The 144,179-nt window shown below is 38.4% G+C and overlaps 5 protein-coding genes across 7 annotated transcripts; 3 read left to right on the top strand and 2 right to left on the bottom strand.

Moving 5' to 3' along the window:
* The first annotated feature begins 9,718 nt into the window (after positions 1 to 9,718).
* On the top strand, positions 9,719 to 18,958 carry LOC122001012 (agamous-like MADS-box protein MADS1). Of its 2 annotated transcripts, none has more exons than XM_042555550.1 (9): positions 9,719 to 9,996; positions 10,073 to 10,285; positions 11,901 to 11,982; positions 17,630 to 17,691; positions 17,766 to 17,865; positions 17,945 to 17,986; positions 18,083 to 18,124; positions 18,191 to 18,363; positions 18,690 to 18,958. In XM_042555550.1, exons 2-9 carry the CDS (start codon positions 10,104 to 10,106, stop codon positions 18,691 to 18,693), a joined length of 687 nt encoding a protein of 228 aa, XP_042411484.1. In that variant the 5' UTR covers positions 9,719 to 9,996; positions 10,073 to 10,103; the 3' UTR covers positions 18,694 to 18,958. The 2 variants fall into 2 exon arrangements, with proteins under 2 accessions (XP_042411484.1, XP_042411493.1); XM_042555559.1 differs by having other exon boundaries at positions 9,723 to 9,996; positions 18,194 to 18,363; positions 18,690 to 18,956.
* A 2,008-nt stretch (positions 18,959 to 20,966) lies between these two features.
* LOC122020591 (VQ motif-containing protein 4-like) lies at positions 20,967 to 21,983 on the top strand. The gene has a single exon (XM_042578580.1). It carries the CDS (start codon positions 20,982 to 20,984, stop codon positions 21,882 to 21,884), a length of 903 nt encoding a protein of 300 aa, XP_042434514.1. The 5' UTR covers positions 20,967 to 20,981; the 3' UTR covers positions 21,885 to 21,983.
* Positions 21,795 to 63,790, bottom strand: LOC122020598 (thioredoxin-related transmembrane protein 2-like). 2 transcript variants are annotated; one of them, XM_042578602.1, is made up of 10 exons: positions 63,532 to 63,790; positions 63,344 to 63,388; positions 62,632 to 62,688; positions 62,335 to 62,404; positions 57,001 to 57,042; positions 55,485 to 55,558; positions 55,226 to 55,296; positions 54,824 to 54,909; positions 54,583 to 54,680; positions 21,795 to 21,922 (listed from the first exon to the last, which is right to left on the bottom strand). In XM_042578602.1, the coding sequence occupies exons 1-10, from the start codon at positions 63,718 to 63,720 to the stop codon at positions 21,881 to 21,883; spliced, it is 774 nt and encodes a 257-aa protein (XP_042434536.1). In that variant the 5' UTR covers positions 63,721 to 63,790; the 3' UTR covers positions 21,795 to 21,880. The 2 variants fall into 2 exon arrangements, with proteins under 2 accessions (XP_042434536.1, XP_042434528.1); XM_042578594.1 differs by lacking the exon at positions 21,795 to 21,922 and adding an exon at positions 47,015 to 47,309.
* Positions 63,791 to 90,729: 26,939 nt separating this feature from the next.
* On the bottom strand, positions 90,730 to 94,722 carry LOC122020610 (profilin-like). Its single transcript, XM_042578615.1, has 3 exons — positions 94,500 to 94,722; positions 91,445 to 91,582; positions 90,730 to 91,097 (listed from the first exon to the last, which is right to left on the bottom strand). Exons 1-3 carry the CDS (start codon positions 94,623 to 94,625, stop codon positions 90,963 to 90,965), a joined length of 399 nt encoding a protein of 132 aa, XP_042434549.1. The 5' UTR covers positions 94,626 to 94,722; the 3' UTR covers positions 90,730 to 90,962.
* Positions 94,723 to 108,120: 13,398 nt separating this feature from the next.
* Positions 108,121 to 108,976, top strand: LOC122001022. Its single transcript, XM_042555573.1, has 2 exons — positions 108,121 to 108,420; positions 108,514 to 108,976. The coding sequence occupies exons 1-2, from the start codon at positions 108,290 to 108,292 to the stop codon at positions 108,749 to 108,751; spliced, it is 369 nt and encodes a 122-aa protein (XP_042411507.1). The 5' UTR covers positions 108,121 to 108,289; the 3' UTR covers positions 108,752 to 108,976.
* Positions 108,977 to 144,179: the final 35,203 nt, after the last annotated feature.

Consider the following 144,179-nt stretch of genomic DNA (forward strand, 5'->3'; position numbering starts at 1 on the left):
TTGGATCTTTAAGGATCAAATTAACTACCTTAATAGACCTTATCAAGGTTATGATCCAGGGGGAGCCAATAGAAAGACCATTTTTATCATTAGATAAACTTGTTTGATGCTTGCTTTATTGCTTTTATTATATATGCTTAGACTAGGGTAGATAAGAACTTAGGCTTGATTCACACTTGACTAGTTAGATTTAGGATTCTTAGAAAGAAAATTAAATAATCAATTCTATAAAAGGTTTTATCTAAAAGTGGTTGATGAACTATACCCAAGAAGGTCTAGTGTCTCGCCACATCCTGGAAGTCAATTATTGAAATGAATATTTAATTCACTAACTGTTAAACCTTAGTCTAACTCAACTGTAAATCAATTCTTAGATTTTGAATTTAAATTGAAGATAAAATTAACCGTCTCACAAATAAGGTTCCCTGATTGAAAATCTACAAAGGATGAGATAGATTTAGGTTTAAATTGAGAATTAATCTAACCTAATTCAAACCAATCAAATTCAAAATTAATTTCAAAGTCTTAATTAATTTTAAAATTTTAATTAATTTTAAAACTTAATTTAAATTTTAATTAATTTCAAAACTTTAATTAATTTTAAAATTTAAATTTTAAACTTATTTATTCCTCAAATTTAGTTATTCATATTAATTAGTTTAAAATGGTAATTAATTTCAAATCACAATTATTTTTTAAAATCTTAATTATTTTCAAATGGTAATTAATTTTCAAATCATAATTAATTTTTAAAATCTTAATTATTTTTAAATGTTAATTAATTTTTAAAACATAATTAATCTCTAAATTTTAAATTTAAAACTTAAATATTTTAAAATTCAAAATTAAATATTTTTGAAATCCAAACTTAAATATTTTAAATTTAAAACTTAAATATTTTAATATTAAATATTTTTAAAATCTAAACTTAAATATTTTTTAAATTCAAACTTAAATATTTTTCAATCTTAAATTTAAATCAAAATTCAAGAGTTAAACTTAAATATTTTCAATTCTCAAACTTAAAATCAACATCAAAATTAAGAGTAACTTCATCTCACACAAACTCATAAGTTTAACATGTTTGATAATTTTAAAAGGGTGAGATACAAAATCAGGAAAATAGTAATTATTTATTTTATGCTTGAACTCCAGAACCCTCAAACTTAGATAATTTACTTAAAAAAAAAAATTTAAGGCGTTAATCAAGGGGGAGTGAAAAGAGTTAAGTTAAACATTTTTTTGTTAAAATTTTCTCAAAGTTAAAGTTTTTTTTAATTAATTACTATTTTTCAAAATATCAAAATTAAATATCTCTTTAAGTTAAAGTATTTTTTCAAAATTTCAAAATTATTTTTTTAAAAAAAGGTTAATTTATTTTTTAAAAAGGAAGTTAAGTTTTTTTAAGTTTTAACTATCTTTGAAAAGAAAGTTTAAACCATTTTTGAAAAAAGTAAGTTTAAATATTTTTTATCAAAATCTTTTTGAAGCTAAGTACTTAACTAAGTGTTTTAAATCCTTTTCAAAGCTAGGTAAATTTTTTTATGTAAAATTATTTAAAGTGATGAATTCAAGGGGAACTTAAATTTAAAATTTTGAAAGAGATTAAAAGTCATTTTTTAACTATTTTTTCAAATTAACTTTCTCTCTAACTTAGTATTTTTTTTTATGTATACCAAAGGGGGAGAGAAAGGTTATAGTTAAGTTAAGTTAAACATATAACTTTTTATTATGGGGGAGCATATGGGAGAATTATTTTTAAATATGTCAAACTATGTTACTTATGCTTATTTTCTAATTCCTTATATTACATTAATTTTTGTTATGCTTTACTTAACTTTGAACTAGGTTGTTATAATAAAAAAGGAGGAGATTGTTAGTGTAGAGAGCACCAGATGATTGAACCTATGTTTTGATTATGACAAAGGGTTCAAAGTTAAGGTTACTTGTTGTCTAACAATTATGATTGAGCTTGCAGGAAAGTTTTATGTGTTCTTAGGTTAAAAGTCCTAGTAGATTCTAGACAGGTGGAAAACCCTAAGAGAGGAAATCCTAGATCCTAGGGGTGGTAACCCTAGGTTATGGAAAGTCCTAGCTATAATTAGGCAACGAAGTCTTGGCAGGTCGAGGACTTTGGGCGAAATTCTAGAGTCGAGAACTCTAAGTGAAAATCTTGGAGGTCGCAGACACCAAGTGGAAGACTGGGCGGGTCATGGATCAAACGTTCAGCATGAAGACCTGAAGTCTCGGATGCTGATCAAAAGTCCAGATGATCTGGAGGACCGGTCTGACAAAAGATAATTTCTTCTGAGAGGAGTAGGTGAGGATGTGTTCCCCGAAGAGGGAACAGTAAGCGTCGGTCTGACCTAGAGTTTTAGTGAAACTTAAAGTCAGGATCAAACAGTTAGAATATTATCAAAATCATATTTATTTATATTATTTTGCCTGGACTAACTTTATTTTGCAGAAAATGAAGTGGCTAGAAAAAGTGGGTCCAAGCGCCCATAGTTGGTCCGGGCGACCGGGAAGAGTTCTCCCGCGTGAGGCGCCTTTCCGTTCTGGGCGCCCGGAGCTAGTCAGGGCGCCCAAAACGCCAAACTTCATAGTCATCAACAGGCTAGAGCAACCAGATTGGACAGGCTTACATCACGATCTAGGCGCCCGGAAGCGATCCAAGCGTCCGGAACAGCCTATAAAAGCAGCATTCGACCAACACTTGAAAAACAATATTCTAATCATTTCTGCTCTTGCACACTGCTCAGAAAACGCTTCTAGGACACCCAAACACTGCTCCGACGATCAAAGGCTTAATTCTTCAAATTGTAGATCGTCGGTATATTTTATTTCAGTTCTTCAAAAAGTTGTAAATCTCTACTTGTATTATTTTAACTAATAGTGATTGCCCAATGAAAGCACTTTCACGTGCAGGCCTTGGAGTAGGAATCGCCATAGGCTCTGAACCAAGTAAATCTTGGTGTTTGTGATTGTTTGTTGTGTCTTTATTTCCGCTGTCTTTACTCTTCCGATTACTTTAAACGAATGTGAAAGCCACAAGCGCTATTTGTTGGAGCAATCCCAATGGTCCGTGCGACCATGTGTTTTGGTGTTTGGACAAAGAGTTTAAGTTAGGTTCACCCTTGTATTTGATATGTGTATTTGAGTTGTGCAGGTTTGCAGGATACACATATGACTCAGGTTGATGGCTTCGGGTCCGATGAAGGATGGAGCATCCAAGGGAACTAAACAAGACAGCAAGGACAAGGGCCGAGGGAAGCGACTTCGAGGCATACGTGAAGGATGGCATTGGGGACGAGCCGCAGGCTTGAATGCATCCAAGGGACAAGAGCCAAAGGAAGTAGTCTTAAAGGCAAGAGGTCAAGGCTGCAAAGAAGCATCAAGTAACTCATAAGGGTGAGGGTCCGAGTGCTGAGAGATTGTACTCGGGTATCAGTCGACTGGTGTAGTCGACTTGGCAGTCGATTGAGAGCAAACAGAATGATTTTGTTCGCTCGGCCAGTGTGGAGCAGTTGACTGGTACTTTTGCTAGTCGATTAGTATCGAACTGTTGGGATTAACGGTCGAATCTCCACAAAGGGCAGTGACTGGCACTTTCACCAGTCGACTGGCAGGCGGGGTTTTCTAACCCACGACCTATATAACCAAGCCTTGGGAGCTTGGTTAAGACTGACAAAATAGAGGTGGTACCCTTATTAGTAGTCTACCAGTGCCCTAGCTTCTCAAGAGTTCTTGTGAGAGTTGTGGTGAGATTTCTCCACCCACAAGGAGTTACGTGAGCTAGCCAGAGTTTTCCGGGGAGTCATCCACTGACGGATCAAGATCGTCTATCTTACAGACAGTCGTGGAGTAGGAACAAGCTATCTCCGAATCACGTTATATCGGCGTGTATTGGTTTGCTTGTTTTTCTTTGTCTTTAGCTTTCTTTGTATTCATATTAGTTTGTATTTCCGCTACACAAACTAACTAGTGTAGGAAGCTATCGATTTGGAGGTGTCATCCATTCAACCCTCCTTCTAGCCGGCTGCAAGATCTCCTACACTATTCACCCCCTCCCCCTCCAGCATAACGATCCTACAAGTTTAAGCCTAATTTAGGCTATTCCTATTTTTTATGTTACTTCTCTCTTTTTTCTTGTTAATCCCTCTGCAACTTCATGCTCCAAAATAATATACATATTTTGCTCGACGTCAGTTGATATCATAGCTCATTAAGATCCAATGGAGGGTCATCGTGAACACGGTCATGGCCGGAACATGCAAGTTCCAAATGAGGGAGCCTCGCACCGTGATCATAGCACCTAAGATGAGATACTTGAAGATCTATAGAGACAAGTCTCGAAGTTAACCCAACGTTTAGTAGTGCGAGAACATTATGGTGATTATGACAGACAGGTTTCGATTGAGGAAGCCCGCACCGAGATCGCAATGTTCATTATTGTAAGATTTTTTTCTTCTTCTTTCAAAGACTCCTATCTCAATTATGCTAAAATTTGGGAACATTATAGAGACTTCGTATTTCAAGTTAATCTACCCAAGCTTTTTAGTACAAAACAAGCATCAGAGTTTATTGATTGGATCAACCAAATGGAGCAGATTTTTTACCACGAAGAAGTACCCAATCATATAAAAATAACATTGCTCTCCACCAAACTCAAGGGTTGAGCATCAACGTGGTGGGAGCAATTGAGACAATCACGTAAAAGATGAGGCAAAATTAAGATCATCGATTGGAACAAAATGAAAAAGATGGTGAGATAATTCCTTCCATTTGGTTTCCCACAACCTTTGTCTCAATGACTTCATGCGTAGAGGCAAGATGCTAGATAAATCATTGATTATACCGAGGAGTTTGCTTTGCATGATCTATGCAAAACTAAGGAAAATATTGAACTAGTATATGATGATTATGGAGCGAACGAAGTACTTGAAGATGATCCTTTATTCATTCTAGATTCATGTTATGTCCAATAAGGTAATTCTATACTTCTTATCAAATTATATCAAACAACTGATTATAGACCATTTGAGCAAGACCTAGAAGGAAAGACTTAAGAGATTTGTGATCTGATATACAATGATGATGGAGTTAACAAGGTGCAACAACTTTTTTTTTTTACTGTGCTGAATTTATTCCATAAGATTTTCCTCCTAAATTACCACCTATGGAAGATACTTAGCAACAAATTGACCTTATTTTGAGGTCAAATTTGCCTCCTCAACCCGCATATTGTATTAATTCCAAGATGGCTAGACCCCTCTCATATTTAGAGGACAACGACACCTTTAGACTTTCATTTATGCCTAGCTTTAGCCTCTCCTTCTTTTTGTAGTTCTATAGCCTCTCCATTTTGCAGTTCTATCTTGGAGGAGATGGATTCGTGAAACATATTAAAAACTATTCTGATGATCCTATTTTTAAGAGTAAATCTAGTATAGATTCTTCTTCTTATGATAGCAGCAAGTGGGACCCTTCAAATAGAACTTCTAGTGACACTAAATTATTCAGACAACTTATTCTTGCTGCAAGCTATGAATACACATCAATATCAAGAGTTACATATTCATATTCAATAATTGGTACTGAGTCTCATGAGTGTGTGAGCTAGGAATTAATTATGTTAAAGAAGCTAGTCACGTGGAATAATTTCAAACATAGGACATATGAGAGAACTTTGTTCTTAACTAAAAACCATGACTGCTTACCTAGCATTAACATGTCTTCATGCTGATACCATCATCATCTATAGTGATAAGAACTCATTGAATGACTTGTGTCCTTCCAAAAGATAATCATGGAGTTATTGAATGATTAGGTACTTTCTTCATCTTTATTCATCCTTTACAATAGAAGAAAAGATACTAGTGTTAGCATAACAACACGCAGCAGACAAGCAGAATCAAACATGGTCTAATCATGTCCCTAGGCATGACCATGTTCCCTATTGTTCCATGGCAAAGGAGCCTTCTCCATACTCTATTGACTGTCGAGAAGCTAATGATGTATTAGAGAAGCTTGGTATTAGCATTGGTCCACCAGTTACACTACCTAGTACGAAGAAGATTGCAAATTCGAAGCGGATAGTGTATTGTCTTATGTTTTCCCACAAACATCCAAGAACTTTTATTCAAATATATGTTCGGCATGCACATTCACATTAGGAGATTATTGGGTTATATCCTAAAGGATTCAGGTTCCGGAGCAAGGAAGTTAGTCACTTTGGTAGAATAATTTTAAACAGTGTGCTTCAAGGAAGGGAAGCTCGACAAAATTCTATGCTTACACTGCAGTTGGAAAGTTGCCATGTGTTTGTTGGTTTTGGCCAACTAAAATCGTGCAATTATTGTTACCAACATTGCTGTCATTCTTTGAAAGCAAGATATTGCATAGGGATGATAAACACACACGTGTACAAAGTGATACAACTTTGTATTCAACAAGTAATGCTTCACACCATCTTCTTTAGTTTGCTGTTCAAATTAAGGATTTTGTTCAGAATTCTCAACACTTACCACGGTTCGATGATAGCCATAAGATCCCATATAAGTTCAGAGTCAAGAGGGGTAGGAACTCTATTAGTTACTCTAAAAACTACTGCTGAAACTATGAGGATGCAACCAAGGTTAGTAACGTTGTTGATAGATTGGGTTTGAGCAAACAAATGAATAATTAGATTGGAACGGAAGCTCTAATTTGTTTGAGAACAACTCTCTTATGCTTCAACCCTTCTGAATAAGAGTCCTTTCTATACTTGAGTATTGATCCAGGTATTGAAACAAAGTTGGAGTCACTAACAAGTATGTTGTGTTATTCAGAGATCATTACAGGATCCATGAGTTGATATTAGATTCAAAAATTTCTCTACAAATATTTTTCATGCTCGCGATACAGTAATGAGGTTCCCTACCACTTCTATGGTTTCTGGTGAAAAGAGTGTGCTTTGTGCAGTTCAATTTTTCATCATTGTTTGGAGTCAACTTGAAATTGAATTTGTTTTCAACGATAATATAACTGTGCAAAATATTTTTGATCAGATTATAGTGAAATGGAGTTTCTTATGGTTGGTTGCGTAATCGAAAGTCAATCCTTGGTTTAGAAAAGGGCTCACTTCATTATGTTATCAACGTTCTTAAAGCATAACCTTCTCAGCGTATTCATGGGACTATTGTCCTCCATTGGCAAAATAAATGGATTGTATCATTTTTTTTTATTAGAATGAAGCACCTAAGTCCTTACGTTGTACATTGGATACACCCACCTTAAACTTTAGGACGAGTTCTCTTTAACTTTGGACGACTGATGCAGGAGGGGATCTAAACAAAACAAAGCATGACAATGAGGCCTAACCGAAGCCAACATGTCTTGGCCGTGTGGGCAAACAAGACATGGGCTGAGGGAGATTTGGATCTACATCTTTTTGGGTTTACATAATTGATTATATATTTTTATTAAGTTCTATTAATTTTTTCCTTAACTGTAGCTAACCTTGTCCTTAACCCTAGCTGACCCTTTAAACACTTTTTCTGTTTAAGCCCCTTAATCTTAGGGGACTAAGTCTCGTTGGTTAATTTTCTATTTAGATTTATTTATTGGTTAATTTCTCCTTAATCTTAGAGGACTAAGTCTCGTTGGTAATTAATTTTCCATTTAGATTTTTTTTAAGAGTTTTAATAGCTATATAAATCTATACTTAGATAATATTTAGGATTAGTTATTTTGATATTGAATCAATTGGTTTCGCTTAAGCCACGTTACAACTGCATCTCTTTTTCTTTGTGCTCTTAATTTCATAATAGGTTTAAGCCTGATTTAGATTATTTTTTTTATGTTACTTCTCTCTTATTTTTTTTTTTTTGTTAATCCCTCTAATTTCATGACACATAATAATATACATATTTTGCTTTGGCATCAATATCTCTCTTTCGATTGTCAAACATTTCTCCTTTCCAAGTTGGAATTGCAACAATCAACGCACTAAGGTTCAATGGCGTTCAGCTATGAGACAGTTGGTGTCAAATTTACAAAATAAGCATAATTTTTGTTTTTGCTTTTTGCTTTTCTTCCTCTTTCTATTTGCCTTCCGCCCAAGCGAACGTATCATGTTTTTTTTCAAGATGTGTCAGATTTATTCCATTCTCAAGTTATCATCCATCCAATTTGCCCCAGCATCAACCAATGAAGAATTTAATTTGTGAGATTCTTCAACATGATACATACCCAACCATCCAACAATATTTGTCTCTAGGGCCATGGTACAGCTATAAGAGCATCTCCAATGCAGCTTTTTTAACAGATTTGTAAAGTTGAAAAAACTCAACAAAAAGTTCTAATGAGTGGAGATATAAGCTTTGAGGTTTTTATTTTAAGAACAGGTTTGATATTTCAAACCTGCTTTTTTCTTTTGAAGATGGACCCATTAATCATTGAAAAATTAATATTGCATGTTTGATTTTTTTTAAATCATTAAATATTTTATTTAATAGTTAAATTATATACTTTTCTTTTGAAAATAAATATATTTGATAAGTTAAAAAAAATACAAATGACTATAATTAAATTAAAATTCATAAGTTAATTAAATATTAAATAAAAATTATAAATTAAATTAAATTAAAAATCATAAGTTTATTAATTTATTAATTTAAAATTACAAATAAATTAATTTAAAGATGAGAATTAAATAAAATATTAAGTAAAAATTATATAGAGATATTAAATGAAAAAATAAAAATAAAGATGTATGATTTGTAACGTAGGACCCACAAAAAAAGTTATATGGAAGTTTTTTTATTGTCGAGAAAATAATAGGTTTTTCTATTTTTGATGTGGCATTGATATGACATATTGGAAACTAAAAAAAAACTTACGAAGAGATTTAATTATTGGAGATGTCCTAAGGTGCTCAAGTAGTTTCTGAAGTATTCATAGTTTGAATGTAGTTACGATGTACTGCAAGATATTTTTTTCTAATAAGATAAAAAATATAGAACATTTGTTGCTGGATGAGAAACCGCTCGCACTTTCGGATTTGCATGGTGGTTGATCTGTGAAGTCAGGTTGTCCACCTCCATAACTAATCGCACCAAAGGCCCAATAACTAGATTATAAAAAAAAAAATATTTACCCCCAAAGCAAAAGCCTTACAACCTCCCAACTGCCACATGGCTAAGAGTGTTCGATTTTGAGGCTTTTGTAATTGTGCTTTCATCACCTAGAATAAAATTTCCTCATAAATGCCAAGTCCGATTATACTAGCATCTATCAGCACGAACAAAATTCACCTTCTTGAGGAATTGTGCTCTTGAAAATCTAATCACAAGTATCGGCACAACCAAACGCCCTGCATCAAAGTTGACAATGATTTCCACCACCAAGATGTCGGCAAAAACTGAAGGTAGATTTAGTGAAGGACGTTGGAGGTGCACGAAGATACATGTCGTGGTCATTATTGATTCCCCATTTGAAAAAGATGAAAGATCTACGATCTCGGTTGATGGAGAAATGGGCAAAAAGGAAGAAGAAACCAAGCGGAAAGAAGTAAAAGGACAGTGTATGGAGCCCCCTAAATTTGCCTTAGCTTCTCCCTCCCCTCGATAACATTGCTCGATCGAGTGCAACTCAGCCTCAAGTCCTGTGCAAACCCCAATATTAAATACACATTTTCTTCAAGTCTCTTTCCCTTTTCTCTCTCAAGCTCATGGTGGCAATGAAAGCCACATCTCCACGAGCAGTGCCTAATCATGTTGTGGGGGACTCGTAGATGAGAGCAACAGCTAGCTCGAGTGCGAGGGTATCATAAGGAGGAAGAAGGACCAGTAAAAATGCTTCTTTTTTACCATCACATACGTCCATTTGAGTAGGGTGGAAGGAAGAGGATATAAATTTGTAGTAACAATTGCTGCTAGCTTTTGCTGTCCTGATCAAACATTCTCCTTTCTCTCGACCCCTTCGATTATCCTCCACTTTCCAAACCCTAGATTGGTAAGATGGGAATCGCATCGCTTACACCAGAGCTTGTCAGGAAATCCAACCCATGATCTTTTTGTTTGGATGGTAGGAATTTAACCGAAGCAGCAGCGGGTTGCGGGATGGGGCGAGGGAAGATTGAAATCAAGCGCATCGAGAACACGACCAACAGGCAGGTGACCTTCTGCAAGCGCCGGAACGGTCTTCTCAAGAAGGCCTACGAGCTGTCCGTCTTGTGCGACGCTGAGGTCGCACTCGTCGTCTTCTCCAGCCGCGGACGCCTCTATGAGTACGCCACCAATAGGTGAGCCCTAGTTTTTCTCCTCCCTCAACTCTTAATAGCTTAAAGATCATTTCTTTTTCTCTTTTTAATCTCGTTGGCTTGCCTTCTGAAGGTGTTTGACGTTTTTTCCCACTGAGACGAAGACTAAATTAGAAATCGTCTCTACTTGTATTGAAAGGAAGATTGGTGCATGCCGATCCTCTTATAAGATCTCAATGTCATTTTTGTCTTTGGCCTTAATTAGAAGCTGAGATCTGAACTGCTTAGGAGTAGATAGATCTAATAAACGCAAGGGTCTCGCTTAGATGTTTAGATAGATTTAGCACTTGGTCCTCTTCTTTCTCTATTTGTGCTTCTTTCCCTTCTCTAAGGCTGGTGTTTGGTGTCTTAGTATGTTATTGGATCTAGCTTCTGTTATAATGCTTGCTTTGTTGGGCGGAAGCACTGAGCTGAGGAGGTGCAGCAGTTAGAGAATACATTAGGAATAGTAAAGGTGATGTCCAATTTTAGTTGGAGCATATATATGCTTCATTCTTCTAAGTTCTACCTCCCCATGTTGATCTTGCAAGCTCAATTTGTCACTTCCTCTCTCTTTCTTTTTCTCCTTCCTTTACGATCCTTCATCCCTCCTCGCTCATTTCTTCCCCTCTTCATTTCAAGTCACTCCATCAGTATAAGAAAGCCTACTCTAAGAGCTGTCACGCTCTCTCTAGCCCCATTCCTTAACCAAAAAGTACCACCAGCCTTTCCCCATGTCACACTCCTGTTCCTCCCTGCATATTAGGGTTCTTGATTCGCTTTATTGCCCATTCTACCCAACTCCTAATTAATAAGTTCTAAGACACTTAACCAAAACAACTCTGGAGTAAGCCAAAGGATTCCAGAGTACGCATAAGAATAGCACGGATATAACGTACACTGTGCCGGAGATGTTGCATAGGAAATATAAAAAGTGTTTACTTTCATTACTTGTGCTGTGGGTTTCTCATTAACTCGGAGTACACACGGATCAGGGTAAAAGAACGCATCGTCTATTACACGGAAGATAATGTCATGTGGTGGCTATTGGCGGGGCATCAGCCAATCATATCATGGGATCGCGTGATAACGTGGCAGATAAGGGCCAATAGGATTCTCGAGGAAAATAAGGTTGGCGCAAAGGCGAATTGTTTGTGTTTTTAAGGGCGACCTTGGAAATAGTGGCTCCTTCTGCACGCATCGTCTAGCTCCAGGAGCAATTGGTCGTCTTTTGCAGAGGTCTGCGGGTGGTTTCTGGAACTTGGTATTTATTTTTGGGGTATGATTTATCGATTGATAACTTGATATACAAGTCAATATACTGCCTGTTTGAAAAATTGAAAATGCCTCCAAATATTAAACAGTTTATACCTTTGAAAAGTTAATGATGTATTTGTTTCTGAAATGTGATGGATGTTGACCAGAAAATATTTTTCTCGCCCTGTTTGCACATAAGATACTTGAATATACTTTTCTTCGGCAGCTTCTAATCGTATTATAGTATCTTAATGATTTGCTACTCTTATATAATAATCGGAATCACTCTAAACAGTGGGTAATTAAGAGGATATGTTTGCAAAGTTCTCACTTGGACGTTTATTTTCCTCTTTGGTTGTAGTGCGCGAACTACAATTGAGAGGTACAAGAAAGCCTGCAGGGATACCGCCAACACTGGTCATGCTTCAGAAGTCAATGCTCAGGTAACATTTTCTCTATTCCCCATCCATTCAATAACCCATGAAGTTTTAGACATATATAATTAAAATGAAAATGAATTAATGTTGCAAAGAACCAACTTGATTAACTTCGACCTGATTTTTCTCTTTGCTCAAGATACATTCATCCACTTGATTATCAAAACAATGGATATGTAGATCTCCTGATCGTTTTATAACATAGAATTATAAGGTTTATATACTTCTCTGTCATTCAACTAATAAAATTCAATTTACATAGTTGATCTGAAATAATTTAGACTCCTGATTTTTTTTTTGTTCTAAATAAATGAATTATGAACATAACAAATCTTGACAATAATCAAATAGTAGAATTACAAGGATAAGATGGGATATAAGTTATATTTATAAAATTTCAAGAGCGTGATTATTAATATAAGAATAAAGAGAAAAAAAATTGTAGAATAGTACTTTTTGGAAAATAAAATTTTATTACTAAATTAGTTAATTTATCTTTTTTAAATGTTATGATTCATTAACTTGATATATCCCCTTGCTAATCCAAATCTCAGGTTAATAACAATTCATATATGTAAGAGCTAGTTATAAAAATTAATAATTAATTCAAAAATCTTCTTGTATCCCTCGCTATCTTGGGCTATAATCATGCTATCATTTACAATAACTACATTTACCTTTTGAATAAGTTAAATAAGTAAGTTTTATTACTATACTAATGTAAATTTTTGAAAAGCTGCCCTGACTTTTAATGTTTCTCAAAAAGTGCCGCCTGCCCTCACTTTGTAAACAACTTATAGATACATCATCTCTTACTTTTGTCTTTCCTACCCAAAATACTACATTAAGTAATAATTATTTTTAGAAAAATAACTACCTAATTATTTTTAAGGCATAAAAAAATAGATTTTTATTTTAGAATTTTTAATCTATAAAGCAATTTTAACCAACATGATTTAATAGCTTAAACAACTAATTTAAAAAAGAAAAGGAAAATATATATATATTTAGGTAGTTTTCCTGTGTATGAATCCAATGATGATGCCCTTATTTGTAACCCTATTTGGAAAATGATAAAAAGTTGCCTTTTTTTTTTTAAAAAAAATGAACTTTGGTATAACTAAGTGTGCCTCCTACTTCTCTAAATCATAGAATAAACTTGTTGATAAAATTTATTAATTTTCATGTGGAGTACATTAATTATTTTTATTTTTGTTTGTTTATTTAGTCATGAAATTAATGGGTTAGTATGAGCTTCATAAAAACATAATTAAGAAGTTAGTGAGCTAGTGCATTTTTCACTATTGAGGAGTTAATAGATTAGTGATTATTTTTATGATTGAAAAGTTAGTGGGTTAGTCATTATTCTTAAAGTTATTTTTTATTATATATTTTTTCTATTTATAAGTTGTTATTCTTGACCTAAAATGTATCTCTCTTGCTACCTTTATATTCTTGGTTAATTTCCTATTGTTATTGTGCAATTATGAAAAAATAAATTGAATTATTTTGTTTATATAAAAAAAAAATAGGACTAGAATGTATTCATGAGTGCCTTAGAAATTTAAATTTAATCTTTTTTATTTTTCAATTAAGTAGTTTTCATCAAAACAACTCTTGATCAACCCATAACTCATTTTAACTCAATAAATAAATATATTAAGACATATTTCACTTTCAAAAATCTAATGATGCCTCTTATTTGTCAAAGGCTATTAAGTTTCAACCTTTAAAAAATTAGAAAGAAAAAGTAAATTTTTTATAACAAAATATCATTTTCATGGTGATCTGCAAACCCAAATAAAAAAATAAAACTAAATTTATACACATATATTGGGTCTTATTTTAGGTCTTAAAGCAGTTTATGTCTAAAGTGCTTTTCAGACTAAAGTACGTTTAGAGTCAAGCTAAAGCTAAATTTGAATGCATATTTTGTGGTTTAGAAGTGCTTCAAGAATACATATTTAGTTTTTAAAAAAATAAATTAGAGTTGAATTAATTAATTAATTAATTTTGTAAATCAAAACTATTGCATGGAGGTTAAAGTTAGAGTTGTTAATTTACATTTGGTCCATCAAATTAGACCGCCATATCAAACAATTTAAACGGATTGTGTTATAATTTTATCAACACATTTTAAAATGGGTCTAGGTGAGCCTACTCGCTTGGGCTCACGACTAATGTGAGTCGGCCCATAGTGGATTCAGGTTGGTCCGTGGACAGAGAAAAAAAAATCTTCTAAAATCTAAAACTAAAGTGGAAAACTTATTGGGCTCATGGGCTTGACCAACCTAATTCATAATCTAAACTTAAAATTTTTAAATTTTTCTCTATATTTTTTTATTTTGTTGCAGGCTCATGGGTTAGGCATCTAACCCACAATCTATCTTGAATTAGGTTGGGTTGGATATTTCCTAATTCATTAGGATGGCGGGTCGACTGACCCCGTCTAGCTATAGGTTTGACTTGTTTGACCGCACTAGTTAAAGTACTCATATTATTATTTTGGGAAGAAAAAAAATGAGCAAGTGAGAAAAGGTGCACCTTTAGGACATTTATACCATTCGTTGAAAGTTAAAAATATAATCCCTTTTTGAAATTTTGACTAAAATTAATAGAGTTGTAGATAAATCAAATGTTTGTCAAATAAATTTAGTGTCCAATTTGATAAAAATTTATTTATATTCATTCAATATATATACAATCAATAAAATAAATTAGCTTTGACAACTTATCAAACTAAATAAATATACTTGATGTGAGTCGGCCCGTGGTGGATTCAGGTTGGTCCGTGAGCAGAGAAAAAAAATCTTCTAAAATCTAAAACTAAAGTGAAAAACTTATTGGGCTCATGGGCTTGACCAACCTAATTCATAATCTAAACTTAAAATTTTTAAATTTTTCTATATATTTTTTTATTTTGTGGCAGGCTCATGGGTTAGGCGTCTAACCCGTAACCTGTCTTGAGTTGGATTGGATTGGATATTTCCTAATTTACTAGGATAATGGGCCGACTCCCGCTACATGTTGATTTGTTTGACCGTACTAGTTAAATTACTCATACTATTATTTTGGGAAGAAAAAAAATGAGCAAGTGAGCAAAGGTGCACCTTTAGGACATTTATACCATTAGTTGAAAGATAAAAATATAATCCCTTTTTGAAATTTTGACTAAAATTGATAGAATGGTAGATAAATCAAACGTTTGTCAAATAAATTTAGTGTCCAATTTGATAAAAATTTATTTACATTCATTCAATATAGTCAATAAAATAAATTAGCTTTGACAACTTATCAAACTAAATAAATATGCTTGAATGCATGTGTTTAACTCATGAATGTTCATAAACAAAAATTATATTGCTCCACATGTTGGCGCAAATGCAGCGGTGTTGCCACATAAGCCTAGAGTCGATTCCAAGCGGATGAAAAAGCTTTGCCAGTTACCTCACCCTTGCATGTGATATTGTTGTTGGGCGAAGTCCCCTGTGATTTATCTACCTCTATCTAAAGGTCCCGATGCGGCTGACTAGAGGAGGTTTGAATAGTCCTAAAAATAAGTTAACCAAATCTCTTGTTTTTGCTTAGCAAGGATAGTCAAATTAATTAAGCATAAATAATTAATATTAAAAGTAATAACAAAAAATAAAGTAAGAGTATAAAAGGATTTACTTGATTACAAGTTAGGTAGTTATTAATTCAAGACAGTTAAAAGTTCTACTAAGAAAAATCTCCTTCGTGCAGACGAAGTAGTCTCTTACAAACTTTGAACGCTCAGAAAAAGCTAGGAAAATGAATACAATGATTATTCCATAATTCCTAACTCCAGAGGATTTTTTATAGCCTGCTGGACAAAGTTACTATTGGTTGGAGACACCTCAAGAAGATCCAGTACATCTCTAAGAGAATAGAAGTTTATCCCCTTCTCAACAGTAGTCTAACGACTACTATTCATTAGAGACGCCTCCAAGCTCCATGAGGGCGCCTCCAAGTTTCATGAGGGCACCTCCACCAAGAGGCGCGAGGGCACCTCCAAGCTCCTTCAAGGCGTCTCCAAGTTCCTTTAGGGCGCCTCCAAGCTCCTAAAGAAGCTCTTTTAGGGTGCTTCTTTGGGTGATGCTTTGACTATCCGAAATTGAACTCACCTGAACTCAACTCTAATTTTCTCCTCGAGCAGGCTTCCTCCCCGGCTTCTCGTCCCTCGGATACATCGCACGCTTCCTTCTTGTCCCCCGATGTACTCATCCACAATACCTCATCTCTCGAATGCACCGATCCTGTCGACTTGCTTTCCATCTTATCTTTCTCGCTGGCTATATCTTCCGTTCGACTTCTTATGTTCCTAAGTCCCTGTACACTCAGACACAAGGTATCAAAACTGCAGAATCTAACTTAACCCGGTTGATCATATCAAAACTAACCCTGGATATTTACACTATCTATTCGAAGGACTGGTAATACTAGTTATTTGGGATGAGTGTTATCACATTTTACCACATATAAACAAAAATTATGAACTATTTGTAAACAATATTCATGAGTAAAGTTTATGAATTATGTTTATTAATAAATCTATAATCAATATGGTACCCAACAAACATGTTCTTAGTCAACTAAACAAGCTTAAGAATATAAAAATTTCAAACAATCAAAATTAAAAGTTTAATAATATTTAAATGAATCAAGTTCTCAAATCAAACTCAAGATAGTAAAAAAAGAATCAAGTCAAATTGTAATAACCGTTTCAATGATTTAATTTATTTTAGGTTTAATTGGACTAGTTTAAATAATATAAAATTTGACTTAACTTGATTTACTAGAAATTAATTTATAAAAATCAATCATTAACATGTACTTTATTATTTTAAAAAGTTACACGCGTGATCGGTTAGGTTTGATAAATATATATATTTTTTAACATTCAAATAGGAGTTTCTTAAGTTAGACCTTCCTTATCTACATTAACATTTATTTCTATTTTATGTTTGGAATTGTATTTTCTTGTAGAATTAAATCTTTCCATGCATCTATAGTGTGGATAAAACTAGAGTTATGTCCCTTCACTCATTTTCTGAAGGGAGTCTTTGGAGCATGATACATGTTGTGCATTAATGTTAAAGTACTTTGATCTATAGGTCGTACATATTATTGAAACATAATTTGCTTGAGCAAGGTCAAATTCGGCTCGAAAATGGACTCCGATAACACTTATCATGCCTATAAACCTACTTAATCTTAGGAGTGAATTAATCCATGAATTCATTCATAGAGCCTATTAGATTGAAATAGTAGCCGTTGAATTGTGTCTTTCAAAGTTATTTTTGATTAGTTGTCATTTCTTTTGTTATTTCTCTATTATTTTGTTACTTTTAGTGTGGGAGCACTGGTCGTATGCACTTCAATCTGTTATTACTTCAGGAACAAAGAATAGAAAAATGCCCAGCTTCATTTGACCATTGTATTTTCTAAGAAAACAGAGACATTTTTACGTACTGTGCATCCACAAGATTGTCTAAGGAGAGAAAAGATAAAAGCTTAATCATCATAACTCAATTTTTTGTGATATTTTTTAAAATATTCTTTATGAAATATAGATTGATGCAACATGTTGACATTAATACATGGCTTAATCTGTTATCTTGTTTATTATCAGTATTACCAGCAGGAATCGTCAAAGCTCCGTCAGCAAATCAACCAATTACAGAGTACAAACAGGTTAATCAAATAGACAGCCTTTTGATACTTAATTTCCTTTCAAATAGAATCCTTTGAGTATGATGGTTCATCAGACATTTGCTGGGTGAGTCTCTCGCATCCATGAGCCTACGAGACATCAAGCAACTTGAGACTAGGTTGGAGAAAGGCGTGACTAAAATAAGATCCAAGAAGGTAATCTTAATGCTTCTTGGAAGCTTATATGCCATGAGGATCTGATGTAGTGCTTACTTTATGTGATTTGAATTTGCAGAATGAGTTGATGCTTGCTGAAATTGACTATATGCAGAGAAGGGTAACCAGTATAAACTGAATTTGTGATATTTCTTGATTAAGTTCTCGCAAAATTTATTCAGTTAATGCATTATGTACACCTAATTATTGTTGTCAGGAGATGGAGCTGCAAAATGGCAATATGTACCTGAGAAACAAGGTGCTCTAACTTTTTCATCTGTAGGTGTAGATTTTTATTCTGAAATAATTATATGGATGCCTGCAGCAGATAGCTGAGTGTGAGAGAGCACAACAGATGACTGTATTTCCATCATCCACAACAACAATTGGGTACGAGGTGGTGCCACCTTATGATTCCAGAAACATGTTGCAAGTGAATAATACTATGCAGACTGATGAACAGTATAGCCACCACCAGCAGATTAATCTGCAACTGGGGTACGAGCATTTGATCTTCTCTATCAAAATTTTATTATATCTTCATTCTTTTAGTTTCCTAAACTTATTGACAGATCAAAATTTAATAGTATTAAGTATATATAAAAATGGCACCTTTCCTAACAATTTGAGATATCTTCTGAAACTTTGAGAGAAGCTAATTAGTATTCAAACTCAGAGACCTTGCAAGCACACTGAACTTCATTAATTGGAAGAACTAACTGAAAGTTGTAGATGGTATAAACGTATCACTGTGTTTTTTGCAATGCCATTACTGTTATTCTTAATATTTGGATGAACAATTGTTTTGTTTTTGGCTTTTGTAGGTGAGATAAAACAACGGAGATGCTTCTGGAAATACATGTCTAATTAGTGCAACTAGTTATTATAGAACGAAAAAAAAAAAGTGTATGGCCATGATTGTTGAACGTATATATAGTCCTCTCCATGTCCAATACCCATGGTGCTTGGTAGAAGACCATTAAATATATATTTGCGTTTAAATAATCACTTTGTATGGTTTAGATAACTCTATATGTTGTAACTATATAATATTGTCCTTTATGTACACTAACAAGTCTTTGTTTGAACTGTATCGGCTTTTCTTCCATGGTACGCTCTAATCAAATTATTGTGTTGGTGCTTGGTCGGAGACCATTAAGTGCATATTTGCGTCCACAATCATGTTAATCTTTGTTTAATTTGAGCTAGAAAGTATTTAAAGGGTAGTTTTTGACAAAAAAAATAATCTCATGTATGATTTTTTCCACTCTATTTAGTTAGCAAAACCATCCTAGATAGTGTGCCTTCTTAGGGCAGATTTTGCCAAAAACACACACTATTTTTCTCCTATTAAATTGGGTTGATTAAAACGAAGAATGTCTAGACAAATAGGGTCTGGAAATTAAAGACTAATCTTTATCTAAGATTAATTATAAGTATGTTTGATGTCTTCCACTAACAAGACAGCCTACCTTAGATTCGGCCACTCTATCCATTTCTTTTAGAAAAAGAAAGGAAAAATAAATAAATAATCTCCCTATTTCTTTAACTAAAAGCTATAAAGTAAAAAGAAGGCATGCATCAAACAAAGCCCCTTCTGCTCCAGCCCCACAGAGGAAGTCAAAATAGAAATTAAAAATTAATTAATCACACGTTATAGATATCTAAAGATCCCATAAAAATACTGAACAGTCGATAATAAGTTGTAGAGAATAAGAACATCCACATTAATTTTTATGTCTAAAATATATAATTTAGAGTAAAAAATTTATTTTATTAAATTTATATATTTATTTTTCACTACATCATATATCAATTTCTATATTTTTTATCTCTCCTTTATAATATTTAGGGAATAAAATTTATTTCCTAAATTTAGAGAAGTACTATTCATAAATACTAAATTTAGAGAAGCACTATTCATAAATACAAAATTTAACGAATGAATACTGATGTGTTGATAAAAGAGGGTCTACTAAGTGCGGGTCAAAGAGCGGAGATAGCAGTCGACGTGGAAGTCAAAGTCAAGGTGGTCAACGCCAAGATGTCAAAAGGCTCACCTATGATGGCTGAGCGGAGGTCGACTACAATGGTCGGTCGATAAGGTCAGTGTCCGATCGGCAAGAGGCTTGTCCGAACTGACCCTAGTCTAACTCGGAACAATAGGGTAAGATCATCAAACGCTCACTGCAAATCGATAGAATGATAAGGTCACCGAAGCGCTTATCCGAGCGGAAGCAGATAAGTTACTATACCTATTCACTATAAGAAAAAACAATCGAGGCCAACCGAGCGAAGAAGTCCTAGCCAAGCGGCTACCTCGTTCGGCTAAACAACGGGATCATTGTCGCATCTCTCAATATATTTTTGAGAGATAGTACGACTAAAGTTTTTACTGTCTTGTTAGGGATATGCATGCCCTGTTAAGATATGGTGTCAAAGGCACTTTCCTGACATGTCCTTTTATAGGATAAATTGGAGAACGTACCCACGACCAGTTGAAGAACATGCCCACGTCTCGAGAGAAGTGCGCACATTGCACACCATGACACTATGTAAAGGGGGTTCATACACTGGCGGAGGTACGCATTATTCACTATTCGCGCATGTGTCTACTGTTGCTTTATCTTTTTTCTCTTTTTGATGACTGACTTGAGCGTCAGAGGGTCAACGCCGAGTACCCCTTCCCTGGCTCGGCACTGACATTTCTTCTGTTGCAGAGCAGAGTGGAGTCTACATCTAATCAACATGATAGTCACATCCTCAGTTTGTCATCTCCATACTTTTTGAACGGGATAAGATAGGATAGTTAATGTAAAGAATTTTTAATTATTTTATTTAAAATTTAAGATAAAATAACTGATATGGAAAAAAAAATTAAAAGAGAATGCAGATGAGTGGAGCACCCATTCTCCTTTAATGGCCTCTTAAGGAACAATAAGAGCAGATGATTTGTTGCGACACAAAATTGGATAATTTAGGTGACCATATTGGCTGCCCCAAAAGTAAAGCTTAGTCTAGTTTCAGAATAGGAAAAGGAGCAGAAAATTCATCATCATGCCATAGAATATAAAAAATTAAAGAAAGCAAATTATTTTTCTATCCCCAAAAAAGTTATGACTTTATTTTCAAAACGAAAAGAGAAAAATTTGTATCTTTATTACCTCCCTCGAGCCATTCTTTCTTTACCTATTCCACTGTTCGCTGCTGCTGCTGCTGCTGGCCTGCTGCTGCTGACTTTTGCCAGCTTCCACCTCTCTCTCAGTGCAAAGCTTCATTGTTTTTTTTTCCGTATTAGAAGGGCTTTTGTTCTTCCACTGGATGCAATGGAAAAGGAAGAGCTCGGTAGCAGTAGAAGCGCCTACAGCTGTGCCGATGGAGCGGTGGCCGCTGCTCCGACGCAGGCCTCTCCGACCTTGCTGACGCCCAAAGCCTGCGAGGCGACGCCGTACCCGACGACCTTCGTCCAGGCAGACAGCTCCTCCTTCAAGAAGGTGGTGCAGATGCTCACTGGCTCCGCCGAGACTGCGGCGGCGGCGGCGGCGGCGGCCGGGAAGGGGCAGCCCCAAGGTACGGCGGCCAAGGCCACCGGCCCCAAAAAGCCGTCTTTCAAGCTCTACGAGCGGAGGAACATCCTCAGGAACCTGAAGATGCTGAGCCCTCTGATGCCCGCATTTCTGTGCTCCAATCCCAATTCCCCTGGCGGCGCAGCTGGATTCTCTCCCCTGAAGAGGCCGGATCTCCTGTCGCCCAGCATGCTGGATTTCCCCTCCTTGGTTCTTAGTCCGGTGACGCCCCTGATCCCGGATCCCTTCAACCGGCCGCAGCCACACCCGAGCTCCGAGGCAGCTAAGCGGGCAGAGGACCTGGCCATCGCTGGAAAAGGGTTCTACCTGCACCCGTCGCCCGGGGCCGCCACCGATCTGGAGCCGCCGCGGTTGCTGCCGTTGTTCCCGGTGACGTCGCCAAAGGTCGTCACCTCTGAGTTATCCCTTGCCACCCCTCACTCTGCTACTTAGAGAAGCAGAATTCCTAGGTTTTTAATGCTCTTCTTCAGCTGCAATTGTATGATTTGTTCTTAATTTCCAATCTATGATTGAAATTACCAGCATGAGAAAGAGTGATCATCTACGTGCCTTCAACTATTTCTTCAGAAGAAAAAAAAAATTGATAACTAAACTTGTTGAGATTATGCACTTCAGGAATTGACTTGAATACAACAGTTTATGGGAAATTCGAAGGGAACACTTAAAACAGATTACAACTTTTTCATTCTGCATTTCTACTTGTACCTCACATATTGAGCCAAGCCAGATCTTTTGGATTATCCTGAAAAACAAAAAAACTACTAAGAAAATTCAGATCTTTTATCGCTTTTTGGTGGGCAAAAGACTATTAGACTCGTCCTCTCGTCCTCGTTAGCCCGGCCTAGGACCATCACGAGAGAGTTAAAATGAATGAGAGAATGAGTTATACACTCCGTCATCGTCGGGATTCAATCCTTAGCTCGTTGAGTAAATCTATCATCCACTTATCATCTTTTGGTGGGCTGTATGAGAAACTAATTTGCAAGTTAAGCAGCAAGAAACTTGTGTCTTGTTTCACAAACTTTCACCAATTTTAGGAAACGCAGCACTCAACTCCTGCCCAAGCATTTATGATCTTTTTTTTTTAAAAAATAAAGCAAGTTTTAAAACATTCTATCCAATTACAAAACTTTCTAAATGTCGTACAAATTAATTGTCAATCTCAGCTAAACAATTATTCAATAACTTTAAACAAAAATTATTTTATAATTCTAGAGAATGAAAATTTAAACGCCTAAATTATTAATAAAACAATCTTATAGTTTTGATCGATTAATCAGTTCTAAATTAAAGTTACGAAAAATATATATATATCCGTTATGCTGGAGGAGTCACTATTTAAACGCACCGAATCAGATACCTCCCTCCTTTCTCTTATATATAAATGTATAAAATTAACATATATATTATAAATTAAATAAAGCGATGAAAATTGGACGGTTCATTTACCATTACACAAACTAAAAATTAAAAATATAAAATTTATTTTTTTTAAGAAAATATAGAACGAAATCATATAAAGATGTTAAATTCTGTATAGATAGAAACAAATTAATTATTTTTGTTTTAAGAACAAGTGGAATATAAAAAAAAACGTAATAATTTTGGTCATGGTTAAATGATCTCAAAATTATTAGAGGATTATAATATTTTTTTTTATCATATCTAAAATACTGATTCAAACTGTTGGATAAAAACTCTGTACACTATAGTAAAATACAATAAAGATGCACTTTTGACAATAACTAAATAGAAACATCCTTTTAATATTTAACGAAAAAAAAACACTTTTAATACTAAAATAAAAGAAGAGAAAAATGCTATTTTGATTTTGATTTTTATTTTTTTTTCCAATTTTTTACGTTGATGTAAAATGTTGTTATCTCAAAAGTCTGTGTTGCACTGACGGATCTCATCAACTTGGGCAGTGGCATGGGGCCATCTCATCATGATGGAGACACGCGGAACTTGTGGGCAAATAAAAGCCATTTAAAGCTGTAACCAGTCTGCCATGAAGCTCACTGATTCCTAGATGAGTAGGAAATGCCAAATCCACTGGTTGACTTGATTTCAAGGAAGAACAATGAGTATAAGAAAATTGATGAGTCAAGATAGTATTTTTTTTTTTTTTTTTTTTTTTTGGTTGTTGTTGTTATTACAAATAAAGTTGGGAGTACATATTTTCATCAAACTCGGCAAAAATAAGGCCATTTTACGTCAACTTGTGAAAAAAGTAATCAAAATCACAGTTTTAAATTAGATAAACCAGTAAAGAATATGCCCATTCCTAATGGAAACAAATTAATTGAGCATCAGATCCTTGTTGCCCACCAAACTAAAGAAAGTTTCATCTAAAACAGCCCAATTCCTAATTGTGGACTATGCTTACGCAAGCACTCTGGAGTTTAAAAAAAAACATTTCGAAGTGTTCACAGATGCATTTTCTAAATCCTCAAGAAAGAAATAGAAAAGGTAAGTGACAGTAGTGATGCACATCTCCAAATGACATGCTTTAATTCTTTAATGATAGGCATCCATCAGGAGACAGGAGCCAGGCATTGCAAAACAAGTTTCAGAGAAACACAAGGATATTGCATTAAAGTTTAACTTTCATATTTTTTGGATCTTTTCTGATCTATGCATCTAGAAAATGCTATTAGACTTGATTTTTCAAGTAATCTTAGTTATAACATTTAGTCTTCTGTGACTACACTCTCTGGCAGTCAGTGAAACATGTCAATATGGCCTACAGTTTGGGTAAATTTATTGCTAAATGATATTTGACAGGTCAAAGTTTGGTTCAGTGATAAGAGCAGATGCAGGCCCTTTGAGCCAAGAATTGATTCAGCGATACCTAATTTATTTTCATTTAGTACGTCAAAGGTGTTCCCCATTGCATTTTTATACTACTGTGTGAGTTGTAATAATCATTTTTGTTTGTATGTTTGTTTGTACCAATATCAGATGAGAAGTACAATGAAAATATGCAAAATCATAAACAAACATCAGGCAGATTATAGAATCTAGCAAATATACTTATGTAGCTTATTTGGATATTTTAATTGATGATTTAAGAAAGCAGGATCTAAGAAGCTACAATTAGGGTTAAGTAAACAAGTCGAGCCGAGCCGAGCCGAGCTATGGGGTATTCAAGCTTATTTGATAAGGTAACCAAGCCGAGCCGAGTTAAAATGAACCAAGCTTTTGAAATGAGTGTTCAAGCTTGGCTTGGTTTATTTTTTATGAGCTTGAGTTTGTTTGAAACTTGGCTTGAGCTCGGTTCGTTTAGATGTTATTAAGCTCTCAATTTAAGCTTGGTTTGAGCTTGGTTCGAGCTTGGCTTAAACTTGGTTCGAGCTTGGTTTGTTTAGATGTTATTAAGTTCTCAATTCAAGTTTGTTTGATTGTTTGAAACTTTTAGTTATTTAATTAGTTATTGAGCTTGATAATTTAAATTTATTTATTTATTTTATTTTATTATTTATTTAACATATTGAAAAGAGTTTTATTAATGAATATTATTCACGAACGTTGTTCATGAACGTTAACGAGCTGAACACAAATGTATTCAAACTTGTTTATTTAGCTTAAAGAACTGTTCAAGTTTGTTTGTTTAATTAATCTTATGCATATTGAACGAACATAAATAAGCTCTTACCAAGCCGAACATCAAATTTGTTCACGAATGCTTGATTCATTTATAGCCCTAACTACAATATTGGATCTAATAATGAGACAGATACATCTACTGCCTAAAAACCATGTCAAGAATATAATGTAATCACTTCGATATTGCTGATTCTTACATGGTTAAATTTGCAAAGTTAAAATAATTATGCAAAGATGATGACAGATGAGATTATCCGAAATAACCAGTGAAAAAAATTAAACCATAGAGTTATCGTAGAATAAAGTTCTAAAATTCGCTAGACACTAATCGGACGCCAGACCAGTGCCTAGGCAAGGACTAGGTGCTACTTGATAGATTTTACGGTATCAACATAAATTACATAATAAATCACATATTATAACTCCAACACAATAACATCAAATTTAAAATTAGTACAACTTACACAAATAATAAAATATTATATATTTATTTGTTATTCATCGGACACAAACTTAATATATCATTGTGATCCTCCTCAGAGACGGATCTTCATTGTGGCTATGCTGGCTAGCCTATCCTTGTTGCCCGACCCAAAAAATATTTTTTAGGAACATAACATACAATTTAATTTTGTTGGCTTCCTGCATATCAAAGTCAGCGAATCGGCGATTCGACGAATTGGCGAATCGGCAAAGTCAGAAGGGCTCAGATCTCGGAAGCTTCGCGTCCTCCATTACTGACAGAAGAAAGGTTATTTTCTCTATTTTCTTTTTTATCTTAATCAGTTTTTAAATCGATTGTTGCCCTATTTTTTCTTCTTGATTATTTCTTGGTCTTATCCCCGTTCTGTTTGAACAATTTTTGGCATTTTGGGTGTTGAATTGATGATGGTCATAGACTCATAGATTGTCACGGATAGATCTTTAGGATGCTAGTAATTAATATGCAACCTAAATCTCTGTTGGAGCCTAGAATTTTCAGGAATAATATCTAATCCTAAAATTTTTTTAATCTTCTCTACCATCCATCTGCAATCCACAGCAGCCAACATATTGCCTCCTGTTGTCCCGCGCCACCCGCTGCATTTGCAATTGCCAGCACAATCAAGTTGTGATGTTTCTACCATATGAGTTGCTTGACTGGTGATCTTGTCCGAACTGTGAGTTGATGAAAGCTGAGGACGTGACACTCTCTGCTGGCTCCGCGTAGACGCCGAGATGAGGTGAACCTCCGGCGAACCTGCAACAAAAGGAAAGGGTTGCTGCCCTTGATCAAGTGAGGAGAAGAAAGGCAACAATAATAATTGGAAAGGCTGAAAATAGAGAGGACAGCTGCTGGAATAGTAAGGGGAGAGGAAACCTTTGTCCTTATCACCGGTTGTACCGCAACCGTCCGAGCATATCTCTGACATGATATTGGAAACTTTCACCGTACGATTCTCTGTCTGGTCCGGCCGCTGACCATGCTGTCTGTCGGCGACACATATCTCGAAAAGGATATCTTTGGCCGTCCCTTTGTACTCTTCTGCACCTTCTGTCTTTTATCGGGCCGAGCGGGAGAGACGCTCGACCATACTGGTCGTCCGGGGGGGGGACGCAGGCGGGGCCGAGCGAGTGGGTCGCTCGGTCATATGCTCGGATGAATAGCGCAAACGTTGGCCTACGGCCCAGCTGAGAGGCCGCTCGGTCCAACCAGTTGTCGTATGCGGATTCCTGAGCGTCGGAAACTCGACCTTTAGTCAAGTTATCTCCGTGTCGGCCTAGCCTTCTGTTGCGGCCGATCGGCAAGGTGGCCTCCCGCTCGGCTCACCTTTTACGTTGATCGTCTCGACCTTGACCTCCACGTGCCATTAACCTCTGTCCGTACGGGACCCCTACTGGCACGACAACATCTCCTCCGTACACCAAGTGGAACGGCGTGGCCCCCGTTCCTTCCTTAGGAGTCGTGTGGAGTGCCCATAAGACGTCGGGGAGTTCGTCCACCCAGCTGCCCCTGAGGTGGTCGAGCCGAACCCTCAGAATTCGAAGAATTTCCTTGTTGGCGACTTTGGCTTGTCCGTTACTCTGCGGGTATGCCACAGAGGTGAAGTGTTGCTCGATGTCGTACCCTTCACACCATTCTTGGAGCTCTTGTCCGACGAACTATCACCCATTGTCAGACACAAGCCGCCTTGGAATGCCGAACCGACATATGAGATGCTGCCAGATGAATTTTTTGACCATCTGCTCGGTGATCTTGGCCAGTGGCTCTGCCTCAACCCATTTGGAGAAGTAGTCTACCGCTACCAGTAATAACTTCCTCTGTCCGATCGCCATAGGTAAGAGTCCCACGATGTCCAAGCCCCACTGGTCGAACGGACAGGATACCGTCGATGCCTTCATCTCTTCCGTCGGTCGGTAGGAGAAGCTGTGGTATTTCTGGCAGGAAAGGCAAGTGGCTACGGTCCGAGCGACATCTTCCTGGAGAGTTGGCCAAAAGTACCCGGCCAACAAGATTTTACTAGCTAATGATCAGCCGCCTGGGTGTCCCCCGCAAGATCCTTGATGCACTTCCTTCAATATATATTCCGCATCTTCCGAACTGACGCACTTTAAAAACGGCCGGGAAAAAGCTTTCTTGTAAAGCTGGTCCCCGATGAAGGTGAACCGACCGGCTCTCTTTCTCAGAAGCTGGGCTTCATCCCGATCGGACGGAGTGGCTCCTGACCGCAAAAACTCTACTATAGCCGTCCTCCAGTCGCTGGGAACGTGATGCCCTCCATTCTGTCAATATGCGCTACTAAGGATACCTGCTCGATTGCTTGTTGAGCACCAATCGGTGTTATTGAACTAGCCAGCTTTGCCAACTCATCTGCTGCTTGGTTGTCTGCTTGGGGAATTTTTTACACGACCACCTCGCCAAAGCTAGTCTTGAGCCTTTCGAAGGTCTCCACGTAGAGCTTGAGCCTTGCATTGTTGACCTCGAAAACTCCTGAGAGTTGCTGAGCGGCGAGCTGAGAGTCAGAGAAGATAATCACTCGGCTTACTCCCACATGCTGGGCGGCCTGCAGTCCCGCTATGAGGGTTTCATATTCCGCCTCATTATTAGTAGCTCGATAATCCAACCGAACGGGCAGATGCATCCGCTCTTCCTATGATGAGATTAACAGAATGTCGACTCCGCTCCCAAGTCGAGTTGATGACCCATCCACATAGACCTTCCAGGAAGCCTCAGGCTTGGGGATCTTCTTCCGTGACGAAGTCCGCTAGGGATTGCGCTTTAATTGCTGTGCGGGGTTGGTATTGAATATCAAATTCACTGAGCTCGGTAGTCCATTTAATCAGCCGTCTGGACGCCTCTGGGTTGAGGAGGACTCTCCCTAGAGGGTTGTTCGTCATGACAATGATTGTGTGCGCCAGAAAATAGGGTCGGAGTCTCCGAGCGGTGAGGACTAAAGCGAATGCAAGCTTTTCGAGACCAGTGTAGCGGGACTCAGCATCCTTTAGGATATGACTTAAGAAATACACAGGCTGCTCTTCGCCATTTTGCCTTACTAGCGCCGAGCCGACGGCCTGCTCAGTCGAGGATAGGTAGATACGGAGTGGTTCGCCGGTGGCTGGCTTAGCCAGTACAGGTAATGAATTCAGATACACCTTTAATTCTTCAAAAGCCTGATCACACTCTGTGTCCCATTGGAATTTGGCTGCTCGACGCAAAATCTTGAAGAATGGCAAACTCCGGTCGGCTGTCTTAGAGATGAATCGTGACAAGGTTGTTATCCGTCCAGTGAGGCGTTGCACTTCCTTCATGCTTCGGGGCGGTGACATGTCCTGCAGCGCCCTCACTTTGCTAGGGTTCACCTCGATGTCCCGTTCGGTAACGATGTAGCCCAGGAATCACCCACCTTTCGCCCCGAACAGACACGGGTTCAACTCCTGACCGTACATTCTCGTCGGAAGGTTTCTTCTATATCTCACACAAGTCGACCGCTCGGAGTGATTTAATAAGTATGTCATCTACGATACCTCTCAAGTTTCCGCGATCTCCGCATACTCCTAGAATCTGTGAGTCATGTCCGAGTGGCTCGCCGTTCAACAGAAACCGATTACCAGAAAGGGTGTCGACCGTGATGAAACTCACTTTCTCTCCTGGTCTTCTTGAGCGGCACTGGTGATAACACGATATTCATCGATGCATATCACCACATCCGGCAATGAGTCCACCATTTGGTCGATCCGGGGGTAGAAGTCCTTCGCACGCGCCCTATTAAGGTCCCATCAATCAACGACCCTCCACTTGTTACGGGAGACTAGCACCACATTTGTCAACCGAAATTGCACTACTTATATATGGCCCTTTTCGACCTTCCTTCGGATGATGACGTCTCTACTGCGAAGTCCCGCTACCTTCAACCCGAATGCCTGGACATGGAGCCTAGCGCCCACGCTCGCGAAATGCCCAACTCGTGGGTTGACCATGCGAAGACATCATGGTTGCGCTAGGCACTCTCGACTCCTCCCTAGCCTTCCTCCGGCGACGCCTATGAATGTTGTGGCTTCGGTGGATCTCTCCTCCTTTCCTCGTAAACTAAAGTTGAGGCTTTTGAGTTACCTGATTTTAGGCTCCAGGCACGATGGACTCGGCTCGGACCATTTCCATATAGCATCGTCGGGCGACCAGTCTCGGACTTCGCCCACTTGGTCCTCCACGGGAACTTGATCTAAAGTAGAGATAACCGCCGAATTCGTTGAGTGTGGTGGCGCCCAATACGACATTATGGGGAGGGCATCGACCACTGTTAGTGGTTCTCGTTCTTGGCAGCTGCCTCACCCGTGAATGCTGATAGCGGCCCCGCGCTAACCTGCGGTGAATCCATACAAGGTGTTATCAAGAGCCAAGATCAATTTGTAGTTGGTCGACGCCTTTTTGAATATAATGTTGACCGAAATCTCTGTATCAATAAAAATGCGATGAATAGTGTAATTTGCTATTACCTCGGATGATGAGTGTGTCGTCGACACTTCAACTCCTTCAGGTCCCTAGGCCCGGCGATCTGGACCTCGTGGTTTCGTTTCGCACTGCGCATGAATCCTTACCGCCGCGTGTGCCCTTTCTAGCCCCTGGAATCTCCTCCGTAGGGCCCCAATGATGATGTTGATTTGCAGTGGTATTGCTCGATTTTCCTCCTCTCGGGAGGCCTCGCTCTCTGCGAGGCTTTGACCTCGGCGGATGATGATGCTACCACTGACCGACTCCCTAGCCCCATGTCGTCCGGTCCCTGCCTGGGAGCCGATTAGGTGAAGGATCGCGATAGCTTCTCCCGGGTGAGCGATCGACGGAAGGCAAGGCCGACGAGTGTGGTGGTCGGGCGGGTGAAGTGAAGCAGAACATGGAGTCCATACCTTTCCCTTATGCTTAGGTCGATCACCGCCATCATGCGACAACTTGCGGTCTTGATTCGTGGTGTGGACGATCCTCCGGCTCGAGGTCCTCTTTGGCGGTTGATGGTCTGGTTGGTTGCCTCTCGTGCGCCATGGCGGCCACCATCTTTTCTTTCTTCTCGCCCGAGCTTCCTCCACATTGATGTATTCATTGTCTTGGCATGGTCAGTGCGTTGTGAAGGCGATACGAGCGAGCGAGCAGAAGAAATTCACAAGCCCTGTGTGACGCATTCATCATGGTCTCGAGGTAGCCTCGGGATATCCATGGCCACCTAGTTACCGGATGTAAGCTCCGGGCGTCTCCCTGACCTTGTTTTACGGCGTCGAGGTCGATAGCCGTCCCGAAATGATGAAGGAAAGCTGCGGAATTCTTCAAGCTAGGACCGATCCGTCCGACCTCGAAACCACCATCGCTGCTGAAAAGGGTGGTGAGAAATACCCTATACTTTACACCATCTGTATATTGATGTAAAGTGGTCGTGTTGTCGAACTTACCCAGATGGTCATCCGAGTCAGTGGTCCCGTTATATTCTTCGATTGTCGGGCGCTTGGCAGTGGATCCTAAAGAATGGCCTCGGAAAACTGTCGATTGATCCGCTCGGGGGATGACTCAGCCCGAGGTGCCTTCCCCTTCATAGCATCCCGTACGGGCGCTTCATCTGATGACCCTTGATTGGCGATCGGATGAGTCCGGAATAATGCCGATGAAGCGGCAATAGGCGGAGGTGCATTCCTGAGGGGCCTAACCTTTATTCTCGCCTATGTGAGTATTGCTAGGGTCCTCCCACCGCCACACACCGCCTGTTAGTGCCAGCAACCGCCGCCAACGCCTGTCCGCCGCTCCACGATTTTGCCGCTCTTGCCTCAATAAGGCTGAGCTCCTCTTGAGAGTGTCACGGTGTGTGGTCGCCCGGCTCCTTCCATCTTCTGCGCATCCCTCCACAGCGGTGCCATTGATCTGTCCGAGGTGAGTTGATGAAAGGGCCCGTGGCTCGTGGCGCCGTGACCTGGATGAGGTGGACCTGCCGAACGCAGGAAAGGTTCGGCGGTACCGCGACCCTCCGATGCTCAAGTCAGCGAGAAGAAAGCTGAAGTAAAATAAGGAGTGAGCTATAGTATGATTGATTGATACCGTCACGTCGGTCCGGGGAAGGCTCTAAGGCGTCGGGGCGGCGTACGATCGTCGCGTTCCCCAAACATATATCTCAAAATGGATGTGTCGGAACGACGCGCGATACCGCAAATACGCGTATCATCATGCACATGCTGGATCCACCCGGCATTCTCTGACATCGTCCGTGGAAACATGCTTACTCGTCATTCAGCACATATCTTGAAAAGGATATCTCCGCCGCCCTTTGTACTCTCTTCCGCACCTTCCGCCTTTTATCGGACGACCATCTTGGTGAAGACGTCAGGGGACCAGCTGAGTCTCGGTAATGCTCGGATGAATAGCGAGGCTGGCCTCTACCACCGAGAGGCCGTTTGGCTAACCGTTGTCGTATGTGGATTCACGAGCTGACCCTTAGTCAAGTTATCATTAGCGTCGATCCAAGTGAGTGTGACCTCCCGCTCGACTCACCTTTTATGTTGATCGTCTCGACCTTGACCTCCATGTGTTATTAACCTCTATCCGTACGGGACCCCTCCTTTACTTCCGGATCAACTGGATTTCTTCTATTAGATTATATGTAAAGTTATAAGAAATAAATTGATTTCCTACCAAAAATTACTAAAGTGGTTTGTCCAACTCTTGTTAGCTGTTGAGTACTTGCATTCCAACTTTGTTTTGCACCGAGATCTTAAGGCTGGTGACATTAGGCAGAACCTGGTTCTCTTTTTATTTTCTTACGTGATTTATTTCATTATGTCTCTTGTGTGGCCAAAAAGGGTGATTCGTTCGCCTCCAGTGAATCCCGCCAACCCCTCCTTAGGTCAACACGGAGGAGGTAAATCACGGGTAGCTACTAGCTATTAGTTCAAGTGGCAAGGTATGGGAGGAGGCATGCTCGGACATGCCGAATTTTGACTCCAATACCTTATGTGACAACATCTTACGCCTTAATTACCGCACCACCCCGAAAGGACCATTTGATTATGTCTCTTGCATCTATGTGAGGACCAATTTGATTATGTCTTTTTCATCTATGTGATAGTGTTCAAATTTATTTCTCACTTAGCATTAAAATGTTCTCTTTGGTTAGCAACTTGACAATGCTTAGAGATTTAGATAATCATTATTTTATTTACACTTAAACTTTTCCTTGCCTCCTTTCCTGTGCAAGAGATTTTTTTGGATTAGCTAAAAATCTAAAAGCTGATGATTTGGCTTCTTTTATGTATTATAATTCCTCGAATATTTTCTTCTCCAATATACAACTCTTAGAATGTGATATGAAATATTGTTTAACTAATTCACATGATTTAGTTAGTTAAAGATAACTGATATTACATGTATGATATTTTTTAAAAAAAATATTTAATTTCTGTCACCTTCAAATGTAAGGGCCAAATAGCAAACCAAAATCAATTTCAGGATGAGCCGGTCCTTTCTTTTCTTCTTTCATTCCATGCAAAGTTCTAGGTGCTGAAGTTTTGCGGCAAGTGGAGTTGTGAAATGATGTGATTAAAATTGCCATATCAACGCTAATATATGTTTTTTCTCACAAGCATACAAGGGTAGTCTAATATACGAAGCTCCCGCCATGTGGGATCCTAGAGAAGGATCCATTGTACTCAGTTTTATCCTATTTTTTTTATAAGAAGTTGTTTTTCGGATTCGCCTTTTTGGTCACAAAGCAACAACTTTACCGTTGCGCCAAGACTCCCTTTCTTTTTTTCTCACAAGCATATCAACGATAATTGACCCACTGCCCCAGCTGCCGACATTGTCGCTGCTGTGACAAACTTGCTCAATCACGGCTACTACCGTGTGCGCAACCAACTCACAGGCAATAGCCACGCGATGCTTTGGTAGCTGTTGTAGGCCAGCAACAACAACTGTTGGCTGCTACTACCGTCTTGGTTTTTCGTAGTTATCACTTGATTTTGATTTTGTCTAGTTTATTCCAAGTTCATATCATGTCTATTGTTACTTTTACTTGTTTATTAATTCAATTGTTATTTCATTATTTATTTAGGGATATAACTTGAACTATTTTAAAATGGAACATCAATCTGCTGCAAAGCAAGGAAAGACGATAGCCTCGTACTTTAAGAAGAGATTGTCAAATTAGTGAAGCACTTTAATTCCCACTGCCCCTATAATGCAACATCAATCTAGTGAAAGTCTTCCAATCCTTGGTGTCCAAATTCTTTCAATTTCCTCTTCTAGCAACGATCATCAGTTATTCTCTAGTTGTATTGAATTAGATCCAGGAAAAAGAAGACAAATATGTGAATATTATATTAATGTACGAGATGAGATAAAATGATCATATTTAAAGATGGGGCCTTATCAACCAGATATGTTGGAGTATTCAGCTACAAAATTTAGAAGTCAGAATCGTCAATTTCAAACAAAAAAAATGATTTCAGAAATTTCATTGGTTGGAGCATTTGCCTTCAACAAATAAGGCATATTGCTTGGATTGTTTTCTTTTCCTGATTGATGTTAATTTATCTAATATCTCAGTATTGGTCCATGAAGGATTTAATAATTGGAAAAAAGTAAATCAAGGAAAAACATGTGCATTTCTTACCTATATTGGTTCTGCAGCTTCTTCACCTCATATTATATGTGAGAGAAAGGCTGAAAATTTGACGAGACTCTGGCAACATATTGATAATGTCATGCATGTCCAATTTAAAGAGGAAAAAGAGAAAAATTATTTGTGTTTGGCACTTCAATGTATGTCTTTAGAGGTAATGATGAATCTCTATCTTCATCTAATCGTAGGAATTTTCTTGAATCAGTAAAGGCTTTTGCAAAAATGAGTACAGAAATTGATGAAGTTGCACTTGAGAATGTTCAAAAAAAATGTTTAATATAAATTTAAAAAGAGATTTTACATATTATGGTTAATAGAGTACAAAAGATGATTCGTGAAGAAGTTAAAGATAAATATTTATATATTTTTGTCGATGAAGCACGGGCATATCTAAATGAGAGCAAATGGCCATTATCTTGAGATTTGTAAATAATTATTGGGTTTTGATAGAAAGATGTTTTGTCATCAAAAGTGTTAGTGATACTACCTCATTGAACCTGAAAAAAGAAATATTAAATATTTTTATTCATCATGACAAGTTAAGAAAATCAGAGGCCAAGGATATGATGGTGCTAGTAATATGTGTGGCACATGGAATGGACTTCAGGTATGATTTCTCAAAGATTGTCCCTATGCATACGATGTCCATTGTTTTATCCATCGATAACAACTCACATGAGTTTTGCAGCCAAAGATGTCAGTGTTATTTGGGAGTTCTTTTCTCATTTGGACAATATAGTAAATGATCCTGTTCGAACGCTAAATCAACGGACGTTGGGCACGTGGCGCTCTCCGGTTGCCGACGTGGGTCTTCGACCCGGTTGCCGCGAACCTCGGTAGACAAGTCGGGGAAGGGTTCCCATGTACCTCCCGGCGCTTCAAGCCGAGCTAGCAATGAAAAAGGTGGCTCGAAATATTAGAACGCGTACCTGAGGATGAGGCCTTATATAGGCGGTGACTGAGTGTACACATACGAGGTGTGCGTGCGTCCGTGGCCCATACCCGGTAAGAGACGTCGGGTGAGCTTACGACCCATATTACTCTATCGAACATGTCTCTGACGACGGAACCTATCATAAGATTTGGGTATATTTCCACGTATGAACATGTATCGAAAAGATGTCACTTGTCCTTGCCCCTTACTCCCACTGGAGGATATCCTACCGCCAGACTCCCGTGTCTCGGTGGTTTTACTGAGATTCTCAATCAGTGCTTTGTGGAGACTGATTAGCCACTTATGGCTTTGGTGATGCGGGTCCGCTCGCCCCACGATCTTATCCATTTGGCCTTGGACCCGACACCGGCGGGCGGCTTAACCATCAAGCTGGACCCCGTGACCCGGCGGTCAGACCCACCCTCTCCTACTAGGCCACGCAACTTTGGCTTCCACATGGCGTTGGCTCCACCGGATGAGGCTGACGGTCGAGACCGACCACTCTCCGTGAGCCACCTGCTGACTTCACGTGGCGTTGACCGGACGGGGTCTCCTCGCTCTTATAACCTATCACTGCCTCCCTTCAAATCTAGTCAAAGGAGATCATTATCCGACTGACCGGACTATTAGCTAAGCCGCAAGGCCGCCTTTCAGTACACCTAATCCGGGCTTTGATTACATGGTGATGGCCTCGAGGTTAGTCAACAGCAACCTCCCTTGGATCTCTGGATCCCCTCATCATGTATAACGCTTAGAGCACATATCGATGCGCGCATTAAATGCATCGAATGACCTAGCCACGTGGCACGGTCGAATAACTGGTAAATCTGCACCGCATGGTGGTGCTTTGATGGATCGAGGTTTCAAAATGAGCAGCACTGCATGCAAAATCGTGATTCGTGACCTAGATCACACACCCTGAGAGTATAGAAAAATCCTCGCCTTCCTGTTCACTCTTGCCATTGCAGCACCTACTTTTTATTTCACCCTCGTACTGTGTGTTTTGTGTTCTAGATCTATTCCTGCTTCTCTTCCTTGACTTCCTAAGGGCTCTACCTTGCTTCGCCTCGCTCATGTGATTTCTTCTCAACCTTGAAACCTTGCGGCCTGGCCTGCTGCGTTGGTCCGCTTGATTCGCCTCCTCGCCATCCGACCACTAACAACTCTAATTGCTGCCGCTGAGAGAATGATGTGGATCGTGTTTCACCCGCCTTTCATGGATAACTCAATGGCGTGCGGCCCGCCCGGCCCTTGGTACATGGAGAAGTGGCTGTTGCAGACAAAGGAGATCTCAGAGCCTCAAAGGCCCTACATCATACGCCGCAAAAGGAGTACAAGCCGAGTCCGAACAAAAGTCAAGTCTGACTGGGAAGAGACGGCTTAATTAACCCCGGGCCACGCCGACCGGAACAGATACAGACAGAACGAATGAGGGCCACCACCAAAAAATTCTCTCAGAGTTTTAGGGACGCGTACCGATGGTCTGACGAGATCAGCGAAGACGATCGAGGGCAACCGACTGTGCACAAAGACTAAAGGATCAAGCATACTGACAATGTCGGCGACCGAGCCGAGTCCACGCTTTGCTCAAGATAAGAAGAGGCTACATCAGTGCACCTAATTCCTGAAGTGAGGCCGATTGCCCTTCGAGACCGGTCGTTAACACGCCGCCTATTCCAGTCCTTATTCCGGCTCCACACTATCTCCTACTACGATCAAGTATAGTCCGAGACTAACAGAGATCATGCGTCAAGACTCATGTTATGATTACATGAGTAGACGTCAGCAGATACGTAGTGTCGGACCGCCTCTTTTTTTCTACGACTGAGTGGTCATGCCTACTAAGTTCAATGTCGCTAATTGCAATTCCGACTTCAGTGTATTTCGTCTTTCACGATTGCGTTCCGCCACTTACAAATTATCACCTCGTAGCTTTAATTCGTAATATGAGTCTATAACTAGTTTGATATTGAGGTAGTGAATGAAGTAATGTAATATTCCGATCACTTGGCTTGATAGCGAGATCGCGAGAGACGTAAGGGTGCTAGGCCGAGCAAGACTGAGACGGCATATCCTTCGGGCAAATTGCATCCTTTTATGGTCATTCCTCGCTTTATAGACGCCGCTCGGCGGTCAGCTCGGCCTTAACGTCTGGTTCCACGGTTCTGACGCTTGGACGGCCGCCGGCCGTCTCGACATTTTAACGTCTCGAGTGAGTTTCCGCGGCTTCAGGCTTGACGAGCGTAGACGAGACTGGGCTGCCCATTGCGCGTCGCCGTCGACTTTTCCCCCTCCCTTCTTCGTATTATAGCGGGGCCTGTCGATATTTAATCTCGACGGCGCGGCATTATGCATTTATGACCGGCTCTGACTCGATTTATATTCCTGGCGCATTTATACGCCGGCTCCTCTATGCACGCCTGAACTCTGGCGGTCGACTGATTTGCGACGCCCCGCCTTCGCGGCAGGAGCGCTGCGTCGCTTGACATTCGCCTTAACGACGCGACGCTCCGCTTATGTTTAGGGGCGTCCTGATATTGCGAGTTCGGCTGCGCTCGCTGTCTGCCTCTCGCTACATATTAGCTCGGCTTCGCTTCAGTTTACGCTCGACTTCCGAGCTCGGGCGTTTAAGACCGGGCCGAGGGTTGTCGTCGTTATTTAACGCTGAAGACGCACCTGTCTCCGCCTGGGCGTCTCGATGCTCACTGACGGCCTAACTCTTAATCTTTAACTAACGTCTCCGCTGCACACCGTACCGCCTAAGAAACCCATTAGTCATACCTGTAATATTCTGAATTTTGCTTCCCAGACATACAGCACCTGCAATATCTGGGCTAGAAGAGTTAGGCTCCATCTGCACGGGTGCCCAGGTGCTTCACCGAAATTATATAATAGAGATGATTCAGGCCCGGTCGACTTTTCCAGCTTCGTGCAGCACTCGAGCTGAAAGCGTGTAGGAGCATCGCGGCTTTCGCTCGAAAAAGATCGCCACACGGAATGATACGAATTGCGCTGGTTGTAGTTACCCTTTCATTCTTTGGATGCCATTACACTTTATCGACCGCTGGCTCTTTCTTCAACTAACCGACTCCATTGTTCCTCCTAAGCTTGTCCTCATAATTTTGATCAAGCAAATAACCCAACTCGGCTCAACCAGCGGGGATAACAGCATACGACAATGGAAGGGCGGACACTTCTTCCTGTGGGTCGATCGATGGCGTAGCAGCACCTCATCCTGACTTTCTCCATAGTCAGATCATGAAGAATTTCCTGATGCGGGTCTACTGAGGATATACACGCGATATGGGGATATACCATTGATGCAAAATGTTGCTCGATGTCATAATTTTGCACCAATCTTCGATAAACTTCTGCTGGAATGCGGCGCCCACCATCATTTCCGCTCTGAGATAAGTCGGCCGGGGAACGAACCGGCGAACCATGATGATGATTACCGCACATAAATTTCTCGACCACGCGATCTTGGCTAGCTTGGCCTTAGCGGCACCCACCCACTTAGAAAAATAATCAACCGCCACCGCACGAAAAATCGTCATCACCGCCGTCGCCACGCCATGAACGGACCCAAAATCCATTCCCGTTTGGGACACAGAACAGAGTTGCCCTTTTCTTCTTATTATGACAATTTTCTGTGACATTATGGCAGCTTTGTAATCTCGTCCAGTGAAAGTCGTGGCACCCGCCATACAGCATCGCTCGCTAGTGATCGCCTCTGATGTCCCCGCCGCGACACCGAGACCTTCTGGGCACTGTATGCCATCTACGAACTTCACTAACTCGCCAGAGAAACTCTCTTGTATAGTTGATCTCGAGTGAATGGCGTGAGCACAAACGTGGGCTCCTCTTCTTAGTAGCTCCGCCATCCCGATCCTGACGGCACCGCGAGGAAACTCCATGATGGGTGTCCGACTTAGGAGACCCTCCATACCATCTCGGGTATACGGCAACATAATTCATGAACGGCGATTAGCTTTATGGTGCTGACCTCGCTGGAGTTGGCATCGGGTCCGATTTTTCGCTCCGCATTACCGGACAACGCTAAAAAGGCTTTTAAGTCCAAAGGCTCCGCAGGTCGAGAATGCCGATTTCATCCAAGAGGGCGGCCCCAGCCGAGCGGCGATCTACAATCCGCTACATGCGGGCTGTCCGTCTCAGCTCCGCCTGGGCGGCCGGCTAGAGGACTCCTCATCATACGCCATTGTTTGTAGCTTATATATCCAATGATAAGTGTGCTTTTTTTTTCTTGAGGGAACAACAACATGTATTCAATCAAGCGGCTTAAGGCAAGGTGGATGACCCGTCCACAAATATTTTCCATAGCTTAGCTTCGGCTCACGAATTCGCTCAATTCGCAGACGGGCATCATCTTGCAAGGAAAGGGGCGAGCGTGGTATTGGATGTCAAATTCACTTAACCCCTATTTGGGTCCGGACGCCGCTCGGATTCAATAATACTCCAAGTCTGCCATTGTCTCGACAATGATGGTATGCGCCTGAGTAGGGAAGTAGGGATTTGGCGCCGCGACTGGACCACGGACTACGTGTGTGGCGAGATTGACATCTTTTAAAATATGACTAAGAAAATGCAGGCAGTCTCCGTCACTAGTGCCGAAATTGCTAGCGGTGTTGACAAGCGGATACATAGTGACGCCCACCGCCCGCTGCAGCCTTGAACACCGAGTTCAGATATACCAAATCAAATCTTTCAAATCTTCGCGCCCGCCGATCGCATTCTTCATGTTGGACTTAGTGACCTCTAATTTGAAAAAGCTCCGGCCTTTACGTCGGTGGAATCGAGCTGAAGAAAGGCCGTTTATCCGTTTGGTGGTCACTATACTTTTGTATGGGGCATGTCTTGTAGAGTTTTCACCTTTAGCGGTTCTGCGATTAACCCGATGCCTCCGTTCCATCTACAGTATCTAGAGAAACACCCTCCTTTTGCATACGACGGGCATTTACGAGTTAGCTGACATATTAAGTAACGCCTTCGGAAGGTTTTCCATGTCTTCAAATCGGCCGCCGGACGGACTGATAAGAATGTAGCCCATAAACTTCAGATTCCGCGATTCTGACTCCTCCTCAACACTTTGTTCATAGTTGATAAGTGGCCCGCGCTCAATCCGAATAAGATATAGCGAGAAGAGGTATAAAGACCGGTTCATCGACTAACTAACTCTGATCTTCCAGAGCCAGCATGGATATCCGAGAGCATCTTCAACCTCAAGTCGAATCCACCGATTTCGATGATCGATTAAGGGTAAAATCCTCGACACGCCTGTTAAGGTCCGTCCCTAATCGATGTGCACCTCCACTTTCCGCTCGGAAACTAGCACCAACCACATTCGCTGGTGAAACTGAACCTGAACCTGACCTCACGATATATGGCCCCGAGTTTCTCTCACTCCGATGATTATGATTACGGCATTTCTCTCATACCAATAAGTCCCTTCTGCTTTTGGCCGTCGGCCGGTCCGTGAGCTCATGGCGTCGCATGCTATACTTGGTGAAATTCCGGGCAGCTCGTGCTCATGCGTCTACCAGACGAAGACATCATGGTTTCTCGGAGGCATGATCACCCTCCTTCCTTTTTCCATTTCCCGCACGCGATATTGAATGGTCTACGATCAGGTCGTGTATATATCCCGCAAATTGATTCTTATATGAAGAATGAATTTGGACATTCATTCTGTATAAACCATTGATTATTTTAAGGTTATTGCAATTTGCTTACTTTGATTTACGCCTTGGCAGAAACGCCGGTTGGTCTCCCGCACTTTCTACTTTATCGTGACCGAGAGAACGATCTTCCTTGAAAGAGACACCGACGCCGAGCGGCCTAACAGTCAAGTACGACGACGTGATGATGAGAGTCCACCACCACGAAAGTTCCCTCCAAAGCGTCGGTAGCTGTGACCCAGTGGCAAAGATGTGTCACTTCAGGGTCTGGTCCGAACGTACCGTGCTTCGGCGTTGTCTTTGTACCTGGTCCGGCCACTCAGAGTGATCGAACGAACGTATATGATACGTGACGAGTAAAAGGGCGCATAGATAGGTGTAGTAGAGTTGGCTAGTTCTGCTTTGATGCCGTATGAACCGCCACTCGGCCGCAACACCAGCGCGGGCGGTTCCAATATGGTTCCGCACGATCTGAGATACATGCTCGCATCCACGGCGACCGCAGTCCGAGTCACCGAGTCCAACATCCTATATGATTTTTCCTTCGTATTTGACTCCATTGCGCGGACGGTGGGGGAAGACTTTGCGCCGGAGTGGAGATTCACGCCTGGCGTTCCCAGCCGTCTCGATCGGGCTCGTCCGTGTCGGCTGGTCTCTGCGTACGGTTTCACCGATGGCTTCACGGCTGGCATTCACTGCCCGCCACTGCCCTGCCTAGGTGACTTATGGTGATCGCAGGACAATTAGAGGAAGACTTCCCTCGGTGCCTTAAAATCCGGTGAAGAGAGGGGTCATCTCTTTCATCGCTCGCGCTCACGCTACTTGCTAACTTGTGAGACAGGTCTTGACGAGCCTCAATTGCTCCCCGTCTCGGGTCACTCCGCAGGTCACGTGGCTTCAAGCCTCGCCTAAGTATTACTGAGCGCTCGCCTTTTCCTTGCTTTACCGCCAAGTTCTTGCAAGACCGCATACAAGAGCGCCTGCTATGGGATATGATGCCCGCGACAAGATGCGTAGGTAATTACGTAGTCTGGCGCTTCGGCTTCATGACGGAAAATCCCGTCCATGAGGCCTGGTGCGTGGCATTCATCATCCCTCGCTGAACCACAACCCGGCAGCCAAATGGATGTAAGCCTTCAAGGCGGGCTGTCACGGCGGCACGGCACATGTCACTTGCTAGCATTGATCGCGTGGAGGAAGGGTCGTTGTGGAGGAAGGTCGTCGGAGGGTCTCTTTGGCATAGATCAGGTCCCACACCTCGAACCAGTTGAGCCGATCAGAGTGGTGAGGAAACTGACCTTATCCGTCCGTGTACTGATCACGCAGGGCATCAAACACCCAAATGATCATCCGTGCCTCGGTTGGTCATCGCATGAATCGCACTGCGAGTAGTAGCAGTAGAGGTCTCTAGAATAGCCTCAGATATCCCGCACCGATCGGGGAGGGTTTTCTTTCCGCTATCCGTCCTTCTTGACATTGATTCAAAGATCTATCTCGATGCGAGTTGTGACTTGTCTGGATCTCGATGGCCTCGGCAATGGAACTTAGAGCGCGTCCGTCCGAGTGGTGGGTGCAGCTACTCCGTCGCCATCTGCGTCGATGTTTGCGCTCCGTTTTCGCTGTTGCTTCACATAACTCGGGAGCGAGCTCCGCTCGCTGAAGCGTCTCTCGTGTTCGCGTCGACCGCCGACGGCTACTCAAATTGCGCCGATTGTACTAAATCGGAATCTTTGGGCTGTGGCTCCAGCGATGCGGCCGATCTTTGCGTTCTTGCCGGAATCGAGTCTCTTCGACTTGTTGCTTGCTTCACGCTTGCACGAACCGGGAATCTCCTGTGTAAGAAGTCTCGGGAGATGTCGCCTGAGGATTCCGCACCTCCAAAGCAGCTTGCAGTGGCCCAACTAAGACTAAGCCGGAGACAGGAAAAGGTACCGAGACGCTAGCCTTCCTGATTCATCCGCTGACCATGGAGTCTTTATATAGGCACTGAACTGCGTGTAGTGTGGTGTACTGCGCGCCCATCATACTGCGAAGCTTGGCGTTGCTCATGATTTCGAACATGGAAACTGTCCTCGGGATGGGACAGCGTATAGAACGAATCCAACCCAAACATGTCCTCACGGGATAAAGAACTACTATGGGAACATCATACATACATATGCAGACGTCACTGTCTCATGTTTTCGCCTTACCCCTCGGAGACGTACACCCACACCACGTGATATCCTAGGACACCGGCTACACGTTCACTGGGGAGATTCTCAATCATGTTTCAAGGAGACTATTAGATATGTGCTACCTCATTTGTCGAGCGTGCGATTCATGGTCCTGCGTCTCCCGGCTCCCGATCTTATCCCCCACCCGAGGCATGTGGCTGTACGCCTTTAACCATCAGCTGGACCCCGTACGGTGTGACCGGTGAATACCCTCATTTGGCCACCGCCGCTGACTTCGCGTGCGTTGACTCCACCGGACCGGGGGCAGGCGGTCGAACCCACCCTCCGTGATGAAGCCACACGCCGCTGACTTCCACGTGGCGTTGACTCCAGGACGGTCCACTGTTCTTGCCAACCGGATCAAGAATATTATCACTTCTACTAAACGTGAGTTACATAACGACAGAGAATATCCAAGAAATGTTGGCAATCGAGAACGTGATTCGAAACAATAATCGAGTAATTATGCTAGCGGGAGCTACTCGTTGGAGTTATCACTATGACCCAATAAAAAACTTGATAAGTACGTATGCTGCAACCTGCAAAGTTTTTGAAGTTCTTAGTGACCATTCTCCAAATAGAAGAGCTAAGGCTTAAGTTCAGGGGATTTATAGAAACATGACAAGCTTTAAATCTGTGTTCATTTTGCATTTAATGCATAAAATTATGAGAACAATAGATACTCTTTGTCAAATTCTTCAAAGAAAATCGCAAGACATTTTGTCTGCTATTACATTTGTCTCTACTACTAAAACTATTCTCAAAGAACTTAGAGAATACGGGTGGAAAGAATTTCTTCATAAAGTGAAAGTTTTTTTTGTACGAGAAATGAAATTGATGTGCTATATAAGATTGGTCGTTCATATCAGCAAACTACAATTGAGCATCATTACCACTTTGATGTTTTTAATGCAACAATAGATTTCATCTTAATGGAATTAAATATTCAATTTAATGAGTCATCAATGGAACTTCTTTCTCTTAGTACAACTTTACATCCTAAAAATTCATTTGAATCAATTAATATTAATGATATTTGCAAGCTTGCAATGAAGTTTTATCATGAAGATTTCACAAATCAAGACATCATTGTTTTGAAGTATGAATTGGTACATTATAAAATTGACGTGATACAAAATCTGAAGGCTTATACACTTGTTGAGTTATGTCAGCAATTAACTGATAGTAGGCAATCAAAGGTTTATGTTATATTGACTAAATTGATTCATCTGATTTTGACGTTACATATTTCTACTGCCACTACTGAGCGATCCTTTTAAGAAATGAAGAATGTGAAGACAGCACTTCGCAATAAAATGGAGGATGAATTTCTTGAAAATTGTTTGACACTTTATATTGAACGAGATTTAGCTAAGGATATTGATCTTGTCCGAAAGTCGTGAAGAAGGTTAGTTAGGGATGTGGCTCCTCTGTTGACCTCGGGAAGATTCCACTCCGATCTCGTGAAGACTCCGCTTCGATCTGCAACACAAGAAATGTCAATGTCGGGCCAGGGAAGGGGTCCCATCGTTGGTCCTCCGACACTCAAGTCAGTCACCTGAACAGTAGAAGAAGGCAAAGCGATGTAGTAGCAGCAAAAGCACAAGCGTGAATAATAAATAACACATATATCCGTTGGTGCATGAACCCACTTAATATAGTGCTACAGTATGCGACGTGCACACTTCTCAAAGCACGAGTACATTTTTCCAACCGTCCTATGAAAGAACATGTCAAAAAAGTATCTGTGACACCATGCCTTAACAAGACATGCAAATCCCTGACATGATCATAAAAGCTTCCGTCGTACGATTTACCTGTTGACCATGCCCTGTTGTCAGTGGCTTTACCTCCCAAAGGGATATTATGGGATATGGGAGGGGCCCAGCGAGGTAGCCGCTCAGCCGGGACTCTCTGCCCGATTGATCTCAGCTGCTCTTATTCGTTGTAATTTGGTTCGACCGATTGTCTCTAACCCGACCGGACATGAGCTCCGGTCGGCCCGGTACTCGCTTGGTCAGTTGTGCGTCATCTGATGTTCTTTTTATATAACTTGTCCGAGAGAGCAATTTACTCCAATGAGCTTCTTGGTCGATCGGACCCTTCAAGCCCGATCAGCAACTGAAATCGACCTCCGATCGGCAGCTGAAGTCGACCTCCGCTTAGCCCACTTTTGGTTAGCCCGTTGGTTACCTAGCGTTGACCACCTTGACTTTGACCTCCATGCTAGTCTTGACTTTGACCTCCAAGCTGCCTTGACTTTGATCTCCACGTTGACTGCTATCTCCATCCTTGACCCGCACTTGGTGAGCCCCCCTTATCACCGCATTTGATATAGATGTAGATTCTATTATAGATAAATTTTATGTTTCAAAATCTAGTAGGGCACAACTTTATTGAATAAAATAATGTAATAATTTTTTTTATACATCTATTTTTATAATAATATATAATTTATTACATTAATTTCAACCCCCAACTCGAATTCCTCAATCCGTCCTGGATCCTCTTCTCCTCAATTATTGATCTTATTATTATTAGAAAAAATAATTAAATATAACTTCTTTTAAAAAAATGATACATCATAATTATATAAATTATTTATTTATTTAAATAATATATATTTAAAATAGTAAGAAAAATAGAGTATTAATTAAATAGTAACAAAATATAAAATAATTAAAAAATATATAGCAAAATATAAATTTGATATATTAGATTTTTTTTATATTTAAATAAAATTTAAAACAGTAACAAAACAATTTTCATAATATAAATTAATAAAATTTATTTTTTATATATATTTTATTAGGATAATTCAATTAGGATTTATAAAAGTTTATTAAAACTATCACACTTCTCTTGAAAATTATTTAAATTAATTAAATCTTTTTCGATAACATGAACGCAACATCGCTCGTGTCGGTTTTATGAGACGGCACCAGAAGCGTCCCGCAATGCTTCAAGCGTCCCACAACGCTTCCAGCGACCAATGGCAGAGCCAACCCAAGTAATCTACCCGAGTTGTGGACTACGAGTGCAATTGTCGACACAGACACCCTACCTTCCACTATTTCTCTTTTTTTTTTTTTGTTCCTTTCCCAACTATAAATCTAAGTTTTTTTTCTTTCTCACCGCCATTAGCCACCAGACTATCGCCCCAGTACCTCTTAACCTGGCTCCGCCATTGCCAGTGGCGCCGGAGACGTCCCATGACGCTTCCAACGCCGGCATCCTGTCAGATGACGTATGCTTTCGCCTAGGTTGACTACCTAACACTTTTTCAGTGCGGTTGGCAGTCGGGCAAACGCCTGGTCCGAAATTTAGAAGACTGCATAGAATTTTTTTAAAAAATTGTCTTATTGTAATTTGCAAAAATCTGAAATGTAAAATTAAATAAAGGGCATACTTTAGCAACTAGAAATTATCATTGCAGAAAGTAGATAATTAAATCTAAAAAACACCATAAATTAGAAACGTATCTAATAAAGCAAGTCTGAATGAGACTTCATCACGCTAAATTATGTTTGAAGAATGCACTTACTCTTGAAAATGCTTTTACGAAATGCATTTTTCTCAAATGTCAAAGCATCCAATCAAACAAATTAGGGAAAAGTTCTAATCATTCAGGTGTGATGTGTAAAATGAATATGGATTTTGCTTCTGACAACTATTATTTTATCTTGGCTATTCTTTTATAAATCATAAGAATACTTATTTTCATATGTCGAAATTATTATTCCTTAAAAAAACTAACGAATATATATTTCTATTCTATTCTTATACTATCGCTTTCCCTAAAGATAATTGTTTTATTTCATCTGAGAAAAAGTAACGCAGTAAAATTTTAAAAGACAAAGTGCACCCACTAAAGACGACTAAAATAGCAATGTCCTACAAACAAGTTATAGAACAGCATGACTGTGTTAGGTCCGCATATGTATATGTTTTTAAACAAGAGCCAGAAAAGCTTAAATAATATGAATAAATTGTATCTTTATTAAAAATATCTCAGCATTGGGCTTGGTACAAAAAGTTAAAAGGAAAAAAAACTCACATTACAATCCATAATCGTGTAAAGAAATAATTGATACTCGTACCAGCAACTGACTTGAGATAATTTTAAGAAGAAACCAACACCAGAAAATACCAACTAAAATTAACACAAAAAAAAAAAAAAAAACTAGTTTCAGCATCAGTTTCGTAAGAAGCTAACTGGAGATGTACTCAATAAGTCGTCTATCAAGCTCAAAATTTTGACAAAGAAGCTTCTGCAATAAAAACAAGAAATTTACTGCATCAGCTTTATGAATCCCCCTCGATTAGTCTTTTAATGTTTTGCAGCACAATGTGTACATACTTTTAAACTAATTCGTTTTCAGGAAGAGGATAAAATAGACACAAGGCATAACTAATTAAAAGAAACTTTAATTATCTCTAAGACATTTAGATTTATCAGTCTTCCAGTTGGGGTGGGTTAAGACACAAGGTGATGATAAGTCGTCGGTGACTCAGTCACATCAGTTTCGTGGCAAGTTAACCATAGATGTATCCAATAAATCGTCTATCAAGCTCAAAAAATTTTGACAAAGAAGCTTCAGCAATTGGAAACACACGAAAATTCCTGCATGAGCTTTATGGAACTTCATCGATTAAAATCTTTTTTTTACAACATCATGTGTCTATACAAGAGTTCGCGCTGCAAAATCTGACTTTAACATATTGGTAAGTACCACTACATCTCCATAAGAAGTTAGGTGTAATATTAAATAAGTAAAAATTCTCACATCAGACGTTGGATAAAAACAAATATTATAAGAAAATTAATAGTCTAAGAATTTGAACATAGAACGTAGAAACCCTTGCCGGTAAAATAATGGAGATAGTAGATACGATGATTAAAAAAAAAAATTAACATTTTGTGTATACAAGAGAGAAAATGGATAGGCGAGAATGTAAAGATAATAGAGAACTCGGATTTTAAGTTATGGTCCATAAGAAAAAGTAAAATAAGAAATAAAGTGAATATTGTTGTAAATGGTTTATTAAAAGATGAAGTTGTTGGCGTAGTTAGAAAGAAGATAAAATTATAGCACTAAAAATAGTAGTGGAGAAAGAAACTATGAACATAATTAACATATATGCACCTCAAGTAAGATTAAATAAAGATATCAAATCAAAATTTTAGGGCGACCTAGATGAAGTATTACAAAACATTCCATCAAATAAGATGATTTTAATAAGAGGCGATCTAAATAGGGAGGGTGCATGAGGGTTATGAGTAGGGGTGTAAATGAACCAAGCCGCTCGTGAGCTATTTGAAACTCGATTCCATAAAAACTCGTTTGAGCTCGTTTAATGAGACTCTTTAAGATAAACAAACCAAGCTCAAGCTTCGCAATACTCAGCTCGTTAGCTCGTAAACACGTTCGTTAAACTAATGAATCAACTTTTAAATTAAAAAAAATAATAGTTTTGATATTAAATTTATAGATTTTGCACTCTACTTATGAAAAATATAGATAAATATATTAAATTTATTTATTATAATAAAATTATAAATTTTAATAAGAATATTATAATTTTCTCTAAATATATAATTTAATTTTTAATGAATATTTGAATTTATAATTTATACTTATTAAGCTCGTTTAGATTCGATAAAAGCTCGAATAAGCTCGTGAGTCATGACTATATTCGTTAAATAAAGCTCGAGCTTGGCTCGATTATAAACGAGCCAAGCTCAAACATTCAAGAATTCGGCTCGGCTCGGCTCGATTACACCCCTAGTTATGAGTTTGAAACAAAAAATGAAGAAGGAAAAATTATATTAGATTTTAAGATAGCATGTGACATTGTACTAGCTAATATATTTTTTCTTTTAAAAGAAAAGAACACTTGATCACGCTCAAAAAATAGAATAATAAATCGCAAATTGATTTTCTTATGATTAGAAAGAGGAATAGAAATATTTGTAAATATTGTAAGATCACCCCTAGATAAAGTTTAATTACTCAACATAAGTTAGTAGTGTTAAATATACGCTTCAAACATAGTATTAATAGGAGAAAAAATATACATGACTCGTAGAATTAAGTGATGGAAGTTAAAAGATGGGAAGAAAACATATTTAAGAGATAGGAGTACTCTAATACGACATGGGATAAAATGATATCGAAGTTGAAAATAGTAGTCAAGAGTGTACTTGGTGAGTCAAAGGGGCATGCACCACCAAAGAATCTCGACACTCTTGGTGGGTCAAAGGGACATGCACCACCAAGGAATCTCGATAATGGAATGAGAAAGTATAAAAAGTGAAGGAAAAATGAACGGCTTATAGAAATTACATATTTGTAAAAATGAGAAAAACTTGAAAAAAAAAAACCAAGAAAGAGGTTAAGAAAGCAATGGATGAAGCAAATAATAAAACTTTGGACGATTATATCTATTGTGCAATTTCCCCTAGATCAAAGTTGATCAGGTTGACTAAGCTTGAGTTGGCCTGAGCTTGGGTTTCGACGATCAAAGGTTAACTATAAGAGTCAAGTTGGTCAAGGTTGACCAGATACTTGACTGGGAAGTCCTAACTGGAGGTTAGGCAAGGGAAAGACCAATGGAAAGGTTGACAGAAGAAGAAAATCCAAGTGGATCAGTGTTGACCGGACACATGGTGTTGGAAAGTCATGGTGAGTGAAGCCAGACAATGAAAAGTACTGGTGAGTGAAGTCAGACAGTTGAGAAATCCTAGTAAGTGAAGCTAGGAGAAAGTCTTGATAAGTGAAGCCGGACAGATGGAAAATCCTAGTAAGTGAAGTTAGATGGTGAAAAACCCTAATGAGTGAAGCCAGACATGTGGAAATCCAGATGGGTTAAGGTTGACCGGACATCTGGTGTTTGGAGTCTAAGTGTGTCAACGGTTGACTAGACACTTGGCACAAGACGATAAGTCTAAGTAAGTCAAAATTGACCAAACCAAACACTTGGTACGAGAAGAAAAGTCCAAGTGGATCAAAGAATTAACCAGACACTAGGCATGAGACGATAAGTCCAATTGGGTCAAAGTTGACCGAACACTTGGCACAAGGAGAAAATCCAAGTGAGTCAAACGATTGACTGGACACTTGGTTACAAAGTTCCAGTAGGTTAAGGTTGACCAGATGCTAGGCATGAGAAAATCCCAGTAGGTCATGGTCAACCGAATGTTAGGTAAGGAAACTCTAGCCTTGGATTAAGCAAGTTAGGGTTGGGCAATCGATTGACCCTAAGCTAATCGATTTAGTAATCGATTAGGAGGTTCTTGCGAGAACACAAAGGACCGGAATCGATTGGTTCAATCGATTAGGCTCGATTGACTAATCGATTAGGGCAAGTTGTTGAGAGAACAGAAGGTGATGGAATCGATTGACCTAATCGATTCCGGTCGCAGTGTGATATCGCGAGTCAGGCGGAATCGATTGATTAATCGATTCTAGGGCCTCTCGTGTGAACATAGAAGCAGCTGAATCGATCAACTGATCGATTTAGATGACTCAATCGATCAGTTGGGATATGACTATTGCACAGATTACGAGATCGGACTGGTAACGCTCGGATCTCACGTGGCAATTGATTGGGGAGTAAGTCCAATCGATTGGAAGCCCTATATCGCGAAGAATAAAGTCGTTAGTAAGGTTCAAACGAAACAACTCTCCACCTTCATCTTCGCTTTGTTCACCCGTTCTTAGAAGTTTTGGGAGACAAACTGTTGTTGCATTTTCCACCTTCAAGAGACATTTAAAGTAAGAAAATCTCAAGGATTTAAGGTTCAAAGTGTTAAGTCGTCTTCGATTTGTATTTTGATTTATTTCCTTGTTTAGAGTTGTATTTATTGTTCTTTAGTTGTACGAGATTTCTCCACCTCCGGATTGTTCCAAGAATGAGTGTTTACATAATGGAGAGTGTGCTCGAGTGTAGATCCTTGGATTAGTCACCTCTTCTTAAGGTGGATACTATGTAAATCCTTTGTGTTAACATTGAGAGATGTCCGCTTCAAGTATTCCGTTGCAAATCATCATCGACGAAGCGAGAGAGTTATTCACCCCCCAGTATCGATAATTAGATACAAAAGAAGGAGAATGAGATATTTATAGAATAACTAAAATAAGAGAGAGGAAGACAAGAGATCTTATCCAAATAAGCTATATTAAAGATGAATACAATAAGGTACTAATAAATGATGGAGAAATAAAAGAGTAGTGAAAGATGTATTTTTATTAATTTTTTAATGACAGTTTATGTTACCAACTTAACTAAGATAATTTAAGTAAGTTAAATGAGTATAGAAATTTAAATTTTTATCATAGAATTCGAACTTCAGAAATAGAAAAAATTTTAAATGGGATGCAAAATAAAAAAGTTGTTGGACTATATGATATTCCGATAGAAGTATGGAAATACCTAGGGAAACTAAGTATTGAATAACATACAAAATTATTTCATATGTATTAAAAACGAAAAAAATGTCTGATGAATGGAGAATAAGTACTCTAGTTCTCTTATATAAGAAGGGAGACCTATAAAATTGCAAAATATAGAGATGTTAAATTAATGAATCATATCATGAAACTTTGGTAAAGAATAATAGAAAAAAGATTAAGAAATGATATTACGGCGATTAAAAATCAATTTGAATTCATACTTGGAAAGCCGATAATTGAAGTTATACATCTTCTCGGACAACAAATTGAAAAGTATCGAGAGCAAAAACAAGATCTACATATGTTATTTATTGACTTACAAAAAACTTATGATAGAGTGTCAAGAGAAATTATATGAAGAATTCTAGAAAAGAGAGGTTGAAGCATTTCAAATAAAGATAGGATTACACCAAGATCAACTCTAAGTCCTTATCTTTTTATACTAATCAGGAACGAACTCATTGAACACATTTAAGACAGTATAGTGGTACATGTTGTTTGCAGATGACATTGTTTTGGTAGATGAGACACGTGAAAGACTAAATGCTAAATTAAAAGTTTGACGGGAACCACTAAAAGTAAAAGGTTATATAAAATTTAAGTTTAGCAATATTAAACATAATGAGACAATTGTAAAATAGTAGATGACGAGTTGTCTAAAATTGAAAAATTTAAGGAGAGTGTCAAGTGTTTTATGTGATCGTAAAGTAACTCTAAAACTTAAAGGAAAGTTTTATAAAACAGCGGTTAGACCTGCTATATTATATGACGTTGAATGTTGGGCTATGACTCAAACATATTAGCAGAAAATAAGAGTTGCAAAGATGAAGATGTTAAGGTAGATGTGTGGATATACAAGGATGGACAAAATAAAAAAAAGAAAACATTAGAGAGAAAGTCGAAATTGCATCTATTGAGGGAAAACTATGAGAGACACGTTTAAGATGGAAAGAACATGTACTTAGACGACCAATAAATGCTCCAATCCGGTAATGTGAAACTATGACAAATACGCACATCAAATAAGGAAGACCAAAAAAGACTTAGTTAGATAATGATATAATAGGGGATTCAGCCCAATGACGTAGAAAAATCCATATAGCCGACTTCGCCTAGTGGGATAAGGCTTGATTGTTGTATCATGTGCACATGTATAACCTAATTCATTTGGAGGGACAGTATAAAATAGATGCCAAAAGCAAGTTAATTAGCTTGACACATTCAGATTTGATCAGCCTTCCAGTTGTTTAGGGGTTGAATAGGTAACATTGGTGATAGTTAGAGCAAGAGTTTAGCTACATCATTTAAGATGAAGGACGAGTTGGTAATTAGGTAGCAGTCAAGGCTACACTAAATAGTCTAACCACACTAAGAAAAATCTTTCTTACACGAATTCCACAAAGAAAAGAGAAAGGGGTAACTATAAATTCAAAAGAATGAGAATGAATATCCATCTTTCATCCTCCTAAACAAACATGAAAAAAAAAACATAAGTTAATTAAGCTACTGAAACAATGATGACCTAAAGGATCTACAATGAAACTTTTATAAACTGAAACAAACTTATAAAGTAAGAAGAAGAAAAGTAATGACCTCTTAAAATTAATGCGCATCAAACCAAATACCCACGAGTAAACTAAAAATGTCCAAGTGCCACAAAAGGAATGCTTGCATGTTATATAACATATTCTCCATGGTGACTTGCCATTGTTTAATTATCATGAAGTAAGATGACAGTGCTATCCTAGGGGTTTCTCTAATTGTCATATTGAACTATATGCTAAAATAACTTGCAGAGTGGAGCAATTAGAAGGATCATGTGTTGGATAGTCAAAAGTCACATTTAGAGTTTCTGCATCATACTTCTTAGCTTGAAAATAAGTCATTCAAAAATTGCATTTCATCCTGGGTAATTTCCAAAATGGCCCGTAATGTTTACTAGATTTTCAAAATGCCCCCCCCCCTCTCCTAGGTTTGATTAATATCAAAATGCCTCTATCTAAGACCAAAATACCCATTTACCCTTTATCACCAAAATCATTCGTTTGTTAATAGAGAGAGGGGGCAATTTTGACAACAAACTGAAGACATTAGGACATATTTACATTAACCAAATCTCGAGCAGTTTGACAATCACCCTTTTATCTTTTATATAGAAAGGCATAATATTCTCCCAAAAGTTCGATCTTACAAGTATTTTCACTGATTCTTTGAATAGCAGATAGACTCAAAGCTGAGTTGGTTAAGACAATCTCAAGGAAAGTGTTCTTTGCAAAGATGAACCCCAATTAAATCTAGTTTGAAAGAAATATGCTTGTAGTGTTTGTTGCACATGTATTTGATTGTTTGTTGACATCACAAATTTTTGGCCAAAAAAGAGACTAATCAAGAGGAATAGGTGGATTGTCACCATACAACATTGTAAAGCTTTTACTGATTGTTTGCTTGAAGAATTATTGTAAGCAAATTCAGCATGAGATAGACACAAACTCTATTGCAAAGATTCTTACCAACTAAGCTCCTTGAGATATTTCTCAAACTATACTAAAAATTTCTTATTACTAAAACAAACATGTTTGGATAATTGTATCTAACATATTCCCAATACTAACTCTTCCCAATGTTTAACTATTGTGAAGTAGCTTAAGCACTATTTAAGAGGTCACTCTTGTTGCCATGTACTCACAATTGAATAAATTAAAAAGTCAGGTGATTAGAAATTCCCCATGTTGGATGGTCAGAAAGTCAAGAAGTTGCATTGGTAATTCACATGTTAGTCAAAAATAATTCCAAAGTTAAAAATCAAATTCTAAATTTTTAGTTGTAAATTCTATTTTCTCATGGAGCCTAAATTCTCATAGCTCGACAATTGAACATGATAATACACCAAGAATTCTTTAGTTGTCGTATTTCAGCAAATGATGTATGCCAACCCTGAACAATCAATCTGATACTGACTGAAGGATTGGTAAGATTTATTTTAAAAAGGTATTTCTCTTTTAGAACTAGAAATTATATTTTTTTACTAATTTTGTATTTGAGATAATTCTGAAATAACAAATGACTAGTAGCAATAAGAGAAGAATACCTTTGAAATTTTTGGAAGAGAAATTTCTGCATAACCAATTTCTGGCAGTCTAACAATTTCAACGGCATTTTCAAACAAAATATAAGTTGGGATATGACCTGTTATGACCAAACAAGAAAGAACTAATAAAAATGTCAATTAAGCAAAAAAATCATTGTTCTAAAAAGGCATAAGAAGATAGCGTCCTTGTAGGTGTCAAAGAAACCAATTGATCATAAAACAATATCCAAAAATCATTTACCAGGCAAAGATATTCCAAATTTCTCTGCAGCGTTTGGAAAGTGACCGATATCCACTATTCCAAAAGAAATATTTTTATTTGAGTATCTGCCAGATATGTACAAAAGAAATACATCAAGAAAGGAAAACATATAGCAATAAACTTCAGAAGTTATATATTTCCATAGCTAGGTGAATCTTTGACTGCAGATTAACTATCTACCAAAGACATTAAAATATTGTTGAACGACTTTGGGTGAAATTGCCATAGAGAACCACTCTTAAAAGCACTATGCCATAATGAAGTCTGATTATCTGACTAACAAACAAAAACACACCTAACCAACTTTGCCATTGTAATAAGTGAAATTGTTGCACAATGATACACAAAAGCTTTCCTGACATTACAGCATAAAGAACTCACATTACTGAGAGATCAGGGAAAATACGACTGTTACACACATATGTTGAAGAACACAAAGCCCGAAACTCAACCTGTTCAATCATCAATGCAAATTTTGTAACCACAAGAAAATCAAATTAAAGAAGAGTTTAATGAATTTTCAAGTGCTAAAGCAGATCAAATCAATGAATTATTTCCGGTTGAAGAACTCCAAACTGTTCATGTACTTAAGCTGGCAAATGTAAAACAAAAGCTGCCAAAATAATTATGCTCAACTAACCAGCCAAAATTTTGAAGTGTTTCCTTCAGTCAACAAGCTTTCTAATTGCAAAGGGGTTAATTGACTACAATCACCTGAAACTCACAAAAAGAAAACTTCAGCTTCTATTGAAAATAATTAATGCATAAATAAAAGAACATAGAGTGGAACTCAAAGATCCTCAGCTACTTATGTATTTGTATCAGCTCAAGGATACAACTAGTAAAACTTTTATAAACCCAAATAGCTCTGAGGATATTTTATCAAACATTTTCTTGACTAATTTCACATACCTAACCATTAGTGTAACTAGTTAAAACGAACAAATGTGCTACACAGCTTAGATTAGGAACCATATAAAGGTCTGAATATGAAAGCTGCCATTCGCCATTAGTTTAGTGAGGTAGTGAAAAACAATTTCTTAAGTTAAATCAAGAGTTTCCATCTAAATTTATGAAATTTTAATGTCACCCTCTCCAATTGCTCATCTTGCTATTCAAATCCTTTGAACTTCTGCACTTTATCCTGAACATGATGTGCTCATATTTTTATCAACACCTAGTTTTTTTGTGAATGTACTTCTCCCTCTTCTGGGCACCCTACAGGCTCACACATCAGACTCAATACATTTTGTGTCATAGCCACGCTGTGAATATCTAGCAGTTCGCTACCTTAGATTGTTAAATGTGTAGATTGTGAAAAACATAAACAGATAATTCGGGCCAATTCCAAACAACTTGACTTTTGAAGTGGTCATTAATTATGCTAGCATGGTAACATGCAGAGTTATGAGCTTGAATCCAGTCTCAACCCAAATATTTATTTCAGCTGTGTTAAATTGCCATAATGAACCCAGTGTGCAAGAACCCAGACTGAAGCCTGCAATTTTTTACAAGTAAGTCCAAATTTTAAACTTAGTCTATCATGACAGTGAGAGGAAGGGAATTCGATACCAAGTCAATAAAATCCTTTTTGCAATTTATTTATAAACCAAGACAAAGTTTATTCTACAGAAACTAATAACAGTTTCTTTTATGCTTGGTTCCATTTTATGTTTGGAAAAGGTAGTGGGCATTGAAAATAGTCCATCTATATGAATGTGTGTTCTCTTAAAGGATTTAGCATTTGGGATAAGTATAATATCAATTACTCTTCAAAGGAAAATGATAGTAGCATGCATGCCCTTTGATTCTGTGTCTAACAAATTTATGCAGCTATGCTCTTGTTATCATGGTGCAGCAGCTTCAAAGCATGTTCAACATACAATTGTGGTGAATTTTATCCCTCAATTATGCTAGCAAATGCCATGAGTGAGAATGACAAAAAGTTTGAAGTGCTAAGCTAATATATTGATAAGTTCAATAATGAAACAACATAAGTAAACATTCAATGAGACAAGTATTTCATGAATTATCAAAGGTTTTCATAGCATACATCCTCCATTTCAAAAAAAGGGTAAAAGATAATAATAGACTAGGACATGAATCTAATTCAGTATAGTGATTAGGAGAATATAATGTAAAAGATAAAGTAATACCTAGGCCATCGTATGGTGGTTGCTGAGCAATAATGAATATTACTGCAAAGATAAATCCAAATATCAGGGAAACAAGTAAAATTTTGCATAAAGAAAAGTGGCGTTCCACATCTGTTAAAGCTACAAGTAAGGTCCTACAATAAAATTTAACCCTAATCATTTTTAACCAAATTAACTCTATATAAATTTCCAGTTGCTGAAATCAACTAAAGATAAAAACTGAGCAAAAACATAGCTCACGACTAATCATATGGCTTTATTGCCCGTTCTTTTTCATGTCTACTAGCTTATATATCAAAATATATTAATTTGTGTGGAATTGTATGAAGAGAAAAAGAACATAACTCTTTTTCATTATTGTATAATTTACAAGGAGTCCGACTAAAAAGGAGGATGCAAGAAACATTAGAAAGGAATATTACAAAATAAAAATCTCTCTCAATCACAAATTTAATTCCTTTCCTGTTATGTCATCTCCTTAATCATGTCAAATTAATTCTTTTCCTTCTATGTCATTTCCTTAATCATATCAAATCAAATCAGATCAGAATATTCTTTAATGTTGTCAAATCAAATCAGAATATTCCTTAATATTGTCAACACTCCCCTCTAGTTGGTGCAAAGATATTTATCATGCCCAACTTGTTGACTTGAAATTCAAATGCTTGTTTCAACAAGCCCTTAGTCAACACATCTGCCACTTGCTATGAAGTTGGCACAAATGGCGTGCAAATTATCCCTTCATCGAGTTTTTCCTTTATAAAGTGTCGGTCAATTTCAACATGCTTTGTTCTGTCATGTTGAACTGGATTTTGAGCAATGCTGATCGCTGCCTTGTTATCACAGTACAGCTTCATAGGAAGATTAATTTCCTTAGTAAGATCTTCTAGGACCTTCTTAATCTAAAGAACCTCACATATCCCTTGAGCCATAGATCTAAATTCTGCCTCGGCGCTGCTTCTTGCAACTACACTTTGTTTTTTGCTTCTCCAAGAAACTAAGTTTCCCCAAAGAAATGTGCAGTACCCTGAAGTTGACCTCCTATCAGTGATTGATCCTGCCCAATCAGCATCAGTATACACCTCAATCCCTCTCTTATCAATTTTCCTAAAAAAGAGTCCTTTTCCGGGAGTCCCTTTCAAATGTCGGAGAATTCGATATGCAGCTTCAAGGTGCTCTTTAAATGGAGAATGCATAAATTGACTTACCATACTCACAGCAAAGGCAATATCAGGGCGTGTGTGTGACAAGTAAATCAACCTTCCAACCAGTCTTTGGTACCTTCCTACATCTGCAGGAGTTCCCTGTTTGACTTCTCCAAGCTTAACACTAACATCTATTGGCGTTTCTAATGGTCTGCGGTCATTCAATCCAGTTTCTTTTAAAAGATCCAGAATATACTTCCGTTGGGTAACCACTATGCCCTTCTTGGATCTTGCAACTTCCATTCCTAGAAAATATTTTAGTTGGCCCAAGTCTTTAATCTCAAATTCTTTTGCTAAGCTTTGCTTCAATTTGCTCATTTCTTCAGCATCATCACCAGTCAATATTATGTCGTCCACGTAAACAATCACCACTGAAATCTTGTTTTTGGTGGATCTTTTAGTAAATAGAGTATGATCAAATTGACCCTGAGTATATCCTTGACCTTTAACAAACCTTGTAAACCTGTCAAACCAAGTTCTGGGGGACTGTTTGAGTCTATATATAGACTTTCTCAGCTTGCACACTTTATCCCCAAATTTCTCAATGAATCCAGGTGGAGGTTCCATATAAACCTCCTCTTCTAGGTTCCCATTTAAGAATGCATTCTTCACATCTAGCTGATTCAATGGTCAATCAAGGTTAGCAGCTATAGATAGAAGTATTCGTACTGTGTTTAATTTAGCAACTGGAGAAAAAGTCTCGGAGTAGTCTACTCCATAAGTCTAAGTGAATCCTTTAGCTACCAGGCGAGCCTTATACCTCTCCAAGGATCCATCTGAGTTGTATTTCACAGTAAATACCCACTTACAACCAACAACTGTCTTCCCATTAGGAAAATCCACTTTCTCCCAAGTAGTGTTCTTCTCCAAAGCTTTCATCTCCTTAAGAATAGCTTCTCTCCACTCAGGAACATTCAGGGCTTCCTGGATGCTGTTAGGAATGGATACACTAGACAATTATGAAATAAATGTACAATAGGAAGGTGAAATATTTTCATAAGACACAAAGTTTGACAGGGAATATTTTGTACAAGATCTAACACCTTTCCTAAGAGCAATGGGAAGATCACTAGAAAACTCAGGATTACCTGGAAGATTGGGTCCTTGTGAATCATGAATTTCATGATTGAACCTCTGATCGGATACTTGAGGATGCTAGGAACTAGGGCCTTCCTTTTTCTTTGAATAGACCAGACCTTCATATCGTTTCCCATCCATTTCTATTATTTCATTTTGTTCTTGTTTGTCGATAGACTCAATATTTTCCCCATTTTCTACCTCTTTTACTTTTAATGATAGGGCATCATTAGGAACAAGCGTAAAGGTTAAGTCAGATTTATCAACACATTCATCTTCATTAGGTTTGTTCTCCCCCTAAAGATGAGTGTTCTGGTATGAAGTTCCCTCAAGAAAAGTGACATCCATAGAGACAAATATTTTTTTCGAAATTGGATCAAAGCATTTGTAACCCTTTTGATTGTTGGGGTATCCTACAAATATGCATTTATGTGCTTTTGGATCAAGTTTTGATTTTCTAAAATCAAAATTATGAACAAATGCAACACTTCCAAAAATTTTTAAAGGGATGTTTGTCACTAACCGAGAATCAGGAAAGCATTCTGTGAAAACCTGGATTGGAGTTCTAAACGATAAATTTCGGGTTGGCATTCGATTATTCAAATAAGTTGCTGTCAGAACTGCTTCTCCCTAAAGATACTTAGGAGCCTTAGTTGTAAAACTCAAGGCTCTAGCAACTTCAAGGAGATGTTTGTTTTTCCTTTAAGCAATCTCATTTTGTTGGGGTGTATAATTACATGAACTTTGGTGCACAATTCATTTCTCATAAAAAAAATTTCCCAACATATTGTTAAAGAATTCCATTCCCTTATCACTTCGAAAAATTTTAATCTGAGTCTGAAATTGAGTTTGAACCATGTTATAAAAAATTTTGAACATCATTACAGCCTCAGATTTTTCTTTTAGCAAAAAAACTCATGTGACCCTAGTATGATCGTCAATGAAAGTAATGTACCATCGTTTCCCAGAAAGAGTGGTCACCCTAGAAGGACCCCAAATATCACTATGAATCATAGTAAAAGGTGCTGATTTTTAGTATGGTTTAGGTTGAAAAACATATCGATGATGTTTTGTTAATTCACATGATTCACATTGAAAAACTGACTGCTCTTTATTAATAAACAGCTTGGGAACCAACAACTTTAAATATTGAAAACTAGGATGACCCAATCTATAATGTCATAACAAAATTTCACTATTATTTGGAACAGAAATAGAGCTGAAATAAGTTTTATGGTCTGACCCCTCATTAAAGAGGTAAAACCTACCATCCTGTTTAGCATCCCCAATCATCTTCCTCGAGGTTAAATCCTGAAATTCACAATGCGAGGAACAAAAATTAGCTCTACAATTATGATAATGGGTGAATTTACTGATGGATAGAAGATTGTAGGAAAGGGTGGGAACATGTAGAACATCTTTCACTGTTATAGATTGAGAAATAGGTACTGGTCCTTTTCCTTTTCCTGCAATAGTAGCAAAGGAACCATCTGCAATTTTGATCTTTTGATTCCCTGCACTTGGTGTATAAGAAGAGAAATATTGCGAAATACCAGTCATATGATCAGTAGCACCTGAATCTAAGATCCAGAAGTCATTAGATTTGGTACATGCAAGGGTACCGATGGGAACAATACCTGAATCAGCAAGGGCACATGAAGAATTATAATTTCCTAAGGATTGGGACTAAAATAGTTTTTGTAAGTGCTCCATTTGATCACATGAAGGGCACGACTTTCATGTGCTCCCCTAACTTGTTATCACTGCCCTGTTTCCTCTTCCCATATGCTGGTTTTCCATGCAACTTCCAGCAGTTTTCACGAGTGTACCACGGTTTTCTGCAATAGTCACACCAAGGCCTTTGCTTTCCTTGTCTATTTCCTTCAAATTCTGCACCACGAACTGCAAGAGCGGACCCTTCCATTTCTGGTTTTGATTCAGGAATATTTTTTAGCATCACATATCGTCTTGCTTCTTCCCTACGTACTTCTGAGAAAACTTCTCTTAGAGGAGGCAAAGGCTTTCATCCCAGGATACGCCCTCGAACCTCATCGAGTTCCTTGTTCAAACCAGCCAGGAACACAAATACCGGGCCTCTTTCTATCTTCTTTTTATAGCGAGAACTATCATTTGGATTTTCCCAATCTTCTTCTTCAAACAAATCCAACTCCTGCCAAACAATCATCATCTCATTATAATAAGTTGTTACCTCACGATCTCCTTGCTCCATTTTCCACTATCGAGTGTTTAATTCGAACAATTGAGAATGATTGTCCAAATCTAAATACGTTTCTCTAACAGCTTCCCACACATCTCGAGCTATGGGTAGAAATATAAATGGCTTTCCAATCACAGGATCCATAGAGTTTATTAACCAAGCAGTGACCATGGAATTTTGAGACCGCCACTGTTTGAATCTTGGATCCTTTGTGGTTGGAGGTTTGATTTCACCATTGAGATACTCAAGTTTTCCTTTGTCGTCTATTGCCAATTGTACTGTCTGAGATCACTCAAGATAATTTTTTCCATTCAATTTATGAAGAGTAATCTGGAGAGATCCAATAGAGTTGTCAGGAAGAAAACCCGCCATCGGTTAAGCATTTGCTTGGGTTTTTGCCTCCAAAGGCATCATCTCACTCCCAGCATCCGAAGATGCTGGACTAGAGCCAACCATGGCTGCCTTAAAATTCATCCTTACATCCTATTGCTATGATACCATGTGGAATTATATGAAGAGAAAAAGAACATAACTCTTTTTCATTATTGTATAATTTACAAGGAGTCCGACTAAAATAGGAGGATGCAAGAGACATTAGAAAGGAAGATTACAAAACAAAAATCTCTGTCAATCACAGATTTAATTCCTTTCCTTCTATGTCATTTCCTTAATCATATCAAATTAATTCCTTTCCTTCTATGTCATTTCCTTAATCATATCAAATCAAATCAGATCAAAATATTCTTTAATGTTGTCAAATCAAATCAGAATATTCCTTAATACTGTCAACAATTTGTAGTTAAAAGGTAAATAAATAAAATGAAGTACAGTTACCTAGAAAAGCCACCAAGTAGCATAGGGCCAAGCTGTAGTTGATTACTAAGGCAATTGCAAATAGGAATGCCTGAAGCAAAAGGCAATCAAGAATGTTAGAATTTTTTTATGTAAGCAGGATGACAGAATATGTGCTGAAAATGGGAAACAGACTAGAGACTGTTTAGCAGATACTAAACTATGGGAAATCATTGGCTTGTAATTTTTCAAATAAGTGGCATAACACTAGGGATTCAATGCTGCAACCAGAATTAAATATACTTCACTATTCAAATTGGAAAAAGTAGATTCACCTACCTTGGCATATAGTAAACTATCAGCAACAAATGCTTCCCAGGTTTCCTCCCTCACCACCTGTTTGAAATATGTTCATCTAAATCAGTAACCAAGTATGTCAACAAATAGTCCAAATTGCTCTCAATTGGAAAATAACTCAGCGCTAAACTTCCCATCTATATCTAAAACAAAATTTTGCATCAGCAGTTACTACTTTAGTTTTCATAGATTTTAACATGAAGAACTGATTGCCTAGAGACAGGAACGTTTTCAATTGTCCAAATATGAGAACAACATAACTGCATTGTGAGGCCTTGGTGTTCCAATGCCCAATTGCTTTGTGGAGGAGAATTGACAAGGATTCTCAAAAATCTAAGAATGGGTGGTCATAAGAAAGTCGCAAGAAAGGATTCTAAGTTAGTAATCTTTGAGACTTCTAACACTGCTTACGAAATCCCTAAGCCAAAAAGAACATCATCATTGAGCTGCACAACTTCAATCCATTGAGATCAGCCGCAAGATAAATAAAGAAAAATAGGTGCAATATGATGAGTTAAAATTTACGGAAGATATTTTAGCGAATTGCATTTGAAGTTCACCTTTGCAGGGTTTATTTCATTATACAAAGCAGGAGGGCGTGAACCATGATATGCCACGAAGGCTTATGCAGTTTTATTTATTCAGATTAAAACGCGGGGGGAAAGGCGAAGCAATGATGAGTCCGATGGTATACCTTCACCACCAGCAGAACCAAAAACGCAAGAAACGCCTGAATCTCCTGTGGATCCAAAAAAAAACCCATTAAACAAACAAAACAGAAGTAAAATGCAGTAAATAGTCACCTTCGTGATGTCTCAATGACAAAGAAAAAAGAAACAAGAAACAAGGAAAATTAACATAATAAAGCATGAGTAAAGCTACCCGATGGATAAGATGATTGGAAAGATCCGAGGGGAGGCTTTGAACAGAGGAACTGCGAGCAGCGAAGTAAGAGCAAAAGAGGAGAACGTGAAGGAGATAGAATGGTTCGGTCACCATAAGATTCAGCCATGGGAAAGGGTGGCCACTCCTTGCTATCTCCGGCGCCGGCGCGGACCTCATCGCCTCCATATCGCCTTTCGCTCGCCCGCTCTCTGGTCGCCGGAGATCCAAACCTAACGGCACGGAAATAAATCTACCTTGTCCCCCTTCATGTTTTATAATTGGCTGCCTCCACGGGCTGGATCAGCAGGTTAGGTGCCTATAGCTTGCCAATGAAATTGTGGGGTCGAAAATCGTTAGTTGCACTCGGGGATAAAACTCTGGTCTACTGTGCCAAAAATTCCTTCGACCCCAGTCACCTATCCTGTCTAGCATTAACTGTGATTTACTTCCTCTGGAATCTTGTGAGGTCGGGGTAAGGGGCCGCTAGGATGACGGTTCCACCTTATGCCAATGTTTTTATAATTGGCTTCTTGGAGTCGAAATTCCTTGGCTTCTTGGGTCCAAATATTCATTGGCTCATCCCACCTGCCTAGCTATAGCCAGCAGTGCCCCGGGATATGATACCGTGGTGATCCAGATATCTATAATTTGATACCAGCTATAGTATATTGATGGAAATTTTTTCTTCAGATAGAAAGTCAACCAAAAGATGTTGAACTTTATTAGGACCTTTATATTTGGTTAGAGAAGGCGAATAATTTTTCTTAATTTTTGTCTACAAATTGTTAGCTGAAGTAAGAAAAATAAAAAAAAATAATAAAATATGAGAAGATAATGTTAACTCCTCAATTATTTAGTCTCCACCCCTTTGAGGCGACTAATTCAAAGCACACACGCACACGATCAAGTTTCACTATGATCTTCTCCTTCTCGAATCAAGAATGAAGGTGGAGAAACTTTTACACAATGATCTCTTCTTCTTACAAGATGAAAGATGAGCTTAGGAAGAAGAGATTGAGAGTTTGGAAGCTTATAGATCACTTAGAAAGCTTAACAATGTTTTTATATCAATTAATCATTTCTCTCCAAGTCTCAAGCCTTTTATATTCCAAGCTGAAAATCCTGATTGCCAGTCGACTAATGAAAGCATCAATTAACTGGTAGCAAGTAACGGCTACTGTGCTATGCACAGTTTGTGAGGATTCTGTTTGTCATCAGCCCAAATGTTGTATACCAGTTGACTGATACTTGTGTCAATCGACTGGTAGTTGGCCACAACATTCTGTTTGTTTTGATATCGGGTATCAGTCGACTGATAGAAGTATCAGTCGGCTGGTACCTCTTAATATGAGAATACAGGACTTCAAACATGATTTTTCATACTTGAACCAATTCCTTAGCCTAGACTTAGACCTTCAAGCATCTTTCATCAGTCTTGAGCCCTTAGGATGCTTCCAAGCCCACGGCTCCTCATCCTTGCGCTTGCCTTCAAGTGCCTCCTTTGGTTTCGTCATGCTAAGTCTCTTTTCGCCAAGAGGTCATACCTTCGAGACTTCACCTGCCAAGACTATCTTCTTGGCCTTTTCTTTGTACCTGCTTACTCCATATTTATGTTAGATCACCAACCTCGTTTAAGTACTTAAACTTTTTTGACCAAACATCAAAAGTAAATAATGTCTGGAGCAAGATTACACCAACAATCTCTCCCTTTTTAATATCTAGGAAATTTGTTTAAGCTAGGTCTTTAAATATGCAATAACCATAAAGCACAGGCATAATGAAAGTTCTAACTTAACCTATCCATTTCTTCCCATTTGCCGGGCAACAAAAAGAAAGAGGGAGCATAAACCAAAACTAATCCAAGCTCCCCCTTAATCTAAAATACCTTCTAAATGCGAGTGTCAAAGAAACAAGTCATAAAAAAGTATATCCAAAGGAAAGAAAATCGAGGTGAAGCATTAGAAATGAGAGTTGAAAACACAACGTGTCAGTCGACTAGTGTGGGATTTTCAACAATAATGTGCAATGTATATATCATATGACAACTTGGTAATTCTCACACTGAAATAGGCATAATCATCAAAAGGCACAATAGTTATCCATAAACAGACGATAAGCACATAAATTAGACATAAACATAACAATCATATACAAGCAAAAAATAGATATGCCTAAAAGTCATAATAATAGGCATGGAAGTCATACAAATGAACATAATAGTCATACATAGGATAAGCCTATACAAAGCCATAAAGGGACATAGTCATGAAATACAACATACTACAAGAGCGTCTATAGTGTTCGAGATGAATAATAGAAAAACATGTCTAAGCCAAAAATCTCTTGACACTAACTAAAAGTCATGCATCATGCCTAAACATCATCAACTGGAGGAGGAGGAGGAGGAGGACCCTGGTATACAAGATCCCAACGTCACATAATCTCGAGCATCTCTGTCTGCTGACAGACCTCCCGAAACTCTTGATGGACAAACTCCTCCAAGTGAGTGACCCGCTCTCTCAGGGGCATGTGTGCCGATCTAGGAGCAGGGACCTCCTCCGCATCATAGTTCAAATCTAAAGCATCCTATCCATGTCTGCGACGCTAGACAATAATGCCCCGACGTCGCTCAATCTATGCCAGAGATATTTGTCGAGGCCCTAGCTGATCAAAGTTCTTCGACAACTGATGTTGTGCACCCTGAGTGACATCAATCCTTCTAGATGTGAAGAACCATGTTAAGTCTGTTGGGGTTGCAAGGTTGCAAGCATAGTCCCACATTGAAAACACATTGGAAAGATCATGGGTTTATAAGAAAAAGATATCTCCATTGGCATGAGGCCTTTTGGGTAGAGCCCAGAGCAAAACCATGAGGATTTAGGCCCAAAGTGGACAATATCATGCAATTATGGAGATATCTAAATTCTTTTTCAATCCTACAATTGGTATCAGAGCCCAAACTGCCAGAAGGTTTAACTGCCGACTGTGCACAAGAGATATGATCTGATTGAGCCATGTGAGTACAATATTGACCTCGAACAAAGAAAGTAGGGGCTCCTATGTTCGAATCAAGAGGACCAGACACGAGGCAGGAAGTCTCAATTGCGGCTAGGCAAGGAAGTCCTAGTAGGTCGGGTGGATCGAGGGGCGGGAAGACCTGGTGGGTCGAGGATCGAACATTGGAAGTCTATGGTCCTTTATTTGAAGGGGAGATTGTTGGGGTTGTAAGGTTGTAAACATAGTCCCACATTGAAAAGATCATGGGTTTATAAGAGAAAGATATCTCCATTAGCATGAGGCATTTTGGGTAGAGCTCAAGAGCAAGACCACGAGGGCTTAGACTTAAAGTGGACAATATCATGCAATTATGGAGATATCTAAATTCTTTTTCAATTCTACAAAGACATGACAAAATGGCATGTACAACTTCCCTTGCACAGGACCAGAGAAGTGTATGATGGACTCATAGACTTAGAGAGTGACGTCAATGTCTAGTCACTACTCTAATGTATACATCATAACCAAATGAGGTAGTCTAATCTTTGCTTGCCTTTAGTGACAATGGGCAAGATGCATGCAATAATAACTTTGTAAAAGATATAACTATGGGTGGCCATGCATGTAGCATCAAAAATGCACCTAAGAGAAGCCCTAGGAGCATAAAAATAATGTTGATGAATCACGGGAAAGTGACTGGGTGAGGGGCTCAACAACCTGAGGAAAGCATGTGAACGTGCGAGTAGACTCCCTACACCCTAAAAAGGATCTCAACACATCAGGAGTGAACTCAAGACACACTCCTCCAAAAATAGCGTCAAATGCTCAACCACCACTGCTACTTATGGGATGGAGGTTATTGTAGAACTCCTTACATAGATCTAAATTAACCGTATACGTGCAATTTACCAACCTATCTAAACCATAATGCATAATTGTCTCAACGATGTCAGGAGCAATTTCACCAAAATAGGGTTGATTGAGATATCAATAACTCATCATTTGAAAGTCAATATTCATAAATCATTGGCAAGCGGCCTCAGAAGGGAACGATCTCCCGAAGGCACTAGAGGGGGTTGCCGAGAGGTACCCTCTCCTACCCTACATTTTTTTCCTAACTCTAAACCATGCAAATGAAAAAATGATGTACTCATTTTGATCCAATCAAAGGAGAAACCATGGAAAACATGCATACAAGTTAGGTTTAGCCATTAATCAGACAAAAATATTAGAGTGGAGTTGAGAACTCATTACCTACGCTCCATTTATCACTGATTGAAAGGTTGATGAAAGATTGGCATGATCCCCAAACCCTAGACTTGAATAGGAGAAAAAAACACTTGGTAGAAGAAGAGAGGGAGAGTAGATCTAAGGGCTTGGAGGATTTTAGAAGGGTTTAGGAGGATGAAAGAGGTGGTGAAGGGTTGTGGTCAGCGAAAAATGGCAAGCGGCAACAAAAAAACTAGGGTTTCTGTCTCCGCTCGATGGCGTGCGCCTTATAAAGATTTGCGAACACCAATCGACTAATGGAAGTATCAGTCGACTGGCCTTAATAACAAAAACATACAGAAGCTCTCTGTATCACAAAATAGTGTTATCAGTCGACTGTGCAGTCGACTGGTAATATCAGTCGACTAATACACAATATGAGTCCAGAATTATATCTGAACAGAGTTTTAAAAATGCACCAAATATTCTCTAGACCTCCAAAAATATTTAAATTTTATAGGAAGGTCTGTTTTGTTGATATCTACTTGGAAAAAATGAGTGGAAAATGTATATATCTCAAATCCCATAATAGACCTAAAGTCTTGTTGTGGTTTCTTCATAATATATTTTCTCATGCTAAACCGTAATGCATTCCTAGTATCCATTTATGTGATAATTACGCACCTAACTCATAATTTTATATCTTTATGATCGTAATGCATAATTTCATGCATGAGTATAGTATTTTTAAAAACAAACGTCCAATCATGTTCTAGGAGCTATGACCACATGAATTGTACACAAGCCTTCTTAATGATTGGTCAAATAAAGAATTAATGTCTCTTGATGTTATTTTGGCTCAAGGTAATGCATTATAACCAACATGATGAGTCAAACACATCTTCTTAATATCTCACATAATGTCTAAGTGAAAAAAATACATAAGCAAGGCATCCTAGGTCCTTTATGTATGATCGAAAGAATTTAGATATCTCCACAATGGTATGATATTGTCCACTTTAGGCCTAATCGCTCATGGTTTTGCTTTTGGGCTCTACCCAAAAGTCTTCATACCAATGGAGATATCTTTTCTTTTATAAATTCATGATCTTTCCCATGTGTTTTCAATGTGGGACTATGTTTTCAACCTTACAACCACAACAATCCTCCCTCAAACAAAAGACCACATGCTTCCCACGTTCGATCCTCGACCCATCAGGTCTTCCTGCCCCTCGATCCACCCGACCTACTAGGACTTTATGCCTGGTGTTTGGTCATCTTGATCCAAACATAGGAGCCCCCACTTTCTTTGTTCGAGATCAATATTGTACCCACATTGCTCAATTAGATCATAGCTCTTGTGCATAGTCGGCAGTTAAACCTTTTGGCAGTCTGAGCTTTGATACCAATTATAGGATCGAAAAGAATTTAGATATCTCCACAATGATATGATATTATCCACTTTTGGTCTAAGCCTTCATGGTTTTGCTCTTGGGCTCTACCCAAAAGGCTTCATATCAATGGAGATATCTTTTCTTTTATAAACTCATGATTTTTCCCATGTGTTTTCAATATGGGATTATGTTTGCAACCTTGCAACCCCAACACTTTGTGAGATATATTTACGGATTGTCTTAATTTTAGTCTATGGAATAATGTAAGGCTAAGCTCACTATTCTATAAAGCACATACCAAGTTCTCTCCTAAGGGATGTGAACTCCACTTTGGGTAGAGGCTTGGTAAACATATCGGCAAGGTTAGATTTAGATTTAACATACTTTAGTTCAATGTCTTATCTTGTCACATGATCTTTAATGAAATGATGTTTCACCTCAATGTGCTTGGTCCTAGAGTGATGCACTGAATTTTTGGTCAAATTGATGGTGCTCACATTGTCACATAACACTTTGATTTTGAAATAATGTAGCTCATAATTCTCTAAGGTATACATCATCCAAAGCAATTGGGATACACAACCACCCATGGTCACATACTCAGCCTCAGTTGTGGATAAGGTCACACAAGGTTGCTTTCTACTACTCTAACTCACTACAGAAGATCCAAGAAATTGACAACTACCACTAGTACTCTTCCTATCTAATTTGCAACCCGCATAATTGAAATATGTGTATCCAATCAAGTCAAAATTTTGAGTTATAGGGTACCAAAGACCGACATTAAGAGTGCTCTTGACATATCTGAAGATTCTCTTTACTCCGACTAAGTAAAACTCTTTGACATATGATTGGTATCTTACACATATTCCTATCGTAAATAATATGTCCGGTCTACTAGCGGTTAGGTATAACAAACTACTAATTATACTTCTATATTGCTTGGGATCTACTAATTTTCCTTCTTGATCACTATCAATCTTGATATTAATTCCTATAGGAGTAGATATTACTTTAGCATTTTCCAAACCAAATTTCTTGATAATTTTCTTAGCAAATTTTGTTTGGTAGACATGGGTTTCCTCACTAGTTTATTTGGATTGCAATCCCAAAAAGAAGCTCAATTCTCCAACTAGACTCATTTCAAACTCACTTTTTATGTGTTTGATAAAATCATGAAGAAACTCATTATTTATTAAATCAAAATTAATGTCATCAACATAAACTTGGGCAATAAAAATGTCTCCATCTTAGATTTTAGAAATAAGATTGGGTCAGTTGTTCATCTTCTAAAGCCCTTAAAGATTAAGAAGGATGAGAGTCTCTCATACCAAAACAAACCCTTAAAGCTTGTTTTAACACATATAAGGATTTTTTAAGTTTATAAACATGATTTGGGTAATCTATATTTTCAAATTTGAGTGGTTGCTCTACATAAACTTCTTCCTTATTAAACTTATTAAGGAAAGACGATTTCATATACATTTGATGAAGTTACAACCCATGTGAGTGACGTATCTTAATAAGATTCGAAATGACCCTAACCGAGCTACCGGAGCATAGGTTTCATCATAATCAAGCCCCTTTACTTGATTGAACCCCCTAGTCACCAATCCTAGCCTTATTTCTAATGACTCTTCCTTGATCATCCAATTTGTTTCTAAAAGCTCATTTTGTTGTAACAATTGTACTATCATTAGGTCTTGGAACTAACTTTCATACTTTACTTCTCTCAAATTGGTTCAACTCTTTTTGCATTTCTTGGATCCAATATGTATCAATTAAGGCTTCATCAACTAATTTTGGTTCAAACTGGGATATTAGAGCAATTTGACTAGCATGATCTCTAAAGTAGGATCTAATCCTTACTCCTTGTGTAACATCTCCAACTACTTGATCAATAGGATGATCTTGATGGTGCCTTAAGGTCCTAGAAGTTATGGGATCATCACATACATGATGATCATTGTTTCTTTCATCATCCGAAGTGCTTCTTCCTCCCCCTTGACAATACCCCCTAAATGTAGGTTTTGAATTTCTTGGGTAATGTTTTGATTTCTTTCAAATATATCCTTATGAATAAAGGATTTCATAGGGTAAGTACTAGTAGACTCATCAAATTCAACATTAGATGATTTCTCAATCGTTTGAATCCTTTTGTTGTATACTCTATAACCACTACTAGTAAATGAGTATCCAACTAGGATTCCCTCATCCGACTTGGACTCAAATTTTCCTAAATCATCTTTATATTTAAAATATAGACCTTACAACCAAAGACTTTGAAATAGTGAATTATTGGAATTGTGCCATTCTATAATTCAAAAGGTATTTTTCCTAAAAACTTATGAATCAAAACATGATTTTGAATATAACAAGCGGTATTAACTGCTTCAACCCACAAGTAGCTAGGTAAGGAGTATGCATTAAGCATGGTCCTAGCCATCTCTTGTAAAGCACGATTTTTCCTTTTTACTACATCGTTTTGTTGAGGTGTTCTTGGACAAGAAAATTCATGCTTATAACCATTTTCTAAACAAAACTTAGAGAAATTTAAATTCTAAAACTCTCCAACCATGATTACTTCGAATTCTATTGATTTTGAGGTTCTTTTCATTTTTTACCCTTTTGCTAAATCCTATGATTGTTCCTAGAGTTTCATCCTTATGCTTCATGAAATAAATCCAAGCATATCTAGAAAAATCATCAACTATCACTAAACAATATTTGTTACCTACCAAAGAAGTTCTATGACAATCAAAGAGATCCAAATGCAATAATTCTAAAGGTAGTGAAGTACTAGTTAGAGTTTTACCTTTGTATGATGATCTAGATTGTTTACCCTCTTGACATATGTCATACATCTTATCCTTGATGTACTTGATTTTTAGTAGTCCCTTCACTAGCTCTATCTTAGCTACTTTGGTTATGTTCTTCATGTTGATATGTCCAAATCTTCTATGTCATAGTCATCCCTCCTCTTCTTTTGATATTAAACACTTAATAGAGAGGTTAGAAGCATATGAAAGATTAACATAGTAAAGATTTATTTTTCTATATCCTTCTAGCACAATATTTTTAAGACTCTTATGCTTAACTAAGCACTTATTGGAGTGAAACTATACATTATATCTGCATCATAAAATTGACTAACACTAAGTAAATTAAACTCTATATTCTTAACTAATAGGACTTTATGAATAATGATTGTAGGTGATACCTCAATTATACTTTTACCTATAATCTTGAGCTTCCCACTATTCTCAAATGATATCATTCCTTTCTTTATATAATTTATTGTGGAGAACCTGCCCACATCACCAGTCATATGTCTTGAGCAACCGCTATCCACAATTCACATACTTGCATCCTTTTTCTCTTCTACCTAAACAACATAAAACACACAACTTTTTAGTATCCATGCACTTGATTTGGAAGTGTCATGCAAATATTTCTTAGGCACTCAAGCTTGTTTTACCTTGCCCATAGGATTCTTCTTGACTTTATTTCTAAATGTATTATTTCTAGTACCATTTATTAGAGACATATAGGCAACTTCCTTTTTTTTAGGCCTACAGCCTATTTCGACTTTGTTATAAACGTCTCTTTGGTCTTTAATGATCATATCTAGATATTTTGATCTGTTTGTGAATTTCTCTAAACATGCTCTTAGTTCAATCACTTCAATTTTTCATTTTCTTCCTTGAACATATTTGACTCACTAGATATACATGTATTATTTGTAATAGGCTTAAGTTCTCCCTTCAAAGTCTTAACCCTAGATTGTGATTTAACCAAGGCATTCTTGAGATAAGCAATAGTTTTATAAAGAAGTTCTACTTTCGAATATTCTTTTACCTCATCATCAATTGATGGCGATTCATCACTCGATTCCTCTTCATTTGATGACTCCTCTTCACTTAAGGTTTACTCTTGACTTGATGCTTCTTTGTCATCTTCAAGGGCCATAAATGTTATGTGTCGGGTGACATGATATAACTCATCCTCATCCGACAAATAAATACTTGGAGTGCCCCATGTAGCTTGAGCCACCATGGCCTCCTTCTTTTTCTCCTTCTTTCTTTTTCAATTCTAAACAATTTGCCTTGATGTGCCCTTTCTTGTTGTATCCATAACAAATGACATTAGTATTAAAACTTGAACTTTGACTACTTTTAACTTTTGCAGGTTGAAATATCTTCTTCACATCCTTCCTTGTGAATCTCCTTGGTCTTCCTATTATCTTCTTAACATAATGAGCCACTTCACTAACTAACATTTCTTCATTACTATCCGATGACTCTTGCTCAGATTCGGATGATAAGGATTTCTCCTTCTTTTCTTTCTTCTTCTTCTTCTCCTTCTTTTCTAAAATGAGTGCTATGCTTTTCTCTTTTGAAGGCACATTAACTTGCTAATGAAGTTCAAATTAGCAAAATAGTTCATCAAGCTTAACTAAGGATAGATCTCTAGAAACTTTATATACATCAATCATTAATGCCTATAAGGTTGTTCTAGGAAAGGATTGAAGAACGTATCTTACTAGATCATGGTTGTCAATTTTCTCACATATTACATGAAGCACATTTACTATCTCCTTGAATCTACCATTCATTTGACTCATGGTATCATTTGTCTTCATGGTGAACGTTTGAAGTTGACTCGCCAAAAGATCCCTCTTGGCTCTTCTTGATTCACTGGATCCTTCATTCAACTCAATGAGCTTCTCCCAAATCTCTTTAACGGCGTTGAATAGTCCTACTTTGTTTAGTTACTCCTTAGATAATCCACATTGTAGGGTTGTTGTGGCTTTTGCATTGGCTTGAGCCTTCTTCATTATTTCCTTTGTTCAATCCTTGATTGATAGAAGTGCTCCAAATTTATCCTTTGGTTTTTAGAATCCATCTACAATACTAAACCAATTCTTAATGTCATTTATTAGGTAATATTCCATTCTACCTTTCCAATATGTGAAATCATTTTTGTCGAAGAATGGTGGGCTAGCAGTGCTATAACCCTTTAAAGTGTCACCTTGATGCTTCGGTTGACGATAAGTTCTTCCGAGGCCAACAAGGTTTTGATACCACTTGTTGGGACATTTGTGTTCGGCTAGAGGGGAGTGAATAACTTTTCTTGATTTTTACTTATAAATTGTTAGCGGAAGCAATAAAAATAGAAATGAAATATGAGAAGGCAATGATAACTCCTCAATTTACTTAGTCTCCACCTCCTTGAGATGACTAATCCAAGGCACACATGCACACGATCAAGCTTCACTATGATCTTCTCCTTCTTGAATCAAAAACGAAGGTGGAGAAACCTTTACATGACGATCTCTTCTTCTTACAATATGAAAGATAAGCTTAGGAAGAAGAGATTGAGAGTTTGGAAGCTTGTAGATCACTTGGAGAACTTAACAGTATTTTTGCATCAGTTAATCATTTCTCTCCAAGTCTCAAGCCTTTTATATTCCAAGTTGAAAACCCCACAGTCGACTAATAAAAGCATCAGTCAACTGGTAGCAAGTAATGGCTACTGTGCTATGCACAACTGTGGGGATTCTATGCGTCATAAGCCCAACAACTGTATACCAGTCGACCGATACTTGTGTCAGTCGATTGGTAGCCGACCACAATATTCTATTTTTTTTATATCGGGTATCAGTCAATCGATGGAAGTATCAGTCGACTAGTATCTCTTAATATGAGAATACAGGACTTCAAACATGATCTTTCATACTCGAACCAATTCTTTAGCCTAGACTTATACCTTCAAGTTGTTAGGACCCTTGGCGGCCGGCTAGGGGGGGTGAATAACCCCTACACAAAAACAAAACAAAAAGACCTTTCTCGAATATATTTATAACTTTACAAATCTAACACTTGCATAAGTATAATAAAGAAACTAGAAGACAGAGGCACCGATAATTTACTTGATTACATTCGGTGAAGTTGTTAATCTAAGGAAGTAAAGCGCACTAATTTCTCCTTCAGGCGGAGAAGTATCTTTACAGCAATGACAACACAGAATTATAGAGTTAAACAAAAAACTAAAAGTGTACAAGTGTTGTTTCATAATTTCTTGTTATTGTTAGCTTCTGGGAGTAGAGCTATTTATATAACCCTGCTCGAGGTGCCTGGAATGAGATAGAAATCTATTCCCGACGCAACAGTTAAAAGTCAAGTCGATATGGATAAAAGTCGAGTTCCGGGCGCCCCGACCTGGTCGGGGCGCCTAGAAGCGTTCCATGTGCCTGGAATGGGATAGAAATATATTCCCGACGCAACAGTCAAAAGTCACGTCGATTTGGATAAAAGTCAAGTTCCGGGTGCCTCGACCTGCTCCGGGCACCCCGAACTGCTCCGGGCACCCCGGATTGCTTCGGGCACCCAGGATTGCTCCGGGCGCCCCGGGCATCAAAAGTCAGCCTTTTGCTGACTTTTGGTCCAGGCCTCATTCTTCAGTTCCGCTCGCCTCGGTCTGGGTCTCCTGCTCCAGCTTCGCTCACTTGGGTGATTTCAGTCATCCGGAATATGGCTCACCCGAACCCAACTCCAGCCTTCTCGAGCAAACTTCCACTCCGGCTTCTCGTCTCTCCGAATCGCTGCTTGCTTCTTTCTCATTCACTAGCGTACTCTTCCATAGCTTTTCGTCCCTCGGACAGCTGCATCTTTTGCTCCTTGAGAAATCTTCTGATCCGGCTTCTCGTCCCTCAGAAACACTGCACGCTCTCTTCTCATCCGTCGGTGTACTCTTCCGTAGCACCTCGTCCCTCAGACACATCGAGCTCATCGGCTCTCTCCCGTGCCATCTTTCTCGTTAGCTGTGTCTTTCGCTTGCCCCCCTGTGCTCCTAAGTTCCTGTACACTTATACAAGGCTAAACACAACAGGACTTAACTTACCTTGTTTGATCACATCAAAACTACCTTGGGGTATCAACAATCTCCCCCTTTTTTATGTGAGCAACCCAAGTTAAGTTAGGGTAAACCAATATAAAGTAAAAGTAATAAATTTTACAATAAAGTGCAAAAATTGAAAAGGTTTAAACTACTTCCCCCTTGACTAAATCTTCCCTTCTCTCCCTTTGATCACATAAAAAAGTGGGGTACTTCTAAAGTGTAAGGGCAACTTGTCAAGAATTTTAAGTCGTTTAACAAACAAAATTATGAATTTATAAGGTTAAAATGATTTAAAAAATTTGGTGAATCTTAAACACAAGTCTAAGAGAAAAAAATCGAAATTGAAAACCTTAAAATAATTTTGGAAATCTTGAAATATTTTCTTTAAAATGTATAGAGCATGCATTTTGACAAAAGAAAATACATCTTCAAGATTTATAATTTAAAAATACTTTAAAAAATTGTATTTAGATAAATAACTTAAAAACTTTTCAAAAAAAAATTCTTAGTTAACAGGGATAACTCTTAAAAATTTTGAATAACAAAATTCAAATATTGAGATTTGTCTATAGATAAATATTGAATTCCTCTTTCTCAAGAAAATTAGGACCAAATTAATTTTGAATAATAATTAAACTCAAAAGGAATTTTGTAATTTAAAAAAAAAAATCAATTGCAAAAAAAATACAAGCATGATCTTGGAATCCAAATAGATTCTTTTCTACCGGATTAACAAGAAAAGTTTTAGGTTTTTGACAATTTTCTAATTTGCCCATAGTGATATTTAAATTTCTATTTTAGTTTATAATAATTTATAAAATTCGAAGTAGAATGTCATGCCCCGGGGGAGTCCATGCCAGAAGAAATTTCGGCAGCATCTCCCCTATACGGGTGACAATCTGAAACTTCCTACAACATACTCATACTCGGCCAACACGACCGGAACAATATATATGATAAAATACCACGCAGTTTAATAGTAAAACTAAACTAATGCAACGATAAGGAAAATCATCCCAAAAATCCTACTCAACTACACCCATAAAGCTCAAAACTTATATCCTACTCAACTACACCCATAAAACACAAATCACAATGATGCATATAAAATCAACTCACCTCTTCTACCGTCCAAGAAGACTTGTAGCATAACATATCCAAATAAATATAAAAAGAAAACTCATCGACAAATAAAAGATCATACAGTAATCCATAGAACAAAACTAGTACAAGTCTAAAACGTAGTCTATATAGCATCATAAGAAAAACCAAATGACCAAATAAATATCCTTGCAATCTGCAGGGGGACTAGCGACTGGAGATCTCCGGACAGCCTCAACCTGAAATGGTAATATCAACGGGGTGAGTCAACTCCTCAGCGGGTAACTACTGACATACATAGTAAGAAATAACCAATAGCAATAATTATGCATACAGTCTCCTGATATAGGAATGATAAATGCAAACTGAAATATATAGGACCTGATGTATGGATAATAGACCGAGAGGTATAGAAATCTTGTATGCATGTCAAGCATATGCATCCACCAAATATGCAGCAAACACAAGCAATCAATGCATCAATGCGTATAAGACCAATGACATGTCCTGGTCACCCCTACTGCCAGTCAACCATCTCACACACGATGGTGAGACCGAGTGGGTAGGGCTGAGACAACCGTGCACTCTGTCATCGGAGTACACCTATCCTCCTTACCCCAAATCATAAATGGGGGAGCTCAATGCTCTCATCTCCCTGAGCAAGTCCAGAGAGGGATCCCTGCCGGCTATCATGCTGCGTCACACTATCCATGAGCGGACCAACGGAGCCAAACAGAGCAAAATTGTCTACCGGCTACCACGCTGCGTCATTAGACCAGCGGAGCCTAACAAAACAGAACTGTCTGTCGACTACCATGCTGAGTCACCGGACCAGCGGAGCTTAACAGCAGAACTGCCACACACCCTACCTGACATACCATTAACCCATGAGTGGTGGTGTGTGCAGATCTATGTAACTGCCGATGTGCTCAACAATAATGGAGTCGACTCTCGTACAGCATGCAATCATGCGAGATGGTGCATGACACTAAACATGAAAATATCCTGATCTTGTCCATCTCTATATAATGTGTACCATAGGATAAATAAATCCAATCAATGGTCTAGGTACACAGGGCAGATATGGTATAAAAACCTAGGTCCTGAACATAATAAGGCATGGTTATGTCACTACTCCTATAAGCATATATAATCAGGTGGGTACTAACATGAAATGCAAAATAGGCCAGGTAAGCAAAAACAAGCATGTAACAGGTATCCGGTAGTGACAAACCGATACAGATATGAAACATAATCATTACTACTTGTTAAAAACTACTATGCATATCAAATGACATATCAAAATAGATAAGTCAAGGTACCCACCTCCAATAAGAGGATCTTATCCGAAATAGCTCCCTCGTCGAGACACCGTCTCGAGTCAAAGTCCTGTGTCAAACAATATATATATATATATATATATATATTATTTAGCTAAATTCATATAAATAGATAAATAAAATCTCTAACCCTAAATTAGGGTAAAACCCTAATCAACACATAAACATATACCTAATTCACACTTAACCAATTTGTATCAAATTCCCCTACACCTTACCTCAATTCATAGCCGATAAGGTTGCTGGTTGGAGTGCTGCCGACAAGGAAACACTACTGGAATCTACCTCTCTGCCCTGATCACTTGCTATCCACCAACCGGATACCCTAGTACACAGAACCTCACCTCCTGGGATTCTTCCCTTCTGTTTGGTTCAAGGTGGAACCAAGAAATAGAGACCACTAATCCAAAAAAACATGTAGCAATCATACCCTAATAGCTCATTGATGGAAACAACCAGGGATGCTTTCCGTGTGTGAAATGGAAGCTAGAACACGAGACAGTAGATCCAAGCTGGCGATGAAGAGGAAAGGTCGAGGCTAGGGCTAGGACCCCCTTCTAGATCGAAGATATGCTCAGACGAAGCAGTGATCCAAATGCAAGGCACCGACGACGGACCTAGGACACGGTTCAGAGAGAATCAAGAGAAGAAAAAGAATCACCAACTGTGCTAGGGTATGATTCGGTGGAAATCCAGAGAAGAGGAAGATTCGTTTAAAATTAGCATACCTACGCCGGCGATCGAGTGGATTTGGATCGATCTAGTGGTGTCGGGAGTCAGTTAAAGAAGACGTGACGCCGTGTCTGCAACCCGAAGAGGAATAGCGTCGGCGGGATTTGAGCTTATGATGTTGACGCCGGCAAAAGAAGATCGGCGGAGCTAGAAGTCCCACTCCCGTCGACGTCGACTCGTCCGCGAGAGAGAGAGGGAACAGAGAAGAAGAAGGGATGAAGAACAGAGGGGAGATCGGGGAAGAGAGGTCGGGATCGCGATGATTTGGGGAAAAGCGGCTGTCGGGGAAGAATAGAAGAAGAAGAAGAAGAAGAAGAAGAAGATGCAAGAAAACCCTTTGTCGCGGCTTTAATCGTGAGGAAGCAACCGTCACGTGCGGCGCCGGTTAGGAAAGGGAGGAAACGGCGTCGCGGCGGGGTAGAAAGAAAAAAAAAGAAAAAGGAAAATCAACTTTTCCTCGTTTAAATGGGGTAGCCTAAACAGGCTTTCCTGAGACCAAATATTTAATCCCCTTAAACTCACCATACGAGCTCCGAAAAATTCCCAGAAAATTTCTAAAGATTTTGGAAAATTCCCTTATGGTTATCCACCCATTTTTGGTATTTTACATAGAGAATTTTGAACATGTAGAAATTTTTAAAGTTTGTGTATGTTCCTTTAACATTTCATTTTCTATTTTTAGTTTATCGAAATTCTCTAATTGACAAGCTATTGCTAGAGTTCCTTTTAACTTATTATTCCCTATTAATAATTTTTTATTTTTTATTTCTGATTTACAAGAATCTTTAGACAACATTTTTATCAAATTAAACAATTGGTTAAGGATAGAGACCGTACCTAGCTTACCTTGTCGACTTCTGATGCTTCCCCTATAGAGCTACTTTCCTTCGACATTGCTCCCCCTTCATTGATGCTCTCAATGCTCATTTCTGAAGAACTTTCTTTATATTCAGGTAGGTACTCGGTTATGAGAGCAGTTTTAGTAATTTCCTCGTTTTCTGCTTCTGATAACGACTCGGAGTTCATCGAGGAGTTGGATTTGGCTACTTTTGGTTCTTCATAAAGTTTTAAGAACTTTTCCCAAAGTTCTTTTGCATTCTCGTAATTGCCGATTCTGTCGACATCTTGGACAGGCAAAACACTCAGAAGGTGGAACTCAGCCTTACCTATAGCCATGAAGTTGTTGCGTTGCTTTTCAATCCATCGATGCTTCTCAATTTCTTTTCCTTCTTTGTTCTTGGGCATATCAAAATCATACTTAATTGTTAGCGAAATATTAAAATCAGTTTTAAAATATACCTCCATCCGGCGTTTCCAAAAAGTGAACTCCTCCTCAAATACTGGTGGGTAGATGCTCGGTCCGGCCATCTCGTGTGCTTCATTCGGCGGTTAGTGCTCCTAAAGTGTCCTTGCTCTGATACTACTTGTTAGGACCATTGGCGGTCGGCTAGCGGGGGTGAATAACCCCTGCACAAAAATAAAACAAAAAAAACTTTCTCGGATTTAGAACTTTATAAATCTAACACTTGCATAAGTATAATAAAGAAACTAAAAGACAGAGGCACCAAGAATTTACTTGGTTATAACCGGGGAGGTTGTTAATCCAAGGAAGTAAAGCGCACTAATTTCTCCTTTAGGCGAGGCGATCTGAACTTTGTGGAGAAGCTATGGAGTTGCTGTGCTCGTTGGAGAAGAAGCCGTGGAAGTTCTTCCAAAGGAATCGAACGCCTGTAGCTAAATATGATGCCAACGGTTGGATCCCGATCGATTGGATTGCTCCCAATCGATCGGGGAGGCTTTGGATCGATAGGCTGATCAATCCAGAGCACCTCTGTGCTCTCAGAAATTGCTTGGATCGATCGGCTGATTGATCTAGGGCTTATCGTGCACAAACAGCAGCTCCCAATTGATCCACTGATCAATTGGGACCTCTGGATCGATCGCCCGATCGATCCAGAGGGATTCTGTTCGCGTGACACTTCTCCCCAATCGATCCACTGATCGATTGGGAGGATGCTTGTCGCGGGGACTCACCCGATCGATCGGCCGATCGATTGGGCATGTGCCAATCGATCGGCTGATCGATCCAGCTTCTTGTTCTTGCCCAAAAACAAGCCCCAAATCCCCCACACCAACATATGATCAACCATGACCTGTTGATACATTGTGCCTAGCATCTGATCACCCTTGACCTGCTAGAACTCGCTCACTAAGCGTCCGGTCAACCTTGACCCACTTGGAATTATCTTCACCAGGTGTTCGATCAACCTTGATCAACCTGGATTTCCCGTGCCAAGTATCCGGTCAATCCCTTTGACCTACTTGGACTTCCCAACACCAGATGTCCGATCATCCTTGATCCATCTGGATTTTCCTTGCTTGGCTTCACTCACCAGGACTTCCCGTCTGCCTGGCTTCACTCACCAGGTCTTTCACCTGGCTTCACTCACCAGGATTTCTCTTCTGCCTAGCTTCACTCACTAGGACTTTCATTCTGCCTGGCTTCACTCACCAGGACTTTCACCTAGCTTCACTCACTAGGTTTTGCCTTCTGTCTGGCTTCACTCACTAGGACTTTCATTCTGCCTGGCTTCACTCACCAGGACTTTCACCTAGCTTCACTTACTAGGATTTTCTTTCTGCCTGGCTTCACTCACTAGGACTTTTCATTCTGCCTGGCTTCACTCACCAGGACTTTCACCTAGCTTCACTCACTAGGATTTTTCTTCTGCCTGGCTTCACTCACCAGGACTTTCACCTAGCTTCACTCACTAGGATTTTTCTTCTGCCTGGCTTCACTCACCAGGACTTTCACCTGGCTTCACTCACCAGGATTTCTCTTCTTCCTAGCTTCACTCACTTGGACTTTCACCTGGCTTCACTCACCAGAATTTTTCTTTTGCCTGGCTTCACTCACTAGGACTTTCACCTAGCTTCACTCACTAAGATTTTCCAGTCAAGTATCCAGTCAACCTTGACCTACTTGACTCTCCTTCACAATCTCCCCACATGAACAATTGCACCTGCAATCTTCATGTGTTGTCTATATGTATTGTCAAACATCGAAATCCAAACATCAATACTCGAGCTTGACTCAATTCAAGCTCAGTCAACTTGGTCAACCTTGACCTGGGGAATATTGCATCAACAATCTCCCCCTGTTTGATGTTTGACGATACCACATTTAAGTTAGGCTAATCCCATAGCCTCAACTCCCTTCATGCCACTAGGTAATGAAGACGTAAGTTAAATCCTACATTCTCCCCCTAAGAGGGCAAACTCCCTCTTAGATAATGAAGGCCTAACTTAAACCCTTTCATTCTCCCCTTATTGGCATACATCAAATCCCTATATGCTTCATCTTTGGGCACATAACAAAACAAACTCTCCTCCTGAAGAGTTACCCTACGTTGTTCACAACTTCACTCGTTGTTCACAACATAATAACGAAGATCTCATATCCTTCATTATTCTTAACGTCCATTCTTGAGCATATACCACTTGGTATATTCACTTGTTGCATACAACTTCACTCGTTGTCTACACACACGATTCAAATGAAGGTCTCATACCCTTCATTATCATCAAATGCTCATCCATGAGCATGCACCACTTGGAACAATGAAGATATCCACTCTCCATTGTAGTCAAATCCCCAACCTTGAGCATTTTCACGAAAGAAGGTTAACCACCTTCCAAGGTGTATGAAAATTAAATTTTCATGTCCTTAAAGAGTAACTCCCCCTAAAGACATGATCGTGACTTCTGTCATTGCACCAACAATGACTTGGAGTCCCTAAACCTTTAGGAAACCCAAAATAGAAGTTTTGAGGTCCATAAATTCAATAATGAAACCAAACCTCAACCTAAACTTCTACTTAGTCTTCCTTAACCAATCCGTCCTTGTTTTCATCATTAAAACTCCCCTTAATATATACAAATATGTTTTGAGGGGTTAGGAATGGTTACCTAGACTAAAGATGATCCAAAATATTGAAATCAGGCTTTACCAGCCAAAATCAGCATTCCCAATCGATTGGAGTTGGGTCCCAATCGATTGAACCTGCTTGAATCGATCCACTGATCGATTCAGGAGGACTGGATCTATCAGTGGATCGATCCAGGAAGCTTCTGTTCGCGAGAAGCTTGCTCTCAATCGATTGCCCGATCAATTGAGACCCTTCAATCGATCGGGTGATCGATTGAAGCTCTGAAAAAGCTGAAATTCAATTTCAGTCAATTTCAGAAACCCCTAGAAAAATCTACAAAATTCTAAAAATCATAAAAATTGTTGTAGACATTATTTAGGGCATATATTATCATGGAAAAATAGTTTTCTAAGAAAATACTTCATATTTTCAAAGGTGGACACAAACTTGAAAACTTACAAAAATTTTAGTGTTTTCCTCAAGTTTGTGCCTAACTCTTCAATGATGATCACTATCAAAAGATAGTCTTCATCAAAGTTTTCCAAAAGCATTTTAAAATGATTTTCAAAACCAATATCCAACCATGTTCCTTGGGCTCAATGCACATGACTTGTACATTAGCTTTCCCAATGATTGGAAAACACATAACTATGTGTTTGATGAATTTAAAACTCACAAGAATGCACTAAATCAATATCTTGAGTTTTTGTTCATCATCCTAACATCTCACTTGTATCTAATGTGTACTAAAACACATACAAGTCACCTTATAGTTCTTAGTGAGATGTAGACTTTTGGTTTTGCCCTAATCTAGGGATCATGCATGCATATCTACCTAGGCATTTTGTGGTTATGAACATCCACCAAGGATATTACTTGTTAATAAATGTCATTAGTCCTTAATTGCAAGGAATTAAAATAATGCATGATAATGTTATGGCATATATCAAAAAGAAATAATTTTCAAAAGAAAATATCTTATAAATACATGATGTATGTATGACATGACATGGTATTTTTGTAGTTTTCATAATAAAATGTGAATGCAAAAATAAATATGATGTCATGACATATTATGGGCAAACAAAACATGACAATTTGCATAAATAAAATACTTAGGTTGTCTACCTAAGTATCCTTAATCCTTAGCTAGAATACGATTTAAAACCTAGATTGTCCACTATTTTCCAAGAAAATGCCAATAATCCAACTTTGACATTTCTTTTACTTTTCCTAATTTGTGTCAATTTAAATTAAACATATTCCTCTAATTTTGGCACAAATTACTCCTTTAAAGAGTAACCATTTGAGTTAAGGCATACATTGCCTTTAATTTCCTAAGAACATACCAAAATCCTAACTTGGTAGTTCTTATGATTTTCCCAATTTGTGTCACTTAAAATATCTTCCAATTTATCAAATTGTGACACATTTTACTCTTATGAGAGTAAATCATTAATTCTTCTTCATTTTCAAAGGTTAATAATAACCTTGAAAATGCTCCTTGAGTGTCAACTTCACCAAAGTTGGGTTAACTACCCTTCCAAGTTGAGTTGACACTCTCTAATCCATTTATGGGGTAGAGAAAATGCTCCTAGGAATCCAAAACCTATTGGTGCTCCTTGGATGCTCTAGGTATTCATTAGGGATAACTTCCCTAGATACCTTCCTAGTGACTTTGTTAGGCTTCTTAGGGGCCTTGGTCACATTTTCTAGGTCAACCCTAGGGATTGCTTCCCTTGTGACCTTCCTAGTGACTTTCTTAGACTTCTTAGAAGTCTTAGTCACGTTTATTGTTGCAAAAATACTTCTAGGGATAACTTCCCTTGTATTTTTGACTTGACCACTAGGCCTAGGGTTAGTTCCATAACTATATGGAACTCTATGGTAAGAAGGCACATCCTCTTTAGTTTTAGGTTTGTATCCCAAACCTCTATGACCCTTGGATGACCCTTGTTGTCCTAAACCTAGATTTTGCTCATTTTGCCCTTTTAGGATATTTTCCATCCTTTTTAGGGTCTTTTCTAATTTATCAAGTCTTGACCTCAAGACTTGATTTTCCACCATTAAGTCCTTAGTTTTTGGTTTTTCATTAAATCCATGAGCATTTTTATTTCTAGACACATACATAAAATTCTTTGTTTTCTTGCCTAGATTTTCATCTACCTTCTTAACCCTAGGTGTGGTAGTTTTAGCATGTAGAGCCATATGATTTTCATTAATCTTATCATGCTTTCTACTTTTATGGTAAATAGCATTACAATAATAGAAATTGGAACTAACATGCTTTTTACCATTATTCAAGGGAGTAGGCTCAATAAATGATACCTTTCTTTTTACCTTGGAGGCTCCCCCTTGAGTTGTGCTTCCTCCATGAGCCTTGACCGCTTTCTTCCCCTTGGGAAATTGAATTCTATAATGTCCCTTTTGGTTGCACAAAAAGCACACAATGTGCTCCTTGCTCTTCTTTGTTGTGGGGGCGGTCTCCTTTGGCTTTTCTTTGCCCTTTAGTACCACTTGGCCCTTCTTCTTGGCCAAGTTGGGGCATTTGATCTTGTAATGCCCATGTTCCCTACACTCAAAACATACAATGTGATTTTTATTTTTAATTGAAACATTTTTACCTTCCTGTGTAGGGATGTCATCTTCTCCTTTTGATCCGGAGGTAGAAGCTTCCTCTTGTTCTGATAATGGTGCTCCTTCAATAGATTTGACTTGACTTGTGGAGGTGGAAACTTCTTCATCCACTTCTTCTCTTGACTCGGATGTGGAGGCTTCTTCTTGCTCCGCTGTCAATGATCTATACTCCCCCTCAATCCTAGAGGTGGAGGCTTCTTCATCTTCGTCTTGTATATGGAACAAGGAGTATGCCCTCTCCTTGCCCTCTTCATTACATTCTTTTGAAGATGAAGCTTCTTGGACTTCTTCTTCGGAAGATAAGCATCTCTCACCTTCGGAATTCTCCTCCTCTTGATTTCGCTCCATTGAGTCATCCTCTTTGGATTCTTCTTGGTTTGGTACAGTGGAGGGGATCTCATGAATCTCGGCCAACTTTCTCCATAATTCTTTCGCATCTTCAAATTCTCCAATTTTGCAAAGAATTGTGCTTGGCAATAAGTTAACCAATAATTTGGTTACCTTGTCAATCGCCTCGCACCTTTGAATTTGTTCTTGACTCTTGCTTTTCTTGAGGATCTTTCCTTTTGAATTTCTTGGAGCTTCGAAGCCTTCCATTAGAGCAAACCATTGCTCTATCTCTATCATCAAGAAATTCTCGATCCTTGATTTCCAAACATCAAAGCTTGTTGAAATAAATGATGGAGGCACCCTTGTATCGAATCCAAGTCCATCTTGGAATTCCATTTAAGTTGAGCTTCTTGTGATGAAGTCTTTGACTTGAAGAATTTTGCTCCAACTTCTTCACCCTCTAGCTCTTTGCCCCTTCCGGCGATGATTCCGGTGAAGAGCGGTCTCGCTCTGATATCACTTGTTGGGACCAATTGTGTAGCTAGAGGGGGGTGAATAGCTCGGTGTGCTCGTCGTGCTCTTCGTTGCTTATTTCTTCAAGATATGCAGCGGAAATTACAAAGAAACAAAATATACAACGCTAACAAGAGGATTTACTTGGTATCCACCTCACAAGAGGTGACTAATCCAAGGATCCACAAACTCACGCACCCTCCACTATGAAAACACTCCTTTATGGTAACTACCAAAGGCGGAGAAGCCCTACAAGTTCACACTACAAGAAGAAAGGGAAAGAGAACAAAATACAAGCTAAAAGCTTACAAGTTAGCACAAGAAAACCCTAACCCTAGATTTCTTCTTCTTGTTGTAGATCCGCCTCTTGACTTGGAAAAACCTCCAAAATCCTTCAAGAACTGGCGATGTGAACTTTGTGAAGAAGCTGTGGAGTTGCTGTGCTCGCTGGAGAAGAAGCCGTGGAAGTTCTTCCGAAGGAATCGAACGCCTGCAGCTAAATATGATGCCAACGATCGGATCCCGATCGATTAGATTGCTCCCAATCGATTGGGAAGGCTTTGGATCGATAGGATGATCGATCCAGAGCACCTTTGTGCTCTCAGAAATTGCTTGGATCGATCGGTTGATCGATCCAGGGCTTATCGTGCACAAATAGCAGCTCCCAATCGATCCACTGATCGATTGGGACCTCTGGATCGATCGCCCAATCGATCCAGAGGGATTCTGTTCGCACGACACTTCTCCCCAATCGATCCACTGATCGATTGGGAGGATGCTTGTCGCGGGGACTCACCCGATCGATCGGCCGATCGATTGGGCATGTGCCAATCGATCGGCTGATCGATTCAGCTTCTTGTTCTTGCCCAAAAACAAGCCCCAAATCCCCCACACCAACATCTGGTCAATCATGACCTGTTGGTACATTGTGCCTAGCATCCGGTCACCCTTGACCTGCTAGAACTCGCTCACTAACTGTCCGGTCAACCTTGACCCACTTGAACTTATCTTCACCAGGTGTCCGATCAACCTTGATCCACCTGGATTTCCCGTGCCAAGTATCCGGTCAATCCCTTTGACTTACTTGGACTTTCCAACACCAGATGTCCGATCATCCTTGATCCATCTGGATTTTCCTTGCCTGGCTTCACTCACCAGGACTTCCCGTCTGCCTGGCTTCACTCACCAGGTCTTTCACCTGGTTTCACTCACCAGGATTTCTCTTCTGCCTAGCTTCACTCACTAGGACTTTCATTCTGCCTGGCTTCACTCACCAGGACTTTCACCTACCTTCACTCACTAGGATTTTCCTTCTGCCTGGCTTCACTCACTAGGACTTTCATTCTCCCTGGCTTCACTCACCAGGACTTTCACCTAGCTTCACTCACTAGGATTTTTCTTCTGCCCGGCTTCACTCACCAAGACTTTCATTCTGCCTGGCTTCACTTACCAGGACTTTCACCTAGCTTCACTCACTAGGATTTTTCTTCTGCCTGGCTTCACTCACCAGGACTTTCACCTGGCTTCACTCACCAGGATTTCTCTTCTGTCTAGCTTCACTCACTAGGACTTTCACCTGGCTTCACTCACCAGAATTTTTCTTCTACCTGGCTTCACTCACCAGGACTTTCACCTAGCTTCACTCACTAGGATTTTCCAGTCAAGTATCCAGTCAACCTTGTCCTACTTGACTCTCCTTCACAATCTCCCCACATGAACAATTGCACCTGCAATCTTCATGTGTTGTCTATATGTATTGTCAAACATCGAAATCCAAACATCAAGACTCGAGCTTGACTGAATTCAAGCTCAGTCAACTTGGTCAACCTTGACCTGGGGAATATTGCACCAACACGAATCACCTTTTACCCTATGTTTTATAATTGATATCTACATTCGTGATATATGTGGCAAAAGTTGAAATACTCACCTTCACGCCCCTTGGGGGTGACCTCATACTTTCTAAAGTGAAATGAGATAAATGATGAGGGATTTAAGGATTTCATTGGGAATTGATCATGATGGTATCATCCTGGTATAAATCTAGTTCGGATCTTCTGGATCCTAAATCTAATGATCCCCTCCAAAATGATAAATTTCATGTCATTTTATTTATGCTCATAGTACAAAAAATGATAAATTGATATTATTTTAAGCTTAAGTTCAGTGTGGTGTTCTTTGATAAAATATAGACATTTATAAAAGTTGGGGGTTGTTTTTAACTTTTTTCGTCGAAATTTGCAAGCTTATGTTCAATGTGGCATTCTTTACTAAAATTTAGGCTAGCGTAAACGAAACGACATCTGAAATGTGTCGTTTTGGAGGGGACCAAGAGGGGACCATGGTTTAGGGTCTAAGATATTCAAACTGGTATAAATCATATGCGTCAATCAATAAAGAATATATCTGGACTTATATGTGGAACACCCACATGGAGAATATGAAAGTCACATTAAAAAGTAAAAATATCTTACTATTTAATTAAGAATATGAACCATTTAATACCAACTCTCAGTTGATTTAGTGAAGTCCAAAATTAAATTACGTTAATGCCCTTTTTTCACATCGAAAATAATTTCAAAGATTATTATTAATTTCAACTTCTTATCTTTCTCAAATTACACACGCATAACCTAATTTTTACTATCTGCATTACTTCTTCTCACCGTCTTAATCCTCATTGGTTCTTCATCATTCTCTCCTCCCCTCTCCAATTTTTGCTACAGTTTTCTTCTTATCCTTTTTATATCACAACGCACTATCTATTTCGGTTCTTCTGCATATCTACATATCGATATAGTCGTATCAATTCATCTATATCTTATCAATTTTTCGGAAAAAATCACAACCATATGTATCCATCTTTGTATCTCATCGATTATCTCATTGATTCTTCAGATGATATAAGATATTCTCAATATAACTTGAGGTATAATTAATAGTTTAATTTCTACTTTATTTTTGGATTAAGATTTTTATAAAATAAATCATACTAGCATTGAATAATATTATTTAATTATTTGACAGTAAATATTTATTTTCGTATTCATGTATTATATTATTTATACAAAACGTGTGCAACTAATATTTTATATATATAAAAAATATAGATCCGTTATATTAATAGTCCTCTTAATCTCCTGTCCCCTTAATCTCCTGTCCCATAAATATAAGCAACTACTGTTGGATGCTTCCTAATTTATTGTTATTATATTTATAATTTTTTAATTGACATGTATCTCGATTAATTTTGAGGTGGACAAACTCAGCCCATGAAAAATTTTCATCGGCAAGTTATTTATAGTCTTTAATAGAAGGTTCATTTGCATTCCAAATGACATTATTTGAAGATTATATATTTTTAATTATTTTAGAATATTTAAAATTTAGTAGATAAAAATTAAGAAGTTAAATACTGAAAGAAGCGAAATAATTTAGGCAGCATTAGGTTTAGTTAGTTTTTTATTTTCATTTTATAAGAAAAGGAAAAATATTGTTTAGTTGGTAATTTCTATATTTATTTTTAAAAAAAAATATTAAAAAATAGAGAATATTTTAAAATTATTTTATAAGAAAAAAAATCCTTTTTTTTCAATTCCACGTTCTGTCAGCAAAGAAATAAGGCAAAAAAAATTAATTTTTTTTTTATAAAGGCTTTGTTTCTAGAATCGATCAATGAAATCCATTTGGCCAGTCTAGCCCACGAAAATTTTCCTCAGACGTAGTAGTCCCAAGATGAAATTTAAACTCCTCAAATGCAATAACTAGTTGCCAAGTGAGCCCATCCCTCAGCTTACCATAACCCCAGGGCATCAATGAAATCCATAATTGATTCCAGAAGAACTTGGCAGTTTTAAATGATAAAAATTTGGTGACAAAAAATCAAGTCCATAAATGAAAAGTAATGAAAAATTTAATAAAAACGGAATTCCAAAAAAATTGACATAACATTTTAGAGATATAACTTTAAGCAAACATCAAGGAGCCCTAATTTGATTCATGTGAATGGAATGAATGAGAGATTTACAAATTTAGAGATACGTATACACAATATTGGATTTTGAAATAAGTTTAAAACGATATACATGCATTTGACTTTTAGAGCATAAATCATGCACAAATTAATGCCAACTTTAAACCAAACTTCCAACAACATTTTCAAGATACAGACAGAAACACAAACAGGAGAAGGGTTAACCCTCGCATGATACAGCTCTAGAGATCATGCTAACAGGCAACCAACAGGACTTGAATACTCTAACATGACTTTTAGCTGATTATTCAATGCAGGTTCTTTCAATATGCGAGTACAGAATAAGAAGTTTATCAAGCTGCAATGCTTGGATTCAGAAGCCTTGATCGCAGAGGTAATCGCCAAGTCTCTCCACGACCATGTTGCATTCTCCACCGGTCATCGACTCGTCATATATGCCGAAGATCAAAGCCATGTTAGTCTTTTTTATAGTGACACCGCTGCTACCCTGAAAATCAATTTTTTTATATAAGAAGAGAGAAGCATTCTAGATCATTAATACTAACACAAAGACATGGCCGGTTCAGTAAGTAGCAATCTTGCTAAAATATATTGTAATTAGTTTGTTTTTTTTCTGTCTCTGTAAATTAATAATCATGAACCAACCAAAATAACAAATTATCATCCGGCATTGCTAACAATTATATACAACTAGACAAGATCCAGAGGGTGTGTGTCTCAGTGCACAAAACATAAGTTCAATGTAAATTGAAGATCAAGCATACAAACAGAAATCTAGTACGAAGGGATTAAAAATTGAACATAACAAATCGTAGATACAAACAAAAAACTAACCTTCTTCCCTCGAATTACTGCACCTGGTTCGCCTTGGATAACCATAAACTTTGTTCCACCAAGGTATAATCCATTTGTCGCAAGAGATCCAGGCGCATCAAAGTCACTTATTATTGCAGTAAACTCTTCAGGTTTGATCTGAGTATTGGAAAGATATGCACATTAACATATGATAGGTATAGAGAAAACAGAAACAGAATCAAAAACATTTTCCATATGAACTTTCATATTTTCACATTTTGGCAAGTCAAAGGGAGCTAATAATTATAATTTTTATATAATTATAAGGGCCTAAGCAGAAATAAATAATTAATAAAGAAAATTTTCTAAAAAGCTAATCATAGGTTAATTTCTCCAGCATAGCAATTGGGTCATTATGCTTATTGCTAAACTTGTTGTCCCCGGGGTCATGGTGTCGCGGTAAGACATCCAGGTTGTCACTCAGACACCCACGGTTTGAACCCTAGCTACGGCGTATTTGCAGGAATGTTTCCTCCAAATGGAGGGCGTAATCAAAGGATGCTGGGTTTCTGGGCTGGCCGCCGCGTGCGCTTCCTGATTTAGCCTGGTGGTCAGTGGGAAACTTCCGTGGGACCGGGTTGGTCATCCCAGGGATAGTCAATGAGGCTAACTGGGATTATCATTTTTTTTATTGCTAAACTTGTTGAAGAGATGAAATAGACCTAAGGTCTATCTTTTTGGTGTTGAATGGATCATCAAAAGTAAAAATAGACCAAAAATTTGGATACATTGAGAAAATGAAACTTCCATGGAAAAGAGGCAAATGAAGCACTTCCATCTAAAATTTCATAGAATCAAGAATTAAGTTTTCATTTTGTACATGCTAGATCATGAATGTAAATGCATCCAATCTTCAAATTTGATTTCTTCAAAACTCAGCCGCATGCCATCCCAAAAGAAAAAAGGGATAAAACATTTAGTTTACTAAAAACAGAATTCAATGCAAATCAATCTAGTATTTGAAATTGGACCTTCTATCTTGACAAAAATATTCTACAACATAATCTTAGGTTGACTATCAAAACCTAACCTTTCTTTGCAATAACTCCCTTTAAATGGTACAATTAAGGCCTTCCCAAGTTGATCAAGTAGATAGACAATAACAATAACCTTTGAGTCTCAATTATTTGTTACAACTCATCAATTCAATTTGCCTAACTATAGAATTTAGTCAAATAAAATCAAACAAGGAAGAGGAAGATAAAACAAAAGACTTGGTTAGTAACAATAAAGCTAGATAAAATTTATTTAAATATATATGATAATATATTAGGGGATAGAATCTAATGGCGAAGGATCTATATAGTCAACCTCACCTAGTGGGATAAGGTTTGGTTGTTGTTGTAGTATAGAATTTAATCATCATCTTTCAACATGCCGGTAGACTCATTTTCTTCATCTATTGAAGACGAACATGGTTGGTTGTTATCAGGTAGTAGTTTTCTCTTTATAATCTAACACATAAACACATCAATCTCAGTATTCTCATGTCTGGTACGTTTAACTTTTCGCATGTATTGTTTTCTAACAGCTCTATGCTCTGACCTATAAAAACTTATAAAGTATAGTTGATCATACATCAATAAACAAATAGAAATAATACAATTGCATGAAGTTTACACGTTAAGAAAAAGAAACTCCATCAGATTTGATCTCAACATGCAATACGATCTCAAATTATTAGACTTGTGCCCCTAGGGCATAGTTGAGATGGTAACCATAAGGTAAAATTGCTAAATCATGCAATGGTCGAATTCCGACAAAGCCGTGTGACCATACCCTCCCCGTGGGGATCATCTACAGTTTCATGATTTACTCCCTCACAATGGTGAGGGTGGGGGGTCACTGGGGTGACGGATTTCATCTTTTATGAATCAAATTATTAGACTTGTATACCATTCTCGATTGAGAAGAAAATTTAGGTAAAGCATATGATGAATACATGTAATTGAAAACTATAAAATTCAAAAATATACGTTGAATATCTATGCTAGGAGATTAATTCATAAACTCCATTTGAATATTTAAAAGAAACAAAAATAATGTTAAAAAGGATACCATACATGATATTTTGTTATGAATAAAAAATGACACATGAATACTAAAAAATATTGCATTTCTTATTACTTTAAACATACACCGAGGCATGACACCCATATTGTTTATTAAGAATATACAAGTAGAAAGAATCATGTAATGTGATAATTACCAACACGAAATATTAAATCAATGTATTCCTGATTGACAAGAAGAAAACAATTCATTACAATAACAAGTACAAGATAAATTTGCTAAAATACTATCAAAAAAAATTCTTGGTGTATAGTAAAATACTGAACTCAAAAAGATGGAGAAAGTGATGCAAAAAATCAGTAGTTTGCCCTTGGATGACAACTAAAAAGGTTGAAGAATAATTTTGGTTCATCAATTGCGAAATTGATTATTAGGGTGTCATAGTCGATGGGCGCTGCTAATATGCTGATTGAGTATATAATAAACCATCATGAAAACAATCAATTTGGAATATTTGGGATTAAATATTTAATCAAGTATACATGTCCTTTTCTTCTTCTTGTGGTTGTTTACATGCTCTAGTCTTGGTTGTCTTCCAGAACAAATATTTTCAAGCTTCGCGTTCCCCTTAACAAAAAAAATGGGGACAAGTAGAAATAAAGACAGGCAGAAAAATGATTCCGTTTATTTACTTTATTTTCGCAAATATTTATGGGCCCCGCAAGTCGCGAGCAAGCTCGAAGGTCCGTCCCAATCTGACCAAAACAGAAGGGAAAAAAAAATCGAAACCCCGCCATAAACTGGACAAAAAACCAGTTTTTAGCGGCGATCCACCAGATCTAACACCAAAGATCTGGTACATGAACTAATCAATTGAAAATTTAATCCCATATCGACTACTATACGATCAATAGACTAACGCGGCCAGGATCCAGATGAGCAAAAATCGCACCTACTACAAGCTATCAAGCACTTAAATCAAGGGGCAATGCAAAAGGGGATCGACGGAAGCAGAGGAAACCTTGGGGAAGGATTCGCTGACCGCCCATGTGTCGCCGCCATGACCGAAAATGCCGGCAGCGGAAAGACGCGCGCCGCTTGCCACCTCGCACAGCAGATGCTCGTCGACATACGATTGCCACGACATCCTCTCTCTCGCCCTCTTTCTCGCTCTAATGCCTGTCTTCTTCGCCTCTTTCTCTCTCTCTCTCTCTCTCTCGCGTGCCTCCTGCAAAATAAATAGGAAGTGAATTCCGAAGCCTCGAAATTATTTTCAGATAATATAAAACTTAACAAATAATTGATTATAGCGTTAATCGAATGATATTTTGACGTGGTAACCACGATAAATAAATAATGTGGATATTTTAAATAGAATTAAAATATATATTAAGCATTTGTTTACGAAAAAGATATATTTGAAGTTAAAAATCAAAATATACCTAGAGGCTCTAGGAAACTAAATATAACATCTTTTAATGAGCTATAATTGTTTTAATAACTTGTTATCTCATAAATTAAGCCCGGTAAAGGTTACACTTATAAATATATCTAGATTAAGGTCAACGAAGGAATAAGCATAACATAAAAGAGATTTGGCAACGTGATGAGATTCCAAATAGAATGAAAAAGAATTCATTAAGTTGCTTTGATAGTTCAAAAGCTAGTGTGGTTCTATGGCCCGCGAGCCATTTTCACGCAGCTTTCCATTTTTATATCAAATGGGTGCATCCATACAGCCTGGCTTGCATTAACCAACAATAAATTTATATCATATTGGGCATGGCCTGGCTTATTTGGTCTGGAGCAAAACAAATGGGCTCGACTAGGAAACAAATTGGGCTGTATTTGCTTTAAACAGACCACATGGATTGATCCGTAGTCGCAATAGAGATTTATATTATGTCACATCGCTGTTACATAAAATATTAAAAAGTTTATTTTAAAAAAAAAACTTCTATTTATTATCATAAATCTTTCTACACTCACTCTCTCCATGGCTAACATACAATGGACATGCAAAGGGCATGTAGATCCAGAACAAGAATATAAACTCTCTTTATAATTTTTTTTATAAATCTTGTCCCAATATTTTGAGGTTGGTTTATAAAAAAATTATAAACCCCACCATAAAAAGGGGAGGCAGGGGTGAGGTTTATAATGAAAGATTTATAGTATAAATAGTACCGATTTTGAGTCATGCCACCGGGAGCGACGGCTTAGGACCCTCGATTTTTAAGAGCCCCCAAATTTGACATGCATATATAATATATATTATATATAATTAGATTATTTTTAATAAAAATCCAAAAAATATTTTATTTGATTATTTTAATAAAGGCCCAAAAAAAATATATATTTTCTTTTAAAATTTAAGAAAAAAAATCTAAAAAGAAAAGAAAGAAAGAAAAGAGTGTAAATGATTTTTTTCTCTTTTCAAGACTTTATTCGTACAACTCTTGTTTTATTAATTTGTTTACAGAAGTCAGAAGATTCTAAAGAATAAAGTCCGAATCTTAGACGTTAATTTTCTCCCTTCTTCTTCTTTGAATATCTTCTAATTAAATTAGAAAAGTTTATTCTTAAATTGAAATTTTAATTTCATCAATATATAAACTTACAATGTAAGTTACCTATTTATCTATATTTTTTCTTATTGTTAATATTCAATATTGATTTTTAATATTGTATTAGAGTCTAATATTTTATGAATTTTCTTGTAGATTTGAAATAGTTTAAATAAATCATCCGAATTTTAATTATCATAAAATATGATGCGGATGTGATTAAGGGGCAGAATAGGAATTTGGATGAAAGGTGAGGGCATTTTGGACAATTGAGGCCAATTAGGTTTGGGTTTTAAGGAAAACCTTGTTCACTTTCAGAAGCCCTGGTTCCGCCGGCGTCGCAGGGGGAGGGAGAAAAAGCTTCTTCTTGATCCATCGTCACCGACGCCGGAGAGGTCTGCCGGCGACGATCATCCTCGGGCCATCTCCTCCCTTCTCTCTAGACATCGTTGCCTCTCGCCGTTATTGTCGGCGCATCACGTGGCTCCGCAGCCATCGAGCCGTGGCTCCACGCCACCGCAACCTAACCGCCGACATCGTCTGCTCCTTCCTCGCCAGAATCGGTCGTTGGCCGCCACCTCCTCTTCTCTTCTTCGCGCGAGCAGAGTTCCGCCACCAAGCACCACGGTGATTTCACTATACCTCCACCTCTAGCTACAGGCGCCACCGCTGCCGGCCAGTGCCATTGCCGGCCAGTGCTGCTGGTGGCCAGCGTCGCCTCCTCCAGTGGCAGCCGGCCTCCCCTGCCGTCACTGCTACTGCCGGCGGCTATCACAACCGTCGCCGGCATCTCCAGTAGCCACCGACACCTCCCCCACCGCCGTCGGCACTTCTAGTGGTCGTTGCCGGTGACTACAGCGGGGTACCACCTCCGTGCAGCTGTCCGTCGCTACCCTCCGAGCAACCGTCGTTCAGGTATTGAACTATGTCTATATGCCGGCCTGCGAGCCGAGAGTGTATTCGGCCTTCGTGCCGTTATTGTATCCCAGCCTGCGAGCCGATGGAGTGTTCGGCCTTAATGCCGCTGTGGCGCTCCGGCCTGCGAGCCAAGGCTGTAGTCAGATCATGCATCACTCTGCGGATCCATATCGTGTCCGGCTCCGAGCCACTGGAGCTAGCTACTCACCAGGCGGACATTCACCTGCTATTTAGGGTCGCGATTGTTGGTGCGGGAAGCATCCGACGATCAAACCCGAGTTTTGATAATGGAAAAGGATTCAAAGTTAAGGGGTTTTGTGATCTGACAGCTTTGTTGAGTGTTTCAGGAAAGTCCTAACTGCGGTTAGGCAGGTGAAAACCCTAGGTCCTAGGGGGTGGTAACCCTAGGTGGAGAAAAGTCCTAGCTGCGGTTAGGCAAAGGGAAAAACCCTAGGGGGTGGTAACCCTAGGTCATAGGGGGTGGTAACCCTATGCGGAAAGTCTTGGCAGGTCGATGGCTTCAGGCAAAAGTCCTAGGGGGTGGTAACCCTAGGTGGAAAGTCCTGGTGTCGCGAACCAGGTGAAAGACTGGACTAGCCGGGAAGCGGATGTCCAGCAGAAAGTCCGGAAGCGTCGAGTGCTGAGCAAAAGTCCAGTCGATCTGGAGGATCGCACTGGCAACAGGTAAATCTCCTGAGTGGAGTAGGTGAGGACGTGTTCCCCGTAGAGGGAACAGTAGGCGTCGGGTCGACCTAGGGTTTCCGGGGGGAAACCTGAAGTCAGACCCGGACAGTTCGAATGCTGTCAAAACTTTCATTATTATCATTCATTATGTTTCTGTGCTAACTTTGTTTTGCATGGTATGTGTTTGGGACTAACACATTTTGCAGGAACAAAGGAGCAAGTTACAACTCGGAGTGTCCGAGGCGCCTCGGGTGCGAACCAGGAAAAGCCAGCGCAGAAGGTTGGAGGCGCCTTAGATGAAGTTCAAGGCGCCTTGGGTTGAAGGTTGAAGGCGCCTTGGGTAGGTCAAGGCGCCTTGAGCTGGATGAAGTTCGACCAAGTCTGTGCTGATCTCCGTGGGTGACTCGGCCTATTTAAGGCGCCTTGAAGGGCTTCAAGGCGCCTTGAACACCCTTTATAAGGGGTCTCGAGCAGCAGCACCAGAAGAACAAACTCCAAGCAATCCTTACGCTACAAGCTGCTCTAGAAACACCCAGAAGTGCTGTTACAAGTCCCCGACAACCCGGAGCTTCAGATTCTGCTACTTTATTGTTGTCGGTATAATTTGTTTTAGTTCTTTCAATTGTAATATCGTATTGTACATTTTACGAGCTTATAGTTGTTTCCCACGGAAAGCGATCAAGGATCGCGGGCCTTCGAGTAGGAGTCGCCTTAGGCTCCGAACGAAGTAAAACTTCTTATGTCCCTCTGTGATTGCATTTGTCATTTCCGCTGCGTATATTTACTTTGATAGTTTTACGATTCCGATACGATCAAAATAGCCACGAGCGCTATTCACCCCCCCTCTAGCACGTCTCGATCCAACAATTGGTATCAGAGCGGGGTCATCTTGAATCAGTGCAACCACTATTCAAGACAATTTTCTTTTCGTGGTTTTGTTCGGAGTCAATTAGAATTTAGCCTCATAGCTATATTCTAATTTCTTTTTACGAATCGATTTTTTGCCCGAAGTTGGTGCAACACCACTCGAGCTCGTAATTATTACTATCTTTATTTCTCTCCCGCACTACTAATCCAAGACTAAGTCTTGGAACAAGTTTTATTGTGTTTATTTTGCGAGATCGTCTTTTTAAAATGGCCCATCAAGAAGGCTACAACACTGCTCACCCACCGCTCTTCTCCGGAGATGATTTCGGAGATTGGAAGGGTCGGATGGAGGCGTATCTCCAGACTCACTTTGAAGTCTGGATGATCGTCAAAACCGGGCTTCAACTGCCAACTGACGGCGCCGGCAAGCCACTACCATACGAGAACTGGGAAGCAAACGCAAAAGCAACGTATACACTTCAGTGTGGCTTAACGAATAAGGAGCTGAATCGCACCGGCCAATTCTCAAGTGCCAAGGAGCTGTGGGAGAGTCTGATTGACCTACACGAAGGTATTCCTGATACGAAAATAGGTAAGCATGTTTTAAGAAATAAATTATTCGAGCAGACTAATACTATTCCGGCCGAGGAAGGTGTTGCGTTATTTGCAGGAACAAGCAAGACGAAGAAAGCACTGAAGGCAACATGGTCCGAGTCATCAGATGAATCCGAACCGGACGAAGAAGAGCAAGCGAGCCTTCTAGCTCTACCGGTACTAGCGAACATTATCGACACCGAGTCTGAGTTCGAATCCGAAACGGAGAGGGAGTCAGAAACAGAGTCCAAGCGAAGCCACGAATCCGCATTCGTTTCCGAAGGACCTAACCCCACTGTAAGTGCCTTACTCGCCGAAACTCAATTAGACGATTTAAAAAATATAGTCCCTTACTTGCTAAAAAAGTTGGCTAAATCCAATGTCCGAGTTAAGTCGCTCCAAAAGGAGGTAACAACCCTTAAGGAAGCGACTGACTCGAGTTCTTTAACTGAGCCGGCTCAAATTGGAAGTTCAACTCAAGTCCAACAACTTGAGGAAGAAAATTCCAATTTGAAAGCTCAAATTAAAGAACTCAAGGACACGTTGGAACGGTTCACCTTGGGCTCCAAGAATCTCGATCTGATTCTTGGAAAATAGCGAGCCGTCTACAACAAAACTGGACTTGGATTTAAAACTAAAATAAAATACAAATCATATTTATCGCTAGTTAATAGAAATAATAGAAAAATTGTCCAAGCATGGGTGCCAAAATCCAACTTGGTTAATCAAGTTGGAACTGGTCACTATTGGGTCCCCAAAGATCAAGTCTATTATCTTGATAGACCATATCGAGGCTATGATCCAGGGGGAGCTAATAGAAAAACAATATTAAGAACATAATTCAAATTAAAATTCAATTAAAAATTTAAAATCAAATTCGAAATTCTAAATTCGAAATTCTAAATCAAAAATTCAAATTCAAAATTCAAATTTAATTTAAATTCGAAATTCTAAATTCGAAATTCTAAATAAAAAATTCAAATTCAAAATTCAAATTTAATTTAAATTCGAAATTCTAAATCAAAAATTCAAAATTCTAAATCAAATTCGAAATTCTAAATTCAAAATTCTAAATCAAAAATTCAAATTCAAAATTCAAATTTAATTTAAATTTGAAATTCTAAATTCGAAATTCTAAATCAAAAATTCGAAATTCTAAATCAAATTCGAAATTCTAAATTCAAAAATAGATGGTGGATCCAAACTAGCTGGCACCTCCAACTGAACTACCCGACAAGGTAACTGAACCTAATTTACCCGAAATGGGTAAAACAAGAGTAGATTACCCGGCAGGGTAATTAAGGATAGTTTAAAAAGGGCTGAGTTTAACTTTAACCACAGTACCGGTGAAGTTTTTGGATGATAGTACGTTAGGGAAACTTGGGCATCGCATGTCTAGGAAGATATGGCTTCGACCTGGTGCATTTGGCCAAGTGGAACTGACCGAACCTACCCTTAAATGGATCCTAACTAGTTAGACCAGGGTTTAGTATTAAGTTTAATGGGTAGGACTATTTGGGAAACCTCGAAGGCATGGTTACTTTAATGAGTTCCTTGTGACTCACCATAGCCCAGAAGTTTATCCAAAGAATGCTTACTTGTTGAACCCAAAGCTAAACCTGAATCTAACACAAAGTTAAACCTTACCCCAAAATTCAACCATAATTCATCTCACAACAATTATAGGGTTCCCTGATTGACAATTTAGATCGAGTGAGATAACTAAGGAATTAAAAGTTCAAATTCAAAATTAAATTCGTAATTAATATCATGTTTTTTAATGAAATCAATTTAAAATTTATTTTAAAAATCTCAAAATCATTTTAAAAATCTTTTCAAAATCTATTTCAAAAATCTTTCAAAATCATTTCAAAATCTTTTAAAAATCTATTTCAAAAATCGATTTAAAAAATCTTTCAAAATCATTTCAAAATCATTTCAAAATCTTTTAAAAATCTATTTTAAAAATCTATTTCAAAAATCTATTTCAAAAATCTTTCAAAATTATTTCAAAATCTTTTAAAAATCTATTTCAAAAATCTATTTCAAAAATCTTTCAAAATCATTTCAAAATCTTTTAAAAATCTATTTTAAAAATCTTTTAAAAATCTTTTCAAAATCTATTTCAAAAATCTTTCAAAATTATTTCAAAATCTTTTAAAAATCTTTTAAAAATATATTTCAAAAATCTATTTCAAAAATCTTTCAAAATCAATTTAAAATCTTTTCAAAATCATTTTAAAAATCTTTCAAAATCATTTTAAAATCATTTTAAAAATCTTTTCAAAATTCTTTTAAAATCTTTTCAAAATCATTTTAAAAACTTTTAAAATATTTGAAAAATCATTTCAAAATCATTTTAAAATTATTCAAAGTCTTTTAAAAATTTATTTCAAAAATCTTTTAAAAATCATTTCAAAATCATTTTAAACTTAATTTCAAAAATCTTTGAAAAATCATTTCAAAATCATTTTAAAATTATTTCAAAATCTTTGAAAAATCATTCCAAAATCATTTAAACTTTTTCAAAATATTAATCAATTAATTTCAGAATATTATTCAATTAATTTCAAAATATTAAAAGGGTTTAAAAATCTTTTATTCTCAAATCATATTATGACTGCAAATGTTAACTCCAATTAATTTTCACTATAATCTTCAAGTTTAATATTTACTAATTTGAAATTCAAACTTATATTTTCAATAATCTTAATTGACAAAGTTTATTTTATCTGACACTTACTCATAAGCCAAACATGCCTGAAAACCTAGAATGGGTGAGATGAAAAATTCAACAAAATATAAAAGACCCATTATATTTTTGGACTCTAGGACTCTAGGACTCATTATAGGGATTCATGTTTGCATTAGTTAAGGGGGAGTGAACGGAGTCAAACTAATTATCAAGTTTCTATTGAAGAGCTTTTCAAATTTAATTAAATATCTTTTGAAAAAAAAAAACTTTTCAGATAGAAATATTTAGATTTAGCATGCTTGTAATTTAGGGCTCTGATACCTAATCAAATCAAATTTAAAATTTAATTAACTTGACTCATACTTGGACTTAACGACAAACTGAATTTAACTTAACTAAACATTTAGCTACTCCCTCTTTGCTAACAAAAGACTTTAAACTAAATATCTTTCAAACTTGAGAATGTTTTTAAGCTAAAATACTTAAAACTTTAGCTACATTTTCTAACTTTTACATCTTTTCAAAATCACCATTGAAGACTCCTTCAAAAGTCAAGTTTGCAAAAGGCTTAGCTAAGTGATTTCTATAACAATGAAAATTAAAAGCTAAGTCAATGTTTCAAAAGAAAAATTCTTATTTTTTAATTTTTATTTCAATTAGCAAAAAGTTAAACAATGAAAATTAATTATAACAAAGCTAAGTGTTATAAAAGCTATTTCAAATTTTTCTAAGTATTACTAGTGTTTAAAAATTTCAGATTTTTTAAAAAAAGGTGATAAATTTTCAAATCTTGTCTACTCTTATCCCTCTTTAAAAAGTTAAGCATCAAACTAACTTGCTCTTCTGAAAAATTCAGACTTCTTTCACACTGGTATATTTTGATATATGGCAAAGGGGGAGAGTAGGAAAATTCAAAAGTAGGAAAATTCAAAAAACAAAAAGGAGGACTTTTATTAAGGGGGAGTTTAGTATTACAAAGTTAAAAGTAGTTTAGTATTACAAAGTTAAAAGTTTCCAGCTTAACTGTGCTTGCATTTAAAGTTTACTTACTTAAGCTTGGTTAAAACTTAATGCATCTATTTGTTATCGCATGTTTTTTTCTTAACTTTGAATTTTTGTTGCCATAATCAAAAGGGAGATTGTTGGTGCGAGAAGCATCCAACGATCAAAAGTTTTGATAATGGCAAAGGATTCAAAGTTAAGGGGTTTTGTGATCTGAACTTTGTTGAGTGTTTTAGGAAAGTCCTAACTGCGGTTAGGCAAGTGAAAACCCTAGGGAGTGGTAACCCTAGGTCCTAGGGGGCGGTAACCCTAGGCGGAGAAAAGTCCTAGCTGCGGTTAGGCAAAGGGAAAACCCTAGGGGTGGTAACCCTAGGTCATAGGGGGTGGTAACCCTATGCGGAAAGTCTTGGCAGGTCGATGGCTTCAGGCAAAAGTCTTAGGGAGTGGTAACCCTAGGTGGAAAGTCCTGGTGTCGCGAACCAAGTGAAAGACTGGACTAGCCGGGAAGCGGATGTCCAGCAGAAAGTCTGGAAGCATCGACTGCTGAGCAAAAATCCAGTCGATCTGGAGGATCACACTGGCCTCCTCAATGGAGTAGGTGAGGACGTATTCCCGTAGAGGCAGAGGCGTCCGACCTAGGGTTTCGGGGAAACCCAAGTCGAACACTTTATACGTCAAAACTTTCATTATTATCATTCATTATGTTTCTTTTTTTCTGGGTATGTGTTTGGGACTAACACATTTTGCAGAACAAAGAAGCAAGTTACAACTCGGATGAAGCGATGTCCGAGGCGCCCATGGAGCTTGGGCGCCAGAAAAGCCGTAGAAGGTTGGGCGCCTTAGATGAAGTTCAAGGCGCCTTGGGTCAAGGTTGAAGGCGCCTTGAACTGGATGAAGTTCGACCAAGTCTGTGCTGATCTCCGTGGGTGACTCGGCTGTTTAAGGCGCCTTGAAGGGCTTCAAGGCGCCTTGAACCTTTATAAGGGTCTCGAGCAGCCAGAAGAATGAACTCCAAGCAATCCTTACGCTACAAGTTGCTCTAGAAACACCCGAAGTGCTGTTACAAGTCCCCCCAGATTCTGCTACTTTATTGTTGTCGGTATAATTTGTTTTAGTTCTTTCAATTGTAATATCGTATTGTACATTTTACGAGCTTATAGTTGTTGCCCACGGAAAGCGATCAAGGATCGCGGGCCTTCGAGTAGGAGTCACCTTAGGCTCCGAACGAAGTAAAACTTCTTGTGTCCCTCTGTGATTGCATTCGTCATTTCCGCTGCGTATATTTACTTTGATAGTTTTACGATTCCGATACGATCAAAATAGCCACGAGCGCTATTCACCCCCCCTCTAGCGCGTCTCTATCCAACAGCGATGACTCGGTCAGTATCCCGATCAGCTTATCCACCCATCTGAGGGCGCCCCCCCGGGGCCAGGGTACGTCTTCGTATTCATTCTGTACCTATTTTGTTGTCCTATTATTATGTGGATGCTTATATGTTCGCGAGATCCACCTCGAGCATCGAGGTACCAGGGATCGGGGCAACCTGGTCGCTGGCTGCAGGTGTTGTTAACCAGAAGACATCGGACGACTTGGTCAACACAGGAGATAGTTCATCGGCCAGGTCATGGGAATGCGGTCAACCTTCCAGACACGACATACCGGCAGGTCCGTCTTCTTCGTCGCTCGGTCGACACTTTGATAGCCACTTGATCCTTCGCCTGATCGTCTACTTGGCCACGTACTTGCTTCGCTCGACATCATTATGGTCACCCAATCGGCATTTTACGGTGACCATGTCTGTATTTCGAGATCGCCCGATCACATTTTACAGCTATCCAGCCGGCATTTTTCGGGGCTAGTCCTTCCAACCGACTGACCAACATTTTCTCGGTCACGCGCTCGACACCATCCGCCCGACGTCTATCCACCTGATTGACATCCTTCCGATCGCCCGGTCAACACCTTCGTAGTCGCGCGCTCAATTTGCTCGTTATCTCGCGTGTTGCTCGATCTACTGGCATTTTACTCGCCACTCGCTTGACGTTTCGCCGTTCGCTCAGCATCGACCCAGTTATCGACTTGGTATTATTTCTCGTAGTTTGTTCGGCATCGCTACCATCTCTCACGCGGCGCTCTCTCGATTACATGGTTCACATTTTTTCGGTGGTTGCATGATCGACATCTTCTCGATCACGCGCTCGGCTCGATCGCTCGTCTTTCTACCTGATCAACATTATCTCCGTTGCCTAGATAACACTATTTCTCGTCACTCACTCGATACTACTTAAGTCACTTGCTCGACATCGTCACAGCTACTCATTCGACGTGATAAGATGAGCCCAGTGATCTAATTTTGCCTTCGGTAGCGATTCTATTTTGGACTTGGTCTAGTCAGTCGGACTTGCGCCTTTTTCGACTAGACTTGAAGGGGAGTCTTGTGATACGGTAAAGAGATAAGGGGGAAGGACATTTCAGACATTGGACATGAATTAGGTTTGGTTTAAGTGGAAGCACTGTAGACCCTAGGAGGGGGATTCGAGTTCCTTGGGAGGCGGCGGCCACGAAGCGGAGGAGGCAGGGGGTTTTCTTGGTAGGGGGAGAAAGGTCGCCACCAAGAAGAGAAAGGGGGAAGCTCGCAGGATTCGCTGTCACCGTCGCCACCTCTGCTCCCTCCTTGGTCGCCATCCTCGAGCGCCGGTTGCCAATCACAGTCACAGCGTGCATAGCCCGTTGCTGGTAACTTCCTCACGAGCTACGCCGCCGCCTCACGCACGCAGCCGCTCCGGGCGTCGCCTTCCTTCTCCTCTCTCCCTTCTACACACTAGTCTCACCTAGGAGCACAACCGCGGCCTCCTGTAGCCGCCACCGACGCCCCCGGCCGTCGACATCGCTCCCTGCGGCCATAGCCGCCTCTTCCCGCGTCTGGCGCCTTCTACAGAGGCCACCGCCTCTTATAGGGTCCGCCGCCGCCTCTCCCAGCCGCTGCCGCCTCTTCTGGCGGTTCTACAGCCGACTTCGACGACTGTACATTTATTGTCTCCACTACTTTTGGCGTAGATTCAGCCCATCGCTATGCTTCCGGACATCTGTTGTGTTTTCCGGCCATCGAGCCGTGATGTTCTGCTCTTTGTATTGCCACTATGATGATGAGACGTTTTACCAGCCGGCCTATGAGCCGTCAGTGTGTGTTGTATTCTGGCTTGCGAGCTGAGGACATATTCTGGCTTCATGCCGCTTTGTGGATACATGGGCCGCAACGACTCGATCATCACCGCGATCAACTCACCGAGCCATCCGAGGGCGCCCCCCGGGGCCAGGGTACGTCGCCGTATTCATGTTGTACTTATTTTGTTGTCCTATTATTATGTGGATGCTTATATGTTCATGGGACCCACCTCGAGCATCGAGGTACCAGGGATCGGGGCAACCCAATTACTGGTTGCAGGTGTTGTTGACTAGAAGACATCGGACGACTTGGTCAACACAGGAGACAACTTATCATCCGGGTCATGGGGGATGCTGTCAACATTCCAGGCACGTCACACCGGTAGGTTCGTCTTCTCAGCTTCCCGACAGGATCAAATAGATTATATCGATTGCTTCAAGCATAAATTAGACATTATTGCGCTTTTACTATTATTTTCACTACTTGTGTTTGTTTCACTGCTAGCTTTGTTGCTAGTTTTGGTGTTTTATTTTTACAATTGAAATTTATAGTACAAATATATTTCCAAAGAAATATCATTCTAGGAGTCAGAAAAGAAACAAAAGAAAAAAAAATGGAACAAATTATTAAAACTTACAATGATGTTCTTCATAAGTTTTTTAAAGTTATCTCTTCAATTGAAGGTTCAGTTGATGAATTGCAAGAAGAAAGTCAAGAAGAACTGAATGATTATGTAACAAATGAACAACAATCGAGTAATCAAGATTGTTAGAAAAACTTGATTTTGAAGACCTTATTGATGATTTTACTTTTCAAAATACTAGAAGATCTAGATTTTTTCAATGATTATTTTATATATATTTTTTTTTGTATTTGTAAGTATTGTATTTTTTTAAGAAACTTAGGAAATATATTTTGTATGATGTTGCACTTTTTGAATAATCTTGATAAATGTATTTTACATGAAGTATATCATATTTTAAATAAAATATATTAATTTTTAATTTTTTTATTAAACTCTATTCCAATTGTACATTAGTAAAAAAAAATAATTCTATAAAAATCTCTTTTCTCTTTTCACCAGGGGCCCCCAAAGAGATCCATTCTTTCTTTTCGCCAAAGGCCCCCAAAGAGATTCCTTTTCTCTTTTCGCTAAGGCTATGTTTACTCTAGAGTGTGGATGAGGAAAAGAAAGGAATCAACGATAGAAAGTTATCTTTGGAGGAAGAGAAAAGAAAGGGTGAAGAAATCTTTTCCTTTGCACACTTGTTTACCTTGATAGAGGAAAGTGAATACTTGTGATGTAATTTTGTAAATAAAAAAGGGTGCATGCGTCATTTTTTTGGTACATAGTGTAATTTTGTGAGTTAAAAATTTTTTTTTTTCCATCCGCTGCTTTCCGTCCGATTTTGAGGTGATCAATTTTGGCTCCAAAATTATTCGCTGATGGATTGCGTTACTTTTCCTTCGAAAAATTTTAATGAAGTAAACGACGAAAACTTTTCCACCATGGAAACTTTTCCTTAATTTTACTTTCCACTCTCCCAAGTAAACAGAGCCTAAGGGTCCCTAAAAGCCAGGATCATATAAATCTCATACTATAAACTCTTATTGCAAATGCCCTTAGAGATTTGATTTTTTTTAAAAAAGGAATTGTTATGTAGCATATTCTGAAAAAATAAATGAAAGGAGATATTTGTTTTTTCAATTTCATTTTTGTGATTTTACATAAAATTTCTTCTAGACCACCAGTAACAAGCAAGACATGTAAAAAAAGTTCGTCTTGATGTATAGTTTTTAAAATTAGGACAACAATAGAATGCTTTTTGTTTTTACTGTTGTTAAAAAAGGCACCTCATATTTAAAATGACATTAACATTATATCCATCTTATTTTTTCATCCCAAAATACTCTTATTATATAGTAATTTTAGTTAAAAGTAAAACAACTTACTTAAAATTATTGATCAAAATTATTCTTTCAATTCGACCGCATCTCCAAAAACCGTGGCCCATATGCACAAACCTCCTACGCGTCGCCCACCGATTCCTCAGCCGCAACGCAAGTGTTCATCCAAACACAAGACGATATATATGGCTAATGACGACGTCGGCCTTATCCTTTTCCTCTTCACCAAAATCCTAAAACACAGACGAATCAACATTTTCATCGTTCATCGTAACCGCCTTTTCTTTCGTGTCCAATCACGCAGCATTTTTTTTTCCCAGCCGCCCACGGAATTCTACTGACCGGCACTGCATGCACTGGTGTATAAATACTGGACCGTCCATAATTCAGGCGCTATGATCGCATCCTCATGGATCAGCAAAGCTGTGAATCTGATGGCTCCATGTTCTCTTCCTCTTCCGATCTCACAGACGATGCGCTTTCAACGGAAGGGCCTCTGTTCGAGTTGTCAGCTACTCTCATGGCTGTGCTCCCTATCAAGTTAGCCTTCTTCTTCTAATAATCCGTAAAAATGGCATTTCCTTAAGCTTGTCGATTTCTAACTCCTGCCCTGGTTGTCGTGGCTGCGTGCAGAAGAGGGCTGTCGAAGTACTTCCAGGGGAAGTCCCAATCTTTCGCATCTCTATCTCGAGCCACGTGCATAGAGGATCTGGCAAAGAAAGAGGCTCCGGCTTGGAATAACAAGAAGGGTATGAAAGCATGGAAGATCAGTGGAGGTGGCTTCACGCCTGGTCCCTGCAGCAGGACTATAACAAAGAAGTCTTCGAGGGGCTCTTGTGCCTCTTCGGCGGCAAGGAGAGGCAGGCATTAGCCTTTTTTTGTGGCCGTAAACCTCCCGCGTTACCTAGGAGTGAGAATCTGAGTCTAATTTTTGTATGTTGTAGGGATTAGGATCAGAAACTGCTCTTTGCATTATGTGAGAGGGAGGTGAATTGGACAAAAGTGGCCCAGTTTGATCTATTCTAATACCTAGATACTGAGAATGATCGGCTTAAATCTTGTCGGAATTGACTAGTGAATGTGGATAATATTTTATGTGATCGAATTAGTGTTATTTTGTTTTTTTTTTAATTTTTTCAAAAAAATGGAAATTAAAAAACAACTTATAATATATCACTCTACCTATTGCCACCTACTTTTCAAATTTATCCTAATAACCAATATTTTAGAGCTAGTCGGGAGTTACCTAGGCGAGGTATGCCTAACTCATTATGGTGCAGCTCGCCAGGAGTTGACTAGGCGAGATATGCCCAACTTATTATGGTGTTTAATCCTATCTAAAATCGGTAAAAAACGACAGGCTGGTAATGTGGTGCTCCCTTTAACCCGATGAAGACTTTTCATGATTTGTAAAACGACAGGAAAGGAGTTCCCGATGTTGGCCCTCCGATGCTCAAGTCAATTTCCGACGACGTATAAAACATCAAAAACTATAATGTAATTAAGTTTGTAGAAACAAAGTTTCGCATACCTCACCCTGTAAATAGGAATCCTTTTTTATAGTGTCACTGTAGTGTTCATCACGCATTCCAAAGAATAAACATATTTTCCTAGATGTCATAGGAAAACACAAGTCAAAAGTGTCCCTAACACCATTCCTTAAACCACCATATATGTGGTTCTCTAATATGACAACTTGGAAGCTTTGAAAGTACGATTACCTGTTGGACATGCCTTGCTATCATCGACACAAACTCTTAAAAGGATATGACAAGATATTTGGTGGGGTAATGCGTAGTCGGCCAGAGCCCTCTCGGCTGGGCTATCTCTGCTCGGAAGTATCTTTAGGGCTTGTTGGCCCGTCTCTTTCCTTGCTTTCTAACCCTTGTTGGTTATCCCTCTTTGACCTAAAGTGATGCCTGGTTGGCGAGATCGCTTGCTGCTTAGTTCTCTTTGTTGTCGAAGTGACAATTTTATCTGGTCGAGAGGAGCCCGACATACTTGTCTCTTGACCTAGTACCATCTGCTCGGCAGTACTCGGTCTGCTCGGCCATACTCTGTATGCTCGACCGACTTAGCTACCCCCACTTGACTTTATCTTCCATGTTAGCTGATTTTCCTTACTTTGATCTCTCTCTGGTGGAATCCCCCATCATTGCCGGATCACAAACCTCCCATTCAAGTCTAATCGAAAAAACTATAAGTTTGGCTGACTGACTGAACCATTAGTATGTTTGTAAGGTTCCACTAATATCCAATGTTATAAATAATAATAATAATAATAATAATAATAATAATAATAATAATAATAATAATAATAAATAAATAAATAAATAAATAAATAAATAAATAAAGTAAAATACAAGATATTAATTAGCCCTTCATTTGGAAATTTTAGAGAATTAAACAAGAATGGACTTATAAAACTTTGAGGAACTTCTTTAGAACATCAATTGATTAGGATTAATATGTTTAATTAACGCAAGGTTGGATTGTAATTACCCAAGGTATATAAGGTATATAAGCCTAAACCTAATCTTTTTTATTTCATTCTCTCAACCCCTACTGCCCAACTCCTTTTCCTTCTCTCAGCTCTGCCGCTTGAACAAGAGCCCATCGACATGCCCTAAGCTTGGTAGGTCGATGTCGCCACGCCATGGTTTTCCTCGGTGAGCATCGACACAAGTTGTGGATCTTCCGTGACTACCTTTCACCGCTGGCGCGTCAACCAGTGGGCTAAAGCTCCTGTTGGCGACACTAAAAGAAGAAAATGCAAGTGATTCCTTTGTAGATACGGATGGGTGTTCTTCATTAGGCTAGCAGTGAGTTTTGCGTTGTCAATTTCTTTCGGCACAGGGCTATGTAGTTTCATCTAGGGTTTTGAAGTTGCTGGAGGTTTTTCGATGGATTTCTTTGTGCCTTTGCTAGTTTCCTTTTGACTCATTGGAATGGATTTAGGTGTTGTGAGTCGATTTATGATTTTCGCATTGTTTACTGGTAAGTTTCTGCATTGGAGAGGTTCTTGCTGAGTTCTGAAATATGCTTTTGATATGCGATGCGGTGATTTTTTTTCTAGATTCTTGAACAGATGTTGGATTTGTTGGTTGCTACTCGGAAAGCCTAGAGGTTCCACTGTACAAAAATTTTGTACAAAGGTCTGAACCTTTTCCTAGCTACCATGTGTTCTTTTAAATTAAATTTTGGATCGCCTGCGGAACTTAACACGTTTGATCCAAAACTTAATCTATTTGTTCTTTTAGGTTTTGACTTGGATCTCTTGCGGAACTTAACACGTTCGACCCAAATCACCTTAAGTTATTAATTCCATTAAATATTAATTTCCATAATTGGTTCCCAGTACTGACGTGGCGAGGCACATGGCCTTCTTGGATATGGGAGCAACCACCACCGACTAGACAAAACCTTTTATAGAAATCTAATATTTAATTTCCTAAAATAACTTTAGGTTAATCGAAAGGAACAATCAAATCACAAGGAAAAATAAAATAAAAGAACACAACTTCGAAAAACATATTCGAAATACTAGATTCGTAAGCCTCTTGTATTTGGTATTATTTCCATAAATAACTAGTATGATGCGGAAAAGGAAAAACTACTAGTTATATCTTCTAGAAAGACCTCTTGATCTTCTACCGTATTCCTCTTCTAACCTCGGACGTTGTGTGGGCAACGATCTTCCGAGATGAGAAAACACCAACCACCTTCTTCTCCTCCTAGCTAGGTTCGGCCACAATAAGGAAGCTTTACCAAGGATGAAGAACAAAACACCAACCAAGCTCCAAGAGATGCAAGCTTTCTCTCCTTCTTCTTCTTCTCCAAGTAGTATCCGGCCACCACAAGAGCTCCAAGGGAGATGAAGGATTCGACCACCACAAGAGGAAGAGAGGGAGAGGATGATGGCCGGCCACAACACCAAGGAAAAGAGGGAGAGAAATAATAGAGGTTGTATCCCATGAAGGCACCCCCACCCCTTCTTTTATATTCCTTAGCCTTGGTAAATTAGGAAATTTAATTACAATAAAATTTCCTTAATTTCCTTGACATGATTTAATTGAGAAAAGTAAAATAAAATTTCTCAATTAAACTATAATGGCCGGCCACATCATGGAGGAATAAATTAGACAAGTTTTAATCAACAAATTAAAACTTCCTAATTTGTTTCCGGAAATTTTAAAAATAAAATTTCTCTTCAAAAATCTCTTCATGGTTGATAAAAAGAAATTTCTATAATTTTAATTTTTCAACATGTGAATAATTTTTAAAGAAAAAATAAAATATCTGACCAATCTACAAATAAGGAAAGAGATCTAATCTCTTTCTTTAATATTTTGTAGATCCTTTACAATAGAGATATTTTAATTTTAATTTTAATTCTCTTTAATAAATTATATCTTCCACATAATAAAAATTAAAATTAAAATTCTTTTTAATTTAATATGGCCGGCCCCCTCTAGCTTGGGTTCAAGCTAGGGCCGGCCACCTTAAACCATGCTTAGGCCGACCCTAGCTTGATTCCAAGCTAGCTTGGCCGACTCCCTTTAGGTGGGTATAGGTGGGTATAGTACTCTATAAATTAGAGACTACGATAGGGACCGAGAGGAGGAATTGGTTTTGGTCTCACGATAAAATTAAGCATCCCGTGTTCGCCCCGAACACACAACTTAATTTTATCAATAATAATTCATTCCACTAGAGAACTATTATTGAACTACCGCACCAATCCCAAATTACATTTTTGGGCTCCTTCTTATTATGAGTGTGTTAGTCTCCCTGTGTTTAAGATATCGAATGTCCACTAATTAAGTGAGTTACTGACAACTCATTTAATTAATATCTTAGTCCAAGAGTAGTACCACTCAACCTTATCGTCATGTCGGACTAAGTCCACCTGCAGGGTTTAACATGACAATCCTTATGAGCTCCTCTTGAGGACATTATCAACCTAGTATCTCTAGGACACAGTTTCCTTCTATAATCAACAACATACACTATAAGTGATATAATTTCCCAACTTATCGGGCTTATCGATTCATCGAACTAAATCTCACCCATTGATAAATTAAAGAAATAAATATCAAATATATGTGCTTGTTATTATATTAGGATTAAGAGCACACACTTCCATAATAACTGAGGTCTTTGTTCCTTTATAAAGTCAGTATAAAAGAAACGACCTCAAATGGTCCTACTCAATACACTCTAAGTGTACTAGTGTAATTATACAGTCAAGATAAACTGATACCTAATTACACTACGACCTTCTAATGGTTTGTTCCTTTCCATTTTGGTCGTGAGCTACTGTTTATAATTTATAAGGTACTGATAACATCATCTTCTGCATGTGACACCACATACTATATTATCTACAATATAAATTAATTGAACAACTACAAACAAATGTAGATAAGTTGACCAAATGTGATTCTTTATTCAAAATAAATGTTTACAAAAGCTTAGGCTTTCAGTATACACTCCAACAAGATTTTCTGAGTTTGTTCTTGATGAACATCTAGATGATGGTATTGGATTTTTGCAATTGTAATGATATATGCTTTGATGAGGGAGTGGGAGTTTGAACAGGTTTTGAGTTTCTACATCTGTGTTGATGAACGATTTGGAGAAGGGTTGATTTTGAAACGAGTGTGGAGTTTTCGACATTTATGTTGATGAACAATTGAATGATGTTGTGGGTTTGTGAGCAGATGTTAGGATTCGGTTTTGTTGTTTTTTTTGTGTGTGCTTAGTTGTGGTTTTGGTATTTATGCTATGAGAACATCTTGGGTTTGATATTGAGATTGTGAGGATTTGGAATGATTTTGGGTTTGAATTGTGGTTTATTTCTAAGTATCAGAATTTGCATCATTTTAGTAAATGTTTTTTTATAGTTACCTACTAATGTTTGATTGTATATGTATTGTTAGCAATACCAAATAGATCACCTTATGTATGTTAGTAGAAGAACTATGCATGATTATTTACGTGTTTAGATATGATTAAATCGTGTTTCTCTATTTATCTAACTAAATAGACATGGGCATGATTGGTGACAGTACAGGATAGGCCCTGGGATAAGCTCCAAGGAGAGCCTTTCCAAACGTAAATGATAAAGGAATGTAGAATGACTACGGATGAACAATTTATGTTTTTTTAAGAGGTACCTTTCAATGGATCATGAATAAGGACCAAATAAATGTTCTCAATAAAGGTTGTGACAACCGCCTCATGTTATTTTCTATTATGCTAAGTTGAAGTTCTATTGTGAATTGCCTCATACTTATTAGATTAAAGTTCTGACTTATGAATTGCTTTATGATATTATCCTTTAAGATAAGTTTAGGTACAGTTGAGAATTTCTTCTTGTTTACTATGCTGAAGTCGGTTGTGAATTGCTTACTAGGCTTACTATGTTGAAGCTTTACTCTATGAATTGCCTCGTGATATTTTCCAATATGCTATGTTGTAGTTTTATAGTGATTGTATTTTTGACTACTAGGATGAGGTTCTGCTTTGGGAAATTCATCATGACAATCTTGTACGATACGTTGAAGTTTTTTACACGTGGCCAAATTTAATGCTTTCTGTTCATAACATCACTTAGACTTGCTCAAATGAACTCTGAAGTTTGGTAGGTGCGGTACTTCATATACTTGAGCACTAATTTTGTTTTGCTACTTCTATCACTGTATCTACTTATGAAGTATACTTGTTAAGTTCATTATTAGAATGTATACTAAAAATTTAGTTTTTATAAATATTTATTTTTGAAATAAAAGAATGGTCAAATACCTACATTTATTTATTAAGTGTAGTTGTTCAATTAATTTATATTGTAGATAACATGGTGTGTGGTGTCACACATAAAAGAACATGTTATCAATTCTTTATAAATTATAAACAGATGTTCACGACTAAGATGGAAAGAAACAAATCATTGGAATAGTCGTAGTGTAATTAGGTATTAGTTTATCTTGACTAATAAATTACACTAGTACATTCTAAGTATATTGAGTAGGATCATTTTAAGTAAGTTATTTTTATACTGACTTGGTAAAAGAACTAGACTTTAGTTATTATGAAAGTATGTGCTCTTAATCCTAATATAATAACAAACAGATATATTTAGTATTTATTTTTTTAACTTATCAAACGGTGAGATTTAGCTCGATAAATCAATAGACCCGATAAGTTGGGAAATGATATTATTTATAGTGTGTGTTGTTGATTATAGAAGGAAATCGTGTCCTAATAATCTAGATTGAGAATGCCCCCAAGAGGAACTCATAAGGATTGTTATGTTAAACTCTGCAGGTGGACTTAGTCCGACATGACGATGAAGTTGAGTGGTACTACTCTTGGAGTTAGATATTAATTAAGTTGTCAGTAACTTACTTAATTAGTGGGCATTCATTATCTTAAACATAGGGAGACTAACACACTCATGATAAGAAGGAGCCCATAATGTAATTTGGGATTGGTGCGGTAGTGCAATACTAACTCTCTAGTGGAATGAGTTATTATTGATGAACTTGAGTTGTGTGTTCGGGGTGAACACGGGATACTCAAGCTCATTGGAAGGCCAAAATCAATTTCTCCTCTAGGTCCCTGTCGTAAACTCATTAAAGTCTCAAGTTCATCCATTAAAAACCCCCTCTTGGTGTCCAAGAGAGGGCCGACCCAAGGCTTGGTGACCAAGCTAAGGGCCGACCACTATCTTCTCTTAAGGGGTCGGCCCCTTGCTTGGTGCCCAAGCAAGAAGGGGTTGACCACAATATTCAAAGTTGAAGGGGTGTTTTGAATTTTTAAAATCTTCTCTTTGTAGAAAACTATAAGTTTTAAAAGAGAAATTTTAAAATGAAAAAAAAACTTTCCTTATTTGAATTAGGTTACATGATTTAATAAAGAGTTTTAAAAATTTTAAAACTTTTCTTTTTAACCATCCTTATGGTTTTAGAAAAAAGGAAGAGAACTTTTAAAAATAAAAATAAAAATTTCTAAACATGTTAAAAAAGAAAATTTTTAGAAAAGAAGTTTTAAAATTTAAAACATAGTTTTAAATTTTTAAAATTTTTCTTTTTTAACATCTACTTTAAGAAAGAGAGCTTACAACAACAACAACAACCAAGCCTTTTCCCACTAGGTGGGGTCGGCTGTATGAATCCTTTTACGCCATTGAGCTCTATCTCCTATTATATCATCATTTATATTTAAATAAATTTTATCTTGTTTTATTGTTGCTAACCAAGTCTTTTTTTGTTTTCCTCGTTTGATATGCATATTTATCATAGTTTCACATCGCCTAACTGGAGCATTGTTGGTCGTCTATGTACGTTCGTCTATCTTAGCGTGTCTCTGAGTTTTTCCCTCAATAGATGTAACTCGACTTTCTCTCATCTAATGCTCTCATTTCTTATTTTGTCCATCTTCGTATGCCCACATCTACCTTAACATCCTCATCTCACTAACTCTCATCTTTCTGTGTTCTACAATTGCTAACATTTATAATACACATAGCATGTCTAATTGCGGTTTTATAGAACTTACCTTTAAGTTTAAGAGGTAACGCGTCACATAACTGACGCTCCTCCTCCATTTCACCCATCCGCCTTGTATTCTATGTAAGACATCTCTCTCAATCCTTTTGTAAAGTGATCCTAAATATTTAAATCGCTCGGTTCCGTGCAATTCGTCCTCCTATCTTAACAATTGTTTCATTATTTCTAATATTACTAAACTTAAATTCATCTTTAATCTACTAAGCTTAAAACCTTTCCCTTCTAGTGTCCTCCAAGATTTTAGCTTAGCATTTACTTTTTCACGTCTCATCTACCAAAAATATAATATCATCATGAAATAACACGCACAACTGCGTCTTAAATGTTGAGTTCTAATTAGTAAAAGATAGGGACTTAGTGATTCGATGTAACCTATCTTTATTGGAAATGCTTGATTACTGAAGTCTTTACTCTGGTCGTTACATCCTCATACATATCCTTAATTAGATCAATATATGTTACGCTAACACATCTCTTTTCTAAAATTCGCCATATAATTTCTCTTGGGACTCTATCATACGCTTTTTCTAAGTCAATGAATATCATGTGTAGATCTTGTTTTTGCTCCCGATATTTTTCAATTAATTGTCTAAGAATATGTAGTTTCTATTGTCGACCTTCCAGGCATAAACCCAAATTGATTTTCTGTCACTGTGGTCTCCTTCCTTAATCTTTTTTCTATTACTTTTTCCCAAAGTTTCATAGTATGACTCATTAGTTTAATACCCCTATAGTTTGCACAATTTTGTACGTCTCCCTTATTCTTATATAAGGGAATTAGAGTACTTATCCTCCATTGATTAGGCATTTTTTTCGTTTTCAATATCATGTTAAATAATTTTGTAAGCCATTCAATATCTTGTTTCCCTAAGCACTTTCATACCTCTATCGGAATATCATCTGGTCCAACGATTTTTCCATTGTGCATTTCATTTAAAGTTTGTTTTACTTCTGAAGTTTGAATTCTACGATAAAAATTAAAATTTCGATGCTCATTTGACCTAATTAAATTACCTAAGTTAAGTTGGTCTCCTAAACCTTCATTAAAAAGTTGATGAAAATATCTCTTCCACCGCTCTTTTATTTCTCCATCGCTTACTAATACCCTATTACATTCATCTTTAATATATTTTATTTGGTTAAGATCTCTTGTTTTTCTTTCTCTTACTTTAGCTATTCTATAAATGTCTCTTTCCCCTTCTTTTGTATCCAATTTTTGATATAACCGTTTAAAAGTTTCATTTTTTGCTTCACTCACCACTTTCTTAGCTTCTTTCTTGACTATTGTATATTTTTTTAAGTTTTCTTCATTCTTACAAATATATAATTCTTTGTAAGCTATTCGTTTTTCCTTCACTTTCTCTTGTATTTTCTCATTCCACCACCAAGATTCTTTACTTAGCGGTGCATGCCCCTTTGACTCACTGAGGACACTCTTAGCTACTATTTTCGACTTTGATATCATCTTATCTCATGTTGTATTTGAGTCATCGTATATTTCACCTAATACTTGTACTTCTATCTTCTCCTTAAATATATGTTGCTTCCCATCCTTTAACTTCCACCACTTAATTGTAGGAATTGTATATATTTTCTTTCTACTGATACTATGTTTAAGGCGTATATCCAACACTACTACTCTATGTTGGGTAGTTAAACTTTCTCCAGGGATGATTTTGTAATCTTTACAAATCTTTCTATCGTTCTTCCTAATCATAAGAAAGTCAATTTGCGATTTATTATTCTCACTTTTGAATGTGACTAAGTGTTCTTCTCTTTTCTTAAAAAACGTATTAGCTAATATAAGGTCATATGTTATCGCAAAATCTAATATAGTTTTCCCTTCCTCATTTCTCGTTCCAAACCCATAACTCCCATGTACTCTCTCATATTCCTCATTTTTCACTCCGACATGCCCATTTAGATCATCTCCTATTAAAATCCTTTCATTTGGTGAAATATGTTGTAATATTTCATCTAAGTCCTCCCAAAATCTTAATTTGGTAGCTTCATCTAATCCTACTTGTGGTGCATATACGCTAATTATGTTCATAGTTTCTTTCATCACTATTATCTTAAGGGCTATAATTCTATCCCCTTTTCTAACTACTCCTACAACTTCATCCTTTAACAAACTATCTACAATAATATCCACTCCATTTCTTGTTTTACTCTTTCCAGTGTACCATAACTTAAAACTCGAGTTCTCTATCATCTTTGCCTTCTCACCTATCCATTTTGTCTCTTGTACATACAAAATATTAATTTTTCTCCTAATCATCATATCTACTACCTCCATTGATTTACCAGTGAGAGTTCCTATGTTCCATGTTCCAAATCTTAGATTATTAGTTTTCCTATCATATTTGTTCTTATCTAATCTATGGTTTGAGAACTCTTGCCTATTTAACACTACACCCAAGTTCTCATGGAGATGTAGCAGTCCTTGCTGAGACGTTACAGTCGGACCCTGTAACGCAAACTCTTGCATATTTATCATTACACCCGAGTTCTGGAGATGTAGCGGTCTTTGCCGAGACGTTACAGTCGGATCCTGCAACGCGTTCCTTCCGGGGAACAACCTAGCATTAGCACAATAGTTTAATGGATTCATTCATGAAATATTTGACATAGTTTGACGCTGGCTGACAACCTAACGCAACCCTCCTCCTTTATCCGGACTTGGGACCGGCCATGATATAAGAGGATTTCTTCTTTTATAAAATTTTATAAAAATTATTTTTTCCTTCTTATTGATGTGGCCGGCCACCCTTGCTTGGTGCCCAAGCAAGGGCCGGCCAAATCATCATCCAATCAATCCATGATTTGGTGATTGATTCAATCAAGAGGAAAGAAAAGAAAAAATAAAAGGGGAAAAGGAAAGACAAGAGGAAGATTTTAATTTTTGTAAAAAGTCTTTCCTTATTTACCTTGGGCAAGTAATATAAAAGAAGGGGAGGGGAGGCCTCATGAGATAACAATTCTTATTCTCAAGTTGGTGCTTCCTCTTGTGGCCGACCCTCTCCCCTCTTCTTTTCCCTTTGCTCTCTTGTTCCCTTAAGGTGGTGGTGGCCGAAACATAGAGAAGGAGAAGAAAGCTTTTAGATGGTGTTTATCTTGGAGGATTGTCGCCCACACGACGTCCAAGGCGAGTCGAGGAATACGGCAGAAGATCTCGAAGTCATTAGCATATAAAGAGAAGGTATAACTAGTAATTTTCTCCCGCATCATGCTAGTTATTTTTCATTGTATGAATTCCAAAGACAAGAGGCAATAGATTCTAGTTTTTGGAATTTGTTATTAGAGTTTGTGTTTTTTCTTATTTTTCGAATTTGTGATTCGATTGTTCTTTTTAGTTAAACATAGAGTTATATAAGAAAATTAAATATTAGCTTTCCTTAAAAGGTTTTGTGTAGGAAGTGGTGGTTGCTCCCATATCTAAGAAGGCCTAGTGCCTCGTCATATTTAACCTGGAAGTTAATTTTGGAAATTAATATTGAATTGAATTTATAACATAGGTGGATTTAGATCAATAGTGTTAAGTTCTGCTTGCAATTCAAGTCTAAACCATTAAGAACAGATAAGTTAAATTTGGAATCAATAATGTTAAGTTTCGTTTGCGATTCCTAATTTAACTTCTAAAGAACACAATAAATTATTTAGGAAATGTTTGACACTTGTATAAAATTTTTGTACAGTGGAATATGTACGATCTTCCTAGGACTAACCAATAATTTTTTGTACAGTGCCTCTGCGACCTTTAGGTAGAAGGCGCCTTCAATGGCTGAAGGCGCCTTCAACCAGCTATGGAAGGTGCCTTCGACCAAGTAATCTGGTTGTTGGCTGAAAGGATAAAGGTTTATCTTTTGCCTTGCTGGAGGCGCCTTCCAACTCTATGGAAGGCGCCTTCAGCCTGAGTGGAAGTCTTGGTGAGTGAAGCCAGGTCCTAGTGAGTGAAGCTAGGTGGTGGAAGTCCTAGTGAGTGAAGTCGGGCCCTAGTGAGTAAAGCTAGGTAGTGGAAATCCTGGTGAGTGAAGCCAGACCCTAGTGAGTGAAGTTAGGTGGTGGAAGTCCTGATGAGTAAAGTCAGGCCCTAGTGAGTGAAGTTGGGTGAAGGAAATCTTTGTGAGTGAAGCCAGACAATGGAAGTCCTAGTGAGTGAAGCTAGACAACCTTAGGGGGAGATAACCCTAGGTTATACTTGAATTCTATTAACACTATTTTATCTTACCATTTTATCTATTGTGATAACTCAGTATTGCAGGGAAGTTCAGCTAGGTCGACGGGCTGATCGGATGTTTGACAAATAGTAAGTGAAGGTAAGTCACTGGAGGAAAATGATTGTGAGGACGTGTCCCAGTTAAGGGACAATAGGTGTCGATCTAGTTTAGGTCAATTTGGGATCTCTAGACTGAGACCTTGACTAGTTCCTGGTTCTGGGAGGACAAAAATTAATTACTCTATTTATTATATTTGTGTTAACACTTGTCTTGCAGGGTATTTGGACTAACACATTTGTTGTAGGGCAAGAAAGCAAACAAGTTGCCTTGGGTGAACCGTATCCGAGGGCGTCTTCTATGGCTATGGAAGACGCCTCGGTACTGTTCATGAAAGCCGTCTTCCATGGATAAAATTTGACTTCGCTGCGAATAAGTGCCAAGGAAATTGGGATCGCTTTTGCCTCATTGGAGGCGCCTTCCATGGTTATGGGAGGCGCCCTGTAAGCCCTTTATAAGGCAGTCTCGAGTAGACACTTAAACAATAACTACATACGAGCTATCCGCTTTCATTTAAGCTTTCGACTGCTCCCGATTGCTGTTACGATCAACACAAGAAGAGCTCTCATTTCGATTCATAAGAGTGTTGGTAACTTTATCTTTGTACTTAATTACTATAAAAGGGCAAGTATAGTGTGTTGCACTTGATCTAACCTTTTTGTACTCGTTTCTCTTTTCCGGGGGTATTGGAAGAGGTTTTTAGTGGATTTTCCATCGATAGGTTCGTGGGACCTGGACCTTGGAGTAGGAGTCGCCGAAGGCTCTGAACCAAATAAAAATGACCTGTGTTTTCTTGTGTCTTGGTTTTTGATTTCTCATTTTCATTTTTCCCTGTGTACTCTGCTTTTAATTTTTAAAAGAAAACAAGTTTTAAAAATCATATGATTCACCCCTCCCTCTCACGTGCGTCACGATCCAACAATTGATACTTCTATATTTCTTTGTACTAGTTAGTGCCTAATTCATTTAGGTTATTATGTGGTGTGGTAATACTATTCCGTCTATACGGAATTCCACTCATGCCCCGCATTTTTCATTATTTTTACTATCTCAAACTATTCGAGCTTGGCACCTTCCTCCTCCAAGCCTGCTGGGTTCTGTATTTTTTAATAAAATGTCTTCTTCCAATAAGCACTGGAAGGAGCATTACTTTTTTGTTCGCCTTTCCGATCGGCTGGCAAATGGAGTTTCCCAAGCCACCTGTCTTAAGAAAATATCGTTGGGAGTCGTCCTACCTTTAAGAAGCCTCTTGTCTAGTAGATGAGAAATATCACATCCATAAGTTGCTGGTGGAGGATGTTCTGTACAATTTTGGGTTGTCCTATCAGAATTCGATTGCTCGGCACTTTAGGTAAACTATCATCTGCTCTACTGCTTTAGGAGCTAATATATTTCATTTTCTTTTTTGCAACTGAAGTCATGCTGAGGGCACGACTGAGCGGCAAGAGCAAGCTTGCCGATGCAGAGATTAATGCTTGAGGCATCGCCGAGTTGGAAAGCTAAGACTTGTTGCTGGTTGAGTAGTTGAAGAGCCGACCAGTGAGGTAAGAGGAAGTCACACGACCGTTAGTGAGGTAGAAAGCAGCCGGGTGGCAGCCAGTGATGTTACAGCCACTACTAGCGAGCTACCTCTCGAGTGGCAATCCATGGCGCCAATTGCAGTGCCATCGGAATCGACCACGTCAGGTGAGCTGTTAATCCAACATTGCAAAAGGCACCGAGCAAAAGCTTCTTCCTACACAGCAACCTCCACTATGCAGACCTCTGCACCTACCACCTCTCTCCTTCCATCCGATTGGGATGAAGCTTCATCCTTAGCCGTTCCTGAGAGAGAGGTTTCTCTTCTAACGCCTCCATCTTCTGACCAGCCGCCTTCACTGTCCATGTTGTCGGCCGGAATGATATGTACACCCTCGATCGCCTTCCTGTCGCCCCCGCCAATCAGCCCGGTCGACCAGATGCCCCTCATTCGCTTCTCCCCAATGTTTAAGTCCAAGGTCCCGACCTCCTCAGAGCCATCAGCCCTGAGCGACCGGTGAAGCATCAAGGCCATTCTTCGCCTGCCCACATATAAGTATCATCACCTGGAGAGTGCCGAGCCATGCTCCCCTCGACACCAAATAACTATTGAAGGTCTGCTTGTCCAAACGTGGGCAGATGCCCAGCCTAGAGCGACGATCCTTCCACTCAGGGACATGGCCAACGACTTGACTCAAAAATCCACGGGGGTAAATTTTTACTAAGTCTTCCCTTTGCATTTCCTGATTGGCACTAATCATTCTTTGAGTTTGTAGTTCTGGGTGGAGAGCTTGACACTCTACAGCGGCTGGTGCTTCTAGAGCACGAGAAGTAACAGTTGCGGGCCCCGTCCGACCAAGCCCACAACTCACGGGCACAGGTTGAGCAACTCACAGCGGATGTTTCCCAACTGAAGTAGTTGGAGCGGAACTCTGAGCAGCTGTTGGACTCCAAGCGGGCACTCAATATGGAGAAGAATAAGAGTCACGAGCAGACCTTGCAGCTCGATCGGTTGACTAAGCAAACCTACAATTTTGAGTCAAAAATAAATTCTGCCAATGTCCATAAACTTTGAGCTATTAAGGACCTAGACATTAAAAACAAGAAGGCTCGGATTTTGACCCAGAATCTCAAAGAGGCAGAAGCAACTTTGGCCATCGAGCGGGACAATTGAACTGTGGAACTACGGAGCAAGCAGTGGGCAAGCTCCAGCTTAAGGAGAAAGACACTGAGTTGGCCGCCCTAAAGGTTGAATTAGAGGCGTCTAAGGCGGCTTTCCATAAGTTCAAAGAGGAGGAACCCAGCTGGTCGGAATCATTCAGAGTAGACTACCTCCACTCTAACACCTTCAACGACATGTTTATCGATCAAACTATTCACCTCTTTAATTACAACATCGATGGGACCCTCCAGCAACTTAAGGATGGTAGTTATCTCTCACTAGATCTGACGAACAAAATTATAAACAGGGATAAGGTCACTGAGTCACTTCCGAATGAGGTCCTTGATTTACATAGAGTAGTTTCCTCTTTAAGTTTTCATCAGCCTTTTGTACTCCTCCCAGCACTTTGAAAAAATATCTAACTATGACGCTTTTAAAGTTCTTTCACTATAGTGTCTTGTTTAATATTCTAAGTATCATTCGGTGCGCCTCCGCTCGGCGCTTTATGGCTATCCAGTTTACCATTCTATAATCTTGTGGCCCCTTATTACTGTAGTCTGTAAAAATCTTCTAAGTATGAGTCACTGTGCTCTCGTTCGACGCTATAAAGTTTTTTTATCTATGGTGGTCTGCTTAACTCACCACTCGGGTCAAGAGTCTCCGACACTTGGTGCAAGGGACTCGCTCACTAATCACACGATTGAACAGCTCGTGAGTCTTTTCCACGTTTGATCTAGATCTCGTGGTTGATTATCTTTAGGCACGTGAGCAACACTCGCTTATAATTCACCCGATTGGGTTGAGAGTCTTTGACATACCCGGTCTGGACCCCACGACTAATTATCTTTAGGCGCGAGAGCAATGCTCGCTTATAACTCGCCTGATCGGGTCGAGAGTCATTGACATGCCTGGTCTGGACCCCATGACTAATTATCTTTAGACACGAGAGCAACGTTTACTTATAACTCGCCCGATCGGGTCGAGAGTCTTTGGCATGCCTAGTCTGGACCCCATGGATAATTATCTTTAGACATGAGATCAATGTTCGCTTATAACTCGTCTGATCGGGTCAAGAGTCTTTGACCCTTGGCGTGACGGCAAAACTCACTTATAACACGGTCGCTCGGCATGTGAGTCTTTGACACGTGACGTGAGGGCTAAGCTCACTTATAACACGGTCGCTCGGCCTGTGAGTCTTTGACACTTGGCGTGAGGACTAAGACTCACATGTCGGTCGCTTCTCGAGGCGTGGTGTGGTAGGCTCACAGCATGCTCAACAATTCATCCGCCCAACTCCCTCCAACATGGTCGAGCTAGGTCTTAAGCCCCCAGAGGATTTTTCTATTGGTGACCTCTATCTGACCATTGCTTTGGGGATAAACCACCAAGGTGAAGGTTTGCGTAATATTATAGCTGGTGCACCATTCTTTGAGTCTCCTTCTTTGAACCCGCCTTTATTTATCAGAGACAAGTCCATGAGGGATGCCGAACTGACAAATGATATTCTACCATATAAACTTTTTAACCATTTGTTCGGTTATCTTGGCTAGCAGCTCGACTTCCACCCACTTCGAGAAGTAATCTACCGCTACAAGGAGGAATTTCCTTTGTCGGGTCGCAATTGGGAATGACCCTACAATGTCCATGCCCCATTGGTCGAACAGGCAAGCTACCACGGATGCCTTCAGCTCTTCCCAAGGTCTCTGTGGTATGTTCTGTTTTTTTTGGCAGGACAGACAAGTTGCTACTGTCAGCGTAGCATCGGCTTGTAGAGTAAGCTAGAAATACCCTGCCTGTAGGATTTTTCTGGCCAATGATTGGTTGCTCGGATGACTACCGCAGGAGCCTTAGTGAACTTATTGTAAGATGTACTGAATTTTCTCTAATTCGACACACTTGAGCTGTGGCCTCGAGAAGGTTCTTTTATACAAGTGATCTCCAATTAGCATGAATCGTCCGACCTTTTTTTTTAGCAGCTGAGCCTGCTCCTAGTCATCTGGTGTATTGTCCAACACGAGGAACTCGATCAATGACGTCCTCCAGTCATCCGAGACCCCTCCTGTAGCAGTCTCTCGATATGAGCCACCAATAGTACTTGCTCAATTGGGCCATCCAACCTCGGATAGAATTTTTCAGAGGCTATAAAAAGACCCTTAGAGCTAGGAATAACTCAACAATTCTTGTATTCATTTCTTAGTATATTTCTGAGTATTCAACAAGTGTAATAGGCTTCTCCGCCTACACGAAGGAGATCTTTTCAGTACTTTCTTCTGTCTTAGATTAGCAATCATGTAGGTTGTAATCAAGTAACTTCTTAGTGTCTTTAATTTATTAGTTGTTTAATTTTCTTTTTATAAGTATGCTACTAATCTGAGTTGAAAGATCACTACTACAAATTGAACCTAAGGCATCACCCAAAAAGTATTATTTTTGGCTCTATAAATGTTGCATTATGCCTAAGGTAACACTTTTGACTCTATCTTCTAAAGTCCTGTCATATTAGATATAACGCAACGCTTTTGTCATTTTAGGCAACACTTTCTTGAACTGTTGCGATATATAGCAAAGGCAACATTTCTTTATATGCAACATATTTTTCTTCGAAAAGTAACACTTATTTTTTGGTTACTCTTGAGAAATAACAACACTTTTATTATTAATAGTAACACTTATTATAATTTTTTAACCCAATGATGCAACACTTTCTCTACAAATGCAACACTTTTTATTAATTTTTTTACCTCTTAAATGCATCACTTATTGCTTCATATGCAACACTTATATTTGTATTTTATTTTTAAAAAGGTAATACTTTTGCCCATTAAATATATGTAAACTAAATTTTACAACACTTATTGCTTCATATGCAACACTATATTCTCCTTAAAATTTTAAAAAAGCCAACTATTGACATCTAAATATATGTAAACTAAAATATTACACAAAATCCATCAATTAATATCTTCATGAATCCCTCCACGTGGCATAAACATGTTCTCACCCATAACTTTGCCATATACATATTGTAGTGTGCAGCTCATTTCAAAACTCGAATCATCACAATTCTTTTATGGCATACAATTCTACATAGCTATACAAATCTGTGTGCCAAAGCTAAAAGTGAACCACCTCTCAAATACAACTATACCTGACATACTTGTCCACATACGCCTGCAGAAAACACAAAGCAGCAATTATTACCATGCAAACTCCAGAGAAACTATGATTGCAATTGAATATAAAGAAGCACAATCAATTAACATAGAAGGAGCAAAATAAAAGTAAACTAACAAGAGTATATTGAACTTCATTGATAAAGCTTGGCTACCTACACTCAAAGCTAAGTATCCTAATATGTTATTTTAGGCATGTATAACAAGTACATAAGACTCTTGGTCACAAGCATATTAATTATTTCTTCTTCAAGAATAAAGTAAGCAATAAAGAGAAATAATTGAGTAAACAAAACATGCAGCCATCAATCAAGATCACCAAGTCAGCTAAAAGCAAAAACATCTTATCAACTCCAGAAAGAATAAAATGAGTTCAGAAAACCACATTGAATCATATCGAGCATATAACCAAAGATGCTTGTAGTTGTATTTTTCCATTTAACTTCTTAGAACCTTAGACAATATAAATAGTAGAAAGACCAATAAATTCAGGTCAAGTTGGAGTGAAATAACCAGTTAATGAATCTTCACATTCTACATAAATCATCTTTCTATACACACCAGAGCTTTGACAATAAACTAAACAGGTTAACAAGTTTAATATTAGACGAAGGAACTAAACATCTTAAATGCCCAAGAATTGGAAACAAGAAGCATAGCATACTCAATAATATTTTTCCTTCTTTTCTAGTGGTAAATCAGTCACCAGAACCAAGGAAATAAATTGCATCTGCTTCTACAAGTCTTTAAGAACTATCTACATTTGCAAATATATGGCAGCAACATACTAGATTAATTTTCCAGAGACAATCAAACTTTTCTGGAGCCTTAAGGCTGTTGTATGCAAGACATAAAACTCATACAGGGATGAAAATGATTCCAATGGGTTTCTGTTACAAAAGAATCATTGAACAAATGTCCACTTTCCCCAAGTTGGGATGATAGAAGGGGCAAAGTTTCCCAAGATAATAAGATATTTAATAAATATACTAAGAGAACTACACTAATGCACAAGAAAAGGGAGACCTTACTCACCTCTACATCAAGGTTTGGAAAATTTTCCTCAATGCGTGTACCCAAAATGGAAATTGAGAGATACGAATGAATAGAATTTAAAAGGACAAAAAAGGTAAGGAATATCACAAATTTAAGACAGAATAGTCGATGCAATAACCTTATCCATTGTTTTTAGTATAAACTTCTACCCACCAAATCCAGGTTCAATAGTCATTACCAAAACCATTTCCATTGGTGTTTCATACTCAACCTTTCTCAACAGAAAATGCCAATCATCAGTAACATATAAAAACAAGTATGAACTAAATATTAGGATTTTAGATCCTTGATGTTCAATACTCATAAGAAAAAGAAAGAGAATTTCCCAAGAGTTTAAAGAACTTGATATCATCAATAGAGACATAAGAAATGAATTACCAAGTGATACACTTCTTCAATAGGTGTTCTAGGCTTCAAGGCATCTTCCACCTTTCATTTTAAGCATCTAAGGTTCAAAATTACAACTTGATTAGTATTAATCTAAAATGTAAATTGCCTTTTAATTTCTTTTGTATTCCTAAGGCACCCAATGGACCATTAGAATCTTGTAAAACTTAAACATTTATAAGTCCATGAATGGATTTCTTTAATAAAATGCATCTTTAGATAAAGCTACTCATACATTCGATAATGAAATTACTAGAAAAATATTCCAATAATAGCATGATCAATTGTTTCATCAATTCTCATTATAGCAATCAGCTCTCTTTCCTAATATAAAATCCACCAAGCTAAAATGACAAAAGAAGCTTAAGAACCAGAAAACGTAAGTGCTTGCCTTGAGCTATTTTTCTTTCAAGCATGGATAGTTGATAGAGTATTCTTTTATTGGGATCCTGGGTCGCAACACAACAACATCACAATCTCATATTAGAACATCTTAGCATCCTATCAGTACAATGAATAAAGATCTAAGCGAGTGAAACAAGAAAATTACCTTGCTTAAAGCAAGCATGAAGTAATTCTTTGCAGCAAATAAATCACCCTTCTTCCAATACAATTGCACAAACTCAGTCACGCATCTCCAAGAGAAGGATTAAACTTAACATTTTATGAGTAAAAAATAATTGACAACTTTAATAACACTAAGAAAAGAACAAAAACCCCAATATTCCAAAACAAGTTGAAATCCACCGGAATGAAAAAAAATCAATAAAAAACAGCTCACTGAAGCCATCAAAAGAGAGAAAAACAAACGAAACCATTTTGAAGAAAACTAATGCTAATAAACACTTAATTAATCCAACAATGAACCAAATGAATGTTCAGATTCATGTTAACAAACTGAGCAAATTTGATCTAATACCAAATTTACCTTCATCGAAGGCAAAACAACAATTCCTTCTCTGATGATAGCTCTAGTGTTCAGGCGGAAAACCCTACAGATGGTCGGAGTATCAACGGAGCTAGCAGCAACTGTGGAATGGCTGGGGTGGCTACAGAGAGGATTACGACTGTAGGTGGCCGGACATGGACTAGTGTGGTAGTCGTACAAACAGGAGAAGGAGCATCTACTCGGCTGGAACAGTGGCAACGACAAGGGCTCGGGGGATGGTGAGCGTCGAGATTTGCTCACGGTGGTGACATAGAACTGAGCACGACAATGTTTTGTGCCTGTGGTGGTTGAGATGGCAGAGACGCTCGGACGAGAGGGGCAGTAGATCCGCGAGAGAGAGTGGTCGGCTCCGGTGGATTGGGAGGTTAGGGTTCGGAGTGAAGTGGAAGAGATGGGGTGGCGGTGGTTCTCACTCGACCGGCGATGAGAGGGTGATGCGAGAGGGAGGCGGCGGTGATGAATAAGAGAAAGAGGAAGAGGAATCGGGGAAAGGGAAAGAAATTGGGAGAGGGGAGAAATTAAACTTAGGGTTTAATTATAACTTATGTATTTTTATTACAACTCTTCTAAAAAGTATTGTCTTTTCTAATGCAAGTGCAACACTTCTAAAAACTGTGTTGCATTTTAATTATAATGCAACACTTATTTGAAAGTGTTGCATGTTTTTTTCTAAAATATGATATATGACAACATTTTCTAAGGCGTTGCTCTCAAAGTGATATCTTAGGCTCATTTTGTAGTAGTGGATCGAGAAAGATTTTTGTTTTATTTTTCAATAGGCAATTCACCCCCTCTTGTTGGCCCAACCCGTTCCAACAAGTGGTATCAGAGTAGGTTGCTTCAGAAGGACTAACCGCCGACCGAAGCACAAGAGATGGCCGGATCGAGCATCAATCTACCTAAGTTTGAGGGGGAGTTTACGATTTGAAAGAAAAAGATGGAGGTATTCTTTAAGACTAATTTTGATTTATTTCTAATTATGAAATTTGGTTTTGAAGCACTAGAAGACAAAGAAAAATACAAATGGACGAAGAAGGAACTATCCGACGTCGTGGCAAATGGCAAAGCAGAGTTTCATCTATCGAGCTGTTGGTTAGTCCTAGGAAGATCGTACCGGTTCCATTGTATAAAAATTTTGTACAAGTGTCGAACCTTTTCTTAAATAACCTATTGTGTTCTTTAGAAGTTAAATTAGGAATCGCAGACGAAACTTAACATCATTGATTACAAATTTAACTTATCTGTTCTTAATGGTTTAGATTTGAATCGCAAGCGGAACTTAATATTATTGATTCAAATCCACCTATGTTATTAATTCCATTAAATATTAATTTTCAAAATTGGTTTCCAGGATTGCATGGCGAGGCACATGACTTTCTTGGATATGGGAGCAACCACCGCTTCCTAGATAAAGCCTTTTAAGGAAAGTTAATATTTGATTTCCTTAAATAACCCTAGGTTTAATAAAAAAGAACAATCGAATCACAAATTCGAAAAATAAAAGAAAAGAAACATGTGGATGATTCAAATCTAAAATAAACATTTGATTAAAATCTTTCTTTTAATCATGTGGATGATTTCCAAAAAGGAAAGTTATCTCTAAAAATTAAAATATCCTTTTAATCTACAAATAAGGAAAGATATCAAATCTTTTCTTAATCTTTTGTAGAGACTTATAAAAGGGAATATTTAATTTTTTAAACTCTCTTTTAAATCATGAACATGGTTAAAAAAGGAAGGTTTTCTTAAAATTAAAATCCATCTTTCAATCTACAAATAAGGAAAAATTTCAAATTTTTTCTTATTCCTTTGTAGAATGCTATAAAATGAAAGATTTAAATTTTAAACATTCTTTTAAAACCATGATATCCACATTAAGAAAAAATTTAAATAAAAATAAAATCCTTTTTAATATGGCCGGCTAATCAAGCTTGGGCTCCAAGCCATGGCCGGTCAATTAACTTGGCTCAAACCTTTGATCTTGGCCGGTCATAGCTTGGGCTTCAAGCTAGCTTGGTCGGCCCCATTAGGATGGGTAAAAAAGGTGGGTATAGGTGAGTATAATTCTCTATATACAAGAGGCTACGATAGGGACCAAGAGGAGGAATTGATTTTGGTCTCTCGATGAAATTAAGCTTCCCGTGTTCGTCCCGAACACACAACTTAATTTCATCAATAATAATTCATACCACTAAAGAATTATTATTGAACTACCTCACCGATCCCAAATTACATTTTGGGCTCCTTTTTATTATGAGTGTGTTAGTCTCCCTGTGTTTAAGATGTCAAATGACCACTAATTAAATGAGTTACTGACAACTCACTTAATTAATATCTTAGTCCAAGAGTAGTACCACTCAACCTCATCGTCATGTCGGACTAAGTCTACCTGTAGGATTTAACATGACAATCCTTATGAGCTCCTCTTGGGGTCATTCTCAACCTAAATTACTAGGACACAATTTTTTTCTATAATCAACAATACACACTATCAGTAATAGGATTTCCCAACTTATCGGGCTTATTGATTTATCGAGCTAAATCTCACTCATTAATAAGTCAAAGAAATAAATACTAAATATATGTGTTTGTTATTATATTATGATTAAGAGCACATACTTTCATAATAACTAAAGTCTAGTTCTTTTACCAAGTCAGTATAAAAAGAACTTACTTAAAATGGTCCTACTCAATATACTTAGAGTGTACTAGTGTAATTTATTAGTCAAGATAAACTAATACCTAATTACACTACGACTATTCCAATGATTTGTTCCTTTCCATCTTAGTCGTGAACATCTGTTTATAATTTATAAAGAATTGATAACATGTTCTTTTATGTGTGACACCACACACCATGTTATCTACAATATAAATTAATTGAACAACTACACTTAATAAATAAATGTAGGTATTTGACCATTGTGATTCTTTATTTCTAAATAAATGTTTATACAAAAGCTAGACTTTTAGTATAAACTCTAACACGAGCGTCTTATTACCATAAGAAGTCAATTGGATCGGAGCCTATGAGTTAGCCAAGGAGCTCTGGGAGATATTCTTAGAACTACACGAAGGGACTTCGGAGGCAAAACTTACGAGATGGGATTTGCTCCGAAACCAGTTCATCAACATCAAATTAGAAGAAGGTAAAACCATTGCACACCTTTACTCAAGAATAAAAGAACTCATAACCAAACTCATGAATCTCAGAGAAAAGGTAACCAACTTAGATTCACTAAGGTATGTGCTTAGTACATTTCCTAGGACTATTGAATGAGTATCATTAGTAGATATTCATTATATCTCTAAGGATCTAGAAGTAATTATCCTAGAAGAATTGTTTTCAACTCTTGAAGTTCATGAAATGAGATGTGTAGATCTGAAGAAGAAGCCAACCCAGAACAAGTACAAAAATCTAAAAGCAACATGAATAAGAGATCGAAGCCCTCGCCGGACTTGCGCTAGTGGCAAGTCACCAAGAAGATAAAAACGAAGCAAGTTGGTCCGAAATAAGAATCGAGAACATCGATGAAGGGGAGTGACATCAAAAGACAACAACACTTCAGAGGGTGGTTCAGATCACAGGATCGACAAGGTAAGTCAGGTATGGTCTCTACCTCTTGATAAATTATTTTAGTTTATAAAATATTATCAAAAAATTTATGTAAATTAGAAAAAGAAATTGACAAATTAAAAGGAATTCTAGCAACATCTTATCGATTAGAAGACTTTGACAAAATAAAAATGGAAAATGAAAAATTGAAAGCAGAAATAAAAGAGTTAAAAAATTATGCATACTCATATATTCAACATGTTAGAAGATCTAATAGATTAAATTAACACTTTAAATACTATAAGGACCACATTAGAAAAATATCACAGAAATATGTTTATAAGAAACTTTTGATTAATCTTATAGAAAGGAATTTATTTTGGATTTCAAAATCATATCTAGGTTAATAGTTTATTTCGCTGGAAGGGCCTTAGTGAAAATATCTCTCAGGCTATCATCTGGTGCAATCTAGGCGGTAACAACTTCTCCTCGTTATACGATATCTCGTATTGAGTGGTACTTGCGCTCTATTGTGTTTACTTGCCTTATGGACTTATAGTTTCTTCGAATTTGCTACTGCACCACTATTATTACAATAAATTGTAATAATTTTTGGACAAACCAGAAAACATGTCTAAGTCCATCATGAATTATCTGAGCCATACAACTTCTATGACTGTCTCAGAAGCTGCCACTTACTCAGCTTCTATGGTGGAGTCCGAAAAAGTACTTTTGCTTATCACTCTTCCATAGTTATGACTTCACCTCCTAAAGTAAACACAAAACTCCGAGGTTGACTTACTATTGTCCCTATCCGATTGGAAATCAAAATCCGTGCAACCCACAGGGAGTAAATTATATGCCTTGTAAGTTAGCATATAATCTCTAGTGCCTCTAAGGTATTTTTATATATGCTTTTCCGCAGTCCAATGTCCTTGTCCAGGGTTACTTTGATATCTGCTAACTATGCCCACGATAAAGCAGATATCTGGTCTCGTTCACAGCATTGCATACATTCGGCTTGCCACAGCCGAAGCATAAAGAACTGCCTTCATGTCCTCATCTCCTTTAATGTATTCGGAGACATCTCTTTAGATAACGTTACTCCATGCCTAAAAGGTAAGAAACCTTTCTTGGAGTTCTGCATGCTAAAACGAGCAAGAATTGTATGAAGCTCGGGATAAGCACAACATTCTTTTCTTACGATCCCTTATGACTTTGATCCCAAGAATGTGTGCTCATTCTCCTAAGTTTTTCATATCGAATTGTTTGGACAACCATACCCTTACTTTTGACAACATTTTGATATTGTTTCCAACTACCAAAAATGTCATCTACGTATAGTACAAGAAATACCACCATGTTTCTATCACACTTCTTGTATACACAAGACTTATCCGGTCACTAAATAATTCCATAGATCTAGATTATTTCATTAGACCAGATGTCCAAGACCTTGAAGCTTTGCTTCAATCCATAGACTGATTGAGCTTACTCACAAGATGCTCTTTGTCCTTTGCAATAAATCTCTACTGATTGCTTTAAGACTTCCATTAAGGAAAGCTGTCTTGACATCTACTTGCCAAATCTCGTAATAGATAAAAGAATCTAGATAGACTTAAACATGGCTACCGGTAAAAAAATTTCCTTTTTCAACAAGCCCTGCTTTGAAAGTTTCTACCTTCCCGTCTATCCTCTTTTCCTATTGTAGATCTGTTTTCACTTAATGGCTTTTATACCATTTGGTGATTCTACAAGCTCCCAAACTTTATATATTCTAATTCTGTATTCATTGCATTTTGCAAAGATGCTGCATCTTTATCTTGGAGTGCTTCGTCATATGTCTGGGGATCAGGTTCATGTTTACTCGGGATCAAGTCCGAAGACTCTCTCAAAAATATGAATCTCTCAAAAATATGAATCTCTCACATCGCCTTACAACCCTCCCACTACGACGAGGCACTGTCTGTTGTTGCGTATCATTTGTGATACGTGTTATAGTTTCTTGTGATATTTCATCTTGTACAATTGGTACTAGATTAGACATGTCCTTTATTATTATTACTTATGGGCTTATGATTTATTACATAGTCCGTTTCTAAAAATCAGACATTGGTGCTTACAATGACCTTCTGATTTTTAAGGACTACAAACCTTCTTTCGTTTCTCTAGGATTACCCACAAACAAGTGAACTCTTGTCCAACTTCTCAGTGTCTCCCTTCAGCATATGTGCTGGCCTATCCCAAATCCGAATATGCTTCAGATTAGACTTTCGCCTATTCTGCAACTCTATGGGAGTAGAGAGTTCTGACTTAGAATGTACTATGTTCACTTCCGTTTCTAGAGTATATCCTTAAAATGAATTTGGTAATAACTCATCATCGATCTAACTCATTTCCATAAGAGTTCTATACCTTCTTTCTTCTACACCATTCTATTGGGGTGTACCAGGTGTAGTTAGTTGGGATTGAGTCCCGACTTCTGATAAGTGACTCCTAAAATCTCTTAAGAGGTGCTTGCCACTACGATCTAACCGTAGTATCTTGATACTTTTACCTTGACGTTACTCCACATTATCAAAGCACTTAGACTTGCGGCGCGTTAAGTAAATGTATTCTTATCTCGAATAGTCATCTATAAAAGAGACGAAATATTCGAAAAAACCTCTTGCCTGGATAGTCAAAGGTCTACACTAATCAGAATGAACCAATTCCAACATATCTTTGGCTCTATACCCCTTAGATTTAAAAGCTTCTTGGTTATTTTTCCTTCCAAGTAAGACTCGCAGGTTGGAAAGATTTCCACTACCTATGAACCCAAGAGTTCATTGGTTATTATCCTTTGAATCCTACTCAAGTTAATATAACCTAGCTTTAGATGCCAAAGATATGATTGGTTCATCTTCGAAGGTTGCTTTTTCTTATTAAAGTTAGAAGATATGTTAATAATTTCCATTTGTTGCATTGTGGGAGTAATTAGATTTTTAAATTGCCAACCAACGTACCAGAACAGATAAATTTCCTTTTTTTCTTGATAACAACTTTGTTATTAAAAGAGGCAAAATATCAAGTTCTTTAAATAGTTTAGAAACTGAAAACTAATTCTTTCTAAACTTAATACGTAAAAATAATTTCTCAAAAAATCCATGTTTTATTCCTCTCGGAGGATAAACACCTCCCACTACAACAACTACTACTTTTGCAGCAGTGCCCATGTAGACGGTGATTTTCCTTTCATATAGTTGTTGGGTTTCCTGGAACCCCTGCAATAAATTGCAGACATGATTAGTGGTTCCCGTATCTACACAACTGGTACCGGTAGATAATGCCACTAAACATGTATCAACTAATGAATAAAATACACTTATATTATTCTTAGTTTTAAGAGGACAGTCTGTCTTAATGTCCAAATCCTATTTCCAATCATTATAATTGAGACTACTAAGTCTTTTCTATAGTATAGCAACTAGGGGATTGACAGACATTTTAAATCTTAAGAATCACAAAAATATTTGGTCAAGACCAACTCCTTATAATCCCCATGAATTTTGTTTGTCACGATAGTGTGGACGTATACAAAATCAAAGAGGAGATTTTATCCATTAATTTTATTATCTCGTCAACTTTTCTTTATGATGAATAAAATTAATAGTTGATCTGTCTTCTATCAAATATTTGGTCAAAACTTTGAATTTTAAAATAATATTGATTCCTCAAAACAATATCATTTAAATTCACCAACAACTCAAACACCGTGAATTTTGCATGCCACGATAGTGTGGACGTATACAAAATTTAATATTTGTAAGAGGAGGGTTTTACCCATTAATTATCTTGTCAATAAATCTTTATGACAAATACAATTACCTCAAATACCGTGAATTTTGTATGCCACGATAGTATGGACGTATATAAAATCAAACATTTGTAAGAGGAGTTTTTCTCATTAATTTTATTTTCTTGTCAACTTGACAAATAAAATTACTTTATACACCATGAATTTTGTATGCCACGATAGTGTGGACGTATACAAAATCAAACATTTGTAAGAGGGAGTTTTAATTTTATTATCTTGTCAATCTATCTTTATGACAAATTAATAGTTGGTTTTCCTTTGGTTACACAAATAATAGCAGTGCCTCCGATGGGGAGGATACTATTAAATGAGCCTAAGTGTATACTATTACTTGATACTTAGTCCATTAAATAAGATTATGCCCCTTCCGATGGGGAAGATCACACGCTCTTAATTAATTTTCTATAACCATCCAAAATGGAAGTTTGATCTAGTGATCCGCAAACAACTCATCCGATATGGAGGAAAACACTCAGAGCCAACGCGCAAGCTTGTTGCATCACTTACAAACCAGTAATGGAGACCATGGGATTCATATACTAATCCCTCTCCCACTTAGTTATTTATGGTGAGTAATTTTAACCTATGCTAGCATACATCATATGCACACACATCACAGTAAATAAAAGCAATAAATATGGAAATTAATTTTTCAACTATTATGACATTTTCATCACTGTCCTCCGTGTACTCCAACCCTAGCTGCTGCCATCTTTAGCAACCGCCATCGGGTCGAGTTGTCGCATCTATCTTGCTTTTTATTCCGCTGCGCCTCTGGTCCTCCGATAGCACTATGCCTCGCAAGGATACGATCCGCGACAAATATAGAATTTTACATACATCGATCCTATATTCTATAAAGGAATATACATGTATTCTAGATCGAACAAAAATAAAATTTTAAAAATAGCAAAACTCCTGCTGTATTTGATACATACAATCATGCACACACAATAAAATGTCCTTGACATGTCCAAGGGTCCAATCACACAATATCTATATGCCATAATAGTTGGAGTCTGCAACTACAAAGTTAGCACATCCTACTATTATCCTGCCTAAATTATGTATGACATGTGCATAATCTATTTGAAAACCAAATACACAGAGGCAAACCCTAGCTTTGATACCTATTGTTGGTTAGTCCTAGGAAGATCGTACCGGTTCCACTGTACACAAATTTTGTACAAGTGTCGAACATTTTCTTAAATAACCTATTGTGTTCTTTAGAAGTTAAATTAGGAATCGCAAACGGAACTTAACATCATTGATTCCAAATTTAACTTATCTGTTTTTAATGATTTAGATTTGAATCGCAAGCGGAACTTAACACTATTGATTCAAATCCACCTATGTTATTAATTACATTAAATATTAATTTTTAAAATTGGCTTCCAGGACTGCATGGCAAGGCACGTGACCTTCTTGGATATGAGAACAATTACCACCGCCTAGACAAAGCCTTTTAAGGAAAACTAATATTTAATTTCCTTAAATAACCCTAGGTTTAACCAAAAAGAATAATCAAATCACAAATTCAAAAAATAAAAGAAAAGAAACACAACTTTAAAACAAATCTGAAAACTCTAGAATCATATGTCTCTTGTGTTTGGTATTTCCAAAAATAATTATACAAAGAAAATAATTATGATGCGGAAAATAATTACTAGTTATACCTTTCTTTATAAGCAAATAACCTCTTGATTTTCTACCGTATGATCCAAGAGGTGTCAACTCGCCTCAGTTGGAAAGAGCAGAGGCCAATGGTGCAAGTCCAAACTTTGCTCCAGGGAAGCATCCCATCCCTTCCCATCTTATCTCATCCCCACCACCACCACCACACTAAAAGCGTGCATGGAAGTCTAATAAAAAAGGATGCTTTTTGGGGATGGCTGGTCCTCTTTTAATGCAATTCGAACCACTCCATACAGATATTTAAGATTCTACCATTAGGTTGAATTCGGCACTTCCTTTTAGTCCAATCTACTGTCCACCCGTTGCGCCACTCCTATAAAAGCAACGTTACATTATGGTTGAGTTTTCAGTGTGGCAATCCCTGAAATTATTTGGGAGGTAAACTAATATCTTGCTTTGTACTACAATTAGTAATAGTACTAGTTGCAGTACACTCACCATCCATTGAATTCGAAAGCAAATTATTATATATATGTGGTTTGTGTATATTATGATTAAGCATACTTTCATAATAAAAAGTCTAGTTCTTTAAGTCGGTTAAAAAAGAACTTACTTAAAATGGTCCTACTCAATACACTTAGAGTGTACTAGTGTAATTTATTAGTCAAGATAAACTAATACCTAATTACACTACGGCTATTCCAATGATTTATTCCTTTCCATCTTAGTCGTGAACAACTGTTTATAATTTATAAAAAATTGATAACATGATCTTTTGTGTGTGACACCACACACCATGTTATCTACAATATGAATTAATTGAATAACTACACTTAACAAATAAATGTAGGTATTTGACCATTGTGATTCTTTATTTCTAAATAAATGTTTATACAAAAGCTAGACTTTTAGTATAAACTCTAACACGAGCGTCTTATTACCATAAGACGTCAACCGGATCGGAGCCTATGAGTTAGCTAAGGAGCTCTGGGAGATATTCTTAGAACTACACGAAGGGACCTCGGAGGCAAAACTTACGAGATGGGATTTGCTCCGAAACCAGTTCATCAACATTAAATTAGAAGAAGGTAAAACCATTGCACACCTTTACTCAAGAATAAAAGAACTCATAACCGAACTCATGAATCTCAGAGAAAATGTAACCAACTTAGATTACTAAGGTATGCGCTTAGTACATTTTCTAGGACTATTGAAAGAGTATCATTAGTAGATATTTATTATATCTCTAAGGATCTAGAAGTAATTATCCTAGAAGAATTGTTTTCAACTCTTGAAGTTTATGAAATGAGATGTGCAGATCTGAAGAAGAAGCCAACCCAGAACAAGTACAAAAATCCAAAAGCAACATGAATAAGAGATCGAAGCCCTCACCGGACTTGGGCTAGTGGCAAGTCACCAAGAAGATAAAAACGAAGCAAGTTGGTCCGAAATAAGAATCGAGAGCATCGATGAAGGGGAGTGACATCAAAAGACAATAACACTTCAGAGGGTGGTTCAGATCACAGGATCGACAAGGTAAGTCAGGTATGGTCTCTACCTCCTGATAAATTATTTTAGTTTATAAAATATTATCAAAAAATTTCTGTAAATTAGAAAAAGAAATTGACAAATTAAAAGGAATTCTAGCAACATCTTGTCGATTAGAAGACTTTGACAAAATAAAAATGGAAAATGAAAAATTGAAAGCAGAAATAAAAGAGTTAAAAAATTGTGCATACTCATATATTCAACATGTTAGAAGATCTAATAGATTAAATTAACACTTTAAATACCGTAAGGATCACATTAGAAAAATATCACAGAAATATGTTTATAAGAAACTTTTGATTAATCTTATAGGAAGAAATTTATTTTGGATTTCAAAATCATATCTAGGTTAATTTTTTTTTTTTTTGCATGTCCTTTTTTTAATTAAGATTTTTAAAAGTTAGACCTAGTGCTTTCAGAAAGAAAATTAAATATTTAATTTCTTTAAAAGACTTTGTCTAGAAGTGGTTATTATTCGAATAACCAAGAAGGTCTAGTGTCTCGCCATAGCTTGAAAGCCAATTACTGAAATGAATGCTTAATTAACTAACTGTTAAACATTTAATTATTATAAAAATATTTTCAAATAAATTGTTTTACATAATTCTATTAGAAATTAATTACAAATTATTTTTAAAAAAAATAATTTTATCACTTATATGTAAGAAATTTTTTTAAATTTTCTGACTGTTATTAAATTTTCTATGAATTATCTATTCAAATGTAAATTTTTAATATTAAAAATTCAAATTTTTGAAAATTTATTTTTTTCTACTAAGTTACTTGCTATAAAGCATTCTCGAAAAATAGTTCAAAATTTTTCATGATTAATAACCTTTTCTTTTAAATCTGTCTTAATCTGGAAAGGACTTTATTTCTGCTTACAATAATCTCTGTTTTATATGAAAATTTTTATCTGCCTTGATCCTGTCCGAACGTTGAATCAACGGACGCTGGGCACGTGGCGCTCTCCGAATGGATGACGTAGATCTCCGACCGGTCGTAAGTGTTGGCACGGTTAGCACTAACGGTCTAACTCAGGTTTTGATGAATGACAAATCGGGTTAAGTTAGGTTTGTTGTGATCTAACACTCTGACCGAGTGTGCAGACGAAGTTGACCGGATGTCCGCACGAAGTCCAAGCGGGTCGGGCCGGATAGCCGGAGAAGTCAAAGCGGGTTGTGTGGCCGGACGCTATGGCGAAGTCGACGGTGAAGGGCGGACGTCTGGCGGTAAGTAGGGTAAGTCACGGAGGGTGAGTGATCAGGGAGCGTTAGGCGTCGATCCGGCTTAGATCCATTTTATATCTAAGTCGAGATCGTGACTAGACTCTCGATCAAGACTGAAGAGCGGAATACTACATACAAACTTATAACCTTAAAGCATTTTGCGGATATACATTATTTATTTGTATTTACGAACTCTTGTTGCAGCTAGTTTACGGAGAAAGAGGTCCGGGCCTGAAGGGCCGAGGCGCGCCGGGAGGAGTCGTGATTGATCCCGCACGTGGAGGCGGCTGACCTGTCACGTCTCACCCCGGCGCCGGGAGGACGGGTGCCCCGAGCCTCATATAAAAGGAGGGAGAGCTTTAGACAACAAGCGAAAGTCTTCTGTTCGCTGCTCTTTCCGCTCTGACGCTATAGCGCACAACACGCTCCTTTACCTTTTGGTTAAATTGTTGCTTTATTTCCTTTATAGCATTAGCACTTTAATTTGTAACAATTTTGAGCGCTAGTGATTGCCCAATAAAGCACCTGTGTCGGGCCTTGGAGTAAGGAGTCAACACAGAACCAAGTAAAACCAGCAGTTTAGCATTGTCCTTTATTTCCCACTGTAACTCTTTTGAACGATTTTGTTTATCGATATTCACCCCCTCTCGAATCTCAGGTCCAACAAAGAAGGAGCTCCGGCGAACGACCGGGGCGAACCACCGACCTCAAATCGGGCAAGAGGAAAGCAGAGAAAATCTCCTGTGATCAGAGATTTCATACCGGCGGGGCTCTTATAATAGGAGCTTAGGTGTACACAAACAGGGTGTGTCCTATAGCATATACCGCATGTTGTCAAAAAGTTTGTCCGACGCCATATGCTACATTTTGAGCATCTGATGGGGCCCCGTAGACACGACATCGATATGGCCGGTCATCGAACACGCTCTGTTGTTGTAATAGGGATTGCTAAGATAGCGTCCCATCATCCCATATCTTTTGTCTTCCTCCTCCCAGCCGATACAGGCGCCTAGAATATTTACCGACATCTCGATAGGTGGTCGTCCGTCCGAAGATTCGAGGTCGTCGCCGCCGACTCTCATAGCTGACACCACACCGAGCGAGCAGACCGCTCGGCCTTTACTCTTGCCTTGCCCCGCGGCCGAGCGGACAATCCGCTCGGCCATATGGTCTTCTTCATTGGACATCCGGCTTCACGGTCGGGTGGTTGTTCCCTCGGGTAGGGGTTATTGCCCAATGATCGGCATGTCCCGTTCGCTCGTCGAGCCCATGGGGTTGACCTCCCTTTGACTGTTGACGTCCACGCGTCGTTGACCTTGCCCTCATGCGGGCCCCCCGGTCTTATCACCGGATCACTTGCCTCCCCCTCAAGTCTAGTCGAAGGATGTGAAGTCCGACTGACTGGACTGCCTATCTGACTGAGTAATGACCGCTAGGCCGGGCCCGGGAATGCTCATCCGCTCGGCTTACATTCTTTGTCATGCCCGTTCGGCGATGTCATGCCGACGTCTTCGGTATCCCCTCGGATTTCATGCCACATCTTCCCCATTAATGCCAAGCACGCGTGCTGCGCGCGGTAATGTGCGTTCATTAAATGCGCCCTGTGTCCTGCTGACACGTGGTGATCTCGCTGTCGTTAGCGTACGGCGGTGGCGTTACCTCCGATGGGACAGCCGCCGTTTGAAATGAACGGCTCGATGACAGCTTCGTTTCTTGCGACCTGAATCTGACTGCTGAGGCCGTTCGGGGCCAATACTATAAAGCTTTCGATTCTTCTTTCCGTCGCATTTCTTCTCCCTCGCGTTCAGGCGCCTTGCTGCTTCCTCTGCTCCTACGACCCCGTCTTCCAGCTCTCAGGCGACTTCGCAACCCCTTTCTTCGATCATTCTCTTGCTCGTAAGCCTCTCTCATCCTTCACTTCATCGTTCCTTTGCATTTTTCGTTAGCTGTCTTTTTCGTTTTGTCACCCTCCTTCCCCGCTTGCTCTCTCATTCCCTTTCTGTCTTTGATTTCCTCCTCACTTCTGACCATGGCGAGCACTTCCCAGCCGACCACCGGCGCTCCTGGTCTTTGGTATATGGCCTTGGAGAGCCGGTTTGATGAGGAAGATGCTCTTCGCCTCGTTCGTACCTATGAGTTCCCCACTGACCTTGAAATAATATTAGCCACTCCTTCCGACCGACCCAATACCCCGCCGTCCGGAACTGTTTGCTTCTTTTGGGATCAATTTTTGGCCGGCCTGCGGTTTCCTATACATCACTTCATTTTGGAAGTATGTAATTACTTCCGCCTCCCGCTCAGCCAACTTGTTCCGAATTCCATTAGGCTGCTGTGCGGGGTAGTTATTCTTTTCAAGCTAAACGACATCCCTTTGGAGCCCAAAATCTTTCATTACTTCTACTATCCGAAACAATCCGAGTGGGGAACCTTCGTTTTCTAAACTAGGATTGGTTTTGTTCTTTTTAGCAATATGCTGAGCTCCAACAAGCACTGGAAGGAATACTTTTTCTATGTGCGCTTCCCCGAGCCGCTGCTTTTCTGAACCAAGTGGCAGACCACAGTGTCGACCCAACCAGAGCTCGGCAAATACAAGAGCGATTCAGCCTACCTCCATGCAGCTAACCGCCTGGTCGGCCAGCGATACAACATTGATAAGCTGCTCCTTAAGGGAGTAATGTACTTGTTTGGCCTATCTCCCATTCGGGCTGGCATTCCTTGCAGCATGGGTAAGGACTAATCTTTATCTTTTTCCTTCGCTCTAACTGAATTATTTCTCTTTTATGCAGTTGAGATCATGTGGCGCGCTAAAGCTACCGAGTGCCTGAAGTTGAGAGCCGCAGAGATTGAGGCGGCTACTGAAAAGGAGGTTGCCGCGCGGGGGCTTGTCCCAGCCAGCTCGGGGGCTGAAGGGACACAGTCCGCCCCTGAAGTATCAGTCGCTCGAGCACCCGTACACGAAGCCGCGGGTGCCGCTACTTCATCTGCCCCAGTCGGGGTGGAGATTCTTCCTATTGAGGACGCCCCCCTAAGGACCCGGAAGAAACGCCGGGCGGACCCACCGCCACCATAGGTCCCCTCTGGTGAGCAGCTTTCCCAAAGGGGTGGTATTCCTCTCGAGCGAGAAGAAGGAGCTCCGACAACCATTGAGGAGCTCTCTTCAGATCGAACACCCTCCCAGCTCGGCCTGCCCGAGGCACTCCCCGAAGGGGAGCCAACTGATTCTCGCCCCCGAACCCGCCGTCGCCTCAGGCGCTTAGGTGACCTTTCTACTATTGGGGGACCTTCTGACCAGGCAGCTGAGACCTAGGACGATCCGAGCGACCCTCGAGTGATCAAGACCGTTCTGCGTTTTCCATCCGAGGAGCAACTTTTGGAGGCCG

Source organism: Zingiber officinale, chromosome 1A, assembly GCF_018446385.1.
Source record: "Zingiber officinale cultivar Zhangliang chromosome 1A, Zo_v1.1, whole genome shotgun sequence".
In the NCBI taxonomy this organism is placed as follows: Eukaryota; Viridiplantae; Streptophyta; class Magnoliopsida; order Zingiberales; family Zingiberaceae; genus Zingiber; species Zingiber officinale.

Coding starts and splice junctions, on each gene's coding strand:
- LOC122020610 (XM_042578615.1), bottom strand. CDS start 94,625: ATGTCGTGGCAATCGTATGTCGACGAGCATCTGCTGTGCGAGGTGGCA. Junction 91,583..94,499: donor TCAGCGAATCCTTCCCCAAG/GTTTCCTCTGCT, acceptor TCCAATACTCAG/ATCAAACCTGAAGAGTTTAC. Junction 91,098..91,444: donor CAGTAATTCGAGGGAAGAAG/GTTAGTTTTTTG, acceptor ATTGATTTTCAG/GGTAGCAGCGGTGTCACTAT.
- LOC122020591 (XM_042578580.1), top strand. CDS start 20,982: ATGACTTTATTTTCAAAACGAAAAGAGAAAAATTTGTATCTTTATTAC.
- LOC122001022 (XM_042555573.1), top strand. CDS start 108,290: ATGGATCAGCAAAGCTGTGAATCTGATGGCTCCATGTTCTCTTCCTCT. Junction 108,421..108,513: donor ATGGCTGTGCTCCCTATCAA/GTTAGCCTTCTT, acceptor GGCTGCGTGCAG/AAGAGGGCTGTCGAAGTACT.
- LOC122001012 (XM_042555550.1), top strand. CDS start 10,104: ATGGGGCGAGGGAAGATTGAAATCAAGCGCATCGAGAACACGACCAAC. Junction 17,692..17,765: donor CAATTACAGAGTACAAACAG/GTTAATCAAATA, acceptor ATGGTTCATCAG/ACATTTGCTGGGTGAGTCTC. Junction 17,866..17,944: donor CTAAAATAAGATCCAAGAAG/GTAATCTTAATG, acceptor TTGAATTTGCAG/AATGAGTTGATGCTTGCTGA.
- LOC122020598 (XM_042578594.1), bottom strand. CDS start 63,720: ATGGAGGCGATGAGGTCCGCGCCGGCGCCGGAGATAGCAAGGAGTGGC. Junction 62,689..63,343: donor TGGTTCTGCTGGTGGTGAAG/GTATACCATCGG, acceptor TATTTCAAACAG/GTGGTGAGGGAGGAAACCTG. Junction 55,559..57,000: donor ACCACCATACGATGGCCTAG/GTATTACTTTAT, acceptor TGTGAGTTTCAG/GTGATTGTAGTCAATTAACC.